Source organism: Anomalospiza imberbis, chromosome 5 (assembly GCF_031753505.1).
Source record: "Anomalospiza imberbis isolate Cuckoo-Finch-1a 21T00152 chromosome 5, ASM3175350v1, whole genome shotgun sequence".
NCBI classification, from domain to species: Eukaryota; Metazoa; Chordata; class Aves; order Passeriformes; family Viduidae; genus Anomalospiza; species Anomalospiza imberbis.
This window is the reverse complement of record NC_089685.1, coordinates 70,800,695-70,944,873: the sequence shown is the minus strand read 5'-3', so window position 1 is coordinate 70,944,873 and position 144,179 is coordinate 70,800,695. Positions and strand designations below refer to the sequence as shown.

Sequence of the window (144,179 nt, the reverse complement as noted above, 5' to 3'; positions counted from 1 at the left end):
CAGCTGTTAAAGATGTTTTCCAGAGGATCCATTTTTTGTGCTGCCTTTTGGTGGAGACAAACCCCTATCAATAAGTGCTTTTTATGCTTTGAAAAACATGTTTTTCCTTTTTTCTGCCTTGACTGATTCTACCTGCACTTTAAACACACAAATGCATGCATGTTGGGACACAAACAGCCACAAGAAAAGCAAGAACCAAGAGCAGTACAGAAATGATTTATTATCTAGGAGTAGATATTGGATAACCTCTTGTTTGTGGTCCAAATATTTTTATTTCAATTGGGTTACCCAAAAACGTGAGGATGGAAAATTTTGTGGGTTTCTATCTCTGGATGTGCCTTAATTCAGTTTTTCCTGTGTAGAACACTACTGAGTTTTTTTAAGTGTGCTGCGAACTAACATATCATAAAAAATAATTCTGCTTAATAGCATCATCCTTAATTAGTGTATTTTTTTGTTTGTGTTTTTTACTGCTATTGATTTATCTACTAAAAGACTTCCTCTGATTTTAGACACAACTGAAATGAAATCCCTCAGGCTTTCACTGTGAAGCTGGAGAAGCTTATTAGGATTTTTAACATTCCAAGTTGCTCTCTGAACAGATTGCACCAGCTAGTTGATGAAACTTGAGCTAATTACTCTAATGTTGACAAATGCACTAGCACAAAAAAAGTCACATATGAAAAAAATTAAAAATTGCACCTCTTCAGGAAATGCTAAGTAGATTCAGTGATTTGTGTGTGTAAGAGAGAGATGTTTGCAGAGGTTTCTTTAGAAAGAGAAGAAAAGGAAAAAAAAAAAAAATACTACATATAAACAAAATGAAAAATGCTTTTGCTTTTAGAAAATTGAAATAAATCCATTTGATAGTTGGTAGGGTGAGAAGCTGCTTTCACAGCCTTGCTGTATTAGGGGATACTGAGAATTCCTACAGAGCCTCTTCATCTGTAGCATCACACCCAGGAGAATTGGGTCACAGTGTCTGAGGGTGGCCAGTACCTCCTCAGGACTCTCCTCCATGCTGAGTTAAATCCAGATGTGGAAAAACTAAAGTAAAATCCAGGAAGGTCCACAAGAACTGAAATATGAACACATTCAGTTTGTGCTCATCAATTTTTATTTTTGTTTTAATTTGTTCTTGTCTACGTAGATGCATACATAAATTAAGGGAAAGACATTAATACAGCTATCATACTATGATCATGAATGTCATCATAGAGAGGCTTGGGCTGATAAAGATCTTAAAGGTCATTCCAGTCCAGCCTCCTGCCATGGGCAGGGACACTTTCCACTAGACCAGGTTGCTCAGAGCTCCATCCAACCTGAATTTGAACCCTTCCAGGGATGGGGCATGCACAGCTCCTCTGGGCGACCTGTGCCAGTGCCTCACCACCCTCATTAAAGAATTTAATTGAAACGTCCAATCTGAATCTCTCCTCTTTTAGTTTAAGAGTGTTCCTCCTTGTCTTATCACTATGTGTCCATGTAAATATGCATGCAAGGTAATCCAAACAATCTTAACCCTGCTCAAATTTTCCTTGTCCAAGAGCATGAAAAAATGCTTAACTAATTGCTGATATTTCAGTTCAATACTCTTAAAGCTTAAATGGAGGCAGTGTGGCTATGACACGAAGGTTTCCTGCCATTTAAACTTACTATGCCTTGGAGAGAAATAGACAGTCTTGTCTTTTTTTTTTTTTTTTTACTATTTACTTAATAGTTTTGACCTTTCAGCCAATTGTCCTTATCTGTCATTACAGTGTATGATCAATCATTTCATGCCTTGTCTATAAAATACCAGCAGGAGGGAAATGTTTTATGTTAAATTGCTTTTCTTGAGGGTTTTTTGAGGGGTTTTTTTGTGGTTTTTTTTAGTTGTTTTTTTTTTTTTTAACCATGCTGTCTTCCTCTTTATTGCAAAGAAGGGAAAAAAATGCTTTAAGTCTTGCTGGTTTAATCGACTCCATGGATTTCATGGGTGTAAATAAGTTGATGGAGGGAGGCTGGCGAGGTACAGGATGCCCAGAGGAGCTGTGCTTGCTTCCCAAGCAGTGTTCAAGGCCAGGCTGGATGGGGCTCTGAGCAGTCTGGTGCAGTGAAAGGTGTCCCTGCCCCTGGCAGGGGTCTGGAGTGAGATGATCCTTAAGGTCCAAATTATTCTATGATTCTAAAACTCACTGCAAGCTTATCATTTTAATTTTGATGTTCACTAATGGCCAGTACTTTAAGAGGCATCAAACAAGCCGTTTGTTTGTCTCTAACTTCCTTCTGAATTTCTGAGCTGTAAGCAGGGGCAGAAGTCTCCAGTGGCATTAAACACCTGTGGAAAGCCACACGTGTGCACACTTGAGCATGAGCATGGTCTGTCTGAGGATGGTCCTTCAGTTAGGACAGGGCTTTGGGTTACTGGAGATTCAGGTACCCTTCATTGCAAATAAACCTGTGCAGAGGCAAAATTTTCAGGAAGACTCCTGCTGCAGGGGCCTAAATGACATTTACAAACTGAGAGCATTGCTTAACAGGCTCATCTGAAGCAGAAAGGCAGAGAGGTGCAAGGATCATGAGCTACCAGGAAAGCTGTGACACTGTGCAAACACCTCAAATCCAGGCCTGAAAACACCCTGCTGTTCTCAGAAAGGTCTCTCTGGTTTAGGAGTAGTGACAAGTAAACAAGTCTAATGAGTCCCTCTCCAGCAGCAGCATGTAGGCTGCTCCCAGAGGAGCCCTGTGCCGTGCTCCAGGGAGCGGCACAGAAAAGGCTGCTGGCTGAGCCATGCTCTTCCTGGAGCGCAGCACAATATCGCTTGTAATAAGGGTGAAGTGACTTAGGGTCTGGAGTACTTCTGGAAACCATGCTTTTTGCTTCTCTTGTCTTCATTGCCCTAATTACAAACCAGAGATAACAGCACTTCTTGCCTTCCCGTGGGGTATTTGGAACATGAGTGCATGAAAGATTGAGAGAGCTGCAGCTACTGTGTGGTGACCCAGTAATGGGGGCACCTGAAGTGCCTTTGGGTAAACAACTTCAGCATAAACATCCACTCGCATCCCTAAACTCAAAAAATGTCAAGTGCCCATTTAAAAACTTCACAAGTGGTTTGCATGATGTTGGTTTTTTTCGGGGTGGGGAGTCCTTTTGTGTCATTATTTCAGGGAGGCAGAGTAGTCATGCAAATGATTTGGAGAGAATTAGAAAACTTGGGGGAATACAGATCAGACAGAGTAAAAAGGAAGGAGACCAAGCATATGACAAACTTCAAGCACGTATTATTTGTGCAATTATTTGGCATTCCTTCTTAGCTGAAAGAAGTTAGTCTCCCCTGTGCCTGTGAACACCAAGGACATCGTTTATTATCCAAACCTTTAAAGTATCTTGGTTTTATTTGGGATAATTGGAGTTGTTCTATCAACAGATTTTCTGTGATCCTAACACCGAGCATGAAAAGGATAATGTAAAGAAAGGTGAAGATACAAACACACTACTAAGGTTTGGGGCTTGTAAGGCAAGTTCTGCACAGCTCAAGCTGTAATTCTTTAAAATATACATATGTCCCTTTGATGTTGTATGGAATTAGAAGTCAGATATAATACTCCCAACCTAGCTGCTGCTCACTGCTGAAACCAATGAGCAGTAGAGAAACAGAGGAGTGTGCTTTGAAGTGCTTGGTATTACACGAAAAAATGAGCACTTCAATGAGAATGTACCATATGCAAGAGGCTGCCACTGAGATGCACTTTAAAGCCAAAATAAGGACAGAATCCAGAAGGTTCACCTTCAGGTTTCTATCTGAACCTTGTTGTGGGGATATTTATACCCTCAGCCAGTGCAAGGAGTAGAAAGGAGCAAAAGTTGAAGTGGAGGTCCCAGTCAGACCTTCCATGGATGATGGATCTGCGTTTGCAGTTCTAGTCTGGTTTTGATCCCTAATACCTTGCTCATCAGGGGCTTTTCAGCAGCACAGTTCAAAGGGCTCTGTGAAAACAGAGAAGTGTATAATTAACTGGATTCCGTGGAACAGGGTCCAAGGCAGGAAGCAATGCCCCAGAGGGGCTGCTTGTGCGTGGTCCTGCAGCTCTGCAGTGGCACAGGTAGGTCTGCAGCCCTCCTGTTCACCCAGGGTGCTGCTGAAGCCCTTGTGTCTCAGTGGGATGAGTTCCTTTCAACAGGTTATAGTGTTCATAGGATTGATCTTAAAGAGCCAAAAGTAGAGATTGAGCACAGCAAAGAATTATTGTAGTGAATGCACAATATCCATTGCCTAGTGATCAAAAAATCAAACCCATGGTTTTATTTTTTAATATTGGGTTATTCCTCCTTCAAAAAGTGTCACCCTTCACAGCATTCTTCTAGCCTCTTATTAATATTTCTGATCTCAATATTAAATAGCATTAAATATTTAAATTGTCATTAAATATCATTGCTATATTGTCATCAAATATCATGACAATATTTTCTGGTTTGCTTGCTGTTCCTCTCCTACTCCTTCTTAGCATTGTCTGCTTGTTGGTCACTAGTAATCTCTGATGTGGCATATTTACAGAACTAGCTAAAATAGCTCCAAGAATCCTGTTCCTTAATGATAATAACTAGTATATAATCATACTGTAAGCTGAGGGGAGGGCTCATTTTCACCATGTGCACTGAATTTAATTTATTTTATTTATATGTTACTTCTATGAAATTCTTCCACAAATCTTAACAACTAATTTTGGTTTTGCTATCTCTTTATTCTTCAAAAACATGACTTGCTGGCAGTACTGAACACTCTTTGCCATCCCTATTTACCCCCACATTCAATTCTTTGGCAAACTGCCAGACCTGCCATGTCTGTGGTGAGCTCCTTACTCGTCCTCTTTCTGTCTGTAACTGAACTGAAACTGAGGCACAGGGTTAAAAATCCTAAAAATACTCTTCAGTTGACCTCTGAAACACAGAAACTTGAAACAAATGAGTTTATGCCACTAAGTTTTAATGTAACTGATTGAAAAGGGCAATGTGGCTGTGAGGAGTCCGTTCCACCATCATGCTATGCAATAATATTTTGTAATACTGGAGTGTTCATGCTATGCAATAATCTTTTGTAATACTGGAGTGTTCTGAAACAATATATCTGTGCCAGCACCTGTGCTTTGTCTCTATTCCCTTAAAGACATTTTGAACCTCTATCCTTAGTCTGAAACTTGCTGTACTATGAGTTTTCCAGGAGGGGTGGTGTTTTGGGGTGGGTGGTTATTTTTGTTGTTGGTTATTTGGTTCATTGGTTGTTTTCTGTTTGGTGCTTGGTTTTTCTGAAAATGATTTCAGCTTCCTGAGCTAACTCTTCATTGGGATCTAATTTTGGTATAAAGCTATTGATACAGTGCAGAGGTGAGCCTGAGCAGAAAAAGGAAAATAATCTGGTCATGCAGATGAGCAATTTGTAAGGGGGGAAAAATAAATAAAAAAAATCGGTGACAGCAAGATCTGAATGGTGCACCTGAATTATGCCTTCTTGGCACAGAAAAAGGAGTTGAAAATCACTCCTTTCCCTGATTAGTGGTGGCACAGTTCTCTATTACAAGGAGGAAAGCTTTAACTCCTTAGAGGTTCAAATGGTGCTGTTTGGTTTCCCCCTGAGTTTTCCCACCCACTGAGCAAGAATTTGAAGCACCCAACCAACTCTTAGACATCTGGGCCAGCTGTTTGATACAGTGACAGACTTTCTGACCTTTGCTCACTTCTATTTTCATTGGGAACTCCCACTCCTGCTCACTCATTCTGTTAAAAGCCATCAAAGAGTTAATTTCCATTTCAGCACAAATGAAAGTATGGAAATTTCTATTAGGAGGATGGGTAACAATAATGATTTTCTTTTTCTGATCAGTTACTACTCGAGCTTAGAAAACAAAATACACATTTCTAGTTAGGGAGGAGTAGTTCTTTCTCTCCTTGTTAAGTTGTTCTGTTTCCATGCACCAGCAAAGTGCTGCAATGCTTGATTTGCAAACCCTTATGGAGAAATGTATTTTTGAATATATACAGTACAGGCACTTCTTTTGAGGTAGGAAAAATAATAATAATAATAATAATAAAGGCAAACAGAAGATCTTGACTTTGAAAGGGTTTCTTGTGGGACTAATTTACAATTCTATTTCTTAATCTGTTTAAGTAATACACACTGATGGTGGGAAAACTAAACAAAGATAATGCATAAACCATCAAGGGGGCTGTTTAAAAAGAAAAGCCAGCCTCACAGTTTTTACCTAATCGATATTGAAGTTATAAGTCAGCTAAGCCTTATGTCCCTAACCAAATGACTGAGCATAAGTGTATTTTTAGTTGGCTCTTTAATGTTAAGTGACAAGAAAAGGCATCCACTTAAAAGTATTTGACATTCATAAGCATCCAAAAGACTTTCTGTCATCTTCTATTTATCCATTCACTAGAGTAGAAAAAGCTATATTGCTTTGTTTTTCTCCTTCCTTCCAGGGCAGCAGTCAATGCATCTGTGTCAAACCTTAGCTCCTCTCATCTGTGCTTCATGGTGTCCATATCCCTGCTTCCCTTTCTCTTTGCTGTCACTGAGCAGCTTTTGAGTGCCCATTAACAGCGAGGAGTGCAGCATCTGGAATTTCTGACCGCAGCCTGAAAGGATGAAAGCACACCCAGGCTCCTCCTGCCCCTCCCCAAGTCAGCAGCACTGACTCTTCCAGCAGCAGCACCATTGGTCTGGGTGCTAATTGAGATTCTCTAATTGAGAACTGTCTGGAAAAAAAACGCCCAACTCACTAGAAGTGCCTTCCTTTTAAGAGTATTTTGGCTGCTTTTCTCACATAACGCAGTAGTTCAAAAAAATATTGGTAGTGTTCTTCAATACCTTGTAGTTTAGTTGGTGGGCACTCACTTTGTATATTCAGCTTTGCATGTAGAATGTACTCACTCATTGCAGCATAGGAATGCTGCTTTTAAGCATTGAGAGTTTAGGAATGCTCATTAAGAGTATAGGAATGCTTCTTTTTAAGTAAAGGAAAAGGTCCTCTTAAGACTGTTTTGTGTAATCCATTCTGATGTTTAATTAAGTTTGTCCAAGATTATTTAGGCCACTAAATACCCAAGGTAATTGCATTGGAAAAAATGGAAGATTTTGCCACAAGGAAATAAATATACATTTTGAAAAGCAGAGTTTAAAAAAATGCTTTCAGGGAAAACAACGGAAAACTTTCTGAGGTGTTCTAAGCAGCGTGACTAAACAAGAAAACCATTTGTGCCAAACACAAATGCTTCTGCAAGTTGGTAAATCTTGACCCTGTTTAAGCTGACCTCCTGAAAAACTCGAGCTTTTGAATTCCAGTTTTTCTGTCTGACTCTGCTAACAATTGAATACACTGTCCAATTTTAACCATGTTGCAGAGGAAAAGTTTTATGAGCACTTTTTGTCCTACAAGTTTCAAGAAAGCAGACAGAGTTCCACAAGTGTCTCTCCAATGAAAAGGCCACAGTGAGGACTTGAGGTTTATAAGTCCCTAGAGAATTAATACCTGGAATTGTTGGAGGAATGAATTAACCACAGGAAAATACTAAAACTCCTTTGTGCCTTACTGAAGGAGAGAACCCAAACACAGCACACAAAACCATAGAAGATGGAGCTGTGCAAGGTCTGCCTTGTGCTGCTGCATTTGTGAGGGTTTTTTAGGATTTAGGTTTTTTTTTTTTTTTTTTTTTGCTTTTTTTTTTAATTATGAAAGGTATAAATATATCAGCAGTTTGCTAGCTGGCACTAGAAAAAGAAAGGCTACATGTCATGTGTACTCTAGTGTGGAGTTTTTTTCTCTTTTCTGTCAGGAGAAGAGACAACTGAAGTTTTGTGGGAAGTGGGATTTCTTAGTCTGTGTCTGTTGAAAACTGCTGCTGTCCCTCTTTTCTTGCTGTTTCCTACAAGGTCTTGTAACAGGAATCTCCAGTTTTTCTTTGGGAAATAAGGCACAGTGAGGGCTATTGAATTGCAGGTCTGCACAAGCAGGCAAACACAGGTGATGCTGATCAGGGGTGCAGGAATATTCAGGTAATCTGGTAATTCAAGTAATCTGTCATAACAACAGTGTCAGGGTCTTGGGAATCACTGGGTATAATTGCTGTAATAATGCAAAATGTAAAAGTCTGAGTGCCTCTCCCACGAGGTGGACAGGAGCTGATGCTTTGAGACAAAGGAGAGGGAAAAACAATAGATGATCTTCCCAAAAAGAAGGGGGAAATTCCAAAGTATAATGATGCTTCTTTTGGAATGACTCAGATTCATGTTTCAGCTTTGAGGTTGGTATTACAACCTACGAGCAGGCAGAGCCACACTTTCCTACCAACTCTGCATTCCAGTGTTTCCCATGCGTGACACCCCCATTTGCAGCACACAGATCATCATTCAGCAGCCTGCAGCAGCTTAGTTAAGGCCCAGGTAACAAAATCGTGTGAGTAGACATAGTTTGTTTATCTGGAAAACACTTTGCATGCTTGCAGCTACATTCTTTCTTGTATATTTAATTCCATCCTCAGTCTAAACACACTGCTTTGGACCTGGGAAAAACAGGAGTTTAACAATGGAAGTGCTAGTGATGACACTGCTGCAAGCTGCAAATGATGCCATTTTAGTACTTAGCTGGTATTCAGGAGCTTTCAGCCTCAGGTTGAAGAGATCTGATTGAAAATCAGACACAGGCATATATGGAGAATTCCAGGTTCCCTAGTTGCCTTGAAGTTAAGTGGAGTGGGCACTTGATTATTATGAAGGCTAGAATTGGATTGAAGAATCATACTTAAAGGTGTAATAGAGCTCAGAAAGTGTCAGACCTTGGAAGTACCTAGCCCTTGATTGTAGCAGCTGGAAGTGATTTAACAAGTACTTGAGGTGACAGAATCAAATGCTTTATGTGATGAATGGGCTGTTTCAATATAGCAAATGATTTTGCTCTTTAAAAATCAGAATTAAACAGTTTGTTTTTTGTGAAGCGTGAGATCATGGAGCAATGAAGTATATGTGTGCACGTGCTCAGAGACATAGAATTTCATGTTAATCTTGTCTTTATTATCATGTGTTCATTTCTTTGGGAATTTATTGCTATGCACTGGCCCTTCTCGGGGAGGGGAGGAGTCAGTGGGTATTTTATGCATGAAGGTGTCCTAAGAAGCTGAAATAACATGACCAAAGTAGAACCAGTTCTTCACCTTAGTGACTTAGAAGGTGAACAATATATTCACTAAATAATGTTATCAGTCAAACTTGAGAGGCAAATAACTTCAAATTTCGGTCACGTTTGTCATATTTGGCACTTGGGCATTCAGATGTGTGTGTAGAAAGAGCTGGATGCGGAGCTGGGAGGAGATTCCTCAAGTTCATGCAGGTTTGGCCCAAGTAGTGTCCCATCTTAGACTCACTGATATGGCCTGCTTAACACCTAACATGCAGGTGTTCTGTCTGGAAGCTTCCTTCCACTTGACACCCTCACTACATGCAGAAATATTTTTTTTTCTTTAAGGTTTTTTTTCCCCTTTCACTGTGGCAAAGACTTCAGTCCTCTTCTTCTTTACAGCTGAGAAAGAAAATTCCCCACAACCAAGCCTTAAAATTTAAAGCCTTTACATTTAAAAATTAAGTCAAACTTGAACCTGATCCTATAGCCCTTCAGTGAGCAGCACAGTTAGCTATGTTCAGTTCACCTGCCTTTTTGTATAGAAGAGGAAAAGCGTGGAGATGAAATGTGATGCTGAATTTTTTCACCTTTGTACTGATCAGAATTACTTGGGCAGCTCCTGAGGTTCGATTTTGAACGCGTTGAGCAGTGGACACATCCAGTCACAAGTGACAAAGAGAATAGAAATGTCGTTTTAAGGATCAATGCTTCAGCATAACTCTAGGAACATGTTTGGGTGCCCTGGTTGACTGTGTGTTGAAATGGAACCACAGGTGCGTGATTTGTTCGCTGGCCCTCGTGATTTGTGGTCTAATGTGGGACCTAAGGAGGTTGCAGAAGGCTGGGGGTTCCCAGAGGGCAGACTACTATGATGGTTTTAGCAAAACCCAGTTGGAATTAAAGGATCTTGAGATCTCCTTTTGTTTCTTTCCACTAATGAAATGGGCCCTGACTAGGAGCAGACTCTGAGCTCCAGAATTTGGATGGGTCCAGCCTTATATTATATTTTTGTATATCTTTTTCCTCTTTCTCTAAAAGATGACACCTCTGCTTCTCTTTTTTTATTATTTGACTTCACATCCCTAAAATGCCTGGCACCTGCAGAAAGACAGGAAAGACATGTAAGTGTAAAGACATTTATAAGCAGAAAGCAAATACAGCTCCCCAAAACAAAGATTCAGAGCAGCCTATCTCCTAAGCCCTGAGATATCATGGAATAACCATGGATAAAAGGAATTTCACCAGATTCAACCCCACCTTGGGAGAGAGTGAACTCCTGCATTGGGCCAAAGTCATATTCAGGTACACAAAAAGATTGGGCCCTACTGCTGTGAGGAAGCTGCTCAGTTTAAGTTAATGACATGTTGTTAGGGGTGGAACCATCTCTCAGTATCTGAAAAACATATGTTGTTACACTTCCCCCAGAACTAAAAAACAGATTTGAAAAGAACGTGTTTTTTTTTCTTCAGAGATATTTGCATAATTACACAGAGTGTGAGTGTTAATGAAGAGCTAGTAATAAAACTGGATGAATTAGCATGACTGAGTGACTTAACGCAATCCTGTTGATCATACAGTCAGGGGTGGCTTGCATTTTGCTAGATATTTTTTTTAAGCTATCTCTTGCAATTGCATATTTGAATTTGAACTTTCATTAATTATAGCTTTATTTCATGAACATGAAATTTCATTGACTTAAGTGTTTACATCAGTAGAACACCTATTCTAAAATATGTGCACCTGACAAAATTCTTAATGAACACCTCGCCAGCACCCCCAACACTGAGTGCATTTTTGAGTCATTCCAGTGAAGGATTTGCTCTTTTTAAAATATTTAGTATGCTTTAACCCACAGGCTAAATTCTTGGAATTATTTCTTTCAAAGTTAGAAATAGCAAAGTGCGTAGAGGCGGGAAGAGAAAAACAGACGCAGAAGCAGGATATTCCTTTAATGATCCCTCTTAAAAACATTCTACCTCTCCCCTCTCCTTGTTTGTTTGTCCTGCTTGCTGCTGGTGTGCAGTTGAGTTGATCACCTCACCTCTGATACACTGAGGAAGGTGAGGTGCACAAGGATGTGTAAGACCAGCTGTGAAGGATGAACTGTAGCTAAAGAAAATCACTTTGCATTGAAGAGGAGCAGCTGTGGGGTTTGTGCTTCTGAGTCTGTTGGGAGGGGTAATCACTAGAAGGCAGTAAATTCCAGATTTAAGGAGAAGCGATGTCTTAATCTCAACAGGACTATAACTTGGAAATCAATTTAGTTCTTACAGACCAACTTCAGCCCCGTTGTTGCCAGTGAAGCTTGGCCATGGGGCTCATAATGTCACCAAAAATCCACGTTGGGTCTCTTTGGCTGCTTAAATACCCCATAGAATATAACAAAGCATCGGCGTGCATCGTTAGGGGTTGAAATAACTTAGGTGTCCCCCTCGTCCCCTTTGGGCACTCACAAAAAACTTACCCTTAAGCTAACAAGTGAGACAGGGGAAAAAAGTTCCTGTTGTATGATTGAAATTTCTGCTGTCATCATGTTTTTATTGGTAGGGAATTGTTAAAGGTTTCAATGTCAAGTTTGCATAAGGGGCATCCTTGCATAAAAAGTTTGTGCATGTTATTTCAGTCAGAAATGGGAGATTTGGATAAATTTTCTAACTCTACATTTTTGAGATTCCTCACATTGTCCCACTTACAGGACTGGAATACTGAGATCATCAGTCCCTGAAGCTAATTGCTAAATATTTCAGCAGAAAGAAAAATGCTGAAATTCACCGCTGAAAGCACTCCTTCCCTGTTCCAGTTCTGCCCCCAAAGGTGGAGCAGGCAGGGAGATGTACATGAGCTTTGACTTTCATTAAATTGAGTGTCAGGGATAGTTTAACACTAAATATAGTTATAAAATATCTAATGTTCTATGATACAAAGTAACTATATACAAATATAGACTTAATTATTTAGTGGAACAAAAGATAGAGATTCTGGTAAACAATTTGTCCCAATATAAGATTTCAGTAGAAGATAAGCTTATAGCTCATGCTTGATCTGAAGTGAAAAGCACCACAGCTGTATAGGAAGAAAATTGGAATTGCATTCAGGAGTCAAACATCCAGAAGTATGTAGATTACAGTCCATACAGCCTGTGAGATTAATACTGTCAGAAAGTCACATGCAAGGGTGAGGCGAGTTTGAAGTCAAGTTGAAATAAAGTTGGCAGGTCATTTTTTAACAGCAAAAATAAATAAAACATTTTGTATGGTTAATGCGCTGTAAAATAGCCGAGTCCACACTGAACACCAGGAATTAAGATTTCCTTCTACCTAGTCAAGTGTATCTGAGCACTCGTGAAGTGTTATTTGTAGAAACAGATGAGCCAAGTTGATGACCAGGAATACCCTGGTCTCTAGGAAAATAGGTAAAATGCATCCCAGTTCAAAGCAGCGCATCTTCACTCACAGCTCTGCTAACCAACAACCCAGGCAGAATTCTACCCCAAGGCAGACACGGTGCTTACTGCATTAAAAAACAGAACCTTTCCAGTATTCTCTTCGGGGTTTTTGAGCCAAACTTCATGTCATGAAGATTTAAATATATGCCAATAAATTAAAAAAATATTAATTATTGAATATGCTTGTGTCAAATATGGAAAGAAGAGCTGTCTTCTTCTGTCCTGTTCTCCCAGAGAGAGGAGAGAGACATGGGATTTCAGTTTAGGAGTTTATTCAGGGAACATATGACTGTATTAGTGCCTCCAAGGTTTACCATTTCTCTTTTCCCTCTGTAGATCTGTGCCTATCTTGGGTTTGTAACTTATTTCCCCAAAATAATTTTTGATAGTTAACATTTGGATATATCCACCTGAGACCGGGTCAGCTTGTAAAGCATTGTTGAGACATATGGGGATAAAACCCTACAAAAACACCAAAAAAGAGGTCTTTTGGTAGGGGAATGTGATAGGCCATAATGGGCAACAATTGAAAATGCTAAATTTTAGAGGATGGAACAGACTCTGAGCACTGAACAGGCTTGGCAGCAAGGATCACATATGAATTTCATCACAGCTTCGTGAAATTCAGGCCGAGTTTCAGTTCAGGCACATCTATGGTGAAAGTGCTCATCTGGAAGCAGTACATCACAGGTCCCCTAACTTCTTCTGTGTGTGGAAAACCTCTTTTACTGCTTTAGAGCTTTGGCCTAAAAGCACTTCAAACTTTTAGCCTTTGAATCCAGTCTTTCCAAGTGTCTTCCACGGCCCAAGCTGTGCCCTCTCTGCTGCTGGCTAGTGAGGATGCTGTAGAGCAGTCAGCTGTCCCCCCAGACAGGGGTATCCAGTGTGGGGTAGCACGGAAGGAAATGGTTCTCCGGAGCCTGGTGCCCCCAGGGATGCTGAGAGAGATGAGTTAAGAGCATCTGTGATTATCTGTGCAAAAATGGTGTGCTCTTTTCTCTCGCACTCGCAGCTTTGATCTTGCTTATCAGCCTGCCAGCAAAGCACACTAAGCTGCTCCAGTGCTCTCCTCTCCTGTTGTGTTTCCTGGTATTTGCCTTAAAGTAGCTGCCTCTTGCTGATTTGAAAATTCCCTGTCTCTCTTTGACATATCCAGGGACAGCCCTGTTTTATCACATCCTGACTTCTGCTTTTCCATCTGAGGATTCGGCAGCCGTCACCTTTGGTTTTCCCTTTCTAACAAACTCAACATTGATCTTGCAGATCATGCACACTGCATTTTCAGACAAGATAGATAATGACTTGAACTGCAGCAAATGGGACTATATGACATCACACTTTTGTGAGCAGACAAATCTGTAATCTTATTTAGCTTGACAGGTATAAAGGGCATTTCAAAAACTGATTATATCTGCTGTGATTTTAAGAAGGTCTGGGATATGACTGGAAAACCTTCACCCAAATTATTCCCCAGGGAACAAACTCTTCAAAAAATAATGCAATGCCCCATATTCGGGGCATTAAAACATGCATTAACCTTTTTTCCCACCTTGTGGAAAACATAATATTACCCCTGTGAAGACTCCAAGGGTGAGAGTGAGGTGCTACTGCTGAATCTCCATCAAGTCTGGGGAGTTGGGTCTGCAATCAAGCTTTGCAGATTAATATGAAAGAAAAAGCTGAACATGAAGAACATTTGAAGAGTTTAATGAAAACGTGGATCTGTGCTGATTTTGCAGATCCATTTCTTATTGTGAAGGCCCCATCACCAGCTGGGGATAAGATTCATAAGCATTTCTTGAAGTTTCCATTTATAGCGCTGTTAAAACCATCTGTGACAGGCTTGTGGTGCAGCATCAGTCAAGATCAGTGTGTGTAACAGAACCTACTTGTTGGGTCCCATGGTTGGCAGATGCACAGACCTCCCCCAGTTGGATCCTTATCTCACAGTGGAAGGCTTTTGGTAACACCTGGATTGCCATGACTGCCTGCTTGCTGACCAGGGGAAAGGCTGCTGAAAGAAAACACTGAAACCCACGTTTATTCTCCTGAAAGTTTTGCAGCTCAGGCAGGACTTGAGGTTGATCTCAGTCTTGCTTCTTAATCCTGTCCCTAAAGCACCAAAGCAGTTTTCTTTTTGCCCTGCCCAAAGGTGCTAGGAGGTGGTCTTCTGTTGGAAACTGAAAAAGTTTCATTTCTCCATATGCATCATAACATATTCTTCTGAAGAGTAAAACTGAAAAAATCTCTTGATTTAAGCATCACCCTTTGTGAGACTTTTGTTATGAGTGATTTATTCTGCACATCATCTCCAATGCCAAAGCAGTGTTTCTGCATATCTGAAGAAAATGCACTAAAACATGTTTTTAATAAGTCATAGACCATTAGAAACTGTTGAAAACCTGATAATTTTCCATTTGTGGCTGAAATTACAATATTTTAATCTCTGGTTTCTAGTCTAATCTTTACAAAGCCAATACTGTGGTGAATGTTTCTGTCAGTTCTTGCCTCCTAGCATTTGATATTAACTCTGTGCCCAGTTCTGCTTTCACTGAGGTGGATGGAAATATTTTACTTATGATCTTGGTGAGGACAGACCTGTGGGGAATATGGATTCCTCTCATGTCCTGTTGGACATAATTCTGTAGAGTGTGAATATTAGTGAAATCATAAACTACATGTAGAAGAGATTCTTCTTGTCTGCATAATAAAAACACCTTGGGGCAGTCATGCAGGTTGAAATTGGGCTTGGTTTCCCAGCAATTTGGGTTCTGTTCCATAGGGCTCTTCCTTCTTCTCTTGGTTTGTGCAGCAGGGAGCATCCTTAGGTGGGTCAGGCCCATATCTTCAAACATATTGCATTGAAAATCACTTAGCAGTCAGGAGCAGCCTGGAAGCAAAGCAAAAGCAGAGCGAGTGTCACCTCTCTGCTGCAAAAGAACAATCCTGAGCCCTGATGCAAGATGTCTCCAACAGAAGGTGGAGATTCAGCTGCTGACAGCAACAGTCTTGACAAGCAAGCTCTTAAGTCTGCCTGTGTGTATGACAGGGATTAAAATATCTGTTCTGCAAGAGATGGGCATGTGTTACACTGGCCCACTGCTTATTGGTGCATGTTGGAATTGCTTTTACTTAGGAAATGGGATAAAGAAAAACAAACAAAAAGCACCAAAAAAACCAAGAAACACCATGAAGATTGTGTATCTTCAAGAAACCTCTACTGTGAAAAGAAAAATATTTATTACTGAAAGCTATTACCTGCAACTTCACTCTTATCCTCGTTATTTTGTAAGCTCAGAGCAAGGGGCAGCTTTGAATGCAAAATCATAAAGCACTTGCTAGACATCTTGAAATTCTCCATCACCTGGTAACTGTCAGAGGACAAAGAACAGATTGGAAATAGAAAATCCCTTTTCACTACTACCAGGTGCTTTTAGTGACTGCATTCATCCTGGATAGAAAAGATATTATATAGCTAAAAACTAAGAATCTTTTCTCTCTTCTCTGAAAAAATAAAAATCTTAAAAAAAAAAAAAAAAAAGAAGAGAAAATACAACATTGTTATTCAAAAAGGGTATCTTTAAAATGGGCCCTGAAAATCAAATCCACAAAATAATCTTGAACATTTCTACTGTCCCTTCTTATGGGGAAAATAACCTATTGTGTGAATACTTCCAATTAATAATCAGGTTAATGTCCATATTAATTCACATTCTCCTTGACCTTATTCTGGCAAAAGCCTCTTGATTACAGTAAAAAATTTTATTTGAAAGGCAATTTAAGCACAATCAATTACTTTATATTATCGAGTCATAGGTATCAGAGATAGGCAGAAGAAGAGAGAAAAAAATTGCCTTGCATCTGGGTGTGAATGAAACTCAATGATGTTTTCTAGCACTCGTGCATTATGAGCAATTTATTTCAGACAGTGAAATAAAGTCACTTGCTAGTGAACCAGACAGTACAAGTTCTTTAAAATGTTATCCTTAAATTCCACAATAAACTTTGTAAATAATTTCTTTTTAAATTGGCAAAGGACTGAATAATTCCTCTTGTTTCCTTTTTGTTCTTTTATGGTTTGTTTGTGTTTTGTTTTTAATGATTGTTATTATTTTTAAGCATCGAATCTGATCTACTATATAAAATTTCAAGTCAAAATATTCTGATTTTTACTTAGATATCCAGGGGCTTCCTAGCCAATTTGGTTTGTGGCCAGTGGCTAAATCCTGATCAGCAGCCACAAAATCAGTATTTGTAGACTAGAGGTTAATTTATGAACTGATTATTTATGCTGGAACACAGTAGTCCTTGTGCTGTACGACTGTGTAACTGGCGGGCTTAACTTTTAAAAGAAGCTTCTGACCCCTGCTTGGGGTGGGATTTTTTGGTTGCTTTGTTTTGTATCTTAGGAAAAATACCAACCCCAACATTGTGTGTAACACAGGCGTGCCTTGAGCAACTTCTCAGCCCAGGCTGTTTTACCTTTTCACAAAATCACATTGGTTTTCCAGAGCATTCCTGTAAGGGACTGAACTTCTACCCAGGACTGTGAAATTCCCTCACAGCCTGTCAAGTGACACGCTGTGACAGCAGTACTTTTTGCTTCTGTGCCTCTTCTTTCCAAGTGTTAATGAAATATTCCCCCGAGGAAGTCTTGGTTAACAGGCTCAAAACGAAAAGATTTTAACCTAAGTCTGTAGTCAGGCATGATTTTTCCTAAGTATACAAACATTTTGATCTAAAAGAAGACAAACAACTGCCTTACTTGTCTCGTTTTCCCCATCACTGCCTTAGCTCAGAAAATGTAAATTAATCACTTTTCAGGTTTACACGTTGTTTTGCAAGACAACGGTCCTAGAAGCTGTCTAATTCTGCAGAAAGGTGTCTGGTTCAGGTTCTAGGGAGGGATTATCACAGTAAAAGTGTGTAGATCTGTAATATAACGGGTTTAAACTATTTTTCCTATGAGGTCCTTAGTGCAAACCCATGGCTGGCTTTAGATTTGTGCTCTTTGAATGACACCAGACCCTTGCAAAAATTCTCCAATTTTGGAACAGAAAGCCACGTGGCAATAATCGACATGTGCTTCATCTTGCATCCTGTACAGAGGTATGGCAAACACTTGCCCAAACCTGCTCAACAATGGGGCCACGAAAGGAAAGGTTCCTTAAACAATTAAGGCTGAGGGGAAAAAAAAATCGAATTCTAGGGGAAAGAAAAGAACAGGCAGGTTTGAGTTAAACTCCCTTGCAGTTTGGAGTCTGATACTGCTTGCTGCTTTGAAAAGAAAGGAAAACAAAAGTTCTGTCTTCCATTGAAGGTGGTGAGGACAGTGAAAGTTACTCCACTGAATGCTTTCCAACTTGTCTTTGCATAAGTCTTTAAAAGTCTCTTTGGAACACCTGTCTGTCGTGAAAATAATTCATTTTGTCATGCCCAGTAGCACACTGGTAGTCATTTTGTGAAAGCTTATGTAGCAGTTTCACCTCTAGCCTTACCCTCTGTTATACTACATCACAAACTCATTTAAATAGTAATATTAATGTTTTTAGAGATCACTACAAATGGTTGGCAGCATCATTGCAGTTAATGTCTCATGGGAGCTATACAAGGGAATTTTATCAGCTTGAGGCTGAGGTATTTGATGAAGTAATAACAAACTAGCTTTGAATTGTCTTTCATTACCCTTTATCTCTCCTAGAGAGAATATAATCTTATTCAAATTATAATGGCCTTTGTTATCAATGTGGTTTACTATTTATTTACCTGCACATGGACATGCAAATGTACATGCATTCTCCTCTTTCTACCGTACCTGTAATGAAATTCCTTCACTATCAGAATCATGCATGATCACAAATTACAAACTAGTTACTTGGAAGTGTAATTTCCTTAACATTAAAAGCATTAAAAAGAAAATTAAAATCCAACTTTTTTTTTTTTTTAGGAAAAATAGAAGTGCCTTGATAAGGAGTAAAATCCAATCATTAGACTTTAAATATACCTTCATTTATCTTTAAGACAAACATGATATTCTACCTCAGGAATAGATAGGCTGCCTCCTGTCTGGGTAGAGAAAGACATGGGAAGAAATGCTTAAGTAGTTCTGTAGGGGGAGGAAATTCCTGGGGCTGAGGCAGAGAAAGAGATCCTAATGGTAGAGCTTTGGCTCTCCCTGATCAAATCACCTCAGCATTTCTGAGGCCAGGCTTATGTCAGTCAAACAGAAATGTGAGAGATGTATTACATGGTTCTAAGTTATTTCTTATTCTATACTTGGTGGCTGTCAAAGACTCATTAGAGAAAAGGAATATATGAGTGCAGAGGTAGGGCACGACTGTGGAGACAGAGGGAAAATACATATTTGTTAAATAACCAGGCAGCAAAACAACTGTCTGTGTGTTGCCACATATCTGCTCTGTTTAGCAGATTAAACAGAAAAAAACACCCAAATCCTGCAACCTTGCTCCAGTGGCTCTACAGCTGCAAATCAAACAGTTGATAGCAAAACATTTTGCTACTTGTTGTTCCTTTGAAAGGCTAAGATGGAAGCGGGAGGGTGGAGTAACACAATTGCCTTTCTCTCTGTTAGTTTGGGTCATTGCCATGCAGCATCAGGGGCTTTTCCCCTGTTTTTGTGAGTGTTACAGGACACAAATCGTTGCCTTGCAGACCCAGGCCTGGCTCTTTGGGCGGATCTTGACTGACACCTGGATTTTTCTCTGCCAGTTTGCCATAAGGCCATTGATTCTGATCGATTTCTAGTCAGTGTTTGCTTACTGTCACTTTAATTAAAACCAGGCAAGGGGAGGTGATTATTTAAGTCTGCCTTATCAGAGCAGCACTCAGACTGAGGACAAACACTGCTGCAAACGACAGATATTTTTTACCATGTAGTCTTCAGGCTTATGTCATGGCCAAGTGTTAAATATGATTTCTATTCATTCTTTTCAACAGAACTAGATAGAAGCTAGGCATGTAACCATAAAGAATGCTTAATAATATTTATAGTGGTATCTATTTTAAGGTTTGTTGGTTTTTTGGGGTTTTTTTTTGTTTTTGTTTTTTTTTAAGAACGAGTAATTTGTTGCTTCAATGTATCTGAAACAACCAGATATATGTAAATACTGCAGAGACAATAGGGATATTCGGTCCTGAATAGATACAAGGCTAACAGAGCAAAGTGAAACCAGAATTTAAGAACAATACACATACATTTAAGTTAGTTTAAAATAGGAAACGCAGTTCAAAGTTTGCTGAACGACAGAGAAGCAAATGTGCTCAGCAAAAAGTATAGAATCAAATGCATAAAAGCTGATCAAACCAGATTTTTGCTTAAAACTCAAACTGGTACAAATACAGCTCAAGGTGCTCCCTTTTAGTACATTAAACAAAAACCTGAAGTCCCTCTTTTTGCTTTTGCTTTACAAATTTTCCTCAACGTTTGCAGAATAAGGATTTAGAATTTCCAAACCATTGCTGTGCAATTCTGTTTAATCACCCCTCTACTCTAAATTAAATCTGACATGAAAATTTCTGTCCTAAGTTGTTGGGAGCTGTTTCTGTGTGTGCCAAAGTGACCTCAGTATTATACTTGCCACTGAAATGATTTTATAACTCTCATGAAAAAACTATAAAACAGCTTAGTAAATTTGTTAGACGCTATCCTCAAAAACCAACTTGGAATTACTTTCTCTATTGGGTTACTTAAAGTTTGGACCCATGGCCAAAGTATTTTGGTTTGAGTCTTTCCTGTAACCATTTAAAGTTTGTAAGAAGCACTGTTCACATTGTAGATAGAAAGAACCTCAACTTTTACTTAAAAGGAATGACATTCCTAATTTGATATTCATGCTCGTAGTTTCAGCATTTTCAAACTGCAGGCAGTGGGCAAGGAGCAGAAAAACCTACCCCCTGGAACTTCTATTCCCTTCAGGCAGAAAAAAACCCAAGTCTGTTGACCTTTCAAGATTACATAGAGGCTTACAAATGTACTCAGGACTTTTGATGGTTAAAGAATATAGGATTTTGTCTTTTAGCCTCTCCTGGCATTTGTGAATTCTGAATATTTAGTGTACTCTTTTACAAAGTGTTTACCCACTTACACATTTAACTAGAAATGTCTCCCATAAATCAAGAGAGTGAGCAAATAAATTCTTAGGAACATGTAGGGGCAACAAGGGGATTGGAGTCATGATGTGCCATCTGCCCTGCCAAAAGGCATTAATGGACAGTCTTTACCTAGGTAGATGGCCCCCTTGGACTGGTAATTTTACATATAGCATGTATAATTTCACATATGCTCAGTAAATAGCCATAGCGTGGATGAATCCCAGGCATTATGTCCCTAAGACCAGTGTTTTTCCAAAAAAAAAGAAAAATAAAGCCTCTTACTTCATCCTTCTAAATCACCAAAGGCATTTTTGTATTTGTTTCTAAATGTCATTTTTGTTCTCCAAGGGAAAAGGAGGACTTTTTCCCTGGCTATAACAAATTTGGAGGTTGGTTCATAATATACACCCAGTCTTTAACTGGGCTATACTTTCCAGTGGGAGTTACCAGCCCTCTCCTGGCTCTGTCAGTACATCTCTCAATGACAGATGGATTCCACAGATCCCACAAATGTTCCTAACCGTTGTGACAATGTTTTATTGTCAAAGAATTCAATGCAGAAATACATCTGCATGTAGATCAAATGTAGGCCTAAGCTATGAAGGCCAAAAATTAATTCAGATATTAAACTTTCTGGAGCATGCAGGATATATGAGCAAGAATTCAGGTTGGATTTTTACAGAGATAACATCCAGTCAGAAAGTTTTTCTGCTTATAAGGGCATAAAATGTCTAGGTCTTGTGATGGACAATAAGAAAGGAATTTATCTGGCCTAGGTGCACAGTCTGTTTCCGGTGAGGAGGCATTGGCCACTTCTTCCCCAATAAATTAGGGAAAACTCATTAGCTAGTTGGGGACTAGCAAAAAGTCCCTTGATTCAATAGACATTAAGTTGTGAAAAATGGAAAGTAACTGATCATGTTGAGAATTGACTAAAGTTTCAGTCCTTCCAGATATAACTGCCTCCCCAAACCCCTCCTAGGAGACTTTTATCTTTAAATACTTTTGTAAAGGAGTTGTTCCTTTGTATGTAACACTGTCAGTGAGCTCTTGCTCAAAACAACACACAGGGCACTGGGATTCAGCTCTGAACCCAGTAATCTGATATTCAGATATCAGTAATCTGATATTGTCTCATTTTCTGCTGTATCTGCTCATCTGAAAACACTGGACCTCCTCTGTTCCCCAGTTGTTACATCTTTGGAATACCTAGCCTGTGAGAGCTCAGTGGTGTTATCTGATTCAATTCTAGCTCATCTCATGAAGAATGCAAGGAAAATTGCTTTGCTCTGAGCTAATCTGGAATCTCCATGGCCAGTGTGTGTTCTCCCCCTTCATGGGAGTTTGGTTTTCTGTGACCAACCTTGTTAGGTGAATTTTATGGGAACTCCACTTCTTTTTCCACATATCTGGGCCAAAACACTTCCAGAAGTCCCGGGGTGCGTGCAAAGACTGCAACGTTTCTGGCCAGGTTATTTTCTCCATCCCAGCCCCTTAACTGAGGTCTTTGCAAGGAGGAAACAACCCACTGGGGATGGCTGCTGTCCTCATATTTCCTCTGGAATCATGAAAATCCTCCACCTGAATGGCAGGTGCAGCTTTCACTTTGAGCCTTCCAACAATAACACCTCACAGCACCAGAGAGTTTTTATGGCAGCCTGTTGTACATGGCATTGCAGAATTCAGCAGTGGTGCAACATGAGCCTGATACCTTCTGGCAGATGCTTCGTATCAAAGCTTGAATATTCTGGCATTTTTTGTGCCATTTCCTAATTCCAGTAAGCCAGTCCTGCGTGTGCTAAGAAAGGTGTGACGTCTGTGCAGTGTCTGCAGGTGTAACTTGTGAAACTTCCCGTGTTAAAAATGTGGTTTAACTGTGTGACAAAGGCAGGCACCAAATCTCTGCTCAACCTGTTAAAAATAGGCATTACAATTATTTTTAAATCCTTCCAATGCCTCAGCTCAGTTTCTGCTGTAAGCTGGACTTTTTCATTCTTTTTGTCTCTCGAAAGGAAGAGATTTGGGAGCTTGTGTCTGTTTTCCATCCACCTCACACCATTCCTGGGAACACTTCATATTACTTCAGTGAAGTGCCTCGAAGGGTCAGTGAAGCAATTATACTTGAATTTTTAATGTAACACTGCACATTTTCTAGTCATCCCCACCAGAGTTTCTGAGATACCCAAATGGGTCCTGAAATACATCAGAATTGCACCAATAGGATCAGAAATCAATAGCTTCCATTTTAGTCCTCACAGATGGGGGAAAAAAAGAGGTTTTATGTGGATTGAGACAATATAACAGTTTGATCCTAAAGTGAGTAAAGAGCAATACTTGGTTCTATTGTGAGAAAAATTGTATCACTTTCAAAAAACCCTTTTCTTTTCAACTCTTTTAAAAGGCTGAAAATTGCCCATACAATTCTCAGCAACAAAAAATCCCACTCTAAAAAGCAGATCTATATTTCAGCTTTGTAAAGAAACCATAAACATAAAGCACAGCTCTTCCTGTGTGTGTCAGGGGACACTCATGCTTATTTTAATGACATTAAAAAATATTTCATGTTGTTTTCCCATCAGAAACTATTTAGCTAGTGAGAGAGCATGAGGTAGCATTGTTTGTTTTTCCCCTTTTTCAACAAAAAAATTGATTATTAATTTTAAATCGATTGTCACCTGGAAAACTGATCTGGTTATGGTAATATATTTATAAAATCAATACATAATATTTTGTCAGCAGAACTTTTTTGTGTTGTTCGTTGTCACTATTAATATTTAAGAATAGTAAGCCCTAATGTTAAGGAATTTACTGTATATGTTAAGTAGGATCTTTATGTATGCTGGACAAACTGCTCCATTAGGGGACAAACGTGCTTGCTAAACACAAAGGTATTCTACACTGAGCTCAGGTGTGAGATGAATTTGGGAAACTCAGTTTCCAGTGATGTTTTTTTTTTATAGACAGTATTTATGACTTCCCCCATTTCAAAACAGGAGGATCATCGTGTGATCCAGCCTAGCCACCAGAGCCTCCATCAGGAATTCCTACATCAAGGCCATAATTGCTGTATATCAACAAAAAGTCAGTATTTCTCATATCTGGGGAGAACACTGCAGTGGAATACAAAAGGTTTGAGAAATATTTTTCAATATGGTTCAATAAATATTGCCTGCTGACAAATCAAGTGCCCAGTGACAGCAGATAGGGCTTGTGATTCTGAGTAGTTTAGTGTAGTAGAAGTTAAACCCTAAAAAAAAAAAAAAATCACTTTCTTCTTCTCAAGAAGGAGAAAAAGAACAGACTGCAGCCTCCTGGGTGCCCAAAGTCACCAGGATTTCACTTGTGATGCCAAATGAGACAGATCCCTTCTTGCCCTTGACCAGAATTAGTAAATTTATCTCTACTGCCAGAGCAAAAAGGTACTGGAAACACTGATTATCACTGGGCAATCTGATGCATGTTTAAAAATACCTAAAAAAGCAGCATTAGTGGAGTGTGCGATACCTTGAATCTGCCATTTATTTAAGAAGCCATGTATTCAGCTCCTTACTTATTTTAACACCCGCTTCCACACACACTGCACTGCAATCCTTGGGTTTCCAGTGCTCCTGGAGAGTGCCAGTGCATGACAGAGCTTGGTTTTGAACTCTTTGGGATCCTCAGGCCTTAAAGAGCGACTGTGTTCCTGCTGTTCCATGTTTCCTCACCCTGGATCCCACCAAAACAAGCATTCCTGTGTACAGAGCTGTCTTCAGGGTCCAGGCCTTTCTCGTTAATCTTTCCAAAGGTCTGGAGAATTCTTGTTAGACAAGAGTGGAGTGCTGAAAGAAGATTTTTCTTTTTTTTTTCCTGTTGGTACTGATATTATTAGATAAAACACAAGCAGCCACAGGCTTCATTGATCACCCCCCATCCTGTAGCAAGCTATCAGCCTGGCAATCAGATAATGGAGATGGTCTTGCATGCAAATGAAAATCGTTTAATGACAGAGAAAAACAATGAGAACCATTGTTTCCAGATAATTTATACAGCCATTGAAGCATTCTTTTTCTTTTTTTTATGAATTGAATTCACGGGAGATTTGTGAAAGTTGCCTGTTAGGTCAAAGGCTAGTGCTTTATCCACTTAATCATTCATCCCTGCTTGATTAATAGACTTTTTAAACAGAATCATATATTAATAATGTAGGCTTTAACTGGGCATCTCGATCAAAGAGCAGATTTTAGAAGTTGATTGGTTTGTATCCTCTAGGCCTGTGATAAATGTCTAGAGATTTCTTGTAGTCGTTTTTTCTTGTCATTTTTTCATTCTGATATTCATTTCTCTCTTCAACATTGTCACATGAATATTTAAAACAAGAAATATAATCAGTTCAGTGCTTTTTCTTCAGTGCTGAGATCATAAAGAGAAAAACTGTCATTCAGTACAAAATCTCTTTATTACAATATTTAAGCACCGTCTGTTTTACCTTGCTTGGTGGGAAGCATGATCTGAAAATCTTATATACATCAATAGGATTATGAATGGGAAGCTATTCTTCAGATTTGGGGTTAAATGGGATTAAGGATAAGAAAACTCCTCAAAGATAAAAAGACTGGGGTGCAAATAATTAGAGGGGGTTAGAAAAATTTAATCAAAACAGTTAGTTGGAAAATGTTGTCTCATCTACTAACGAGACTCAAATATTTTCTGGGAATAGGAAGGTGTTTAGGAAATTCAGATATATTCCGTTAAATTAAACCAAAATATTTGCCTTCCTTTTGCCTAATTAAACCTTTGTTTTGAGGTTACTTTTTCTTTCAAATAATTTTTTTCTTCGAAAATCGTAATCTGAGGTGGGGTGGAAATACTGTCACTGAGAAAAATCATAGAATCACCTCTTGATTTGGGTTGGAAGAGAACGTAAATATAATTTAATTTTCACCACCCTGCTGTAGGCGGGGACCCCTTCCACTGTCCCAGCTTGCTCCAAGCCCTGTCCAACCTGGCCTTGAACCCTTCCAGGGATGGAGCATCCACAGCCTCTCTGGGGGAGCTGTTCCAGTGTTTCACCACCTTCAAAGTAAAGAATTTCTTCCATGTATCTAGCCTCAATTTCCCCTCTTTCAGTTTGCACCCATTAGTCCTTTTCCTGTTGTTACATTTCCTGGTGAAGGGTCTCTCTCCAGCTTCCCTGTAGGCTTCCTTCAGGTACTGGAAGGATACCATGAGGTCTGCACACAGCCTTGTCTTCTCCAGGATGAACCCCCTCCCTTTTCAGCCTATTTTTGAAAATGTTTTATCAGCATTTTCAGTTCTTTTATTTTTTTTTCTTACAGCCTAGAACGAAATCAGTTCTCTGAGTGAAAGAGGAGTTTCAAGCTCCCTGTAACATTCCTCTTAGCAACAGAAATACTCTTGCTTAGGATGGAAAAATCCATACTTTAAGGTCTAATCAGAAGAGGTCACTTTCCTGATGCTCTTACATTCAGAGATCAAGGAAATTTCCCACTGTGGGGCAAATCATGTTTGCTTCCCTGGTATTGTACCCGTGGAATGATCTCCCCTCATTTCTAATTCATACTGCGTGTCTCTGCCACCACTTCTGTACTGCTCACATCCACAAGAGTTGCAGTGCTTCCAGGAGCATTTCCTAACAATCCCTGCCCACATAAACATGGGTTTAGAGAGTTCACTATACCTTGCTTTGCACTTTTTGTATTTTTTCCAGTGTAACCACACGTACCAGGGTGCTGCTGTCCTGGATAAAATGGGATCTTACTTCTGGCTGTTCCACAGTGTCAGAGAGATGTGATGCACAAAGGATCCTCAAATTTAGCACAGTGAAACTGGGAGGTTTTGGTGCACATACAAAATATTATTGCAGGTGTCACAGTGTCACTGGTTTCAGCAGGGGGATGCTGCAATCAGCCTAAACAGCTTTTTTTTCCTCATTCACTGAGTGCAGGTTCTGAGGCGAGTGACTCCCCGAAGGGCCATGGAATCTGAGGCTGTTGGTGTAAAAATGTAAGGCTTATCTAAGGCTTGTAAATAAGTTCTGCACAGCTGAGAAGCAGGAGAGTCCCTCTGAGGAGTGCAGCACTCTGCAGAGTGGGACAAGAGCCCCTCCAAGCACACCTCAGCCATGACCCAGTGCAGATGGCAATGAGGCACTCCTGACTCAAACAGCCTCATGGAGTGCAGCCTAGAAGTGCTAAAAGCCTCCTCTAAATATTGTCACACGATTTCTGCAGCAGGGTGCTTCTCACCTGTGCAGAAATGGGAGCAGGAAGAACAGTCCTGTTCTTCAAAGCACTCACATGGTGATGGCAAACCAGGGCTGCCTGATAGCTGACCCAAAGCTCCTGGGGATGAGCTGTGCCATCTGAATTGTTCCAGTCCTGTCATACTGGATTCTGCTGTTCACGTGGTGTTGGTGGGGAGAGCAGATGAAAAACTGATCCTCAGGGTCGTTGTCTCTGTCGGAACCCAGAATGTCCCTTGGACACTCTTGGATGTTCCAGGCAAGGTCAGAAGCATTTGAGACCCTGGAATGCAGCCACAGACCCCTGTGGCTTTGAACCTGATCCATGGAACAATTTACCAACCTTGCAGGAAGAACAAGAAATCACAAAAGTTTAGATATTATAGTAGAAGTAGTCACAAAGCGAAAGGAAGAGTTTTTGAGTGCTGTACAGGGGGGTTTAGGCCTTGTACAGAGGGGTCTGAGTTTTGTACGTGGGGGTCAGAAGTTCTAAGATGGAGGGACTTGGGTGTGCCCTGTCCTTTTTCCTTCTTCTTCCTAACCTCCATGTTCTTGGTGATGTTGGCACTCACAGATTGGTTTAGAGTAGAAAGTCACTGTTCAATATAGGTGATGGGCATTGGGGAAAAACTGTAAACATCTAATACGTAATATAAGATATAAAAGAGGGCACCAGCCCCCTGGGAGTCAGTGTGTGCCCTTGCCTGACTGCTGAACGGACCGCAGCAGCTCAGGGAGAAATCTTTTAGATAACACACAATAAACTACCTTGAGACCGGACCACTGAAGACTACTGAGTCTTTCTTTGGAGACACGGGTTGGAGGAGAGACTTTTCCACCTTTCCGGGCCACCCCAACCAGGGGTGAGGCCCAACAACACAGCAACATTCCTACAACTGGCCTCCCTGGGAGGGCGGTGGCGAGAAGCCAATTAGCCAGACGACCTCCACCTTTCCGGCTCACCCCAACCAGGGGTGACTTCCTACAGTCTCAAGTAGGCAAATTTAAGACCTGTGTGATTTGCTGCTTTAGAAGCCCTCCCCAAGGGCTAGAAATGCTCAGAGCATAAAAAAATATAGCTAAAATATCAACTTGACCCTTCATGCAAGGATTTAAAAAAAACCCTAGGAACTAAATTCTTCCACGTGGCTTTAGATTTGCAGGGGGAGAGAAATGTCTGGACTTCACTGATTTTAGGGCAACTTGGCTCATTTACACCAGGATGGCAAATCAGAGCCATAGATACATGAAAATATTATGTAGTGATGCTGAGATTTGCAGCTCTTCAGGAAGGGTAGGCCCAAGTTTGCTGTGGCTTAATTTGGGCCTGGGTATCTACACATTGATATTAATGGGATAAATATTTACACTATCAAAGGGTAACCACCACAAATATGGATTGACTGCATTGCTTCCTGGCTTCTTCTCCCATTTTAATCCATCAAACATAATGTTGCAGTGTTGCAGTTATCCCACTTAATAATGGTAACTTATAAGCATCATTATGTCCACAAAGTTTTCCATTCCTTTTCAGTGTGCCCCCACAGTTTTCTGGTACTATCCTCCATCTGAATGCTGCAGGGCTCTGTTTGTTTAACTGTTTCTGAGGGTTTAGTTATTTTAATGAGTTATTTTTTCATTTTACTTAATGAAAATTATATTTGTGGGAACAAGCAAACACCTCTCATTCTATTATTTTCCTTATTTAACAATCATCATGACAATACTAAGGTAATATATTTTACAATTCCATTACTTTTGTGATTAACAGATTTCCAAACAGATAAGTAATTTTCAATTGTCCTCCAGGTTTTCTTTTCTCCTCTTCTTTTTGCCTTCTTTTGGCTGATGGAAAATAGATTTTTCACCTCTCCTTACACAAAGAAATGTGGTTGTTTTTTTTTTTTTCCTTTTCACCTTCAATGAATATTTTCTCCAGTCTTATGCCACATCAAGGACTGCCCTTTCTGTCCCATGCTGAGAAGATCTGGGGGAGCACTGCCCGTCTGTTTCACGAGATCTTTTTGGTCCCATTAAAATCCCCTTCCCTTAAGCTAGCTCTGATTGGCAACTGTGCTGTGAGAAGCACACAAGCCATTAGGATGGATGGTATTGACATCTTCTGCTTTCTTTGGGGATTGCAGCAAAGCTCCATTTCAGTGATCCATACTCAGCTTTGGTTTGTCTCCTAATGCAGTCCTGTGTGACTTGGAGTGCCACAGGCACAGACTGTGGAGAGCTGAGTTTTGAGAGCCAAGGGGGCCAAAACAGACCTTATCCCTGCTGCAGAGTGTGCTTCAGCCAGAGGAAAAACAGGGAAATATCAAGTGGAGTCCCATAAGTGCTATCAAGTCTACAAAGTCTGCAGTAATGGTGAGAAGGGAGCCTGGGGCAAGGAGTGAGAGAGCACACAAAACACTGGCCATTTGGGCTTCGTGGCTACCAGTGCTGCTGATGTGGCAGCATCAGAATTTCTTTCAGATTCTGCTGGAAGCAAGAGAGTTGACTTGTTAATTTTCTCACTAACTGCCAAACCACAATTTCTGCTGAAGCTGTGCATGGTGGGTAACCCGCTGCACTCAGCACCTTGGCAAACAATATCCAAGGTGATATCACAGCTAAAATATTGGGTTTTAGCTTCTTTTTTTTTTTTTTTTGTCACTTTAAAAAACCCTCATCTGTCTGAGTGGGTGCATAGGTGTGTGAGAGATAGAAAGGCTTGGCTTCAATTTTGCTTCTGGTCTGGCTAGAACAGAAAGAGCAGCCTTAACGTGACTCTACCAAACTATTTGGGATTCCCCACGCACCAAAAGGCAGAACAGGGTGTGAGAATTTTCTTTCAGAGAGAGCCTTTGGGTTGAAATTAACTTTGTGGGTTTTTTACAGATGATGTAATGGCAGAAGCACGAGCAAATGATGTGTGGGTGGCAGAAAAACTTCCAATTCCCTGACTATATTAGTCACATGTGGACCAGGGAAAGGCAAAACTGTTTTAGTCCTGGGCCTTAGTAGAACCCCTGGGGACTATTTTTGTATCAGACAAATGTTTTTCAAGACTGAGAAGTTTAAAAAACTGAACAAAATAAATGGTTAAGGATTCAAAAGGTGGTTTTTCAAATAGTGTGCCTTTTGAAAAGGGCAGCTTTACCCACAGAAGATTTCAGGGATGTCTCCCCATGCAATGTAGAGCAAACTTCCACCTTTCTTTTTTTTTTTTCACAAAAATTGGAGCTACTTTGTAGGCAACTTATATACCTCAACTAAATCTGCCCTTGCATTTTCTACATTTTGAAGATAATAATATTTAAATTTCTTCCATGACTTTACCCATACTGTAGCCCCCATGAGGCATCTTCTTTACCCAAGAGAGAACATACAGTGGGGGAAGAAAGCAATGTCTTTACCTTCCTGCTTCACTTCAGATTTGCTACCTTTATTTTCACTTCTAGATTACTAAGAGTACTGGCTTGCCTTCCCTTTTTTTAATAGACTTAAAAGCCAAAACAGAGTTTGATGGCCCATGCATTCAAGAGCAGGAAACTAATCTGGGTTTACCCAAAGTGTTTCTAAATTTTCCTTGTATTTGTTATTGCTGTGGTAGCTTTACATTCATTTGGGCATTGGGCTGTATAAGTGGTGCCAATTTGCTTTGTAGCTTAAAAAAATAAGGAAAAAATTATTGACAGGAAAAGCTGTCAGGTTGCATAAACAAGTTTTAAAAAATTCAGATGGCTAAAAATTCAGTTAGAGGGATTTTGAAGCTTGTCAGAGCTCCTTAATGGCAGTCATTGCTATTTAGATGGAAGGGTATAACATGAGTTTAGTTATTAGGCATATTCCAAGGCCTTTGGAGTAGAAAGCAAAAACTGTAATAAGAAAGTTGTCAGAGATGAAGGTGCTGCTAATAAAACATTCCCTCTATTAAGAAAAATAAGATTTAAGAGATGTAAATAGTTCTCAGAAAAAATTGCCTGGGCCTACAGAGAAGCTTGACAGACTTCTGCTTTTCCCTGGAATTAAGGAAGGTCAGGTTCAGACAGTTAAGCTGTGCAAAGCCTCTGAAGTGCTGTATTCCAGTACTCCCAATCTTGAAAATTTTGAACATTTTATTTTGTCAAGAAAAGAGGAACTCTGTACACTCTGTGAAACAATGCAGCTACCAAATTTCTCAGCTAAAACAAGCAGGTTTAAATATTTTAAACCAAAGGTGTGCTTGCATGAGAAATGGGGCAGTGTTGGTTTTTATCATTGCCACAGAGGCTTTCCTAAATTAAAAGCAGTCATGATGTGGCCAAGTAAGGCAGATTTGCTTCGGATATTTTTCATTAACTTCATCATGATTACGTTTTCATGATTAGATTGATTCATGCCTTTTGACAGTCGGTTTATAGATATTTTAAAGTCACAAAAGCACAGTTTCAAGGCTATTGTACACAGTATGTGTTTCCCATCAAAACCAGTATGTCCAGCTGTAAAATCGTATTTACTGAGAGTATAATTCTGCAAGGATACATAAAAATGTTGTATATACCATATTTTTATTGCCAACCTGTGTGTTGGTTATTTTTATTGTTTGTTTTGAGGGGTTTGTTTTTGTTTTGTCGTTTGTTTTGGTGGTTTTTTTTGGTTTTTTTTTAGGTTTTTTTGTGTGTGTTTTGGTTTGGTTTTGGTTTGTTGGGGTTTTCTGGGTATTTTTTTATTATCATAGAATGGTTTGGGTTGAAAGGGACCGCAAAGACCAGATCCAACCTCCCAAGCCAGGGCAGGGACACCTTCCACTATCCCAGGTTGCTCAGAGCCCCATCCAATTTCACCTTGAACACTTCCAGGGATGGGGCAGCCACAGCTTCTCTGACAACGTGTGCCAGGGCCTCACCACCCTCACAGTAAGGGCATTTTCCCTAATATCTAAACTAAACCACAGAGAAAGAATTTCAGTTCATCTTGAAATTGGTTGGTAATGCTCAGAATTGCAATACTGTATTTAAAATGCAAAAGAATGAAGGATTAAACTTAAAACTTACAGGAGGGAGGAGTTATTTCCTTTAGCTCATCTACAAATAGATAATTTATATATGCACATTACTTGGTGTGCACTCATGAACTTTCTGTTTTTTGCTGTTTCAGTCTATACATCAATCTATCCATCAGTCACTTTTTCTACCATGTCTTAATTTGGAAAGTGACCTCTTGCCTCAGAATTGGACTGTTTGATTCTGCTCTGCTTTGTGTCTTTCACTGATAAAGAGGGAATCAAGGTCATCAGAGTTCAGGAATTCATCAAAGATTTGTGTATTATTTTGTTGACTTTGCAGTATTTTTATGTAGGTATGTCGAGAAAAATACATTTATTTGAGCATTCAGAATGACCTCAGTTCAGTGCATCAATTATGCAGAAGAAAATTACAATCTGAGTTAATGAGAAAACAATATTTTGAAAAATTATAATTAGTCATCCTGTTCACAGTGTTAAAATTGAAAAACCTGAAGTCTTCTCAGCTACTGCAGAGTATCAGAAATGTCCCCTTGCTTCCCTCAGAAGTTACCCAGAGCTCTTTGTTTCCACAATTTCACCTTTAAGGAGTCTGTTGAGCTCCTCTCTTTAACCAAATGCCTTTTTTCAGATACTGCCCCAAGTTTCACTTTAGAGTCTGTTTTACGGGGCTGATAACAGAGAGGAAAATAAAATATGACATTTCAGCCATCAAAAGGGAATCAGCCTACAAATTTAGGTGTGAATTACAGGGGATGTTGGATGTGAGGCCTCGTATTTTTGGAAATGAGAAGAGTGTGTATTAACAGTATGGATCAAGCAGTTGCACCACTCATAGATGCTTTCACCTAAATAACAGGCAACTTTTGAATTAAAAAAAAAAATAGATAATTTAAGATATTTTTATAAGCACGTGAGTAGTTTTGCATCACCATAGACAAAAAGTAGGGGTTTATCATGAGACTACTGTGGGTGGGCAGCAAACTTTCACCTTAGGAAAGAGCCTGCCAGAATGGAGGCAGAAAACATGCAGAATTCTGGAAGCTGAGAAAATTCTGAAGTAGTTTGCTGGAGGTTTTGCTCACTGAAATGAGAAGAGCCTGGGTAGACATCTTTTTAGCCCAAAAGTTGCCTGAGAATTCCTTTTAGGATGAAATTTAGGAGAAGTGGCGTCACATCAAGTAAAAATAGCTGTGACAAGGACCTTGCTCACTGAAGACCATAACCATGCATATTATCTTTCCATTGTTCTGCTTAATTTAAAAGTAAAACATATTGGGTGGCAGGAGAACCTAATGTGGAATAGGGGTGAGATTACAGACAATTAAGGTGAAATGGTTGTTGGAAACTCCCATCTGATTTTAAATCAATGGTTTTCATCCATATTGTGAAAAGAGAACATTTTTTTCAGAAAGAGTTAATGAAAAATTTGTAAAAGTTACATATATTTTCATTACATTATTACATTTCTGCCCTCTGTGTTTTGGGGTTTTTTTCCTAAGGCACGGTAATTTAAGTATATGTGGTGACTTTATAGGCTTTATTAATTTTGTATTTTGATTATTCCCTCTGCAGTACTTTTTTTTTTTTTGCATAGAAAATCTGCACAAAGAAAATAAAACTGTAATCCAAAGATAAGGGTTCTACATAGCCAGCCACCAAGATATTTGGTTGTTTTGTTTCTTTCTTAAAGCCCATGCTCCTTGACTCTTGTGATTACTGGCAAATGCAGATAAACTCTCCATTAAGCCTTTCTTATAAAAAAACCTGGATACCACTCAGGCTAAAGTATTTAACTAACTCCTGAATATTGAATTCTTGGCAAATGATGTAGGTCAGCTTCTGAAAATAAGGTGCTGCTGTTTGGCACTGGGAACAAAAAGGAGAGATTAAATCTCCTACAGTAGCATTTTGTTTGCTTATTTGTTTACCTCTGGAAATTCAGGAGCTAGGCTGAATTTATAGATGGCTCTTGCCTCTACCACGACCTTGAAACATCCAGACATGTGCAAAACTGAGTGAAACAGGCACCTTGCAGTGCTTCCTCTTGAAAAGGGTAAATCCCTGATGTTGCAGCCCTGGAGAGGAGAGCACAAGTTGAACTGAAGCCACCTACCTGGTGTAAATGAGCCAGGTTGCCCTAAAATCAGTGATTTTCCCCCTGCAAATCTAAAGCCACGTGGAAGAATTTGGTGCCTAAGGGGTTTTTTAAGTCAAGTCCTTGCATGAAGGGTCAAATTGATATTTTAGCTATCCTTTTTCTTGAGCCACCAGTGGTTTTGCCACTTTTAATGTTTTGCCATAATAACGGTTTAATTAAGGAAAGCACGTGACATTTTTGAATGTTGGGATTTTAAGCACAGTAGTAAAACTATTGAGTAGGTATTTACTAGGCAATTGTATGACCTTAATTCACAGAGGGACAGATTTTTACTGCAAACCCCAGAAAAACCCAGCAACTATAAGTAGATGTCAGGTTTGGGCTATGACAGGCAAAGGTTTTTCAATGAAAGGTTTTGTAGATGTCAGTTACTATTAGGATTTTTTTTTACTGTTTGAAGTGTTACTCTATACAACATGGAGAAAAAGTTCGAAAAATGGCAGCTGCTGTTATAAATCTTGGGTATTCCTGTAAGAGATGCTACCATAAAGACATAAGAAGCACCTTACAAAGTCATTTCATCAAGAAAAAGAAAGATCAAAGTCAGTTCTTCGTGACATTCAATCACTGTTTCTGTTTCATATGCCAGAACAAGAAGCAGAGATGACTGATAATTTCTATAATCATTCTTAATAATTCCAAAAGGCAGAAGGACAGATAATATTATATGTATTCTTGTGCTAAGCTGCTCTTCCTCCCTTCCTTTTTAGATTTGGCCATTGTGCTCTGTCTATTGCAGATAATCTGTCAGGTCAACAATATCAATAGTTTTTATTACAGAAAGCAGATGTTATCAGCATCCTATCTGTCCATTTAATTAGATATGTGGTACTGCTGTTAAGCTTCAGAACAATTTGAGGAAGGAAAAAGAAAACACAAAAAACAAAAAAACAAACAAAAAACAAACAAACCCACAAAAAAAAAAAAAAAAAAAAATCCTTATTTCAGAGCTCTTAGAGGCCCAGCATTTCCAAAAAGAGAAATTTCTGGCTCTCAGCATGCCAAGAGGTGCAGTTATCCCCCAGGCCCTCACTGTTAGTTTGTCTCTTAGAGGCAAGAATTTCCTTTTTTTTATGATCCCAGGGAAGGATTTAGCCAATTTTAGTGAGAAGGAAAAGCAGAAGGGATGGCTTAGGTGTTGCTTCACAAATAATCTTCCTGGAAGCCTGAAGTGGGGTTTAAGTAGAACTCAAGCATGCTACCAGATGATGGCACTCTACATTAAAGAAAAGATCTCTTTGCTATTCCTTACTTGCACAGGTGTTCACATCCTGAAAGTCCCACCATCAAATACTCCAAAAGTGTCAGAAGAAATTCTGCATTGTTTAGCAGATCCAGGAGGCAGTAGTTTCATCGATTCTGGGGTGGTTTTTTGGGTTTTTTTTTTGTCTTTTTTGTTTTTAAAATAAGAATAATAATACTTTAGAAGAAAGAAGAAAAAAACTCCTTATCTGGGGAAAAATGTTGGTTGTTTAAAAGGAAAACACAAAACCCAGGAAAATCTCAAATATTTCTTCAAAAATTTCCCTCTATCATTTCCCTTAAAAAAAAGGCCATAGATTTTTTTTTTCCTCGTATGGTAGATATTTGTTCTTATCTTTTCCCAGCTTTTATTAGCTTTTAATAGTTAAAGCAATGTGTAAAAATGTGTTTAAAAAATATATTATAGAAACCAAATTATTTGTTGTTTGACATTTCCATGGACAGATAACATCACTCTGGTTTTTGTTCATAGTCTTGTGACTCTGATTCCAGCTGCCCAGTGGAAACAGAAAGCCAAAGAGCATCAGCCATTCATTTCAGTAGCTTAGAATTAACATCCTTTTTAAGTGATTGTAGTAATTTTAAATGCAGCTTGATCAAAATACTGCTATTAATTTACAGTCTCCAAACTGAGCCCAAACTCATGTCTTTGAAGGAGGCAAACTGGGGGAAAAAAGCCAGTGTTTTCAGTGCTAACAGCAGAAATGGGACTAATTAGTGAAATAATGACTGTAGTTCTATTGTGGTACTAAAATCTACTTCAGAATTAATATCACAGAACAAGAGCAGAAAAAATCAGGAAAATCTACACACCTCGGCAAAATGTTTTTGGATACTTCAGTGTCTGTATGTGTATATATCAAATATAAGATATATTTATTTATTTTATATATATATATATATAGTTTTTAATTTAAGTGTCCTCTCCTCTTCAAAATATCTTTCACATAGGTTTCATTTGGTTTGCATTTGGTTTGGCTCATGCTAAAAGTAGTGACTGACTATTTGTTGTTCTCAAATTCTCACTTGAATCAACTTTATACACTGGAAATGAAAATATTGAATTCCCAAGTCTAAGAAGATGATTGGAAATACTTAGCTATATTCTTGTGAAGCTGTCAGAAATAAAAGACGCAGAGGTTGTAAGGCAAATGAAATATGGCTGAATCAACTATTGTTTCTTTTCTTTCCTGAGCTTGTCATCTTGATATCATCATGTGTTTCCAATGCTTTTGGGACTTTATTAGGCAGTTCTGTAAAACTTAGGAAATTATAGCAATTCTCTTTCTAAAACACTTTTTGCACTTTTATGAAAATGGCTGTATCATTGCTAACTCATGTCTGCATTAGCATCTTCCAATAAATACATGCATCCACATTTTTCAGACTGAATACGATTTCCTAGGATTTTTTTAACATTGGGAAAGATGTTGATATCTAAATATCAGCAAATAAAAAGGACTCAGACAGTCCTTGGATTAAACACACCTTTGTAGCAGGGAAAAAAAAAGGGTCAGCTGCTAGATGACCTTTTGTGAATGAGCTATAGAAAAGGAAAATGTTAGCCAGAATTAGCGCCCCGACAGGGAGCTCTGGGGTTCTGGAACCAGGGATCAAACAAATCACACATGTGACCACTGCCTGGGATGGAAGGGGGCCTTGGATGCACAGCACCAGGGGAACGGGCCCGCCTGTCCATAAGTGTTGGTTTCTTTAGCATCACACTTTGCAGATAGCCAGGAGGCACTTGGAGCACCCAGGGTACTCTCAGGAATGCAAAGAAATCCTTGTATCAAACTGCAGCACGGATTTGGCCCTCTCAATTCATTCTCCTCCTCATGCAAAATTCAGTCCCTTTAGCTTCATGCAGTTTAAATTAATTTCCTTCCATCAGTATAAATAATGTCAAGGAGATATTAGGCCATACATCTGTGTCTTTGCAGCCTGGGGTTACTGTAGGGTAGCAGTTCTCACAGCAACTGAATGGATTATGCAAGGGGACTTCTTTATACAGTTATCCCAAATTGTCCTTAGAGGCACCTCCAGGATCTCCCTCAGATGAACCAGGGCTAGGCTGAACAGTCAGGTGTGGGTGGATAGAAAGAGGAAGAGATAAAGGAATTATTGGGATAAATCTGCCAAAAAATAAAGCCTCAAAGTGCTCTGCCACCAAGGAGCTGTAAGAGCTCAAGAGCTCCTCTGTTCTAGAGCTCAGTGACATGCCTGATGTTCCATTCCTTGCTTTAATTCACACCCAAAGCTACTGCAACACCTCTTGGAGAGGCACTGAGTTGACAGGGCTCATGTGCAATTTCACATTAGAAGCACAAGACATAAAAGTATCTCTGGGCATAACTACTCTTTTGTGGACCTGCTGTTGAGTCAAACCTACTAACTTGCAATCCATGGATAAAATTTTAGGAATCCCTGTCCTTTGGATTAGTCTTTCTTATTACTCAGGCCTTTACAATTTTTAATGATCAAGCCCAACTTTTGATCCTACTTCAAGATTCATGTTCAAAATAATCTTTAATATAGATAGAATATTTTTATTAACTTCATTCAGTACAACTTTCATGACTTATAATTTATTGTTTGTTATCACAAGTCTTAAGCATAGCATGCTCTGATAGTTCTCAGACAAATACCTAGAGATTGTCTGGTGCACAGGGCCTGATTTTCTGATCTTGAAAATCATTTCCCATTTTCATCTTGTAAAGGGCAGTTCTAATTGAGATTGGGAAGAGAGGGGGAGAGGATGGGTGAGTGGCTTTCATGAACCGTGGGCAATTTGGTAACTACAGCTGAACCTAAGCTCACATGCTTTAGGTTTGAACTCTGTATTAGCAAAGTACATCTAGGTCTGAAATCTGGACATTGCAGATGTTTTCTTTCACTCTGCTGTCTAGGTTTGCATTAAAACTTATGTCTAGAATAAATAAGAACTGAAGGAAGGTGGACAAGTACCAAAGGATATATGCACTTGAAATATGATTAGATTAAGGTCTGGATACTGTCTCAGTCTCTTGGAATCAGGTGGGATAAGGGGTCCAGAGCAGAACCAAAGTCTAGTTTGGGTTTGTGAGTTTTTTTTAATCATTACTTGAAGCCATCAACTTTCATAGTTGAGTTCTCAAATTGTCTTACTTTTTAATCTCAATTTGTCTTACTACTCTAGTGAATTTCTGTGGAGAAATTCTGAATGTGTCCTGAGGATAACCAACACAGGCTTGCCAATCTGAGTCTTCCCACACAACAGTGATAGAAATTATAAAGGAGTGGTACCTTAATGACTGAGAAATCCAAGCAATGTTACTCCCAGAAGTGCTTCCACCTGTGGCAACAGGAATATCCCAGCCAGGATTGGGGTGGGACCACCCATGTCATTATAGGCCTTGGTGTTTTAATTGCTTTCATGCACTCTCTGAGGAAACATAAATGTTTCTCGAGGAATTAATAGAGTTGGATCAAGATGACTTTGCTCGGAAACATTTAAAAGAAATACTTGTGTCCTGAGTACTACAATGTGTATCTAAACCAGCCGTGCACTGAATTTAGAGAAGATAGTGCCCAGCCCCATCCAAAAAGGTGTTGGAAGATGCAGAGCTCTTAGTCCTTCTTTATGTTACCATTCAGGGCCCTTGTTGCTGTAGCCACAAGATAGTTGTCATAAATTAGAATAGCAATTACATTCATGTGCTCTTCATACCTGAGAAAATAGATTGGTTTCAATATATTCATTGTTCTTTATATGCTGTACTAGAACATAACAATTCTCTGCTGTACTTCCAGAGTGCTTGCTCACCAGACATTGAGCTGTAGAGGTTACTGAAAACATTGTTGAAACATAAATCAGACATGAGCAGAGAGATTTTTTATGGCCTTGGGACAAAAAGTTTAGAGGAAAAATAATATTTTCCTAGGTGTGGCCCTTTGATGTTCCCTGCATTGCAGAATGAAAGAGTCGGACTTTGTTCTTGGGTTTAATTTCTCACTCCGTAAGATTTTCAGATGAATATGTGCAATTTCCCCCTCCAGATAAGAATTAAAAAAAAAAAAAAAAGAAGAAGATTTGGATTAAAGATGTAGAAGAACTTGGATGGTTTTGGTCTAAACCAATTAGCTAGTTACAAAGTAGTTGGGGATTTCTGTGTATATTCTTTGTGTAGTGAATTATTTGATGGAAACATGACTGAAAGGCATCAAAGAAAGTTTTGGCAATTCCTTATCTGTTGCATATCAGTGGACATTATACCTTAATGTGGCATCAGATAAAAGTTGCAATACCCTCTTAGGTGAGTGGAGAAGGGAAATGAATGCATGTATTCCCTTAGATCACATTACTGTAGATATCCATTAAATCAATCTAGACAGTTTTCAAAAGGCATGATGATTCCATGGTTACATCCCCAGTTATTCACTGATGGTTACGGTCAGATCAATTAATTTTAATAGTTTTGTACTGTTGCATAGTAAAGTTTCCCTTTTCCTAAATCAAGTTTCAGCCAAGCCTCATGAATAAAGAGCATGAAACATGAAACACCAAGCCTCATGGCAGGGAAGTAAAGCTCCCTTTGAATTTTTTAAAAGCAGCCAGGTGGAAAAACAAGTTTGAGTATATTTACACCACACTATATCTATATATATATATACATATAAAAATATAATTTATATAATTTATATATAAAGAATTCTATTTATAATTATAAAGAATTCTATTTATAATTATATTTCATTTTAATACTTATACTTAATAATATATAATTTATATATCTATAATATATTAAAAAAACTTATATATATATATATATATATATATATAATATATTTAAAAAAAAAAAAAAAATTCTGAGGTAGAATGGTCTGTCTGTGAGGAAATGCATTCTTGTACAAAGATCAGGTCCTGAAAGGACTATAAAGAGTGAATTTACAAGGGGAGGAACTAAGAGGGTTCTGCTTTCCTTGACCCTTATCACCATCTGATGGTATGATCTTTGTGAGATACTGTGATGATGATAATGATGATGATGATTTTGTTTCTGTTTTCCTCCAAATCAAAATTTCTGGATAAGTCAATCTCTTTTTTTTTTTTTTTTTTTTTCCCCATAATCATCCTCCACATCCAAATAATTAGCTCAGGTCTACCTTAAAGGTAAGCATGTGTTTGGTACTTCCTTGAGTAGTCTCTCCAAGGATCTGATCTTCCATCACTTTGTACTTACTGTATTATTCATATTTTTGCTTCTCTGAATGAAGCAGAGCTATAAAAAGAGAAAGTTTTCTGTGTTCATTTTTGGAGTGATTGAAATTTCTGATAATATAAAAAGCACGGTGTCAGTCTAACAGGTCTTCAGGACAAATCACAGGAAAACACAAAAGTTTTCCTTTAACACTTGACCTCCTTGGGGGCAGGATAGGTGGAATCCTAGCTACTAGTTCCTGGGAAAGCCAGAGATAACTGAGCAAAGTTTAGCCTGGAGTTGACAAAGTAAATCTATGAAGTTTGGTTTAAAATCCTACTGTGACTAACTCTCTTGAGAGCTGAAAAATTTTTGTAGATAACAAGAGAAAGCAGCTCCAATACATTTCCTTTTTGAATTATGTTGAAAAATAGAGGCAATGTTTCAAACATGAGACATTTTTTAAATGCTTCTAATTTTTACTCCATGAGTAGAATTCCCTTTACAATTTGTTTCTTCTTGCACTCTCTCACCCACAATTGTAACATTTAAATAAAATGAGCAGGAGGACAGGCCAGAGCCCAACTGGGTTTCAGCATTTAAACAGCTCCACATTGCCCAGCTATTATCATATGAGAGACAAACCATATCCTCACACTTGACATACTTGGGAATGTGGGGAAGTCTGAATTCATGGGCTCTAAGTTTGTGTTGGCATGGAAGGCTTGCATATGGCTTCTTCTTCTGCCTATTCCATCCATTGTATAAAACACCACACAAAATTTTAAAAGCCCTTATCCATTGTGTTCTGTTTTTGATATCCTCTGCAAATTCATGAAGGAATGAATTTGCACTGTCTGAGATAATAGTTCACCCAAAAAAAAAAAAGTACTTATAAGATACCCTCTATGTCACATATTAATTAATCTGGGAACTATACCTGAAATAAAACCCCTGCATGGCTCAGGAAAATGTTGTGCTGCTGCAAGACTTCTTATGAGTTCTTGGCAGCCATATGAATCAAACATCAAAATCTGAGTGCTAAGCATTCAGTATAATTTCAGAAACAAACACGTTCAGAGTGTGGTAAAACTTTCTTGAATTCGGTGACTTGCAGGCAGAAATGAGTGGTCTCCAAAGGCCAGCCATCACCATCATCCATCTCAGCAGATCTCCATGGAAAATATCAGGCAAAGCTCAGCTAGCAGGATTGCTCTCTCTGGGTGAGAAGTAACCTTAGCTTGCTAAGGTGCATTTCAGAGGAGCAAAATCCTGTGGGATTTTGGGTCCCATCCCTATTCAGTGCACTCTAATGCCTGAAAGCCAGGAGCTATTCATCCCCTGTCCCAGGCTTACTAAATGTGTTTCATTACATTGCTGTGTTTTCAAGGCTGTTTTACCCCACTTTCATTTGCCCAGCCGAAATTATTCTGCTTTTGCAAGTAGATTTATAAAGTTTTCCAAATGCAGCGGGTCTGCAGCATAAAAGATGTTTCATTAAGGGAACAATAAAGATTAACAAAGAAATATTGTTAGCGTGGCTGTACAAGTTAATGATTTTAGAAGCTTTACTGACTGGGAGTTAAGTGCTTGGAGTTGAGAGCTGAGGTTTCTTCTCCATGCACGTCAGCCCCCAGGAAGAGAGACTGGCAGCATTTATTTTCAGCTTCTGTGTGGTGGTTAACTGGAGTGCAGAGTTCTGCAGGTCCTCCTGTGATAGCAGGAGCTAATGAAGCTGCTCTATTTTAAAGAGCTTCTTAATCTATGTTAATACAGTGAAGATTATTATAGAAGCAATAATAATCATAGAGAAATTGATAATGACTAGAAATCAATGTCTGGCTTGTTAATTATAAAGCTTTTACTATAAAAAGAAATCATTTAGCAACTCCAATTAACCAGTTAGGAAGAATTTTTATTAGAAACTCCATTTAATGGGTCTTGTGGTTTTTAATGTACTGGCTGAATCGTTGCTATTTTTATTCTAAATCTCTTCTCTATTTTGATGGTCAGGGTTGCAAAAGCAGGTGAAGATTAAAACGTCCATGTTTTTATCTTAACAGAACAAACCATCTTTGCCTTCATGTGGCACATGGGCTGTAGTCTTTCTGCTTGGCAAGGGTAAATCCACAGAGCTCTCAAACAACAGGTGAGCTTTTCCTTCCTGGGTAGGGAGGCTCTCGTGCCCCTGAAGCTGAGAGTTGAGGCTGTTCAGCCTGGGGAAGAGAAGGCTTTGGGGTGACCTTTGAGCCCATTCCAGTACCTAAAGGATGCTACAGACAGCTGAAGAGGGGCTTTCTATGGCAAGGGAGAATGGCTTCAAGACGGAAAGAAGGCTTATGTTAGATATTAGGAAGAAATTCTTTACTGTACAGGTGGCTAGACACTGCAACAGGTTGTGCAGAGAAGTTGTGGATGCCCCAGCCCCGGAAGTGTTCAAGGCCAGGTTGGATTTGAGCAACCTGGTCTACTGGAAGATGTCTTTACCCACGGCAGGGGGTTGGAATTATGTGGTATTTAACCTTTCAACCCAAACCTTTTGGTGAAAACTCAATAGAATGAGTTCAAGGAGCAGCCAAGGTCTCAAGCCTCCCTGAAAATAATTCAGGTGAAGGAAATTGAGGCTGTTGCAGGACTAGTTTATGTAAAGAAAGAATCTCTGAGATTATCCTTTCCTCCTTTTTTGGTAAAGCAAGGATAGGCTGTTCTTATGTCTCAGTTCCAAATAAGGCTGAGTGCCCAAAAGTTGATCTAGTTTTTCCACCCATACTATTTGTTCTAAAAATATATTATCTGTCTTTAAGTTATTTCTTGAGAATTTTATTAAGTTTTCTGCATATATTTCTACAATAAGCACAAAACTCAGATCAGATTTACTTGATTTCTGTAACTACACATGTTTGAATTGTATCTAAGTTCCTTTGCCAAACTTCTTTGAGTTTGCTTATATTTATTTCTTTTTCCTGGAAATCCTCTGTTTTGCCATAGCCTCTACACAAAACAATGATGACACACAGAACTTTTGCTTTTGTTTTTGTTCTCTAGGTTTATTAAAATATCCAAGCTAACAAAACTGGACTGGTAGTAAACTTGTATGTTGAAAATGTCTAAATGGGTGGCAAGGAAACTGTCCCACTCTGGCATTTTTCTGAATTATTGCTTCTAATTACTACTTCCCCATCTAACTTTGAGGTTTAGAAATACTCTGGCTGTGCTTATATTTCATACTGGGCTTCTATTGTGTCCCTCCTGGGGATGGAAATTCCATGTAAGAGTGTAAAAGACACACTGCAGCACCTAAAAGTAAAGACAGTGTGCAACACTGAGCAAAGCTCTATTCATAAGAGCCCCTTCATTTTATCTAAAATATCCAGGTGCTTCATGACTCAATTTTTAATTTTGCTTTCTGGAACGCCTAGTCAGCTTTATTTATCCAGTGGGCTCATGTAAGGTATTGGTGTAAGAGTCAAAACTCAGTTTACTGATAGAGAAACAGTTGAGAGACTATATGAGATTCCTGCAGAAAACCAAATTGCAATATGAGTGTAGGAGTCTGACTAAGAACACTAATGCTAAAGGGGTTTTTACTTATCTGCTGGGGCTATGAGAAATGCTTGTGATGAAATAAGAGGCTACATGAAACATTTCTCAGTTTTCTTTTTTGTCTATAACACGAAAATCGCATCAGGTGTGACAAAAGGTTCAGAAAATCTGGTGTCCAGTGAGATTTTTTTTAGTACTGACACTTATTTAAGGAAAAAAAATTCTGCAAGAAAGGCATCTATGTAAGTGCAACATATATTGGTTTGGACTCTTAGTCTTTGATGCCTTGCTGTTTAGTTTTTTAATAAATAAAGATTGCCTATAAAGGTATTTTCCTTGGATTACATACCATATAATCCATAGTATTATGGAGGGTACAGATATAGATATAGATAGATATATACACCATACCATTAATAATTATTAGTATAACTCTATTTCAATTGTTTTCCTCAAGCTACATAATATTTCCAAGTATAAATATTTTTTCCTTACCTGAATCAGATATTTAGAATAAGTAGTTGAATTAAATATAGGTAACATCAACAAGGTGTGCATTCATACATTTGTTCAGGAAAAAGATATTTTACTTTCAGAAAATGGGGATCTGACATACTTCTATTTCCTGAAAAAAATTAGGAAATATTGAGCCAACAGATTTAGCTAGGCTGCTTCTAGTAAACTCAAGATGAATAGTAATTCTTTGTCAGATTTCTGATTCAGGTAGTTATAATCCACTACTCAACCCTTTTCAAATTTATTTCAATTTTATTTTTTTTTTTTAATTTGAAAAGAGAAACAATACAGAACCAAATTTTGTGATCGTGAGTGATGATAATGATAGCATTCCTAACTTAGTCTTTTGAGTAACGGAGAAGCTTAAAGTTTGTGTCTATTTTTCTCTGACACTGCTTCAAAGAAAGCATTCAGAAAATCTTGTGTTTCTGATTAATTTGGAGTTTTAATTCTTTATATAAAGTTTATGATGGTGTGCTCAATGTGATGCTCACTAGCAAAGCATTTTGCAGGACCCTGTCTAGGAAAATTAGTAGGAAATTAATAAAATTCTTTCAAATCACATATCTTTTAGAAAACCCAGAAGCTTCTCTGTCTTGGTCTTGAAATTTTATTAAATAATCTGTAGCAGTTTTCAGGGAGGATGCTTTTACAAATATGGAGTCAAAAGAAAAATAAGTGCACATTAATTTGGGTTGGAACAGAATAAGGTAATATCAGGTTAATGGGACTAGACAATCTCTGTCCCAAAATTGTCCAGGAAATGGTGCATGACCAAGCAGGTCCAGTGGAAAACAGTTTTAATAAACCATTTGAGCCAGCAGTGGTACCATCTGACTGAAAACAGCAAATGTAATATTCATACTGGGGAGGATTATGAAGGGCTAATTAATGCCAGCGGTATTAGCTTTGAAGATTCCCCCTATCTCTGGCCAAAGCCTAAATCTGGTTTGGACCAGAATAGGAGAATATCTGCCAGCAAAGATCAGTAGACCCTAATGGGACTAAAGGGACAATCCTTTGAAAGAGTCTGAGGCCTGGGTCCTCTGCAGGGTGTAGCAATCTGCAGAAGTTAGGGCCATCAGTCATCAAGTATGACAGGGCTTTGTAAAATAGGCATTTTGGAAAACTCTATTTTTTTTTCCTCTAAATAATTTTTCCCACTCTCATGTTTTTTGGGTTTTTTTGGGGTTTTTTTTGTGGTTTTTTTTTTTTTTTTTGTGTGGTTTTGTTTGTTTGTTTGTTTTGTTTTGTTTTGTTTTTTGGGTTTTTTTTTGTTTTTTTTTTTTGAAAAAAAGATAAGATCCTAAATATCCCCCCCTTTACATTTTGGAAGACTACTTTGCTGCTGTATATGGGTATGTGACTACACTGAGGAATTTTCAAGTATCCTTACCGCTGATATAATCCTCTCTGTGGATGTCCTCATTCTGCTGTAGCAGGCTCCACCTGGAATCTTACCTGCCAATAAAACTCCTAGACAAGAACAGAGTCTGTAATGTGCCCCAGTTACCCATCTATGAAATGAAAATTATGGCACCTCCATCCCTCACAGAGATGTCATTAGGATTAAATTCATTATGGACTGAGAGGCACTCAGGTATTGTAATGTAGTCCTGGAAGTATGATAAGGGACAGAGAAGGGAAAATGTTCCCTTTTACAGAGGAAAACGTTCCTCTGTAAATCATGGCATGTCAAACTCAGAGGATGCAGCCAGCCCAGCTCACACTGGGGTCTTGGTTGTTACTGGCCCAATTTTCATGAGAATTTTTTCCAGATTTGAATCCTTCTCAGAGTTTGGAGAGTGGGACAGGAAGAAAGTTGGGGTTGGCTTCTACCTGTATCTGAAGCCTTGATTTTAATTCTTCAGGAGGGTAAGGGAGAGAGTAGAAGTATTCCTGACTGACATATGAGCTGGGTGACCTATAAGGGAGTATAAAAATTTTTAGAGGGATATTTTTCATAGAGGAATATTCTTTAATAGAGGGGTATTCTAAGGACAAATGTAAGTCTTAGTGACTGGAAGGTTTCCCAGCCCTTTGGAAAATGCAGGGGAAAGTTTCCCACAGGAACTCCAGTAATACAAGATGCATTAATTCAGAAGAGATACAGAGAGACCACAGAGATAACAGTGTGTATCCCTGAGGGCCTTGGCTGAGCAAGCCACTAACAAGCAGATCCAAAAGATAGGGAATGCCACCATTCTGATAGTAACACCATTGAAAGGAGGGGGAAAGATTTCCTCTCCTTTTGATGAGGTGAGGCAACCACTCAGCATCTCAGGAGGGGAGGGTCCAGACAGAGAAAGGAGGGAAGGTTGGAAGGCAGAAGAAATTTGATTTCAAAAGAGAGAGAGTGGCTCAGATTTTTAACCTCTCTGTAGTGTTCTCTGAAAGAAAAGGAGTGATTGTTGCTACATGCAAATCCTCCACTATGACACCCAACCCTAATTTCCCCCCTCTCTTCAGAGACCTCAGATGAGGGTGTTGGCTGATGGCACTCCTCTTTGGGAAGCTCTTCTGCTCTGCCTTGGAGCTGCAGAATAAAGCTCCATGTGTCAGATGAATAACTGGGATTACTAGAGGCAGGAGCACATAAACTTTAATGTAGCCTTTTCTTCTGCACTGGTGTCACTCCATGAGACTTCTAGATTTGGCACTTCCCCTAGTTTTAAAGCTTTCAAATGGCTAAGGATTTGCTGGTTGAATTTTGTTTGAAATATTTTTAAATTAATAGGCAACAACTATTACAGAAAGGAAAAATCTGTGAGACACTGATAAAACAGGAGAATGTAAATGAGCTGTCCTTTGCACCATTCAGTGGTGTTAGTGGAGCAAAAATACAAAAGATGTAAACTCACATTGCAGAGGAGGCCTAGCCCTGGATGATCGTCTCATCTGTCCTTATTTTCTTCTTATTTTCTTAGATTCTTCAGCTGTCTATTCATATTTAGATAGCTTCATATCTGGATCTGATCTGTGTAAATAAAAATGTCCATCTCTGCTTTCTCTTTATTGTTTGTATCAAAATGGAAAGCCTGCTTAAGTACACCGCAATTCTGGCTCTCACCCCCTGCTGGGGCAGCTGAACGCTGGGGCTCAGCTCTCCTGCCTGTCTCCAGCTCTCAGGATAATCCTTTTAAGTCGGGTTTGAAGAGGCAGACTTACTTCTAAAGTGTTTGCAAGGGAGGGAGGGGGGAGGAATTTCAAGTCACAAAAAAAAGGCACCTGCTTGTTGTGAACAGCTGAGGGGCTTGGTGCTGCCATCCACCCCTCTGCAGCAGCAGTGTAAAACCTGGAAACTCTCATTCTGTTTTAGCACAGAATCATGGAATGGTTTGGGGTTGGCAGGGACATGAAAAACCATCTAGTTCCTACCCCCCTGCCACGGGCATCTCTCACTAGACCAGGTTGCTCGAAGCAGATTTTGGCCGTAAATTTTTTTCCCGGATGGGAAGTTGGAGCAGAAAGATTCAGTCTGAATACTTGCAGGGGGAAAGATTGCAGTCTGGATAATCCCATACTGGCACTTTGGGAAGACTTTGGGAGTGTGCAGTGAGAGCCCACCAAGACCCTGTGCAGCCCAGGTGGCCACAGCATGAGCCCTCTCTTGCTGTTCCTAAGCTTGTGCGGAATTGGGAGCTGACACTTTAAGCAGTTATTTTCTGCATGTCAGGAGTGGCCTAATGTCATGATATTGTGAAAAGATTTCAATAGTTACATCAGTACCCCTGAGTTAAAATTCTTGTGTTTTTCTATGCATATGATAAATGCAAGGTAGGAGAGCAAGTAAGAGGCTGTTCAGAAAGAGGTTCACCTCCGTGTGTGGTGCTTTTTTGGGTGCCTGGACACCACTGTGTGCTGAAGACAGAAATACAGTAAAACACAAGGTGTTTTAGCCTCAGTAATTTTGATGCAATAGTCATAAGCTTCCTTTATAAGCTCTGCTTTCAAGCAAACTGAAAAATGAATTTTCATCCTGAGAAAACATACTGTCTGCAACTCTAAGTGAGAAAGACAGGCAGATTAACAAAGGAGATATGTACAGCTCACTCCCACCTGCAGTATGGCTGAGCTTCCTCACCTGCTGGTTTTCCCAGCTTTTACAGAGACGGGTAACCGAGAGGTGTTTTGAAAGATTTTATTTTATTGTCAGTCTCAATGAATAGAGAGACATAAGAGATGTAAAATTTAACACTATTCCATCAGAAGCCACCCTATTTCCTGGTTACACTACCTTATAAATGTTTATCAGCCTATTAGCTTTGCCAAACAATGCTGCTAACACTTCTAACACCTAACACTTCGAATCACCTGTTGTTTTACCCCACATGGTCCTGCTGCAATGCATCTTTCACAGTCCTAATTCTCAAAAATAGCTGGTCTTTTTGCAAGAAACTTGTTTCTAGTTCAGTCTCTCTCTCAACAATGTCATCTCTATTCCATGGCCTTCCTAAGGCAGCACACCTTATCCCAGAGTTTGCATAGACTGTGTGCAAGACGGTGTGCTCTTAAAGAATTTTAAGAATTCTTTACAAGTCCACTTCCCACCCTCAACATCACCACAAAACACTTCCCCTGGGCGGAGTTTGACACCACTAGGCCTTTCACCAGTGATTTTTACCACATCTTGCTTCTCCAAATGCTCAGGGTGCTATTTGTTGGTGTCCATGGGGGTGTTCCCCAGCACAGTGAGGTGTGACAGACAAAGCAGCCCTCGGGATTCACCACAGTTAGACAATTCAAAGCAGTCCTGAGCATTTGCAGGTGTGAAATGTTAGGTAAGGTGTCTCCAATATTCCCATTTTATTTATGTCGCAGAGTAACTGAAAATGTCATTGGTGTGATGTATGCAATGTGGCTAGCCAGGACATCTAAGGAATGACATCTTTTATTAAAGATGTGTGCATTTTTTCAGTTAATCGACCAGCCAGATGTGGATATACCTCATTTTTATTAGCTCCTCTTCTCTTTAATACTTTTTTCTTTTCTATTACAATTCAGGACAGCTTCAATATACTTATGCCTTATATGCAGGCAAATGTACATAAAGTATATAAAAATTATCCATTTTTAAGTGCTTATATTTAAGAAGAAGGAAGAATTTCCTCATCAGTTTTACATCCCCTCTCTTAAAATGAAAAATACAGATTAAGAGGTTTTCAAAGTGGCCTGCTAATGTTGCACACACAGCTCCTGGAAGGCAATTCCTCCTGTAAGTTCAGGGATCTTTTCAGCTACTGATCTTGCTTTTGCTTTCAAAATTTGTAAACCAAATCATGTGTCTTGCCCAGTATTTTGGTGTGCTTGGAATAAACCACGCCAAATGTTTGTGTGGTGTTGGGGTTTTTTTGTCTCTATGGTTTGGCCCAAAGTTTCACTGAATTGGGAATGTGTGGCTCCATTCAGCTTCTGAAGGACTTGGTGATCTGTTTTGGGGGTTTGAGTGTCAAAAGACACTCTTTTGGATTGAACTGTGTTTTGTTGATTTTCAGTCATAAACTGTGTGTAGTCATGTCAATTCTGAAGAATAACCATGCTTTTTTCTTCACAATGAGGAAGTGCAGATCTTGAAATTGTTTTTAAAAATGCAGTAAGTTACTAAAAAGACCGAAAGGTGAAATACTAGACAGTAGAAATATGCAAAAGATATTTACCTAAATATTTGCATTAGCATTCTAAGAACCTGATAACTCCCATGAACTGCACCAAGAATACAAATTGTATTACTAGCATATTCCAACCTCCAAATGCCTTTCGTGTCAGTATGAGAGATACCATCAGGCACTTTGAAAGCACCCACCTATTTATAAAGATACCATCAAAAACCTGCCTGATGCAGCTGACTTATGAATCAATTATCTAGACTTCACCAATGATATATCTGTTCTGAATTTTGGAGCCATATGTTTAGAGCAACACCGTACACAGGTAGGCTATTCAGCATCCCTACAGGGTTCTTATCTTTGTGTATAGGCCTGTCAAAAAGAGAGAGAAAAATATCCTACCTGTAGGACCTGTTTCCCAGGAACACTTTGTAAAAAGGGGGGAAAAAATTATGGATATCAAGTTATACATAACTAGGGGTAGAATAAAAAGATTGATCAGTAGTGTGTATGGGGTTGTTGCTGACAGCAGACAATAAATTTAATTAATTTGAAAACTATTGAAGATGATCAGTCAGATTTGTATTTAAAAAAGAAGTTTTTTTCTGAAGTGGTTGAATGACTTAAAAGAGAGGCAAGGTTTTTTAGCACAAAATTTAAGCTACCTTGCAAAAGTATACACAATCCAGCTTGGACACTGGAGTGAATAGTTCTGCAGATATATCTGTGGGCATTAAGGCCCAATAAAGGATTTCACCATCTCAACGACCGTCTCAACTGATATGTTGTGGCTCTTTACCATTCAAGCATCTTCATTTTCTTGATCCCAGTCCTCTCTCTGTGGGAATGAGTAAACAAGTTACCCTTTGTCCCTTAAAAAGGAAAAAAGCCCAGAAGTTTCTCTCCTCAGTTTGGTTAAAAGACACCTCATAGGACCTTGGGGACTTCACCTCAAACTTAAGGATAGTTAATTGGACAGAAGCCAAGAAGTCCCACCTAAGCAATTCCCTGGAAAAAGAAGAGAACAAAAGAGTTAATCGCTTTTGTGAAGTGTTTTAGCAGGAGCAAGAACCTCTTGCCCTGGCTCGGGTTTTCACGGTAAAGAGCTTTTTCATTTTGCCTTTTATTAAAACTTTTTGTTTCCAACACTGTCACAGGAGCCATCCTGCTTCTTTATGCCACCTGAGGTAGCTGAGCTATCAAGGGTATGGTGCTTATCTCTGGGAGCTTATGAGACCTGGCTTGAAGAGAAAAAGCATTATCTTTCCCTTTCTAGATACACCTGTAAGTTCAGTGCCATTACATTGCTGCGCTTATGCTCTGTTAGAGTGATGCCTTAGGGTTTTAGCTTTTCTATTTTACATATATTTGTAATCCTGCAATTCACTCTAAACTCCATAGAGAATGTTAGCTCCTGTCTTGACATTTTGGTCAGACGCAACAATTCCTCTCTAGGCCTGGGAATCAGGCCCTGAGAAATGTAAACAAAAGTGAGTTTGGGTGGAGCGAACCTGGGGTAAATGACTTCATTACCTGAAGCTGTAATTGGAAGATGAACCCCCAATATACAAATGGACCAAACTTACAAAAGTACGAAGACCTGTGACCCATTGTCCATTTTTGGGTGTAGCCCCTGGGTGGGCTTCATCTGCCTGAAATATCCCTGAAGGCCCTACAATAAATATACCTGGTTTTTATTCCCTTAATTTTATCTGGCCTCTGATTTTTTGTAGTCCCAACAAGGCATCAAGAGATTTGTTGCTGCTTTGATGAAGTTGTATTGAAATTGTGGAGAAAGGGTATTTGTGTAACTCTTTATGTGCAGGACCTTACATCCCTTCCTGCTCCTTGCACTGTCTTAGAGTTGAGGGCTCTGAGTTAGTTTTGTAAATATCTGAGTCCTGTAAAGATCTTTTTCTGGCTCTGGGCTGCCAGAAAAAGAACAGGAAAAGCAGCTGAGATTAAGAGTAGAGACTGGCACAGGTTGCTGAAGTGACTTATCCAAGGTCACTCTCTCTCTGTTTCAGTTTAATTTGTTTACTTCTCTGAGGAGATTACGGTGCTGAGCTGTTGCACTGAGTATTAACATTTTCTGAGTCCTCCTGGGAAGTCTGAGTTGTTACACACCAACAACTAGAAGTGACAAAGCTGGCACATGGTAGCAGCCCACAGGAGTCTGCTCATCTCCCCTCCTGTAGGAGTCATGTCTGCCCTTCATCAGTCAGGAAAATATCCTGCTGTGGTGCCCAACACAACTGCTGCTCTTTGCTGGAGGAAAACGAAATTTGAAATTTTCCTTATTTCAGAAGGAAATACAGGATTGTGATAGATGGCAAGCGAATGTCTGAAAACCTGGCAAGTTTTAGATTGGACTTTCAGTGTGTGGCACTCTGCTGTGTTTTTCCTCAACTTACTGGAGATAATGATTGTGCAGTTTGAGAGAGATTTTCAGAGCACAGCTGTTTGGTACTTTGGCAAATCAAGCCTCTTGAAAAGTGTAGAAGTTTGCATATCAGCTTACTTGCCCCTAAAAAAAAGTAAACACATGGAAGTTGTATCACCAGCTCTTTCAAGATCTGAGTTACTACTCAGATAATACTCTAATAGTCATAACTCTAATAAATTCTCTAATAGTAATAACTGGCGACTTTTTGTGTATTTTTATTATTGATAACTGTGTTTGGGATGAGAGAAGAAAACTTCCTGAAGAAAACCTGAAAATCTGAATTTCTTTTGCTAATATAACAGCAAATATTATAAAAGAAGCATGGCTCATGCTTGTAAATACGAACATACTGATAATTTGAGGCAATGGATATTTGGATATGAATTGGAAAATGTGGCGTGAGAAAAACTGGATCTTTTTTATCAGACTAAGTGGTCATATTTTCCTGGAGGTTTTATTAATTGGATACTGGAGATATTACTCTCCCTATCCCCACAAATCATTCTGAAAGATATCGCATAATACTATCCAGACAGTACAGTCACAGTTTGTGTTTCAGTTACATAAAACTTTCCACAGGTGGTAATTTTAAAGATAACCTCCTGTAGAAAAAAACCAACCAAACAAATCAAAAACCAAAACAGAAATCAAACAAACAAACTCGAAAAGAAACCAAAACCCAGCTACCCAACTATAAGTGTTCTCATCTAGTGACGTTATCATATCTATGCAATTCATCTTTTATTTTGAAGTAAGGTTCTTCCTAGTGAATGAAGACTTCCCACCACAAAATCTATTGTGACTTTAAATAAACCCTCAAAAGAGATCAGAAATGGTCCTCAGGTCATGCCTTCAGCCCTTCTTCACAAATATAATGTATTATACTAATAATTATGAAATATTATAATACATATTGTGATGCTATTTTATTATACTACATAATAGAATAATATTTATTCTTATATTATGGGTTTATAAAGGTATGCCCGTTGTATGAGACAACAATGAATCCTTTTCCTGGGTGCTGTGTGCCTGAGCTCTATCCAAAGTCAGCAGGAAGCTGCAAGGGCTTTAGAGCACCTCTGCATTCTGGCCTCTTAAGCACTAATGGATTTGAGGAATTAAACGGCATCAAGCACAGCAAATATTGACCTCTCCTCAGAAAATATTTGCCATCTCATTTATTGTGGTATGTCCCCTGCACTAGAATAATATGTTAACACTAGCAGCTATGATTTGCTAGGTGAACTAACGTTCTAAATTGACAAACTCAGCTGTTTGTTCCAAGGCCCCTCAGATTGATTTCTAGATGCTTTGCTCATTGTCATGGCATCTGTTCCATGTTAAAATGTCACTGTGGTTTTAGGTACTTCTGGCTTGATAGAATGATTCTGAGCCTCATTTATTTTATGTGAACAACTTGCCAGTTTTGTGAGGAATAATATGGCAAGGTTTATGTATATGAGGTATGTTGTGAGCTGAACATTTCCAAGCCTTGTTTAAAGAAACATTTTAATTAGCACACAAATTTTGCAGACTGGGAAACCAAGGCATAAAATTGTAAGGGATTCACTGTAACAGGTTTTCACAGCAGCTATAATCCCTCTTTTCATAAAGGACTTGGTCACTTGCAAAGTGGGTGTTGGGCTTCCATGTAGTCAGGATTTCTGAAATACTTCTTTTCTATATGGAATATGCATTTCCTGGTTTCCAGAACCTGGACCTACAATCTAACTAATGTATATTTCCCTCATCTCTTTCTCTGCATATTGCTAAAGCTCCTACGTAATTATTCTGTAAGTAGTTGGAAAGCAGAAGAGAAATCGTCCTGTTGTGACTTTTTGTTCTGCAAGAGGGGTTCTGAGTTTGAAATTGGAATAAGCACCAAGGCCATAATTTAACGTTCTTGTGTTGTATTTTGGCTCACCTTTACCTACCCATCTGTGAGATTGAGGAAGCTGGAAGAAAGAATTAGGAAGAAGAGAAAGGGTCAGTTGATGGAACCTGATCAGGCCAATTCCTTTGCTGTGATTTGAAGTGAAACGTAGCCCAAAAGCCAAAATCATCTTGCATTCTCAGGCTATCAAACTTGGAAAGCTTGACATAAGAACTGGTCAAGATATCTCTCATAAAATAATTTATGCTTTGCTTCATAAAACTTGTCTGCTAAAGAAAAAGGACACATCAAGGCTTAACACAAATACTTACAAGGAGGAAAATATTTAGACCTCTGTTTCTGTCCTGAAGTCCTGAAAAGAAAAAGGGTTCTTCCCTTTAACCTCTCCCCATGTGCCTGGAAAATATGGGGTTTTTTTCTCTAAGGAAGAGCTTTGAAAATAATATTGAAGGGATTCACAGAATCAAGAACAAGTTGGTACACAGTGCAGTTATGAAGAGCACATGCTTAATGGTGATAGGCTATTAAGTTTTATAATCTGAAATCAGTGACATTTGCAATAATTATTATTAATAGTCCTGTTTCTTACTCATCATATTTAAATGGAGCTTTATGGCTTAACTATCTAAAGTAATCAACTTCCAATTGTGCATTGCATTAGCCTAAATCAAAGCAATTATGTGATAAGATGTGCATTCAGTACCTCTCTCTTACTACATATTATCATGCTGTAAATAAGAAAAAAAAATAAATCTGAACATGGTTTAGCCAAAATTACTCAGCAGTCACAAATGGAAAGCCCCACTGAAACCCAGATGCAGTTTTCCATGAAGTTGAAGGAAGGACTGAGGCTGTTTGTGAACCTGCACTGAACCTGAGTTGTGCAAACCAAAGCACAGCACCTGTCTGCCAGTTAATAGATTTTCAGTGGTTCCAGCACCTTGGGATTGAGTGTCTCACCACCCAAACTTGGCATAACACCTTCTCTAGACGTTGTGCCCCCAATAATTTCTTTAGTGCTGACATCTCTGCTGGGAGTCCTGCTTTTAGTCGTCTGAGAGGGGGGAAAAAAATGAGATTCAAAGCAACAAGAATAATGCAGGTGAGAGGAGGCTGATGAAAAATGAGTACAGCAAAGGACAATTTGGAGGAGTCCTCTCAGAAAGGAGTGGTGGGCGGAAGTGCCTGTCTGTGTCCTTGTCACATCTGCTGGGGCTTGAGAACTTCATGTCATTTTAAATTGTCTGAGGCTCCTACAAAAGCTTTTTTGATGCAGCAAGGGCTGATATGCTTTAAGAAGTCACTGGGAATGCTTTTTCTGAGTAGAAATGTGACATTTTAAGAGCCCTTTTTTTTTTCTTTTTAAACTGTAAACATGCTTTTATCAAAGGCTGTCCTTAGAAACTGTTCTATTTCTTAATGCTCACACAGACAGCATTAACTGGTTCTTTTAAATAGCTTAAATGTTAATTTCAAAGTAAAAGTTTTCTGGTTTTTGGGAAGTTTTTTGTTGTTGATGTTTGGGGTTTTATAAGGACATACAACATGCAGAACCATTTACAGAAGATGTATCTGGATTTGATGTAAGCAGAGGATATCATTGGAAGAGATAGATCAGCCCCATTTGTAACAATAAGTGAAATAATTCTTAAGAGGTAAGGAACAAATTGACTTTTCAAAGCCATTTTTCTCAAAGAAAAAAACTTCTCAAAGAAGTTAACATCCACAGGATGCATGAAAAGAGCTTTTTTTTTTTCCTTCACCTTTAGTAGCCTGGCATCTTTTTCATTGTAATTTCCCTGGATGTTTTACACCTATTTTAAGTTAATTAAGGATGAGCAATTCACAGAAGTGATGCATTTTCTGTCAGGCCATTACCACTTGTTTTCTCAGCACGATCTGCAGATCCATCTAAAGATGTCATTACAGAAATCAATTGGTGGGCACAGTGGTCAGCATTTACTGACAACAGATAGTTAGAACTACAGTAAATACAGGGTTTAAAGGAGGCACTGAAAGTGTCTTTGCTACATCTGGGTCTGTTAGACAGTGCTTTGTGTTGTAGGTAGCTAGTGAATGTCAAGATTTGCTTTCATTCTAGATATTTCCTGCTACAGTGCCTGCTAATAGCTGTGTGCTTGGCACTTCTGTCAATTTTGTGTCTTGACCTCTGGGTCTGCTACAAAAATTGTGCTGTATGCCAAATGTAAGTGGGGGTGGGACAAATGTCAGAGCTGAAGTAAAAGCAGGCTTATCCTACCACAATGGATTTTGAATATCATGCAATAACAGATTCCTATTTTTGTACTGTTTAAGAAATACTCATTTAGATCATTTTCATCTGGTCACCTTAGCTTCCATTAAGAGCACAGCTGAAATTCTTTATAAATATCCTTGCAACACAAAATTGCAAGGAAGAGGGAGAAATTTGTAGCTGTCATATGGCCAGAGTCATGAGTAAGGACTTGGCAATTTTTTTCAGTATTGTCCAAGCAGGGGTTGCACAGAAAGTTTCCTTCTATCACTCTCTTTTAGACCGGCAGAAACTTCCCAGCAGCTCAGAGCTTGGAAGCAGCTCTGAGAGGTGAGTAAAGGAGGAGGATGTATGGAGCAGAATCATACAGGACAAGGTGGACAGGAGAGATGGAACTCATCTAGTCCAATCCCTGCTCCATCTGAGGTTAATCTGGAATCATAAATGGCCTAGGTTGGAGATCATGAAGTTCCAAGCCCACATTCCATGGGAGGGGCACCTTCCGCTTCAGACCAGGTCGCTCAGAGTTAGATCAAGTTGCTTAGAACCTTTCAAAGCCAAGTTTTGAACATTTCCAAGAACAGAGGTTCCAGCCTTTCTGGAAAACTTGTTTCTCTCAGCGTATTTCCACACCTTTAGTTGGAATTTTCCTTACTGTCACTTGCATTTTTTGTCCTGTATCCTGCCACTGTGCATCTCAGAGTATCTATAGCCCCCTAGTTGGCAGCTGAAATGGGCAATTGAATCAATCCCTTGTCCTTCTCTTACCCTTCTCTTCTTCAGGATAAATATTTCCATCAGCCTCTACTCACATGTCATGTGCCTTTATTAATCATCTTCATGGGCCTGTGTTGAGCTAACTCCAGCCTGTTTCTCTGGAGGGACACAAAGTTGGTTGACCAGTTTGATAAGCTGGATTCAAGTGTGCAGTGTCAAGGTATAGGAAATAGCCAAGGTATACACTAGATACGAAGTTAACTTTAGCTTGTCATTAAAAATTCAAAATTAACTATTCTCCAGGTTTACAGCCCGTCCGATTTCTTTGTTCACCTCTTTTCAAGTGCCCAGGAGGAAAATGAGAAAATTTGGGCATCAGGAATTGCAGGTTCCACTCCTAGCTTGGCTTTCTTTTCTCACAGAACTATCTTTATAAAATGAAGATCCTTTTGTGATAGTGAAATGGGGACAAGTTGAACATTTTAATATTGAATAGATAGAAAAATTGCCACCAACAACTGGTTATTTGAATAGAACATTTTTTTTTCATTATTAAAAGTATTATTGATTTCTGTTAGTTTTTTTTCCTGCCTTTGGAAAGTACAAAGACCTAAAATAATTTGAGTTTTCACTTATTTCCTCAGAATTGTGGCATATGACTGATAACTGCCTTTAGAACTTCTAATAGCTAAATTACAATTATTATGCAAAGACCTACAATAGACAGTTATATGGATTGTTAAATGACTTTGCCTTTTTTGCAAACCATAATCATTTTCCTTTATTAGCTGAAGGATTTCATAATTTAAGGGAGATGAGAACCTATAAGTCACACTTTCAAATAAGGAACATGGATATTGCAAACATTAAATTCTCCCATAAAAATGTTAAGGCATCATTAAACTAGGATCAGATTAATACAATTCAGTCAACTCTAGATAGATATCTCCTGTAATAGGCTGAAACAATACCTAGTGATATAGGACGTATAAGATTTTACTACAACCAATTTATAAACCTATAAAACATACAGGTATCACTCAAAGCCGCCGTTAATTTTGCAAGCCCTGTATTAAATCAAGAGAATTTGGTAAGGAAAAATGTTCCCCGCCCTTACTGTAACTCCCTTTCTATTGTTAGCTGCTAGCACAACATCTTGCTTCTACCGTAAGTCAGATGAGAGATGCCTTCTGGTAGGGGTTGACCTGAGAATCTGTGCTTGATTTATCCATCTGTTTAAGTGTCTGAAAGACTTTTAAATGAATTTCCAGGGCATAATTTACTTCTCACTTGTAGCACTGTAAACCTGGAGTCATTCTGTGTTCGTTCCAGAATAACAGCAAGGGGGATTTGACCCCAGGTTTAATCAAATTAAAAACAAAGACTTGCATCTCTTCTGATCAGCTGGGTAAAAGGAGGGATTTAGCTGGGGAAAAAGAAGGTTTGGGTTAAAGGCTGTGCGCATGTTCCTTTCAAAGGTACAAGGTGGCTCTGGAGAAATGGCAATTTCAGAAAAGCAGGGCAGAGCCAACGAGGCAGAACTGGAGATGAAGATGTTCCAAAGCATGATCTGTTTATCTCTGCAAGCCTCACAAGTCCTGGTATGTCGGAGTCCAGAACATCCCTTTGGTTGCTCTGGATGCCTCGAGACCCTGGCAGAAGGTTCAGGGACCTTGGCAACAAGTCAAAAACATCTGTGGCTTCGATTTTAGCCCATGGGAGAGGCTGCCAACCTTATATGAGGAATTACAAGCCAAAAGGGCTCAAGTAGTGTAATAGGGTGCACAAGTAGTGACATAGGGTGAAAAAGTAGAATTTTGGGGTTTTTTAGAATGTAATTTAGGGATACAAGATGGAGGAATCTGGGCATGCCCTAGGCTTTTCTTCCTCCTTCTTGTCCTCCATGTCTCTGTGTGATGGTGACACTTTTCTGTTGGTCTAGGATAGGGACACACCGTCCAAAATAGATTTAGATATTGGTACGGGAACTGTAAGCATGGTACATGTAATTTTGGGTATATAATGTGGGAGACACCCAGGGCTCGGGGCAAACTGCCATGGCTTCTGTACTAGCTGGACCTCAGCAGGTCAGAGAGAAAATATTTTAAATAAGAAGAAATAAACAACCTTGAAAACTCAGCTTCACACCTTCCAGACGTCTTCTTTGGCTGCCGGGCTATGGAAAAAGGACTTTCACACTGTTGGGGTCTTGCCAACCCGACCCCGACACTGGTACACACATTTAAGGTGTTCAATGTACTGCCCTAGTCAAACCCCTGTATGGGTATATCTGCATTGGAATATTCTAGCATGGACTTCCAAAACCACAACAGATTTATTGCATGTGCATAAGGAAAGAGAAGAGAGAGGGAAATGTTTCTCCCATGCCACCCAGACATGCATCAGCGCATTATGTCCAACATGGATCAGGATATGACCATAAACTGTACTGTATCTGTTTCATGCATTAATAATCAGTCTGCTACTAAATCCTTTGCAATAAGACCCAGAGGCTGAAGCAGGACTGAGAGGAGCCAACAGAAAGAAGGGAAGAGTGACTTGCTAAGCTGAGCTGAGCTGGTGTGACTCCTAGGAGATTTACAGCAGAATAAAGAGAAAATCTCTTTGGAGGAACTGTTTAAAAGGTCATGTGAGGGAAAAAAATAGTTAACTTGTTCTGTGAAGCCAGACTGGACCACTCAGGACAGACTAACTTGCATATACTGGCCTGCTTTTTAACATGGGCCTAACTGCATGCACCCTCTATGCTTGGAAAGAGAAAGAGCTCCATGAACAATAGTGTGGGTTTGTAAATCTGTATTAATGATCCAAAATGTAAGCAAACAGAAGGAGATGTCAAATACAGTAAAAGATGAGTATAGATTCGTTTCTTTGTAAAGCCTTCCCATTTGCATTTAAGATATGTGATTTAGTTCAGTATTTGCAGTATTCCCTAAGGTCTGTATAGGACAGATCCCAGGCTGCCTCAGTCATTTAGTGAATCATCTAATGCAATTGAATTCTGAGTGACAGCCAAAATTATATGTAGTTAGTAAAAAATGTTGTTGTATTTAATCATATAATTGTGCATCCATTTAGATCAGCCCAGCAATCACAAGAACCCTTATCCACAAGTACCTTTACCTATGTGACTCGTGGTTAATAAGTAGGAAAGCTCACTCACAGGGCATTCTCAGGCAGAGAATTTGAAGAATAAGGCCTAGCTATATGTCAGCAAGAGACATTACTAAAAATCCATTGTTGTAGATGAGGATTGGTTTTAAATTAGTTTTTTGTTGTTGTGGGGTTTTTTTGTTTGTTTTTTGTTCTGTTAGTTTTTTTTTTTTTTAATTATTTTGTATGCAGCCACCTCATTACAAAGTAAAAGATGCTACCCTGGTGATATCTCATGTGAAAGAAACTATGAAACAATTTCTGTTATAGCTTACCAATTTACATATATAGGGGTGGAAAAATGTGGAAAATGACATTTCAGCCTAGATACCCACTGAAAATTTTCTGAACTGCCCTGTTGGAACATTCTCCTCCAACAGCTTCTGTGAGAGAAATTTGAAAGAGGAAGTCAAGTTTCAAAGTGCATTTTCTTTAAGACTATTGGAAAAAATTCTCAGAATATAAGGCAGAAACCCAGACTGGCACTTTTGGTAAGGCAATCAGCAGCATGCATCTGCTGGGCAGCTCATTCTGATATTTGGGTGCTGTAGCTCTGTAATAGCTGGAGATGTGTTCAGAAGCTGGTGTGACTGTGGCCTCACCTCAGCGGCCTAAAGAAAATAGCTCACTGAACAACGTTGTTGTATAGTTAAACTTCCTGTTTAATGAAATAATGTGGATTAGAGCCATTCGGTGCCAAATCTTCCAGTTGCAAAGGGAAGGACGTGAGCAACAGCAAATGAAGGCACAAGTGGTGCAGAGATTTTATGCTGTCTGTTTGCAAGTAATGAGCTTGGTTCATCCCATATGGCTGGTAATTGCTATCAGAATAAGTCACAAAGTGAGCTAATGGCTTTGCTCACACACAAATTGTAGAAACATATTTTCCAAGTCAGAAAACAGCCGATTAGTTGAATCATGAGCTTGGAAGCCGGGAGGCCTCATTCAACTTTCTGCTCCACCTCAGGTTTTTGGAGTTACCACAGCCAAGCTTTTCAAATATGGCTTTGCTGCAGACTGCAGTGAAGCATCAAGGTCTGCTAGTTAGCTTTTAATGAGCTAGCTTGGAAGCAGTCTGTGGCAGTACTCAGTTAACTTATCCTCAGTTCCAGTTCATCCATTAATTTAACTTGTGACAGTTGGATTTCAGGGTGTTTCGTGAAGTTCAGCAGGGATCAAATGTAATCCAGCACTCTGATCAATCATATGAAAGAAATTTAGCATTGAATGACCCAGTGGTCATCTCAAGTTAGATGTTAATTGTCTAACCATAGGGACTCCATTGATTTGGTAAAGTAGGACAGATGGGCTCTGAAGTGCTGAAGATGAAGGACAAAATAACTAGCAAAGAGCCCCAAGAGGCCATATTTGGAACATGATTCATCTCACCTAACTTCAGAGATCCCCAGCCCTAATTACCCTTAGAGCTGGTGGAGACTTTAATGCCTTTTGGAGGGTGACTCATCTACATTATTTGAGGCACCACCTCGACGAAGTGAATTGTTTGGTCGAAAGGCACATGGACGAGGGGGGAATCTAGAAGCAGATCTCTGTTTTGGGCTGGGCAAACCCAGCCTCGGGGTCTTTTCAGGAAGTGACCTTGCTGATTTAAAGGTTGATGCAGTGTGTCTGTACTACAGCTTGCAGATGAGAGAAGAAACACTCTTGCCCAAGTCTCCCTTTGCTCCCTGCCGTGTCTCTGCCATGCTCTGGGGAACAGAGGAACCCTCAGGAAGCTGTAGAAAGACAAGGTGGCAGTCAAAGCTGTGCTCAGAGCAACAGGTGTGTCAGGAAACAGGATAGAAGCTTTGAGCCCTTCTTGAGGATACTAATACGCATGGAGGGGATGTTAATGGGAAACCTGGCAGTGCCTTAGACGAGAGAGCTGAACTTTATTTCAGTGAAACAGCTGAGCCCATAGAGTCAGCCGTGAAAAAACCCTACCAACACCTGCAGTTTTGCTAATAAACCCTGTCCGGTCAAGCCTGTGAGATTTCACCTTGTTAAACACAGGAAAATCGATTGCAAAATTTGGTAGTGTTGGAAGGCAGGAGGGGTTTCACCTGTACTTGGTGATCAGTGCTCTTGGATTTATGAGCAGGGATGTTTCAACCGAGGAGGGGTGAAGTGTGGGGAAAACGCCACGAGAGGGAGATGTTGGAAGCAGGAAAGCTGTCGGGATTCTCAGCCTCACACAGCGGGTTACTTTTAGAAGGCACGCCACAAAAGTTTGTTGAACTTTCAGGGAGCTCACGGCATCTTTAAAATAAAGTTTCTTCTGGGAAGGAATTAGTTTGGAAAGCTAGAAATCGCTTTGAAAACAAACAAACAAAAACAAGCATATAAAAATTTAAGGGAGAAAAACCCCACACTGCAACAAAAAACCTGCATGAAGCCTATTTAAAAAGTTGTATTTATTAAAAACAAAATCTTCACCAGACACCACAATGCCTGCCATTTTAAGATCAGATGTTTTAATTTCCGCTTCTTTTATATTTTATTTTATAAATAAATGTATTTTATATTTGTTTCAATGCATTACATTGTATAGCTATGGTGACACTTTACTGCTCAGTCTGAGGAGAGGAGTGTACAAGGAGAAAAACCTGCTCAGAGAGATCACTCTTCTCCAATTATCTTGTTTGTGATATGTATTTCTCACTGCTGTTAAGACACCTCCCTGGAAAATTTTTGGATATTTCCCAGAGTTCAGCAGTAATTAAATGCCTATCTGAACTCCCTGCTGGCCTTGAAAAATGAATGTAGCAGTAAATGGCTCAAGTCATGTCAAATATATAGGGCTAAATGTGGATATTAATTATATAACCAGAGGGACTCGATTTACTTTGTAAAGCAATTAAAAGAAGACAGAAATTTACAGTCTGTTTCTGGAAAAGAGTAATGCCTGTTTAAAAATAACTTTCTACCCAGAATAGTCTGCCTGTCTCACATAATATCAGTTATGGGGGCAGGGGGAAGAATCCAAATCAACACAACAGAAGAGTTTGGCATTTACAACAGTGCTAAAGTTTTAAACCAATAGAAGCTGACAGGTGCCCAGGTGCACTTTTAGGCATGTAAACAAAGTCTTTGCTTTTCAAACTGGCTGAAGAGCACATCAACACTTCGCTTCCCCTTGTTTTCATTCCCCAGGGGCACATTAAGGATATGAAGAGGCTGTGTTCCTATGGACAGGAGCTAGAGGTTTTATGGGTTTTTTAATATTGCTCTAGATTATTCTAATAGTCTCTCTCTCTCTTTTTTTTTCTTTTTTTTTTTCTTTTCTTTTTTTTTTTTTTTTTTGTTAATGTATTTCTTGCTTCAGAGTGGATAGGCAAGGATTGCTTTCCAGCTAAATCAGAACTGGAGTTTGTTCCTCTGTCCATAAGCAATGTATGAAACCTCATTAGCCTAAAGCACCTGTTCCAACAGGCATCCTGATGGAAAGTTAGCATGTTCTTGGATGCTAACTGCACTTTATTTCTGCTTTGAGTGGTTTTAATATTCCTCTTCTCTTTAGTGTAGGCTCTGAAAACGCCATTGAGTGATTTGGGTCTGGCTGTTGGTGAAAGGATCACAACTGTTCAAGCCAATGACCCCAGCATCCATCCCTCTCTCTGCCTCAGAGATGGAGAGAGCCAGGATCAGACACCTTCAAGTATCATCTTCAAAGCAGTGTAGTCAGCTAGAGAGGAAAGCATCAACACTGCCCACATGACTCCATGTTCTCCTCTCCATCCCTTCAGAAACCAGCTTCTAGCAATGGGCTAAAAAATCCTGTGGTAGCTACTTTTGTCTTCAGAGTACAGCATGTTTGGTTGGTCTACTCCATACTGCACAAATTATTCCTTTTTTCCAGGAGTGTCATGCTCTAAGTTTTCCTGTGACGTTTTCCCCTCTGCCCTGTTGTGAACATGACTTCAGTGGAATTTTCTGAAAGAGTTTAATACATACAGACAAGACAGTGAGAAAAGGAGCTGAGGTGGTGTTAGTCTAAATTATTTATTTCAAAAAGAAATAAAGAAAGAGCTTCAAAAAGCCCTGAAAGTGCTCTGAGAGACAGCAGTTGGGAGCCAGGGGCTATTACCTTTATATTCCAGCAGAATCTCTTTGCTTCTTTGTCAGTTTCAAAGTAAAAACGAGTTGAAGACAGGGAGTAAGAACATCAATTCGGAGTGCCTTTCTCAGGCAAAGTTCTACTGAAACTAGAAAGTTCATATAAGCAAGGACTTCTGGGCATGACAGCAAGAAACCTTTAATTCTTGTACAGCAATTTCAAAGTCTTTTGGTGAGAAAGGATGGGGTTGTGTGCTGAAGCAACATGTGACAACACAAATAGCTCCATTTCCACACTCCTCAATGAGCCTGATATGCTCCAGGTGATGTCACTGTCAAGGCTGAGCATCACATATCATTTACATCATTTGCCCTTTATATAAGGAGGGCTCTTGCTCATTTCTTGTTTGCAACGTGGCTGTGCCAGTTAATTTATTTCCTTCTCTGTTAGAACTCCAAGAACACTTAGCAAAACATACATATATATATATATATATATATATATCAGCCTTTTAAGTATTTTTAGAGGCCTTCATTTTTAAAATTATTAAAGAATACATTTAGAATGGGAGAATGTGTATCTGCTTTAAAACTCTGCATTCTTGCACATCTGCACTTTTAGCAATAAAAGACAAGTGACATCCCAATGCTGAGAATACCAAATTATGTCTGTGCTGAGTGTTTTAGTAAGCTTAAGTCTTAGTCATCCTGTTTCTAGATGATCCAGCTGTTTCAGGTGGTTTTCAGGTGAGCAGAGCTACTCCCTGTTCCAACACTTACTCCATACAGACAAAAACTCTATGGGCTATAGCACAGGTTCCATCTCTCTGAAAGCCCACATTCCCAGGAATATGAACAAAACCAGCTGGCCTCTCTGTGGCTGTTTTGACTAATTTTTAAAGGATAAAGCATTTTTTAAAGGCACGTGAGGGCTTCTTCTTGGTGCTCAGCAAACACAGCCAGAGGTTCCCTTTAGTGCAAGGGGCTGATTCCCAGATTTACCTCCTCCAGTCTCAATTTCAGAGCCGCACAGTGCTTCCCTTTTATAGCAGTCAAAACAAAAGTCTGTAGCTTTGTGCCAGAGTAAAGGGAAAACAAAACAAAACAAAAATCATTAATCCATCCATCTTGCATCCAGTTTATTTAATACCAGAGCAGTAAATACAAATGAGAGTTCTGGAATCTGGCAATGCTAGAGCAAGGTAAAGCTACAGCTGTCTGTTAGTAGTTCTGGAATCCCGTGTGGGCTGGGAAGCTGAAGGGTGTACATGAGAAATCTGCATGTTCAGTCTCGTAGATATTGACCTTAAAATACACTTAAAATACAATATTCCTGATATGGCAGAGCAGCATCTGCAGAAAAACAAAGCAACCCTGTGCCTGTCAACTGAGAACTATGTTCCAATATTTGTAGTCTTGTAACAAGTGAAATAAACAGTATCTTTTGCTTAAAAAAATTGTGATCTTTGGTCAATACAATAAAATGTGCTTTAGTAGTATTTCACAACCTTACTGCTAAGATTATACAGAACCTTTTTATGTTGTCTTATGGGTGAACACTCAAAAACTGAAAGTAAAAAAAAAAAAAAACTGAAACTTTCTGATTTCAATGCAGGTAAAATTTCAGAGCAGAGGTAGGCTTCAACTCAGCGTCCTACAAAGACTGAATCCCAGCTGTCCCTGGGAGTGGGTAGGAGGCAGCAATTCATCTTCAGATCACTTCCCTTTCATAATTTGTCTAGCAGCACAGCACTTGCAAACACGCTGGGCTAAGCCCTTATTTAGCTGTCTGGAGTAAGAGCTCTGAATGTCAACTGACAACATATATAAACCCATCTGATGTTTAATATCCACATTTGAAAAGTGTAGCTAACAGTACTCAGTGCTCTCTCTGTGGCATTTCAATACCACAGCGATGAGTAGCTGTAAGGACATTGGTTATTAGGAAAAACACTCTCTGTGAGCACAGGTCTTACCAGCAGGCTGACCTTTAAATCCAGGCAGACATCCTAAAGGACTTGTGCTCTTTACCAGTCCATGTGCCTTCCAAGCTTCTGCTGCCATCTGAGATTGAGCAGTCACACCCACCTCACAGCTAATGAAACTTCTGTCAAAGCTTGCAAAAACTACTCTGTGGAAGGGACCAACCCAAGCCTTATGCTAGCCCTTGCTGTAAAATTATTTCACTCAACAGCAACCTTGCCAAAACAGTGCTCACTGATTAACATTTCACTAACATTTCAGTTCCCACACTCCTCAACCCTCTCTACTTTCTCTCATCACTCATGGAATAAAAAAAAAAGAGATACTGAAACAGGAGACAATAGTGCTTTATGTATCTGCTTCCCTACTTCTGGTGCCTCTGCAAGGCAGCTTTGCAGGTAAATACCTTTTGCAGACTTGGTGTCTAAGCATTCAATTCATATGGATTTCAGCAAGTGTAAGGCACACAAGGACCCGAGTTAAATACAAATGCATTACCACATAAAGCTGCAGTATCGTGCTTTTCTTTAGTGCAGATGTTCTCGTACACAAAAACCAAAAAAACCTAGTCAGAATTCTGAAGTAAGATTTTGATCAGCAAGGCTAAGTTTACTGGATATTATGTGTGTGGCACTTAGGGACATGGTTTAGTGGTAGACTTGGTAGTGTTTGGTTAATGGCTGGATTTGATGACTTAAGGGTTTTTTCCAATAGAAGTGAATGTGTGAAATGACTGTTTATACCTCAGTTGCACCTAGAAGCTCTATCCAAGACCATGTTGGTGTTGAATAAATACAGACTAAACCTCTCCTCTGGAGCAGATTACAGTTTAAATGGCACTGCCCTGTACAGTAAATCTGCAGAAGAGCTGAAATAGAAGGTCAGGTCTTCTAGGTCTGGACCATACTATCTCCCACCTCTGGTTTCTACTGTCTTACTCCTCCACATATTGACCTTGGGAGGAAGTTCAGTGAATCCCAAGAGCTCAGCTCCATTATTTCAGCTTGTTCCAACTTCAAGACTAACCATCTCTTACACAGATTTCCTTCTCTTCCCAAACACATTGTTGATTAACTTGGCCATTGACTTGGAACCGCTCGGTCGTCTCTTTTCCTTCACTTTGAAATTGGCAGTGATGCTCCTCAGCACCCTGGTGAACATTGCCACAACTTCTTGATAATGCTCTGCTGCAGACAGTTCACAGAATTGGCACTTGTTTTCTATTGCCAGCTTCTGTCCTTCATCCCAGCCAACCTCCCTCATGTGGCATAGATCCTGTTTATTGCCAACCAAAAATATTGATGACTCGACCGTTCTGAAATGAAAAAGGTTCCAGTTAGAGAAAAGAGATGTACAATGCTGTGTCGTGTGCTGTGCTAAATTCAATGCGTATGAAAAGTATGTATGTTCAGGATAACAGGCATTGCAAAAAAACCAAAATGAACTAACCAGCCCCCTCACATTGCCAGGAAGAATTCTAGTTTTCCATTTGTGAAAGGATTTTCCAGACAAGCTATCCTCTATCAGTAGATTTTATTTTTTGTTTTCTCTATTCAAAGAATTAATTTATTTTTTAATCCACTGCTTTTTTCATGCTCTGTGCTGCTGAGTATATTGTCAGCACCTGGACTTCATGAAGAAACAACCTGATCATTATCTCCATTTGCAGACAGCAGAACAGAGTCCGAGAGATACATCAGTGTCAGTGGCATAACTCAAGAGGAAACACAGGAAATCCAATTCCAAGCTTTTGCTAAAAGTATTCCTTTCAGAAATTAACCTTAGTTAAGAAAGATCAGCAGTAAAGCAGGCAGAAAAATCGGGTTTTTACTCTGCTTCTGATACAAGTAAAGGATTTCACTCTTTTGTTTAGAAAGCACCTGAGCTGACTGATGCAGGAATACACACCCCCATCCACACTCACTCCCGCAGTTCTGGTGATTCTTTTTTATTTAAAATACTTTATTTCTTTCCATATGGTCACCCATGTGTACAAATGATGCTGGGGTCACCACCAAAGGCTGTTTAGGAGATATTTGTGGTATTTCTTTCCTTTATTGTGGGAAATGCTTTTCTTCAGCTCCTGTATTTGTACATCTCCTTTGGTAATTGAGTGGGAGAGTAAAAGTACAGACTGACTATGCCAGGCTTTTTTACCCACATAAATCACAGCAGAAATGTTTATGGCAATAATTTAAATACTAGTTCTGTAAGAAATAAGAACAAAAATCCTGATGTACTTGGGTTTGGCTACAGTAAAATACACTGCAATTTGCCACACATTTTACCCTCAGGTACCTTGTTGGCATTGTGTTATATCACCTCCATGCTGCTGGATTTTAATTGCAGCCAGGATAGCCTGCAAGCTCACAAAAGGGTTTTCAGCTTTTCTCTATGTTTGCTGAGGAAAAAAAAAGAAAACAATGCCACTTACTTTTTACAAACTCCTGTGTGAGACTCTCGGATCCTGTAGAGCAGTGCTTTTGCAAAGGCAAACGATGCTCTGTCGCTGATGTCGTAAACAACGATGAAGCCATCAGCCCACTGGAGCTCATCTGTCAGGGAGAGCTTCCCCTGCTGGGGCTGAAAGGGGTTCAAAAGTACACGGAGAAAGAATGTTACTCTTGTCACCCCAGAGCCTTTTGTCTGTCACTGTGAATGCGAGAGCACAGTAACTTTCAGCGGAGAAGATATTTAATAGATTTAGGTGCTGGCATCAGGCTAGTGCTGCTCCAAGGGCCTTATAAATAACCAACATCAAAAATGGCACTTTGGATCACTGACAAGTCCATTATGAAACATTTGTACTCGGTTTAAGCAGTCAAATTCCAGAACCTGTACAGCCATTGCTGATGCTCAGTATTCTGCAGGGTTACATGAGAACGAAACACACAGGAGCCATCAGCATTTGTGTGTTTTGTGGTTATAGCTCTGGTTTGCTTGTTCCTAATGCTCTGACTACAGTAAGCACAATGATTTTCTTCATTTGTTTTCTTTCCTCTTTGAATTGCTCATGTTTCAAACACTAATTACCCATATGTTAAATTTCTGAAGAGCTAGGGTTCTTTCAATCTGCAGTTGAGTTTAATAAAACTAGTGACTGAAGTCACTTGAGTGATAGTAGGGTTATACTAATCCTCACTCTCTTCACACCAAGAAACTGCCACATTCTGATTTCCAGAAAGCAACAGCTTTAAACTGTCCCATTAAGCAAAGGAGTATTTAAAATTAGCTTATCCCTGCACATGACTTGGCAGCAGCTAGCAAGACCACAGGACCTAAAATAGATAAAAAAACTGGAAGCTGATCAGAAAAAAAAAAAAAAAAAAAAAAAGAAAATTTACTTTGCTAAACAGCTAAAGTTAGGCCTTGTTCCTAAGGGAAAAAAAACGAGTATAGACAGCTGAGAGAGTGCTAGCAGAAACACGTGCAACCAAAATCTCTCCTCACAATTTAGGCCTAACCTGTTTAATCCTATCCAGCTGCCACCCCCAGTGATCCAACACCTGAGTAAAGAGCAGCCCCCACGCCACAGGATTTAATGTGGCAGCAGGTGGAAGCTGCAGGCAAGGGCTCTTAGGGTGGAAGCAATCCATGACACAGAGGCTGTTCCAGGAGCCTCACTGCCCTGCACAGGAAAAGCTGTTTGTTGCAACACTGGTTAAGTTTTGAAGTCCCTGGATTTAAGTGTGGGTCAGACTTTCAGTGGTTTGGCTTGCACATCAGCATTCCTTACCCCAGCTGGTAAGAGGGAAGGCAGCTGCCCAAAAGGGAAGCTGGGGAGCCAGTGTGATCAGCCAGACCTAGGTCTGCCCGTGCTGCACAGCACCTGAGTTTCTCTAATCCTGTAAATAAAGTAAATTAATACAAAACTTTCTTTCAGAGTGGTTTACTGTGGTTAGATGTTAATTGTCAATGTGCACAAGCTGCGTTATGGCTTTCCTTGGAAAAGGAAATTGTTCTGTGAATGCAAGCCTTACTTCCAGGCCTGTCTACTTTGACCAGTTGTGCAGCCATTTAATAAACTGTTTGCTGTATAAGCTAAATTTCATTCCTTTAGGGTATTTGAGAAAACTCTGTGTAATCCAATAACCTATCTCTGTATTTACCTATGTAAAGCAAAAGTGATAAGTTATTTCTGTTAGTATTATTCCAAAATACAAATGTATTTCCAGAAAATGTCAGCAATGAAGGGTTTCTTTCATGAAATGGGAAAGAACTCAGTAGTTCCAAGCCCCAGCAGCTATAAAATTTCAGTCTTTAAAAAAAAAACCCAAAAGAGAAGGCACAAATTCCAACAACCAAAAGTTTGTAACAACTTGCCCCTTTTTACCATATACACAGGTAATGAAGAACAGCTTTTCTTTACCCTCCTCCTGCTAAATTCTTACCTGTGAACAAGGGTCATAAATTTCCAGGTGTATCTGCCTCCCATCCAGGCACAAGTGTTTAGTGTAGATGCATTCTAACAGATAGATAGTATCCAAAGAAAATCAGTGTTACTGACTGGGGATGACAGCGAAAAGAAAAGAAAAGTCAACAGTGAAATTTGATAATACTGAGAATTCCTTGAATACTGGTTATTTAATTGGTTTCTGAAGACATTTAGAATCTTTTTGTCACTGATCTGCTTTTTTTTTTGCAGGTAAGGAAGGTTGGTAGGGAAGGTTTTTTTTGTTTGTTTTGTGGTTTTGGTTTTGTTGACTGCCTTTTTTTCTGAACACATGCTGGCCACAGACCTATTGAGTTTTGCACCAATCAACCCCTTAGTCAGACCAACACCATTTCACTGTGGTGTTCCCATCGAAGTCTTGGTGAGTGAATACTTTCAGACCCTGCCTTTCCTCTCTCAAAACGAAGGGGAATTCACAATCCTCACAATCAGCTAAATGCTGATCATCATTCAGCTTGATGCCAGGGCTCAGGATTATAAAATGTGCAGCTCTGATTCTGCACAAAAGTCGCTATTTAGCAATGATATTTATTTACCATGGTTTCGGGTGCTTTAAGAGTTCTCATACCAGGCAGCATTAGACCAAATGTATTTACAGGACCATGTCCTTAGGATCTAGTCCAAAAATATTTCTGCAGTGTCTCAGATTTAGGACTCTCTACCAGCACTGGGAACTCTACTGCAGACACACCATCACTACTATTTAAAGCAGCAGGATGTTCTGAGCAAATGTAACCAGTTTGTGGTTGCCAACAGGCTTTCTACACTATAATTTGCCATTTTCTGAACTACAGGGACAAGAACTGGTGTTGACACACCGAACAAAAAACACACTTAAAACTGTGTAATGAGGGATGGCTCTGTGATCTCTGGAACTCAGCATCTTCAGCATTCTTCGTGCTCATCTTAAGAGTTCATCTGAAAAACTATCAGTTCCAAGCATCTCAGGGTATAAAATCTACAGCCCCTTGCTTGTTTCTTTAATTAAATAAACTTTTAGTTATTATTTTGACTCCACTAATAGTGGCATGATCGTTATTTTACCACCCCTATTACCACTTTCCTCATCTCTAGAAACAGTGCTAAACTTACCTTCCAACAAACATTTGTTAAAAAACGAAAATGTTCGGGGGGGTTTGACGTGCCTTTTACAGGACTTGCAGTACTGGAGGCTGAGAACAGAACCTGGTTTTGGTTGCAGGTGGCTTGGAACACACAAAGAGCACAGAGAGCACATAATTTACATGTGGTAGCTTAGACTTAGAGCAGCCAGCTGGGACACAAACTGCTCAGTCTGTGTTTGTATAATAACAAGTAATGGTACAACTGTAGCTCTTCCTTCAGAATAAGTTCTTTTGGATATATTCAATGAAATTCAGCTTAGTACTTCTTTTTTCTTTGTTTCTTACAGATCACCAGAAGCTACTCTGATTCCTGTGGTGGGGGGGAAAAAGTGTGGAGAGAATCCTTTAGCAGGGAGAGTGGGGTAGAGGGCAATCTCTGTGCCTCATTGAGTTTTGGGACTTCTGCCACATCAGCTGGAGTGGCAGCACACTTTTAAAGTTATTTGTGTATAAGCTGAGCGGTATTTCCACTCGGGATGTAAAAGTCCAAGTCCTGCTTTGCCACTTTCCAAGACTTAGAAGTGTTTGAACGATCGGCATGCTCGCCGTGGCACTAAAGTGCCATTTCATTCTGTGTACAGCCAGGCTTTCCTCAAAGGCACCAGAGCAGCGCCTCCCTGCCTGGCTGGGGGCCTCGCGTTCTGCTTTGATTGACCACCCGTGCCAATACACAATCTGTCTCCCCTCTCCCCTGGAGCCGAGGAGGGGATATTCGGTAGAACAGGTGATGTTTGGGGTTTTTTAGTCCATTCCTTTACTCTCTCTGATCGAGCTGACCATACCCCACTCGCAGCCCGGTCCTCTTCCCGTCCCCAGCCGCTCGGCGGGCGCTGCCTCCCCGACAGCCGGCTCGCCCTTTGCCCCTTCCGCAGGGCTCGCACCCCAGAACCGAGCGGAAACTCCCATCTCCCCGGAAAGCTCTGCGACACCGCGGCTTCACCCAAATTCCCCATCAAATCGGTGCTCGGGGCGCCGCATCCTGCTCTCCCCAGGGGGAAAAACCCCTCTCCCCAGGGGGAAAAACCCCTATCCCCGCATCCCTGCATCCCCGCATCCCTGCATCCCTGCCTCCCTGCATCCCTGCATCCCTGCATCCCTGCCTCCCTGCCTCCCTGCCTCCCTGCCTCCCTGCCCGCGGGGCCGCTCACCGGCGCCGGACGCGTACTCGCCGATGAAGCGCCGGGTCAGGAACCGCACGGCCAGCGCTGCGGGAGGGAAGCAGAGCCAGCATTAGCGGGGCTGCGCCTCCCGCTCCACCAAACCCGAGCCATCCCCTGCCTCTCTTCCCTGCCCTTACCCGACTTGCCGGCTCCGCTGCCGCCCAGCACGGCCACCTTCACCTCGCTCATGATGCCGCCGCCGCCGCTCCGCCCGCCGGCCTTTAAAGCGCCTCGGGCGACGCCCCGCATCCCGCATCCGGCATCCCGCATCCCGCATCCCGCATCCCGCATCCCGCATCCCGCATCCCGCATCCCGCATCCCGCATCCCGCATCCCTCGTGCCGCCTCCTCCCGGCGCCGAGGGAGGTGCGGCTCCCCGCGGCGGGGCCCGGCCTCTTCAGCTCCCGAGAGGCGCCTTCCTCCTCATCCTCCTCCCCTCGAGTGCCCCCCGGCCGCGCCCCGCCGCGCAAACTTTCTGCAGGTCGCCTTGCCCTCGCCTCCTCCTCCCCTCAGTGCGCCCAGGAGACTGGGGGGAAAGGAAGAGAAGAAAAAAAAACAAACAAAAGAAGAAGGGAAAAAAAAAAAAACACCAAAAACAAAAAAAAAACCAACCAAAAATATCCCAAAATACAAATAAAAATAGAAATGAACAACAACAAATTAAAAACAGCAGCAACAAAAAAAAAAAAAACACAAAAAAACAAAAAAGCCAAAAAGCCAAAAGAACCCAAACAAATAAAAAACACCACCAAAAAAAAAAAAAAGACAGAGAAATATCCCCCCCCAAAAAAAAAAGCAAACAAAAATAGAAGTAATCAAACAACAAATTAAAAACAGCAGCAACAAAAAAAAAAAAAAACAAAAAAACAAAAAAGGCAAAAACCCAAAAAACAAACAAATAAAAAAAATAAAAAATCACAAAAAACCCAAATATACCCCAAAAAACAAACAAAATAAAAATAAAAATAAAAATAATCAAACATCAACAAATTAAAAACAACAATAAAAAAAACCAAACAAAAAACCCAAAACCACCAAAAAAAACCCAAAACCACCAAAAAAAACCCCAAACAAATAAAAAGCACCACCAAAAAAGAAAAAAAAAAAAAAACACACAAACAAAATCCCCGAAAAACAAACAAATAAAAACAACAACAAAATCCCAAACAAACAAAAGAAGAAGCTAAGGTGGATTTTGGGGGAATTTTTTGTTTGTTTTGTTTGGTTTTTTTAAAAGTGATTCTGGGGGTTAACTTGCCATAAAAAAAAATAAATTGCTATTAACTGGCTATTAAAAAAAAGTGGTTTGCACTTGCCTGTTCTTCGCCCCTGTTTTGAAACACTCGTCTAACTCTCTCTAAAGCTCTAATTTTGTAATAAGCCTCTGTGGGCTTGCCTTTTTGTGCCTGAGAATGTTTTTATTCAATTTAAATTTGGAGTTGTGTGGTGCACGGAGTTAGGCTAAGACTCGCAGAACACCTGTGGAAAGGGAAAAGGTGAAACAGCAAAAGAGTACAGATGTGGAAGGTGAGGTAGAAAGGGCTTGCTCCCCTGAAAAGGCGCCCTGTGTCTGCTGTACCTCTATTTTTTGAGGCCCCTCAAGTGCTCTCTAATGTCTGTTTAGTTCTGGGCAGACACAAAACACATCTGTGCAAAGGTTTACTTAATCCACTGAAATAAGAGAGCTAACATCCAGGTTGGTTGTGGTTCTATACTTGTTCTGTTCATGTTTATTTTATTTGGTTTATATAGCTTTAGTATACTTATTCTGATATTTTTAGTCTCTTCTGATGGAGCTGTTGTGAATCGTAGAATTCATTCAATAAAGCACTGCAGTGTGCTTGCCAGGGGTTATTCCAGGTACAAGAGATTTCCACCCGCTCAGGAACACAGGCAGGTGGGGTATTTGAATGTATGTTTGTTAGAGCCGATGGAAATGCTTGCTGTGGGAAAAGAGATTTAGAAATTAACAGGCAGATGCAACTTGGCTCTAAAGTCCCTGCTTAAAAGTTGCTCAGGGCTGGAGGTGTGATCAGAGGGTATCACAGGATATGTCATCTATTTTGCTTTGTGGAGGTTTTTTCACAGAATCACAGAATGGTCTGGGTTGGAATCATCTATTTCCAACCCTCTGCCTTGGGCAGAGACACTTCCACTATCCCAGGTTGCTCAGAGCTCCTTCCAGGCTGGCTTTGAACACTTCCAGGGATGAGACATCCACAGCTTCTCTGGCAACGTGTGCCAGTGCCTCACCATCCTCGGGGTAAAGAATTTTTTCCTGATATCTTATCTAACCCTACTATCTTTCAGTTTGAAGCCATTCCCCCTTGTCCTGTTCTGCTATTGCTTGCTCATAAGACAAACGTTACTAAAGTGTCTAAAAGAACTTTAGTCTGACTTTTTTTGGGCTGTTTCAACATTTGCTTTTGAAATAGCAGGATGCTGAGATCACTAGGCTTGAGCCAATATTAGTGCAAAAGGCACAACTTGATATTTTTGCTATTCCATATACGTTGGAACCACTGCAACAAGACAGAGACTTTACAGGAAGCTTAGCATCAATATTGAGGAAATGGCAGCTTGTTAAAAATCAAATGCTGTGGTACTAAATGTTGCACTTGAGATGTGAATTGTCCAAGTTCTTATTTCATACCCTCTGCAAAAGGGAAGAACGGGATCCAGGTCTCTGTTCTCATTATTTGAACTTAACTACATAAACACATCCCTTGCCCAAACAGCAGATATGATGACCAAATTAGGCTGTTGCAAATGTTAAAGAACGTACTGCCTGGGACTTTTATTTCTTTTAGTAAAACAAAAAGAAAATTGGATTGAGAAGACTGAGATGATTTGTTGTGTGTATTTGGTATGCATATAACTTAAAGCATTAGAAAAATTAAGTTTAATTGAAAATTAAGCAATGTGAGCATTTCCTTTCTGAAAGACTGTTTTTCTCCAGCCCTTCCTAGAACTAAGTGGAACCGAGAAAATTTATGGAGGGAGAAACTCCTGAATACCCACTTTCCTGTCCATTTTCTATTATTACTGCTGCATTTTCATTTTACAAGGGCATACACAGAGATTTTTTTAATTTCTTCACATATGTAGGACAAATATCAAATTTCTTCTACATCAACATCTACACAAACTTCACAGCAAAAGTTGCTTACCTGTCTGAGCAACACCATTTCAAATTGTAATGAATACTTTCATTGATCAGCTTGTGAAAAGTTTTGATTAGCCTGAAGCTTGAGGGAAAGAATCCCTTGCTAGAAGAAATGCTGCAAAGTGACCATACATACATTTTTTATTAATTATTTACCCAGATTTGGCCTTGTACATAGAAGTTTGTGGTAGATGTTGTAGTAATGCCACTTTAAATTGCCTTGTTTTCTTTGAGTGTTGACTGTCCTTACCTTCAACTTGTACAATTGTCACTTTCTGTTCCTTCCATTCCCAAACCTGTCTGTTCTGGAATGGTTTCACCTTCATTACCCATGGGTGTAAATATCTGTGTAAGGTTAGAGGTGCACAGGAAATAGTTGATCCCTCCAGTGAGCAGATTACCTGTGAGTTTCAGGTCTGGCGGTCAGAAATGAGTGAAATCTGTGCTGCTCGAGTGACAAGTGAATAAACTTTGTTTACACGTGTAAGGCTCTGCTGTGAAAACAGTAGGCTTCTAATAGGCATAAAGAAAAGACATGATTAACCAAAGAAATTTACTTCTTTTCAGTGAACATGATAGAGGATTGGTTTTGAAGTGCTTAGGCTAAAAGTTTTCAGAGTTCTGCAGGTCACTGGTCAAATGCATCACTTTACATTTCATGCCCAGTTCTGTAGATGGAGATGCCTGTGGCTTGATGCCAAGACCTCTGAGAGTGAAAAACTGCTTGTGGTGAAAATTAATATCAGAAAAACATGTGCTTTCCATTTGGGCTGCTGCAAAGAGGGTGGAATTGGGAGTACAAATCCAAAGAGCTCCATTGGGAGCAGCTGGCTGAAGCAGGTGCCTGCTGTTTGCTGGGTATGGCATAGAATTTCTATAATTTGGTGAGGTCTGTGTCCCTGCAGAGTTAGTCGATGTCACCCTATTCTTTGGAGAGTTCTAAAGTTCTTCTAAAAGTTCCTATGCCTTCTGATAGTTACATATTTCAACTGAGTTTTCTCACACACCGTTCATGTAAATAATAATTGTTTTGCATTCTTCATGGTAAGTAGAGAGAATCGATAGGCTGTTAGTTTGGCCAGTGTAGTTAGAGAAGTAGCAGTTTCACCCTCCAATCCACTGTCATTTTTGTTATTGTATATATAGTAGAGTCAGAAAATAAAGTTAGCTTTTTAAAGTTCTTTTTCTTTCCTTTTACATCTAACCTGCTTGTGTGAGTTATTCGTGTCACAGTGTAACAAGTCCCTTTTGGCTTCTGGAGTAATGTCTTCCAGGTAAGATCTTTAAAGTCCATTTTCCACCAAATCTTCAGGTGGGGTGCTTTAAATTTTACATCTGCTACTCTAACACGAAAACACAAACTGGCCAACTAGGCCAGTGTGTCTAAAACCACAAAACAATCACAGCAAAATGAACTCAACTAGAAGAACAGGATTTTCAGCTGAATTTGATGTTTTCATCATCTCTAGGCTTGGATACATTCCTCACCGGAATACACAGAGGTATTTAGTCACGACAGAAAGAAAAGCTGATAGAAATCATCCCAGTTATTTCTCTTTGTGTGGTGCAATGGAAGAGGTGAAAACTGCCATTTTCCTCCTCAAAATGAGGAGGCAGGTTGTTTTATTAAGGGACTCAAATTTTATCTTTCTGGCCATGGGAAAGTCCTTGGTTTGGGGTTTTTGTAGCAGAAATTACAAATCTGCTCAATGATAAAGTACTGTTAGTGCACAAGCTAAAGCATCAAGCTGATTTTAAGTTTTTTTTACTTTTAAGTACATTCCTGAACCCTCTGTTTGACATCTGTTCTACACAAACTTTAGGACACAGGTTATCTTTTGAGTGTATAACCATGAAGGGACTAGCACAAGATAAAGGCCTCTGCATTTCACTGCAGTGCAAATATTACAGCATTAAAACAGTCTCATCATATGACTTAGACTGCCATATGAAAGCTTTAAAAAATCCTTCTTGGATAATTAAGGTGTTAATGACAAGAGGCAAGGGATTTTGAATGCTATATAGCTTCCTTATATATAATTATTGTGCCTTCTAATTTTAGACAGAATTCTGCTTTGCTTGATTCTCATATAAGAGACTTTTCCCAGAAACAGAAATCCTTAAACATTTAACCTAATCCAAGTTCAGAAAAATGTGAGTTGCAAGGCTAAATTGTCGCAGAGGGTGCTTATACACAAATCCAAACATAAAAAGAACAATTTTTAGTGTCTAGGGGAATGTTATGTCAAGTTACAGAACTCTATTTGTAGCAGAACAGAATTTGTGTTCTTTAATTATGTTCCGTACTAAAATATTTTTTTTTTTTTTTTGGTAATTGACATTATACAGAGGAAGTTATTGATAATCTCGGTGGAAAGTTTTTTGTTTTGTTTGTTTGTTTGTTTGTTTGTTTAAATTTGTTTCTGTTTTGGAATTTGCCAGAAAGGAATATTGCTTATTGAGATAATTCTAAGTGTTTGAGATTTTTTTTTCCCTCTTTTAGCACTGGAAGAAAAATAGTTACTTTCTAGATATGCTTAGCAAAAGTTTTACAATAAGATGGGGAATATCACCCTAAAATAATTAAACACTCTTGTGATAGAGAAATATTTATTTAAGATTTAAAAAACCCAAGCTCAAGCACCTGCCTTGAATCAAATAACATTTTAAAATTCTAAATTCTGTTTCTTACATCCCAGGTGATTGCAATACTCTTCAGGGATGAAACCAGTTTTTATTCTCTGTCACAGATGTTATTTATATAAGAAATTAAAAACAAACAAACAACACCCCCCAAAAAATCCCACAAAGCAAAAACAGCTGTGGTAAAAAGTGCTTCAAGAAGCCATGACATTTCAGGGAAGAGTAACCTTTGCCACCAAATTATTTTGTAGATTTATTTTTTTCTTTTATCCTTACCTAAATTTCCAGCTCTGATTTGATACAAATGATGACCAAAGACAATTTCTGCTGGTTTGCTCATTTGGATGTTCACATGTAAAAAAGAGTAATTAAAAAAAATAAAAAAAGGAAAAAAAAAAAAAAGAAAAGAAAATAAGGTTAAAACTACTGAGCTGTCAGAAAAAGACACTCACAAAAATACATAGTGAAAAAACATATAACATTTCCATCAGCTGGAAAAAAAGCTGTGAACTTGCATTCTACAAGCAATTAAGACTTGACTTCTTTTAGAAAAGAACAAAAAGATAGTGTGTCATTTAATTAATGAAATTAATTTTAATTAGTGTTTTTTATGTTTTAACTGGTTAGGAAAAAAATAGGGGGGGTTGTGATATGAAGAGGATTTCGTATATTAGAAAATTAGTACAAACTGTATTTATATATTTTTTCCTACAGTCTAGAAACAAGTGTCCCATATACAAAAACTGTGGGAACTACAACTGATGGCTTTCCCCTAAACTACATGGAAGAAATAGGGGCCTGGAAACAGATGATACAAGCAAAATATTAGATTAGAAGCTTTCCCTGCCTGTGAAGTAGGAAAACCAGACCACCGTGAACTTTGAAACGGATTGAAGAGCCAGTCCCTGTTAAAGTTTAGGGCTGAAAATGACACCCAGCCTACTTCTGCTGCGGTGGCCAAGGCTTTTCGGTGATCACTGATGTCTGTTGGGCCTGCATCGTGATGAAAGTCCTGCTGAAAGTTCTTAAATAAGTTGCAGGGAGATAAAGCAGTGTTTGAATTTGCAGCATTTTAAGGGTTGTGCAGTAAAATGCTGGCACAGATGTCCTTATCTCAAGTGAGATAAGCTGATCTGCAAGGGAAGCCAGGTCTTTCTGCACGGGGAATGTTGAGCTATAATGTCTTGCCCTCTGCTTGGGGCCCTTCAGGTTTAATGTCAGCTCTTCCAATAGCTAAAAAAGGCTCGAGGTTGCCTCCATGGGTTCAGAGATGAAGGGAGGCTCCAGCTGAGCATGTTCCCTGTCACTGTCAATTCTCCCCACTCTCCAAATCAGATCTTGTGCATTTTTTGATTGTAGATATATTCTGAAAAATCTTTGAACAGTATATAGGAAGCAGAGGGTATTGTTTTTCCCCAGCAAGGTTTGTCTTGCTATAAATCAATTACTTGAATCATTATGAGATGTGAGAAGGAGGGACACAGATTCTTTTCAAAGACTTTATGTTTTCTTACTATATATTTAATGTATTTTTTGTTGTTTGCCTGCGTTATGTGTTAAAATATTTGTCTGTGAGCTATATGGCATCTCATGCCGGTATATTTCAGATTAGGCTTTTATTAGGTCACAACATAAGCATAAATAAGCAATTACTAAACTCTTAATTTCTGCTAGATTAGTACAGTGAAGTTCAGAGTGCAGAAGTTGTGTTATGGCCAATACATATTAGAAGAATAAAGTAGAAAATCAAAATAGTCAACATTTATTCACAACTTGTTCTGTGGGAGACGTTAACACTCCAAATACAATATGCTAAATGTATCAGAATCTAAACATTGCAGGAAAATACAGAGCTGTTCCCAGCTCTGTGGTTGCCATGGTTTAGATCCAGGAAAACACTCAAGGAAAGATTTAATGCTCATCTTGAGCTGATAAAAAGCTGTTTGCATCCAACTCTGCTCTCTGTTTCTTCCTGTGGATTCTTGTGACTTCTGTAGAATTCAATCTTTTGGTCTCGTAGCCCCTTGACTGAACGGATCGGTTTGCTGATATGATAGAAAAATAAACTGGAAAAAGGTTTTGCATGTGGTTTGATCTTGAATCACTCAACTGAACTGACCCAGCACTGCATCCCAAACAGTGGGATAGAGAAGGATGTGGGAATATGTAAGCATGGGCAGGATGAAGGACACAGCTGCACCTTTATAAGTAGCCTGTAGTTGGAAGAGCTTTAGAAGAGTTGGGCAAATTTTTAGCTAAACAGGTCTCTGGGAAGAGCTTTTCTGCAACCCAGGTTTCTGAAAATGTTCTCCATCTCTGAAAGATCACGGAGACTGATGTCACAGAGCCTTTGATGACTGGGAAAGATGTGTTTTGCACTCATCCTCAGGAAAAGCAGAGAAGGGACAGTAGTTTATGGGAAGGCATCATCTCCTCTGCTCAGCATTCATTAGACCATGCCTGGAAAACCACTTTTGGTTTTGCCATCCCTTTCCCCTGGAAAAACGCTGAGTGACTGGAATAAGTGCAGCAAAGACTGCCAAGATGACAGAGGGGCCTGAAGCACTTGCCCTGTGAGGAGAGGGACCCTCCAGCCCCCAGCACGTGTGAGGAGCTGGTTGAGAAGCTGAAACCAGGCTCTTGATGCGGGGCACTGGGGGAGGACAAGACACAGCAGGCTCAGATTAGAAAGGCAGAGTTTCAGACAGCCTGACAGATTGCCCAGCCTCGTAGACTGGCTAGGGAAATAGCCAGTGACATTGATGCCTCAGGTTTAGCTTTTGTATTTTTCAGGTTCTGTGCTGCTTTAGTGTGCAGTTCTGAGCTCCGTGTGAGGGGATGTTGAGTTCTCTGCACAGAGCAGGGAGACAAAACAATTCCCGCTCCAGCTGGGCACCAAGGACAAATGATCCAAATCTCAGGCCCAGGAGCACAAACAACATGGGCTGGAGAGAGAAAAACAAGCAGGATGGGACTGCATGGGCTAAAGCTGGAATGGGACAATGAACTCCAGTGTGCCAATGGAGCAGAGCTGATCCCAGTGAGAGCCCCCGGGAGCGCTCGTGCATTTTGGGACCATTTGGGTTCATCTTGGGTGCAGCCCTGGCTGGGCTCTGGTGCTGCCCAAGGTGGATCCATGGAGGAGATCCTTTTAACAAATCCCTGCTTTATTTTTTAACTCCATCCAGCCTCTGCTCCAGGTCAGCCTTCTCAAGGCATCAACATGAATTCCAAACTGGACCATTGGAAGGGTTGTGATCAGTGTCACAAAGTCCAGAAGAGGTCCAGTCACTAGTGGTGTCCCCCAGTCATCAATGAGGCCAATGTTGTCTGATATCCTCAATCACAACCTCGATAATTGGACAGAGTCTCTTGCTGTAGCCTTATTGGATGGTAAACTTAGTAGAAATGTCCTGTCATGTGCCACTTCATTTATGATTGACCCATAAAAAACATCTTTAAAAGATCTTGGAAGTTCTTTAAGGTGCTGTTGTTGCAAGATGTAATCCATGTGAAAAGGACCTGAGCACTCCAAAATCCATCAGCCAGAACAGGCAATTCATAATACACTGTGTGATTTTGCTTACATTCTGTAATGGGCTTGTACTCTTTCAAAACAGTCCCGGAGAATTTGCAAGTAGAGAATAATTAGGGTTATTTATTAGTGTACTGTAGTGTGTCATTCTAGTGAGAACACTCCAGTGACTGAGTAGAACTGCCCTTGGAAAACTGGCACTTCTGTACCTGAGGTTTTTAATGAGCTTCTGACAGTAAAGCTATGATTTGGCTTAAATTTTTATGGTCAGTTTTTCTAATTAAATGCATCATATTTTCATTTAATGCTACTTAATGTTTTACTAAGTGCAGTTTCATCAGAATAAAGGGCTTATAGTCCAAGTGTTCAGGCGTAGAGTTCTACTGCAGATAAAAATGATAACAAGTAGATATTTTGGTTATGTTTCCTATATAGATAAAAACTGACGTTCTGAAGGGGTTTTTATAATCCAAATTCCTACTAATAATTATATTGTTTATGTACTTTTTGAACTTTTCTCTCTTTGGGCAATGGAAATTGTTACAGCTGAGTATGGCCAGTGTTATCTTCAGGTTCTAGAAATAAAACAAAAGTCTCTGAATATTTTTCCTGGTCTCAAATCTAGCAGGAGCTGGTCTGACTCAAGTTGGTCTTGATTGTACCACACTAAAAATGTATCTGGCAAGGACCTATTTACATAGGATCTTCTTTTTGCATAGAAGATCTTGCACCTGACTGGCTAATAAACAAAAAGAGAAAAATACAACATATTCACAGAAAGCTTTTGGGTTTGGGTTGTATTTAGCTGGTTTTCTTTAGGTTTTTTTTTGTTTTTCTTGCTTTGTTTTCCTTGAGGGCGATGTGTAAATTTATTACTGACGTTCTCTGGACTTTCTTTGGCTGTGAGAAGTTCCTGCAGACAGGCTCTTATGAGAAATTTATAAATGATTTTATTTTCATGCACACAGTGAGGATAATGGCAGTAAAAAAAATCAAAGGTAGTTGCAGGATTCTGGAATTCAGGAATAGAAACAAACCCCAGGTATATAACACTACAGAGCATATTGTAGAGGCACTAATGGGGATTATGACTGTGAGGAAAAAATACCTGAGGGTTTAACATCTGAATCTTGAATTGTTTTAGATGCTTTGTGTGCCCACAGCTGTTGGCTGCTGCTGAAAAAAGCAGGAGGGAAAAGAAGAATAGAAACACCCGTTCATCAGCAGGTATTTTCATGTAAATACCCAGTTGCAGACAGCTTATTTCAGAATTAGTTCATTGGAATTTTAATTAGCTGAGGTTCTATATGAAGCTTTAATTAGTGTATAGAAAACTGTAACTGCTCAGAACACACTTATATAGTGATGACAGCTCAGTGTGTGGGGTGGGAAGAATCTGTTTCCAATAGAGCTAAACAATTTGGAAAAGATGCACTGAAAGCCAGGAACCAAGCAGACTGCTACTGGATGGATTTGCAAAAGCAGGCACACCAGACAGGGGAAAAGACATCCATTTTAGCATGTTCTGCTGGGGACAACTCTTTGTGGTAAAAATGCTGCAGTGAAGGTAATGAATTTTGGATTTGAAATCCTCATACGGCTGCCTTATGTCTTTGCTTGTCTTTTTGTTCTGTTTCCCTTTGGAGACCTGCTGGTGTCTCAGAATCAATTGTTGCCCAGAGGGCAATGAAATAGGAGAATTTTAATGGTCCTGCAACTTGATGATTTGCATTACAATGTTGCTGCTCCATTTAAAGGGCTCAAATCTTTTCAGTGTAAAAGTCCTGAGTTTGGTAAGCCAAGAGTGTTTTGAGTATGGACCTATCACAATTTATGAAATGCAGCCTTAGTCAGGGGGCTGTGCTTACCTTCTAGATATGGTTAAGAATCAGAGATTTTCCACTTCATTACGAAACTGATCTGAAGATTCTATCATAGATAGACTAGGTTTTGTTTTCTATCATATCCTTGACTTGATTTATTGAAAAAAAGTCATAAACCCTTCTGTTTGTTGACTGAAAAGGAATGGATGTAGGTCTCCAGTGAGCTGAGCTGGGTCAATGGGGATATTTTCTGCCTGTCTGAATCATAGTGAGATTTTTTATGTTCACTTTGTGTGTCATAAGACTATCATTTATAAGATAAGAGCCTCATCCTGTTCCTGCTGAAGTCAATGGGTGTTTTTGCAATTGCTTTTCAGCAGTAGTAGGATTGATGACTGGAACTGAGCAGCTGTTGAAAGGTTAGTTTTAAAGCAGAATTGTGGTCAGAAAAGCAAAGTGACCCTGTCAAGCTGACATGCTGAGAGCACTACATTTATTTTTTCTCTCTGACATCCAGACCAAATCTGTTCAGTTTACAAGTCAAACATTTTTTTATTGACTTCCAGAACTGCAAAGTCAGCCTCAGTCTGGAGAATCAAAGCTGTTACTTCTGCTTCAGTCTGCAGAAGATTCAACATTTAGAGCTTGGCTGACGTGGAAATGATGCATGGCTGAATCCAGCCTGTCCAAGCTCTGGAGGGTGAAAGCTGCTACAGGAAAAATGTATTTGTGAGGACAGCAAACAGACATTGCTTGCAGAGATAAGGAGATATATTGGGGAAGTACAGGCCATTTTTATATTTTGCTTCTAGTTGTACCTACACTTTAATCCTTAGCCTCATGCCATGATAAGGACTTAATGTTTTCACATTGTTTTAGTCTGAGGTTACAGCCTAAATTGTTTCCATTGAAAAGTATATTTTCCAAAAGTGCTTGATTTTTATGATAAAGCTCATTTCAAGGTCAGTTAAAAACTTCAGAAGCCAAATCTGGAAGAGGTGACTCCTTCCAGATCATGCAATTCCTTATTTACTCCCAAGGGTTCACCAAGATCAGGAATATGGATTGGAGAGGTAATTCAGTTTATTATTTAAGAGATCTTAACATTGTATAATTGTAGGTGGGGCTTCATCAGACCCTGATTTGTCATATCTGTGCCTTAATCTGAGTCTGACCTCAGAACCTTGGTGTGGCTCGCTGATTTCTGCCACTGCCACACACACCACGTTGGATAATGTTTGATGGAAGTCTGCTGTCTGAAACTGGAGCTATTTTTAAGGGCAGCCACGTATTAATGACTCTTCTGGAAGCCTGAGCATGCACCACACTGTAGGCACAGGGTTTATGGTGACTGGGAGTGGGGCTGTGGCCCAGCCTCATCCCTAACTGGCTCCAGCTGTGCAGGACAGGTGAGCAGCATTGAAGGGAAGGAACCATGGAGTGCCCAGGTGTCCTGACCAAGCCCAGAGGGAACAGAGGGCACACAGGTGCAGTGCATCAGCATCAGGGGTATAAAAGGCTGGGCTGAAGGGCAATAAAGGGCTGATGCTGCAGTCTGCTGAAGAGCTATGGTGGTGTTCTGTGTGGGTTGAAGCCTTCTGATGAGGTAAGGTGTTATTCTGTGTGGGTTGAAGCTTTCTAAAATTGCATAGTGATGCTCTGTGTGTTGTGGCCATCTCAACAGTGACGTGTGCTGTGATACTGCACCCCTTGAACTCAAATGAACTCCTTGGATGCTACAAAAGCTCACCAGATTTTTACTGCCAGATATTTTTTTTATGCCTTCTCTAGGCTTGGGGTTTTTTTATTCCTTGAATTCAGTGAAAAGTTACTAAAAGATTGCTGTTTGCTTTAATCTCTAGAGTTCTTCCTTTCTTCTGTTGTTTGCTGAACTGATTAATGAGGCTGTTAACCTGCAGGTGGGACTTGTTTTTTTGAAAGGAGACTCTGACTAGATAAGGGAGGAGCTGTTTGTTGCTCTCTTTCTTCGTCCTAAGCCTTGGAAGGACAGGGGAAGATTGCCCCTTCCCAGGGAGTGACTGAGCATGCACAGGTGAGGAGAGTTTAGTGAGATGCTGGAGAGGACTAAGAGTGGGATAGAGGACGTGAGGGGCAGGTAGAAGGCTGGGGAGTTAGAAGCTGAAGAGGAGTGGGAAACTTCTGTGCAAAGGAGCTGCTGCACTGTCTTGGAGATGGTAGAAATTGTGAAGATCTGGAGGTTTGTTCCAGCCAACACTTCTGCATGATAAAGGATCATGAAAAATTTCAGTCCTCAGGAACACCACTCTAGGGTTGCAGGTTGGTTTCTAGCCTTTTTGTTCAGTGCCTTGCCCAGCAAATCCAATATTAGTCCTTTTGAGGCTTTTATTTTTGCCTTTTCTGGTTTTCCTAATTTTCTTTCAGTGCTAATGTAAGGAATTGTGTTTGGTACCGAAGAGCTTGCTTTTTAAAAAAAAATTGATTTGCTTTTCTTAAATTATGTAATGTGTGGTCATCATTCACATGGATCCAGCTTTCTTTTTGCCTAGAATTGCATAGGTTCTTCAGGAACTGTGATCTCTTTCCAGTTATGCAAAAAAGCCTGAGTGGAAACATAAAGTAAAACTGCACTGTGTGTGCACAAAGATCAATGTATTGAATCCAAAAGACATCACTGTTTTGCTGTGTATTTTCTGAGTCTGTGTCCTAAAAAAAAAAAACCCAGCAGGGGAAAACAAAATCCTCTCCCATCCCCCATTTGGGAAAACAAGCAGACCACCCCACTGGGATGTATGGAAGTACTCACATTAAGAACATGCAAACCTTAGCTCTGCCTCTATGCCCTTGTAGTAGTAGAAAATCCAATGATTGCTTGTTTTGCCAAAAGAACTCCCGAATCTTTCAGAAAACAGCTCATGATTTGGGGGCAGCCTGATAGCAGAAGGTGCTTATGGACTCAGGCTTTGTCAAAGAAAGGTAACGTGTAGTCAGTCAGGTGTAAGTAGAAACATGGGCTGTGAGGTGTGCTCTGGCAGCAGTGCACAAGCCATGAGCAGCTGTTTCACCTAATCAGAAAATTTTATGTATGAAGTTGTTCTGGAAAAGACCTTCTTTTAGCACTTGATAATGACTCATCTTAATCCAACTGTGTTTGTCTCCAAGTCCCTCTGAGCAGGTACCAGGAGGGCAATGTGGTCCCACAAGCTTCTTGCTAAAATCATTTGTTTATGAGCAAGGACAGGGCTTCTGGAAAGCTGAAGTATCATCATAGTTTTGGAGTGAAGAGAGGCACCCTCAAATCTCTTCTAAGGAAGAGAATTAAACCTAAGAAGTCAGGGCTGTTTTGCTTTTACATGAATGTCATATCTCTTCCTTTTTTTAATACATAAATGTATGAAGCTTGGCGTTGTGATTGTGGTGTTGCTCATGTTAGACATAAATGCATAGAAATTGTGTTTATTTCCAATTTTTGCATCATAATAGTAATATGCTCTTTTTATACAGTAAAAAAGTGGGTTTACCCAATTAGTATTTTACACCTTCTTTAAGTCTTGTCTACCTTCCAAACTCAGGTGAATACCATTAATATACTGGAGTTTTAGAAGATGTGTATGAAAATAATTCTACAAACACTAATACCATTAATGTACTAGAGGTTTAGAAGATGTGTATGAAAATAGCTCTACAGACAAACACTTTTTATAGAAACAAACACTTCATAAATCACTAGGAAGTGTCCCACTTTCTTATGAGGAAAAGACACAAACCACAACCTGCCCAAAGTCAACTGATATTTTCCATCTTTTTCTCTGTGGTGTTGAAGTGGCCTCCGTTTCAAGCTCAACTGGATTTTCAGTTGTTCAGTACCAGTTCTGTGAGAGCTTTTGTAGTTTCAGGGTGCTCAAAACCACGAAGGCTCTTCTGGTTTGCACAGCCTCATCAATATCTAGTTTATCAACGATACCACAGTCCTGTCAATTTGACAAAGTTTATCTTTCCCGTGAGGTCCTCTGGCTTCTGTTAGTCTTAGCCAAACAGAAAAGCTTTCTGCCTTGGTTTGGAGATGGCCAGAAATATTGGAGCTCTCGAGTACTTATGTGATCAGCTGGCTCAAATAAACAAATCTTCTTTAGAATGAAATAGCAATAATCATGCATTCACTGCAGTCTGAACCTGTCTTCACCTGGGAGAATTTTGGGAGCATCTGCATTAGCATGTCTCTGTTGAAAGGGAATGGGTGTTGAAGCAGGTTTGCTGATCCTTTCACCCCTCCAAAGGTCAGCTCAGTCCACTCTGGCTGTGAAAGTGTTGTTCATTGCAGCATGAGGAGGCTCTAAAAAGTCTTGTAGTTAAACATGTGGGGTTTTTTTTCCAGTTTGTGGTTCTTCTGAGCACAGTCTTGCTATTTAAAGTTCTTTAACAAAGTTTATATCACTTTAAAAAATAGCAATATTCTTAAATAAAATATTTTTATTTAAAGTGTACTGATCAGAATACCCTGTGGCACTAACTCAAATGTGATGTGGAAGTAAAGGATATTCAGTTTAAATCATAGGATTGGTTCAGCTGGAAGGGACCCTTAAAGATCATCTAGTCCAGCCCTGCTGCAGTGAGCAGGGACATCTTTTACTAGATCAGATTTCTCAGAACCTTTCCCAGTCTCACCTTTAATGTTTCCAGGGATAGGTAATCTGCTGCCTCTCTGGGCAGCCTGTTCCAGTGTTTCTGCACCCTCACGGTAAAACATTTATTCCTTGAATTAAGTTCAAATCTACCCCCTTCTAGTTTAGTGCCACTACCTGTCCTACTGAAAAATCTGTCCCCATCTTTCTTATAAGCCCCCTTTAAATAATGGAAGGTTGCAATAAGGCATAACCTGTATCATATTTGGATACAGGTAGGCCATAGAAATAATCTAAATAAATTTCAAGTATTCTCTGTGAGTTATGCAGGAATATTAATATTGTGTTTATTATTTTAAGTGTTGTTTAGCATATTCCTCAGTTACCAATGGACTGCGAAGTATTTTGTCATCTTGTTGTGGTACTAACCCACCATCCTGCTTCTCTCCAAGCATACCAGAAAAATCTTTTGCCTTCTCTGCTTCATTAAAATATTTTCACATAGGAATTTCCCCATAGCTAGGAATTCTTCTTGTTGCTCATAAATTCTACATTTGTTGGCCAAGCTATAGCAGCATAAACTTAGATATTAAGAGGTCTGCAATCTGTGGCTCCTACTCAGGCTTTTGGTTAGTCTGAGGCAATTAATTTAGAGTCAAGGTGCTGCAGATCTGGGTGTTTACATATTTGTATGGGCTTTTGTTTGATTCAGCTTCTTGTGGTCTCATTTAAAGAATAATTCTTCTGCCATTTTCCTTAAAAACAGACAATATTGTTATGAGAGAAAAAGAAACCCAGCTTAAACCTCTACTGAGATGCTGTCACAGACAACTTTGTTAACAAATTCTTTTATTTACAAATGCATTCTTAAGAAATAAAACTTTACTTTGGCATTATTAAAAGTAGGAGAACGGGCTCCCTTATCTGCCCATGTTGCGCTGAGATGTACATTTTGTATTCATGTCACTGCTCCTCAGAAGTGCATTTTATGTTAAGTTAATCATTCCCTTAGATGTACACTTTACAGTCTTGGGGGACTCCTGTGGATGACAGAATTCAAAATACTCACCAGAGATCTAATTTAGAGTAACACCACCTTATTATCAAGAAGTATTTTTTTAAAAAGTCTGGCCAGCAATCAATCTGTCCTCTCTTAAACTTTAGCAAAAAAATGTTTTGCCCTTCATTGTGTTTGGTTCCTGGTTTTGAAGAAATGCTGCAAACTGGGAGCCTATTCTGTTTACAGCTGGCATTTTTCCCTGCAATTAACAAAATTGCTTCTGCCTCCTTTTAAATGTAACTTGGCCATCTCCTCTGTATTGTTCTTTCATGAAGAGTATTCTTGACTTCATTGACATTCAATAATGTTGAGGTATGCTGCTAATTATTCCCAGCATGAATGCCTGCTTATAATTGCAATTTATCATGAATACTTAAGATTGGTTAATGATTTTTAAAAAATATTTTACTTTTTTTTTTCCCTCAAGTCTTGAGGGTTTTATTGTTTCTAAAGCTGTTGGATAACCTGCTGGCTTGAAAATAATAGTTAATGCATACCACCGACTGGTAATAATTACATCAAAGCTTTTTGTCCCTTCTAGTGTGCTAATACTGCAGAGCTTTAGGAATTCTTTCCAGCCAAAGAGCTGAATTTTTTTTGAGTGCACCAAGGAGGCTTCTAGCAGAAGATGACTGACTTTTTGCTGTGTATCAAATAGGTGTGAGTATTCCACCTGCCCCCCTGGGATATTCCTAGATATAATAAGCATGTTTTCAGGTGAATATAGCCCATACACAACCAACTTCCTAATGTGGTGTAGGCAAGAATGAACCCTGAAACGGTTTTGCTGAAGCCAGAGGAAAAAGGAGATGGAAAAAGTTGACTTCTCTAAATCTAACGGTGGCAATTTACTGGTGTGGTGGATAAATGCCTGCCTGTGGGCTTTCTCATAGCTCAGAGCAGGCCTCTGCTAGATAAGGTTGGGTTTGAGCGAATTCCGGGAGCAGTTATTTCAAACTCGCTCCTCTCACACTGTAGCTCTCCATTTCTCCTGGGATTGGCTCCAGTTTGGTGGGTGGCTCCACTGCTCTGTGGCTTTGTGCTTGGAACTGATTGCTTTTAAGGCTGGGAGTCATAATTTCTGCCTTGGAAGGAACTCTTTTGTGTAGTGGCAGAGTATTGAATTTTATTCCTCCATTTCCCCGTGTTTCTGGGTAGAGAATGTGTCCTGAATGGAAGTGGCAGCAAATACAATAATATATATTCTTTTAATAAAGATTAGCTTTGTGTGTTTTAGACCCTGAAATAAAATTCCTTGGCTGTTCATGATACTTATTACAATGCTCGTGGACTTTGAAGTAGATCTTTTGACTAACCAGAAGTGTCATTCTGGACATTATTACAAAGAGCAGTCTCTATATGCTCACTGCTGGCGGAGGAGAAAGCCAAAAAAGAAGGTATTTGGGTAGGGCTTGATTCATCACTAAACCCCCAAGTAATCCTATTATGTTTTTTGGACTTGCTGCTAACTACTGGGTTCTTGCTACTGCTAATTGAATTTGTGGCATCGGCTTTCAAAGAGCTTTAATTCCCATTATATTGTCTGTACTTGATATTGTGTGTGAAGATTCACTGAAATGTGCAAAGCAGCAAAGCATATAAAAAAGGGAAATGATGGCATGAACTCAGAGTGACCAGACAGATTCAGAAAACAATTATGAAAAGGAAAGTTATGTTGTTTCTGCCCTGTGACTTCTTATCTGGCCTGTGACCTTGAAAGTGGCATTTTGTACTGCCTGCCTGTGAGCAGCAGCTGCTTTCCCCTCTGCATTTCTCTGTGCATTGATCAGAAAAAGAAAGGGTGGGATTTGCTTCACTTCATGAAGTTTAAGCACATGTCTCTGATTACTTTAGCATGGAGACTCTCCTTTTTTTTTTTTTCTCTCTACAATAAAGTATTTATCCTTGGATTCCTGTGGCAGAGAGAGGTTTTTGGAGGATGTTGTGAAAATATTTAGTACCTGAAGCCATGTAAAATGCTGAGAATTCCTGCCTAAAAAACCAACAGCTATCATGTTCAGTGCAGATTTTGAGTCACTTAAATAATAAAACAGGTGGAATGCCAAAATTCCACAGAATAGGTGGAAATGACATAGTTTTTTTCTGAAGTGAAGCAGTCTTGAGATTGCCAGGGGTGCAAGGAGTTGTGGCTCTTTTTTCTGGTGTGTGTGTGGTGTTTTTTTTTTTTTTTTTTTTTTTTTTTTTTTGTTTGGAGATTTATTTTTTTTTTTACACAATTTGGCACCATAGAGTAGAAGAACTTTCTTCCAGGGAAGGAAGTGTTGTCAGGATTAGGAGAAACTGATGAACTGAGCATGGTGAACTGGAGTTCCAGGCCAGCACAGAGCTAATCCTGCCCATGTTATGGACCAAATGTATTCCTGAATGACCCTGATGCAAAACTCATGCCAAAATTGCTTCCCCCCCCCCCCCCCCCCCTTTTCCTTCCTATTCTGGCTTCAATTAGATGGAGGAAGAGAAATGACATTCTAAGTGATTTATTTAGGGGCGTGAACTGCCAAAAATTTTAAGCAGATTTATTATCATCTTAGAAAAACCCACGCTATTTTTAGACAGGTCTGTCTACTATTTTAATCTGATTCTGATTTTTAAGAAAAGAGGGCTTGTGTTTTCCAAGAAATTATATATATCTAGTATCTGTAGAGGCCAAACATAGAGAAATTAAACAGCTAGTGCTAGCTGTGTTCATCTAAATCCTATAACAGTTTGGTGAGGACTAATGCTCAGGTAAAAATTGGGTTAAAAGTCAAGCATCTTGTACTCAGTGTTTTAAGGGGCCAAAGTAATTCCCATTTTTCAGTTGCAATAAAAGATTCAGCAGAATGTCAGGTCGCTGAAGCTCAGCTTGACTAGGAAAAATGCTTACTAATCTAAAAACAAACAAAGCCAAAATGAACAAAAAAATATCGTGCATTCCTATTGCCACTTCAAGTTACCAGTGTCATGGAAAAAGTTGGTTCAGCTACAGATTCCTGGGGTAGGCAAGGGCTTGTTGCTGTGGCTTGCATGAGATGGAGGAAGGACAACCTTGGCCTGTGGTTGTCATCATCTGCTCTTCCCACCAGCCCTACAGGGCATGGGAAGTGTTGCTGGTTTGTCTCCCGCAGGAATTCCCATGGCCTGCTCATATAGGGATCCCATTCAAAAGCTTTCTGTTCTGCTTGGAAACATCCAATGTTTAATTTCATCAAACTTTTATTTTTCGTACTTTAAAAAGAAAAAAGCGCATTATCAATTTTTTTTCATCAAAAATGCACTCGAGCAAAAGGAAAAACCTTTTGCTGCTTCTGATGCCCTGCTGTTACTCCCCAGTGTTAATGTCTGACTTAAAGATTAATTAAAATAAATATCAAGTGCTACTGAAATAATTAATAAATTATACAATTTATATTCGATTGTAAGTGGAAGAATGTCTTTCACTTCCCTTTAAAGAATCAGCATGGTTCCAGCAAGGAAGGAAGCATGTTAATTACAATGCCTCCATGAGACTTTACAATTCATGGATGAGAGTTGATCAGAAGATGCAAAGGAGGCAGAGAAAGTATTTTAATGTTTGATGCTTCTAATCCCAAAGGTTGCTATTAAAATACATAAGAAAATCTGTTGTGGCTTTCCAGCAGTTTGATATTTCCTGAACTTTTCTCTTTAGAAGAGTTAGAGATGTTTAGGATTGGATGCTGGTTCCATGCAACTTTTGGCATTGCAGGAACAACGGAGTTTCTCCAAATTTATCATGTGAAATCAGAATTAGCTTCTTTATCTTTTTACAAAATATCCAAAAGCTTCATAGCTTTTTTTTTTTTTTTTAACATATGTCATGACCAGCATTTATACAGTTTCCTGGCACAAAATGATAACAAAAGATTGAGGCAGCAGATAGAATGTGTCTAAGACAAAGCAAAGTGTCTGGTGTAGTTTATAAAATAACTTGAAGATGTCAATGCATCTTTGAGTGCATTTGTTAATTTAGAAAATAATAGCATCTGTTAATAGAACAGTGGCAAGAGGAAGAAGAATAGACAAGTATCTTCTACAGGGCTGCCTATCAAATTACTACTGGTACAAATTATAAAATCATCTTAGATATCCAATCACAAAACCAGCTGTGCAGGGTCAAACTGAACAGATTTTGGAAGAGGGGGGATCTATAATTCAGATCTGTAGGAAGTTGAATGGAAGCAAAACTCTTTCTGAAGTGGAGGCCTTTGCTGTTTCCAGCCAAACTTAAATCCCTCTTTGATATCAACTTCATAGCCCCCACTAAATTGTTTTCACATGGTGTTTTTGGTTTGGGTTTTTTTTTTTTTTTTTTTTTTTTTTTTTTTTTTTTTTTAGTTTTCCCCTTTCTCATCTTCTTATTTGAAATGGTGAAGTCACTCAGAAAACCAAAAGGGCAAATACCTGGGAAACACAAACCAAAATGGACAGCGTGGAAAAGCTTTATAAGCACTGAAAGCAGGATTTTGTGACCGGAGATTTGTGGCCAGTAGAAGTTGTCCTGCCTCTTCTGCCTGTTAGAGGAGCCTGAGCAGAAGATTTTGGACTTTCACCTCCAGGACTAGCTGGAAGTGTGAGGTGTGCCCAGTGTCCTGTGCTAGTAGCTAGTTTGTCTAATCCAGTCTGGGGTACAAATTCATGGTGTTAACACAGTCCCATCTGGCAGGATTTACCCCAGGATTATTGCCCCTGTAGTTCCACAGAAAGCTTTTCCTGGGAGAGGTTTCCTTGTCACTGTGAACAGAGCAGGGAAATTCATGTCTGCCTAGGACTCTCAGGCCTTTTTATTAAATCTTGTGCTGTCCCATTCCCTGTAGTATAATTTAGTGCTGCAGAGCAGTAGGAGAAAACTGAAAGTAGCTGTGTTTGTGATGCAGGCATTTAACAAATTATCTCAGCAAACCTGAACAATTACCTAAGTGCAGTGAAGAGTGTGTCTGTTAATTGTGATGGTCATTAGTCACTTACTGCCTGGAATCCTGAACTCTTGTAGCTGTTCTGCTACTTAATTTCAGACTGAGAAGTACTCGATTTGTTTTCTGTACGTCTTTTAATCGTGTCTATTTCATTACAAGCACTATATTTTCATTTTAGTTGCAAAGCTCTTTTTGGAGGCAGGAAAGATTGTCTCTCGTTTGTATATAACAAGCTGACATCTTGATTGTAGTTTGGAAAAATCACTCAAATGTATCTGACAAAAAGGTCTGTAATTATAAAGAAAGAGACTGTACAGTGTGGATATGGCATTCAGGCTTAGGAAAAAATCTTGGAAAATGATTTTTTATTGTTTTGTGTTATTTGTTTCCAATTTGGATTAATAACTTTTTTTTTTTTTCCCCTGGGGGGAAAAAATGGGGAGCACAACAAAAAGAATAGCTGTTTAATTTGATAATGCTGATTACTTTTGGGTTGTGACCTAAAGGCTCATTAACCTTTGTCCCAAAAAGCTTATCTAAATAATTCAGCGTTTATGTTGGGAGTGGGAGAGCAGAGCTTGTGGATTTTTGAACTCCTTTGGAACATCACTGGCTCTGCATTTAGAACAGACTTGACCTTTCTCAGGCTCAGGTCCTGGGCTCAGTGTTCACCAGACTTTCTCAATGACTTTTTGCTCTTAAGGAGGGGGGAGGTCCACACTCATCTGGCTTGAGAATGTTTTTAATGCAGGTTTTAGTTTGCAAAATTAATGCCGTCAGAATGCAGGATGTTTGAGGGGAATGCCATGGAAAGAGAATGTTCTGCTCCACAGTCAATTTTGTGGCCTGTGTGCTGTTTCTTGAATCACTTGGGGAAGATGATGTTGGTGCTTATGAGAGTTCTTAGAAATTATTTAAATATATTTTGCTGCACTCTTGCACCGTGAAAAAGAATAGCAAGATCAAATGAGGGGAAATACTTGTGTCAGTTTATAGCACTGAACATCTGTCTTTGCAGCTGCAGCAGCATGGCTGAGCACTTTTATTCCATTTTATTCCATTTCCTGAGGAGTGGACATACCCATAGTGACTCCCATTAGTTAAATCTACATATGTGTGATACACACAACATGCAGTTAAGTGGTTTCACTATAGAATTTAATACTGACCCTTTTATACTCTGTAATATAAACATTTTATATTCTTTAAATGAGGTAGCAGAGATTAGTTAAAGAGTATTTGTGTGTAAATTTCTCTGATGAGAACCTACAAGGAATTTTGAGCAGCTGATATCATCACAAGTTTGGAAAAGGAAGTTTGGGTCAGGAACAGATAGCAACTTTATTTAAATCCTCTAAACATTGACTGAACAAAAGTCAGGAATCAGTTATGCAAGTGAGAGGTTCTTTTCTTGAGTCTGATTTCAGTTCTTTGCACAGTTCTTGGGGAAGTTTAGGAACTAGGAGAGTACCAAAAACATAAATTCTTAGTTAATGTCTATAAATTTCTTATAAATTATTATAATATCTCTATGGAAGAAAATTAGAGAGCATGAAACTGATCATGTAAAGAAATAAACTGGAGAAAATTAGCCATCACTGCAGTGTTGGACACATTTGAACTTCAAATTGCAAGAAGCTGTTCTGAGGAAAAAAAAAAGGATCAAACTAAATATTTTAAAAATATAGGTGCTTCAAGTTGTTTCAAGATTTTCTATATTGGGTCTTGTGAGCATCTTCTGTGATGTTAATTGGATGTACAGTAAATTTAAATTTTAAACTCCTTCTGACCACTTGCAGTGGCAAAGAAGTGCTGAATCAATCCCTCACTACAAGTGAGCATCGAGCCAACTGCAGCACAGTTGAAAATGAGTGAAATAACCAATCCACCTGAATCGCCTGAATTTCAAGAGGCAAAAGTCTGTTCTGTGCCTAAATCAGGAAGGGTCCGCAGTGTATTCCACTCTAAAGCTGAACCAACACTTTTCAAACATATCAATTGATTACATCTTTTAAAGTGCTCCATTTTGTGGTAATTTCTAGACGGAAATACTCTAAGGCCTTCATAAAAATGCTGCACACTTGAACATTTCAAGTGGATGTGTGTGAACTGGAAGAAAAAAAAATCCAGTGCAAGTGTTAGCTGGGAGATTGATCGTGCCTGAATGAGTGTTCTGCTTTGTGTTTTCCTGTGGCAGAGATTGGATTCTCTCTGTGCTCAATGAACACAAGACCGTGCTTACATGTGCATGTCAGGATTCCAGTCCTAAACTGTCTGCTTCTTTCACTTGGCTGAAGGATGTCTAGACAACCAGACCAGAGCAGGATGTAGTTGTCTGAAGCTGGCTCAGCAGAGTTCTTTTTTTTATGCCTAGCTCGAGATATCTAAAAGTAAGGTCTCCAAAATAGCTATTCTGTTTTAAATGTTTCCTTGAAAGAGTTTGCCATGCTTGTCATAAGGATTCGTAGAGATCAGTGAGTAAAAGTAGCACAACAGAAATGAGAACAAACTACTTTCCTGGACTAAACCTCAAAGCACCTCAAATATTTGTATTCACTTTAAGAGTGTTGATCAATTTTCTGTTTGGTTTTGTTTTTAAATCTGCTCAAAGTTAAAGCTGTGAAATTTCACCAAAAAAGAAAGACTGCTTTCCTTGCCCCTGATGATTTTTTTTTTTTTTTCCTCAAGCAGAGGAGCTAAGCAGACAACCCCAATGTTGTGACTGTGAATGGGTTTATTAAACAAGCAGAGGAGCTTTTTGAAGTGTGAGGCTCTGGGAGCTGAGCTTAGAGCAAGAAATACCGAGTTTAGGAGAGCCTGATGTGGTGGGGTGGGACTGTGCTGATCTTTCTGCCACTGGAGGATGCTTAGGAGGAGCTTTCCCTGCAGAAATGTCAAATCTGAGGAACAGTCCTCCTCTGGCTGGGTGCTCCTGCCTGGTGTTTTCCCAGTCACTGGTTTTCTGTGTAGGATTGGCTTGGAGCATTTGTGCAGCCTGTAAATATTCACAGCAGCTTAGTTTTCTAGTTTAATTCCAGGAGAAATAGTTCACACATAAATAATTAAAATCCTCTAATCCATGAAAATGTAACTGGAAATCAGTTATATTATTGGAATAATAATAATAATAATAAATATTATTTCAGTTATATTATTGAAATAATAATTTCAAGAAAAGAGCTTCCCACTGGAAACAATGATTTTTACTTTATGATGAGAGCAATTTCAAACCCCACACTCTTCTCCAGTAGAGCAAACTGACAATGGCATAACTTCACAAACTTCAGTCTCCTTCCTTTGTTTCAAGTAAGCAACTTGTTGCTACAGGCAGATTACAGTTTAATGTACAGGGTTCTAATGTAATTTCCCGAAGGGGATTTAAATGTAGGTGCTAGTCCTTCAAAATACAGCAATTTAAAAGACTAATCAAAAATGTGTGAATTGGTTCACCCAGGAAACACAGCAAATGGGAGTAACTTCACTTCTTGGAGCTGTGACAAAGGATCTGCTTGCACTCTGTGCTGAGCATCCTGCAGGAGCCAGTTGGGATAATCTGCGTGATGGCAGGTCATGTTCAAGCTGCATTTCAGGAGTTTCTTCTTGAAATTTGTCAGGCAGGATCCCTTTTAGCTCAGCTGCTGACTGCTGTGGTAGCTGTAACCGGGTTTTCTTCATGATGACTCTGTTCTGTACCATGAAATTCACACTGCTTGAATATTTCTCATTATATTCTTTTAGAGCACCCAGCCTTCCTTTGCTGTAGGTTAGAGAAAGAGAAGGAGGAGCTTGCTACAGGAAATTAGGTCTCTGTATTTCTGTTTTGCATTAAATTGAACACTATTCAGGCACTGTGAAATTCCTAAGCACTACTCATGGCTGAATGTTTCAGTGTCTGCATTGGAAAACTCTTGTCATGGAGATTAGTGGATTTGCTCATCTTGATAGACAAATTATTAATTCTTAGCTTGGTTCACTTAAAGGCTGCCTTCGACCTGAACTCCTGACCTTATTTCAAAAGGGCTGCCACAAATTTTTCCAGTCTTAATGTTTCAAAAGAAATTTGTGATCTATCTCCTGTGGGATTGAAAGCTGGCCTAATGAACAGATAAAACTGAAGACCTCTGTAACTTCTGACTATTCCAGGATCACACTGGAATTTCAGTCTGATGGACATGTGGTACTCATGCTTCCCACAGGAAGCAAGGACTTCCCACAGGACTCCAAGTGCCAAGTTCACCACAGTTTTTTCAAAAGTATCTAGGGGAGAGGCAGGGAACAATTATGTGTATCTTTGCTCCATATCACATATCTAAACTTTCTCTGTTTACCTTCTCACCAGCCCTCGTGCTGAATTCAGACATGAGCTTTCAGTGTTTCCTTTTCTTCAAGGCATGCTTTCCTTCAAGTTCCTTTTCCTGTGCAGTTTTGCCTTAGTTTTTCTATGCCTCTTTAAAAAAGGAAACCAACATTAGGAATGAAAACAGTTGAGCCCAGTCCAGCAGTCTCTGTCTTCACAGGAAACTGTCTTTAACAGACTTCCTTAAAAGAGAAGGAGAATCTAACTGAATAATGCCAAAAGAGAAATGGAATGCCTTAAACCTTTCTCTTTTTTTGTTCATTCCAGTGTTTAAAATGAAACTTAACTTTTGTAGGTGTGTGTTTATAAAATCCATTTAGATGACATGTGCACACAGAGAAGAGAACTACAAAAAGTTGTGTGAGATAAAATTATTTGGACTAACAGAGGATCAATTATCTTCCAGACTTTCATAATTTCTTGTGATAAATTTTTAGTACAGAATGACATGTTATTAAACATAGAAATAAATCTTGAGTGGGAGCACATCAACTGGTACTGAAAAAAAAATCAACAAATGTTTTAAGGGGAGCTTGGGCTTAGTTAATTTTATCTTCTCAGTGTTGGACTTTGATGAAATTGAGTAAATTTTAGTAGGATAAATGTTTACAGAAAATTAAAATTTATATTTCTTTTAGATATCTTTCAGAAATGAAATTTTGGTTTGCCTGCATATTCTGTGTACTGGCAACCCATAAACAGAGTAAAAATTGGTGGTCTGGTAACCTTTTCTGACAAGTAAACAATAAAACACCTTGAATTTTTTGCTGTCACATAAACATAATTACTGACTTGTAAATTATCCAAAAATAAAAATTATAAAAGAGCAATTCTTATTCATAAAGTCTGAAAAGACAAATTTATTTGATGGTCAGGAGGAAGCCACATTATCAGACAAAAATGGTTCATTCTGCTATTCAGTTTGCATTGAGTCTAGTCTGTGAGAGCATTTATTTTGTTTTGGAAAGCTAATTTCCACTGAACAGTGAGGACCAGCACAAGGTGGTGACAAATAGGATCTAAAGCATGATAGGAAGGGAGTAAGCACAGCTGATCAAAACCACTAATGGAAGAAGGAACTTGAGGTTTGCATCTCCTGCTTTCCATAACTGCTATCCAGTGCCTGAGCCACCCCTGCAGACCTGATTCCATAAAGAACACAGCTGGAAAAGGCTGAACCCTCTCTGTAAACAGCCCCTGGTTTATGGATGTGAAGTTTGTTTGCAGGTCTCTGTGAGATGTGAACTGCTCATAACTCTTTACTAATATTTTATGCTGTTGGATGTGTGAATACCTTTTCCACAGAGCTGTCCATGCTGCAGCATTGCATGCTGTAGGCAGTAGCAGCAAATAACCAGGCAGTTTTTCTTTCTAACTACCCCAGATTTCCTTATATTTGGGTTACCTTCAGCATGCAGTGTTTTGGTTTATTTTTTTTTTTTTACTTTTCTAATTCGAGTTTTTGTTGGCCATCAAACCTGTAAGTTTTTATGTACTGGACACAGTATGCCAATGTCTAGAGAAAAAAGTCAAATGTTTTTCATCCAGTTCCTGCAAAATCATACAACAGCAAGGCATATAACTTTGTTTTTGTTCAATAAGGACTGGAAACACAGCAGGCTCTATTCAATATCTAAGTCCTGTCAAATGGATCAGTGTTGTAAAAACTTTGACTCTTGAAAAAACTTCTTAATGATGAAGCTGCCTGCAGCATCTGCTTTTTAAAGATGATCTGAACAACAATCAGATCTCAGGTATCACGTTCCCTTGAGTTTGGTGGGGACTTTTAGTTTGTTTTGTTTTGAAAAATGTGAGAGTAATTGTTTTGAATTTCTGCAGTTCTAAGTTTTCCAGTTTGGAAGATGTGTTGTGGAATGTCTTCCCAAGATGGGTGAGATAGGACTGTAAATACAAGTTTCACTGTAGATACAATTCACCAGTTTTAGCTGTGGCAATGATGGATGTAGAACTTTGTTTTTTAGCAAAGAAAATTTAATTACAGTCTCTTACCAGGTTACAAGGAATTGGGCAAAGTTTTATGGAGAAACTTTCCATCTTTGGCAACAGCCTCACAGCTACCATTTGTGTGTGGCTGAAATTCTTGATCATTGTTTTCTCTCAAAGCTGGCACAGCAGTGCTTTAATGAAATGAGGGCAGCTTCTGGGACTCTAAATGAAGCTGAGACTTTTATTATACCTTTATTTCAGTAATTTTGATGTCAGTTTCCCAAAATGAATTTTTTATTGCTGTTTTGCAACGTAAGATGGCAGCATCTGATGGCCTTTACGTGGTGGGTAGAATTCTGTAATTTGGCAGCATAAGTTAAAAACCAATCTGACTCAGCAGTCTGCTAGAGTTGATATTTATTGTATTCATGAGATCCTCTGTGAGGAAAACTGGTGGCTTTAAGGCAAAGCTTTGCTGCAGGAACCTTGATGCCGTGGCTGCTGATCTGTAGCTCAGGTCAAGGTTAGCATCAGATACTCTGCATAAACAAGCCTGTATTTGATTGTGTGGTTACTTGTGTTTAGCCAGTGTATTTTTTGAGATGCTCTAGCTTTTCCCTGGGTTTCTTGTGGGGATTAGTCCCAATGCTGCAGTGGAATTCACAGATAAGAGGCTTTTCACTTGCCATAGTTGTCCCCCTACATCAGCATATTGCCATAGTTTGGATGTCAGGATTGCAAGACAAGATAGAGCTAATGGAAAACTTCATCCTGACCAGAACAAATGGACTATAAAACCATAAATGCATGCAAAAATTATCACTGTGTTTATTTCCGTGTCTCTAATCCTCGGATTGCTGTGAAAAACACTTTATTCCATCTGCTTTCTAATACTTGAGGACCGTAGCTGGTGAGCTGCAGTCTGCCACCAGGAAAACAGCTACCACTGTGCTTTGATAATTTCTGACACAAATCTATTGTGTCAAAATAGTTTTTGCAGCACCTCTGAGACCAGTAAATGAGTTGGAATGTGGTTGTCAGTGGTGGATTTTCTATTTTGGGTATGGGATTTGTATCATGACCTGACAAGACATGCAGAAGCAGCACACACGTTTCTGGACAGCATCAGGTTCTGGAAGCTGGCCACGTGTGATCCTTAATACTTTATGGCTTAATAGAGGAGTGCTGGTAGGTCTGCCAAGGTCAGTGACTCATGGAGGTCGTGAAGCTGCATCTCCAGTGGACTCTGGGCTGGTTGCCACCCAAAACATCCTGGCCAGCTCTGTGTCCTAGGCCCAGCGTGTGCTGGGGCCATAGATGGGCACGCTGTCACAAACACAAATTAGGTTCTTGCCACCAGCAGTGGGTCAGGACACCAGGACTGTGTGTGATGGATGTGTTCTGGGACACCGGTGCCTGCCTCCTGTGTCCTCTCCCGCTCCTTTGCAGCCGCAGGCACAGCCAGCCATCAGGATAATTAATGGTGTGCCTCCAAATCTTATCCCCTGCTCCCCCTGCCTTTTCCTTCATGTTTTCCACGGTGTGTCTGCATCAGCTCTGGCACAGAGGCTCTCTGTGGGCTCTCCAGCATAGCAGAGGTTTGTCTGTTGGTAATCAATGACAGTGATCACTACCTAGTTAAGAAGGTTTGCAAACCTGGTCTCCTGCAGGTGCAGGCTGCCTCTCACCTCCACCAGCCTACCCGTGGAAACACATCATCCAACAATGTGCCTACCTGTCCTGGCTTAGTGTTCTGTGCCCAGGAGCCAGAGATCCTACGAGTGCATCCCATTCCAAAGCTCCCCACTCCTTTGTAAGTGCAGGTGCAGAGGAACTCTCCTGCTTTGGTAGAAGGAAATTGGCTGGAAAGGCTTCGTGCTCCAGGGCTAGCTCCACTGGCACACTTCATCCAGAGGGGAGGGCACATATTTGGATGCTGTACGTAGAAAATATGCCTGTCTCTGTTGCCTCTTTCACCTTTTTAGTTTGTTGGAGCCAATGGAAGTCTCTTAGAAGTCATTTGGATCAAAAACTCTACTTCTGTTGGCTTCTATCTGCTTCTGTGACACAGTTTACACAGAGAGAGACAGAATATAAGCAGAAGCGCTGAAGGTAGAAGGAACAGAACAAGAAGGTATTTGGCAGGGCTGTTAAATGTCCTTCTGTCTGTAGTAAACACCCAGTGAAAGTCATCAAGCATTTCTGCTGTTCTAAACCATGAGTCAGAACAGCTGGCTCTGCATCTTTATATAGGAAGGTATCCATAGAAGCAAGAACACTGAAGAACAACCCTTTTGTAAAATACAGAGGGGAAAAGAAAAAGGTGGGGAGGGCAATGGAAACAAAAAAATGAAACCATTCCTAGGATTATTAGATTAAATTTTTTGTGATAGACTGTCTTTGGAAGCCAAGAAGCAGTTGTATATGGAAACTTGAGTCCTTTTCTTAAAAATAAATTTGTCTGCAGAGGGAAAACTGATCTGAGTGAGTTCTTGGAAAATGGGCTTTGCTGCTCTACCATGGGTGAGTAGGGCTTGCTCTCCAAGAGCTCAGAGGTTAGTGTATTTTATTAGGACTAATCCCAGATTTTTTCAAGACCTACTAAAACAACTGTCATGGGAAGAAGTCAGGCCTGCAATATTTCCTTAACTTGTTAGATAGAGAATATACTCTGGGTATGGAAGGGGCAAAGGAAGATAAGACAATGAGCTGTAAAAAGAGAGTTAAGTACAAAAGGAAAAGAAGTTCAAGTAATAATAATAAATACTCAAAATCCAGCTGTGAACTGTGAGCAAACATTAAACTCTTAAGCTTTTTAATATCTGCCTTTTAAAATAAATTATGTGCAAGTGTGGTGTTTTGTTTGAACACTTTGAGTCCTTTCTGGGCTTTTGAAATTCATTAAATTAAAAGGTTTTCCAAGCCAAAATGTGTAACTTTGTCTTCCCGTAGCAAGAAGTTTAGCAGGGTGTAGGAGTAGACTAGGGTCACAATACTGGCATATTGTGATCTAATGTGTGCTAAAAAATGCACATGACCTAAAAGCACTAATGTGTGCTTTTCAGAAGTTTGAAACCAAGATAATGTTGATGTTTCTGCAGGCAAATTATCTTTTGTTCCTATGCAGTCTCTTATTGTAATAATTATTACTGTATTTACAAATACAATAAGATTACTCACATGTAAATGCTGGTAGAGCATTGTCAAGCTTGTGGATTTTTTTTTTTACCTTAAAGACAGAAGAAAGTGGAAGCTGGGGACAAGGAGAAAACTTTTTAGAAGTTGTTTGTTTTATTTTTCCCAGACCTGTAGACTGATTCTAGAAAGCTGAAACTTTTCAAAGGGTATGTCTGTGTGTAGATGAGTGTATATCTACTTGTACTTTAGTTTCAGGTGTGGAGCCCTCTTTCTTGGAAATGATTGAGTTTTTGATGGCTAGAGCTTTTATTATTGAATAAGGTGTTCCAGAAAAAAAAAAAAAAAAAAAAAAAAAAAAAAAAACTTTTATTCCAAGTTTACAGTTGACTTTCTTTTTGTAATGAACTAAAAAATGCTTGTAATTGTCTGTAAGCAAGACATATTGAAATGAAAGTGTTGAGAGGGGCATGAAATATTTGTACACATGATTTCCAAGTCTACACCCAGCTGTGCCTCTAAGAACTGAAACTCCTGGTTATTTTCTTCCCTCTTCTTCCACCACTCTCAACTAGGCTGTGCCTGCACTGGCTCTTATTGCAGCCTTCAGATCTCTGCCGTGCAGCTTTAGCACCTGAAATTAAAAATAAATTAAGGTGCTGAAATGAAGTTTTAGTTGTGTTCTAGTTGGGCCAAAAAAATTAATGCTATTGGAGAGGATGCTTGGAAATGCAGAGTGCTGGAGTAGCTCCTGACTTTCCAAATGTTAAAGTTTTATTGCTTGGTACTGACAAGCCAACTATAAATAGTAGTAATAACAATAATTTTATTTATTGGGCACCCTTCTGTCGTTAATATCCTGTTAGATGGCTCACAAAAGATGTAATCTGCTGTTAATGTCCTGCTAGGAGCCTCATAAAAGAAATAAAATAGAAAGGCAGTTTAATGCTTAATGGTTTATACGTTTTCTTTCATGTTGATATAGAAGATTACAGTAAAAAGGCCAATTTTGCATCTTCATTGAAATTAATGGAGTTTCAACAACTTATTTTGGATCCAAAACAGGTCCAAAATATGTTAATACATGTTCTTTAGATTCAGTCACCTGATGCTTGAACACTTGTGATTGATTTGCAAGGCACCCCAACTGGATTAATTAGAAGAGAAAAATACTGTTTCCCCCTCTAAATTCTGCTTACTGCACACCCCTCTTGCTATAAAATGTCATGTTCTGGAGGCTCCTTTTCCCCACCTTCTGACTAAATTGCTATTTCTTGTGCTCATTCTATTCATCTTTTACGTTGCTCATTAAAAATGTTATGTTTTATGCCCCATATTGTTCACAGTCTACAAGGTTTTTATCACTTGGATAAAAGCAATCTACTTGATGCACAGCTGGTCTCCAGAGTGATCTGATTGTTTTGGGATGGGCCTCAGACACCTGATGCTGCGCTGAGCACTTCTCTGCTGTTTGCAAATAGCTAAATTAATTACTTGCAGATGAACTCGGTTTATAACAACATATTCAAAGGAGATTTTCAGATTTATGGACAGTCCATTGTGCTTTCTAGAGTTTAGTAGCACTGTGGTCTTTTGAGTGGCCTCACTGATTTCTTGAGGAATGAGGTGTAACTCGGCTTGCCCATGACTTCCTTTATCTCACTCCTCTGGTAGAGTGGGAGCAGGGGGAAAAGCAGATTGGTCCAGGAGAAGAAATACACGTTTTTCCAGTAGTGTGGACTTTGATGTCTAATTACGTACAAGGTCTAAAAGTTTGTGTGGGGCCTCTGCACTGGCTGTGGTGTACTTGGCCCACACGCTTCTGTTGTGAGTTCCTTGACCTTCTCTGAGACACTGGGCACCCTGATCCCAGCTCAAGATTTTTGGTATAGTAGGGTACCTCACTGTTTAGGCATTGGAGCACGATGCCTAAATTTTCCTTGCTGCTTTAGTCCTAAAATGCAACTGGTGGCATCCAGCTTCTCTCCATTGTGATTGTTTTTACCTTCCATAACCTGCTTGTTCTGAAATGAACAACAACCTCTTACTGTAAAAAGTTATTACTTTTGCTCCAACCCCCCATATATTTTCATAGAGAGTCAACTCAAAGTGAACAAGAGTTTTTTAAACCAAAGTTTGTGTTTAGTGCACATGCTGAGACCAGCTTTTCTTACTTAACAGCTTTTCTTCCATTTATTGAATATTGTGGGGGCTTTATTATTTTTTGAAGCTGTCAGCTTGCTTGCAGATGGTGTCATAAATAGGTGCTAACAGTCAACTGGTACCAAATGCACTTACATCCACACTTCCCTAGGAATACATTACTTAGCTGGCTTTGGTCCCAAGATAATCAAATAATTGCAAATCCTGGGTTATTAAGCTTCATCAAATTCTAGCCACAGTTAGCCCTGGTCACCGTGTTACCAAGCCAGTCATTAGGCTTTTTGCTCATGGCAAATATAAATCCCGTTTAGATTTGGTTAGTTTTTCAGAGTTTTTAAACCTATTTGCTCTGACAAGAAGCGTGCCTTCCTCTGTGGGCTTGAAACTGTTTTACAAAGTCTTTTCTGTGGCTTCTTAAGCACTGTCTGGCTTTGTCCACACTTCATTAAAGGCATGTAGTGGCTCAAGAGGATTAGGATAACTCGAACCCAGCCTTTCTACTCCCAGTGGAAATTAATCTCTTGCAAAGAAAGCTGTGCAGGTTTTGTTCTTGCTTTATTTCTTAAACTGCCTGTAGCTCTGTCATCATTTCAGACAATGTTTAAAGACCCCAAGCGAGGCCCACTATAGTAAAATATTTGATTATGGCTCTCCCTGATACACTAATTAGGCTGATATAAGACTCTAACTTTGGGCTTCTAGTGCCTGCTGCTCTAGATGTTGCTACAGAGGTATCAAAGCTAAAAAGACTGAGATTTTGCATGGCTATGCCTGACACAAGGTGAGCTGCTTTTCCCAGCACTGCTGGCTACCACAGTAGTTCAGATCCTTCAAGGCCTCCTTGGATGGGGCTTTGAGCTGGTCCGGTGGGAGGTGTCCCTGCCCATGGTTGGGGCTGGAAGAAGATGGTCTTTAAGGCCCTTTCCAACCCAAATTATTCCAGGATTCTCAGTGGTGGTGAAAGATGTGGCAGCAGACACTTGCACTCTGCTTCCAGCTGCTGTTGTATTTCCCTTTTCTACTTTTTCTCTTTCCCCTAGCAAGAAATACTTAAAAATCTTCCAGCAGTTCTTTAATTATTTGCAATTTTCACGAGTAGAACTGGTACACCACAAAGTGAATCTTCGTGCCTGTTGTCAGAAGAGCTTTCCACTGTATCCTAAGTGGTGTAATAGAGATTTAAAGGCGAGGCTGGAAATAAAGAGGAAGGATTAGATGCAAGCTTTGCCACATTTGTGCAAGTAAATATGTCCAGGAAACAGAAGGGTTATAGTCTGAGAGCCAGCAGCAGGCAGTCCCCATGTCTGCGGTGCTGGTGTGAGTCTGAGCTGAGCCCAGCTCACTTTAGTCTGGACTAACACTGGCTCACACTTGAGTGGCCTCTTCTCACCTGCACTGCTCTGGAGCAGGTAAATTGTTGAGACTTGGTAGCTCATTATCTGTTTGTGCACCTTGCAGGATTGTCTATTTCTAATGTTCATGAAGCTGAAATAAGATTCTTTTTATCTTTCTAATCTAAAGAAGATGCCTGAAAATTCCCTTTGTATTCATACTGCAAACAGCTGTGGGTAATTGTTTTTTATTTTCTTTTGTTCCTTTCTTCATTTCAGTCTTCTCCACTGATCTGTGTAACACATCACTATACAAAGTAGTAATCAAAGAAATGGAAATACATTCAACACTTGCACTTTGTTTTACAAATAAGAAATCATTTCAGACTGTACTTTGGCTGTACCTGTTCATATTCATTTTATTCCTGAGAATCTCCTCAACCAAAAGTTAACTGTACAGATTTCTGTGTTGGAATACTGGAGCATCTGGGAACAGGAACCTTAATTGAGTTCTGTAATGACGCATTTTTACAAGCTTACAGAGAAAAGATAAAAGCTGAGCTTGATAAATATTGAGGCTAGACTTGAGACTCGGCTGACAAGATAGGAAAGCTGTGCAAACTTTTCTTGGGAAAACTCAGCAGGCACTGGGAAGCATCATGTCTGAATGTGAGAGGAAATCTCTCATGGTTTTCATGTCAAACCTTATTTTTTATGTGGAAATTTGTTTTTATTCCCCAGCTGTAGAACATTAGGGCTGTTATTCCTCATGAGGCAGGACCTAGAGTAAGAGACTTGTATTTATCGTAAATTTTCTGGGTTTTTTATGCGAGTCCTTCAACTTTCATAAACCTATTTCTTGCACTTATCACGTTTGTGTACACATACATATCTTGCTTATCTTGGAAGAGGACTTCAGGGCAATGTTATCTTTTCCAAATGTCTTTATAGTAACTGCTTTTCACTACTGCCCCAGACACCATCATACAGCAAAAGCTTCATCGTTCATTCACAAGGTATGGGAATTTTATTGCAGTTTCTCATGCTGCTTTCTTTTGTTGGTTTTATTTTCTTTTAAAGAAATATCTCTGACAGAGGAAGTTGAGGAGGGTGGTGTGCAAGTTCATCCTGCCTTTCATGACCCCCATTAAAAGAAACCAAAAGACTTTATTGGAAAAAAAAAAAAAAAAAAAAACTCACAAAAACAACAACAAAATCTGAAAATGCTTGCAGTCAGTAGAATTTTCATTAGGGATGGTTAACAGATCTATAACTGCTCAGCTGTTGCCAATAGCATTTTCATATTGCACCTTCTGGGGGTTTCTATCCTGCTATTTAAAAATAAATAGACTGATATATAGGCAGACACACCAAAAAGAGGTGGCAGTGCTGACAGCTCCACTATAACTTTCAGCCCGTTAACATAAAACTCCACCACTAAATCTCTCAGGGTAAACTATGCAGAGATAGAAAAGCCCCAAGGTATTAAGAGTGATTTTGATATAAATTCCAATTTTATTTTATGACTATTTTACAGCTGCTTCTAGATATCTTCTCTCATAAACTACAAGGCAAATGTTACGTCTTTTTTTTCCCTTCTGCAGCGTTTCAGACAGTTGGTTTATTGTGACATGTTAGCAGCCTTTTCTCTGCTCTGCACATTCAGAAGAATGAATTTTAATGAGACTAAGCTAGCAGAAGGCCCATAAAGAAGATGCGATTATGTTTTAAGTATTCATAAAAAAAGTTACATTAAATTTACACATTTTGATTTTTGTCTGTGACAGTCAAAAGAATTGGACTGAGAGCATATTGCAGAATCACAAACTGATGAGGGTTGGAAGGCACCTCTGGAGATCCTCTAGTCCACCTTCTGTACTGGAGTAGGGTTGCACTTCTTAAAAGGGGAAAAATTTGTTCTTGTTCCGCAAGAAATATCCTTGCTTTTGCTGTGAGGACAATAATGCCACAGAGGTTTTGATAACCATGATGTAGTTCTGCTAAGCACCAGAAGGTAACTTTACATCTTCAGATAAAGACATAATTAATTGACCTCTTCATCACTCTAGCAAGTTAGTAAACATTAAAGATGATTAAAGATGTTGTTTTCAAGCTGTGTGAAAAAGTTAGCAACTTATATCTGGATGTTGTTAGGTTCCAGACATGCTCAGAGTCCTTGGTGTGCAGGGGAAAAGCAATTTTAATGGTATTTATATAAAAGTCTGTGATGCCTAATAGATGTTTACTCCTGTCCTAGCTGATACCATGCCCTGCCAGAATGTTTTAAAAGTGTGAGCTGGAATCTTTTCTTCTCCCTTGCTGGTGTCACACCGGAGCCTGTCCTTTGGCAGGCCTAAATAGCAAAATAAACCTGGGCCTGGTCAAATGGGCATGGCCTGTTTCTCCTTGCTAGAGGTCTTTAAAATATCCCAAAAAGTCTTTTTTTTTCTCTTCCAGCCAAGTATGTATTTGTTCATAGACTGATCATGAGAGGAGCAAATAGTTTTTGCTTCCAAGTCTGTGAAATCTTCCTCTCTTGAGCCCTGTTCATGATTTCTAATTTTAGTGTGGGATTAATTTTTCAAAAATACAGATTAGCGCAGCATAAATATGGTAATTAATGTTACATTATGAAAAGCTCCAGCTAGTTTTAATCTCAAAGACCTGGGGGAATTTAGAAATTGAACTTTTCATGGACTGGTATAACATCTCAGTTTTACTTTACCTTAAAAAGTTCTTCCTTAGTTCATTTAGTTCTTCCTTTCTAATCTGAGTGTCTACATGCATAATTATTTCAAAGGTAAGCATTTAAAAAGTTGGATCTTGTATTTTGGCCACAACTCTGTTTTGGACTAAGGACATTCTTGATACAGTCTTTTTACAACTTATGTGGTTGTTCCCTTTCAGTTGGTTTTAAAAATACATTTCATATAGAGTTGATACCTCTAGACAGAAAATAACACATTACAAACAGAGGCAGTGATAGAATAGAGTTTTCCAGAGTAAGTGGTCAAAGCATACACAGGTTACATCTTGAATATCCAGACAGTTTGGAGAAACTGCTTCTGTTGTATTGCATTCCTACCTTTCAGGAAAAAAAATAATTTTATGTAGTGCATCGAATCATAGTAAATGATTATTGATGTGTTGGTCCTTAATTTTTCAATGACTATCAAAGAAGAAAAGCAATATTCATGATTGCAATAAAGCGAAATAAACAAGATGTTTCCTAAAGTGCTTTATCCTGAATAACAGGAGCCTGTGAAAGGATTCCACACAGGAAGGGAATGCTCAGTGCTTTTGCCCCAGGCTGAGGTGCCACTGATACCATCTAAATAAATTGATGTTTTTGAAGAGCACAAACTCCCCGGGGGGCATGCTTACTTGGGCTTAGAGAGTAGTTTATTTTGGTTACAGCTTTTTGCTGTTTATAGCCAGTTTAAGGGGAGCTGGATTCTATTGTTTGTGAACTGGGGGAAGATTGTGCCAATAGCAGAATCTATTTCCACTGGCTTAACCAAGCAAGGTTCTACTCTCAGCTGAGTATTCAGCTACAGCATGTGTAGAAAACAAGGCAGGTAAATATTCCAAGTTTATGGCATATTTGGTTAGGCTGAGATTCTCACCTGGGCTTTTAAGATCCTCAGTAATTAAGTAGCAGTTTTGTACCCTCTTTTCTCTGATCATTGCTGCCGTTGTTGATTGAATAGGGGCTGTAATTCAGAACAGAGTTTGAGGCAAGCATTTCTGTATTTCCCTATTGTGTAATCAGAAATGGCTCCTGGGCAACAGGCTGCAGTGGGCTTTTTATTGTAATTAAAAAAAATTTTTTTTTTTTTTTTTTTTTTTTTACAGAGAATTTGAGCAGACAAGCACAGAACTGTCTGATCTTCTTGATAAGTTATGAGTTATGTGCTGCTCACTGGGGTCCTTCTACCTCCAGTGCTGTTTAGGTTTAGGGGTGTCTGTCATGAAGGACTGAACAAAGTTATCCTTTATTTTAGCAGATAGAAACAAAATCTCAGTTGGAATCACAGGCAGAGCAGAGGTTGGCCTCCCTGTGAAAGGTGTGGCTATATCAGTGATTTGCTGCATGCAGCTGAACTTAAGTCCAGTTTGTGTTCCTTTTGTCATTTTGTTAATTCATTGCTTTGTAGTTTCCAGGCCCTGCTTTAATTTGAGCCTCCTGTGTGAGACACATATTCTGCTTTTACTCAGTAGCTGATCTTCTGGAACTGTCAAGTGGGGATTCTGCTCTGGTTCCCCCTCTCTCTTTGCCATCTGATATTCTTATCACCTAAGTCTCACTTAGCTGCAGCTGAAAAAAAACCAAAACAAAACAAAAAACAAACCAGTGTCTCCACAGGGGAATGAAACATGATTGCTGGAATAAAGCAACACGACTCATTTAAAAAGAAAAGAGCCCTGATCTGAAGGTGTAACTGCATTCATGGTCACACTGGAAAAGTTCATCTTCATGTTCAGGTGGAACTTCCTCTGCATCCGTTTCTGCCCCTTCAGATTCACAGAAGCAATTATAAGTTCATTTAGGCCATCCAAGTTTCTGACAGTTTTTTTTTTTTTAATAACTAAGACATTCAAGAAAGAAAAGAAAGTTTTTGAACCTAAATGCACAAGTTCGTGCTGTGGAGTGCAAAGGAGAATTTTTGTTTCTCCATGGGAATGTGGAACATGAAAAAAAAATGCAGTGAAATTATGGTAAAAGGAAAGCTTATAAGACTACAGAATTTCTGCAATAAATAATTTTAGTACCACAATTCTGGCTTTCTCTTATTACTGTTCTCTATGAAAAAACAGCTGCCAGAAATATTGTTACCCCTTTCTTTTCTAATATGTCTTTTATTTTGTCTACCCATCAGACCCACTGCAATCTCAGCCTGCTAACTTCTGTTTTGGAGTAAATTGAAATGTGGATTTGATAAAAGCTGTCCAGCATTTTACTTGAACAATAGATTGAGTGGCATAGACTTTTTAATGGAATTTTTTTTTGTTTTGGGGAAGAAAAGCCTCTTTTTCAGAGACAAAGCAGAAAGCTAACTGAGAAAGCATTCCATGGGTAGTGTGATAATATCCAGAAATAGACAATAGGTAATGAGGATTTATTCAAAGATGTGAAGACCAATATCAAAAGCATTTTATACCATAAAATGCGTTATTCTTAATTTATTTTCCTAGCTTTGGGCACAATTCTTCCTTATTAATGCAGAGATACACAGGTCGCCCTTCATATCCCTGCTGTTCTATATAATCACACACACAAATGGGCACACAGGTAATTCTGTAAGCGTGTTTTTATCTAAGGATGGAAGTTTTCTGGTGCTCTTATTAAATGCCTCATGGTAATTGTGACTTTATTTTTAAAATTCTGCATCTTTGCTGCTTTCTAGTCTGGCTGCAGGAGAGAAATTTTGAGTGATCTCACAAAGTGTTAGAGTGAAAGAAAATAATTCCTCTTCAGTGACAGAATAAAAGAAATGAGGGGTTTCTCTGTGGTGAGGTTTTTGTGGGGCCTTTTTGGTTGGTTTCTTGATTTTTGGGGTTTTTTCATTTTGTTTTGGCTTTATTTTTTTTTTCTTTTTGATTGTTTTAATTTAATGATCACTCTAGACTGCTAATTTGGGAGTGGATGGGGAAAAGCTTGCTAGTACATGGCAGCATGAATTATAAATATTATTAAATTGATATGTATAATAGAGATAGTACACAGATTATCTTTAATGATTAACGTTCACAATGGGTTTTTTTTGTGAAGAAAAGCCAATTTATGGGTTGTTTATGGATCTTTGTTTTTCCTAGTGCGTGCATACACTATATAAAATGCAAATTCTGGATTGTCCCTAGAGTAAATCTTCTGAGATAACTCTAAGCAAGCTAATGGAAATCTATCCTGGTTTTCATCCAGACCTGATTTAAAACCTGTTTCTCCATTTGTTTTCAGTAGTTTTGCTTTCAGTAATCTGTAGAAATATAATTAACTTCCTCTTAATAAGGAAAAAAAAACTGGAAAAAGCAATATGCAGTGGTCGGTGATCCTGTTATTGTAAGGTTGTTGATAAGAGGCAACCTTTGGTTTTAATGGTTTTATTCTGACTTTAACCTTTGCCTCCTACTCAGTTTCACTTCAGAGTCATGCCCTAATACTGATGCCCTATTTCAGTTGGTCAAAGCACAAATAATTCAAGAATTACAGCCTGTGTCAGCAGGAAACAGAAGAACAACACTTAATACCAGTTATATTTATAGACAACTACCAAATTATGGAGGAAAAAATAAATGTGTAGATTTTAATACCAGGAAAAGAACACAATTGCTTTATAGGATGGCTGATAATTTAAATAACCTAAAGAAGGTTTTCTAAACTTAGTTTATAAATTTTATTTGCCAAATATAAGTTGAATTAAGGTTTTCATTATTTCCTTCAGGGTGGTATTGAGACCTGATATTGAGTTCAATATTGAGATGTTGAACTGCTGGGTACTGAGCTGCTGTTGAATAGCCTGCACTGTTTTATGAAGTATTTTTTCAAGTTAGTGACTTCTGCTGATAACTGAACATCAAATAACTACTCCTCCTTCTTAGTACTCCACAGAAAAACACAGGTGTGGAAATGACCCCAAAGTACTTTAAAACCACTGGAGAGATGAAGGAATCTGTGAATCTCTCTATTTTTTATTTTCAAAAAGTAATTAGTTTTATAAATAAGAAATAAACATTTATTTTACTTTGTGTTTCTTGGGCAATTCACACCTATTAGGATTGTGTATTTGCCTTACCCTGGCTTTCAGGAACATTTTCAGGTGGGTTCTCAGAAGGGGAAAATGGGGGACTTGGTCCAGTTGTCCCACTGCTTCTCAACACCTTTGAGATAATTACAATGATTGGGGGTTTTTGTATCTTTGAAGAGGCCTAGCAAAAAATGAAATTTAAAAAGTGGGGTGTTCTTCGAGTCTGTAAATCGTGCTTGGTAGAAACTACTGTTTCTGAGCGAAGAAAGAGAGAACAGTAGAGATAAATGAAAAGATGGGGAAAAAATGAGATTGGTATCTTGTCAAGAAAAGATCCTTATGTTTTCCCTTGTTCAGGTTAGAAAATTATGAGCCCTATTTTTAATCCCCAGTTCACAGCAGCAGAACACCAGGTAGTTATTTCTAGCATCTGTTTGACATAAAGGAAGGTATACCCCAAAGAGACACTCTTCATAAACACTGAGCACCAGAAATACTGTTCCTATTAAATTGGACCACATGAATAATACAGGAGTCATGAATTTAAATTATTACTGGCATTTGGAGAAAATGGCAGTATTTCAGCCATTAAATAACAACTTTGCTTTATTTCTGGAAACAGAAAGTTATTAAGTTTTAAATCACATTGATGCTGTGCCTCAGATACATTTCTGGTTCTCCAACCATCCAGACGTGTCTTGACAGTGCTGTGTTGCACTAGGATCATTTTCTCAGAGGTCTTCAGCCCACTGCTGTGAGATAGTTGAGCTGTACTAAAATGGCATTGTCATAAAAGGTAGAGGTGCCACTGCTTGTGGAGTTTTTGAGGTGCATTGTCCCACCCATGTTGTGTTTGTTTCTACAGCCCTGGAAAAGTGGGTGTCAGAGCAGTTATTAAAGCTAAGTGGGGTGCAGCATTGGCACAGGAACCTCTTCCTTTTTTTTTTTTTTTTGGGTTTTGCCTGTTTGTGTATCCTTAACACAGCAGGACTAAATAAAATGGGTACATGCATATCTTTGTAGTCTGCAGTGCTCAAGGCTTCCCTCCCTTATTCCTGCTTTTCCTGCACCTCTCCCCATGCTTCCTAACTAGTGACATTAAGTACAGGTGAGTTGGAAAAGTAAGTGTACAAACAAGTGCCTGCTTGTGGATGAGGTCTAGAAGGGGCTTAAATCTAGAATGCAGAGGAAGAGAAAAAGTTTGGTTCAGACAATTTCAGTAGAGGAAGCCAAAATCCTCCCTTTTCTGCTTTAAGAAAAGTGTCCTGTATGGTCTTGAGAGAAATGATTTAGTCTCCCCTTGACTTTGCTTTTTAAAGTGAAGTTTACTTTAAAAAAAAAAAAATGCTGTATTTGCACAAGTGCCAAAAAATAAATACAAGAACTGTAAGCTCTTTGAGTTTGCAAGAAGTCTCTCAGGTTCATATTGGTTGGTAAAAAGATATGATGGATATGGTGACCATAAGAAAATAAGAGATTTCTTTGGACTTTCAGGTCTCTTGTTACTTCAAAAGGGGAAACCCAGAAGGAGATAAAAAGAACTGGTTAGAGAAGTGACCTGACATGAAAAGCTCAGAGACTTGAATATGCAGGAGTTTCACACTTCTCTTTGTCAGAGACACAAAAGACAACCAGAAAGGGGAAACCAGAAAAGGGAAAAGGCCCTTTTCCAAAACCAGAAAGGGGAAAAAGTAGAGGAAAACACAGCTGTAGAAGTGTTGCAAATCCAGCACAACCTAAATAAGCTCCAAGAGGAAAACACCTCCGGAGAGTGAAAGAAGCACTGAACATCACAGGGAGGTGCATGCTGGAGTTCGGGCTGTGTACAGACAAGACTGGATAAAAGCCAGGCTGGATTGGACTTTGTGAATGGAGTCAAGGCAAATAGGTATTTTCAGGTCTATGCACAAACAGAGAGACTAAGGAAAGAAGGTTTTAAGTTGGAATGAGATAAAGAAGGCAAATGGCAAAATAAATAATGCCACTCACAATTTCTAAGGATGGTGAGGCTGATTGTTGGGCTCTCAGATAGGAAAAGACAGGAAAGACAAAGGAGAGAGGGGATGAAAGCTGAGATGCAGTATTTTTTATTTATATTTATTTACCTTCGAGTAATAAAAAGAAATTGAGGTCCAGCAGTACAAACTGTTAGGTCTTTTTTGTGATTTTTGAGGATTAAAAGCATCCATTTCTGGTACTTCAGAAGAAAGCTGAGCTGAAAAACACGTGTGGAGCAGGCACTGACAGAGACCTTCTGAGCCACCACTGCTGTGGGGTGTCTGTGGGACAGGAACACACAAAGTGACAGTGAAATGGGAATATTCTCTGCACAGGGGCAGGGCAGGAGTTGCCCTTACAGGAGCTGTGCTGCAGAAAACACCTGTGCTAGAGCCTACAGCTCTGATCACTGCTCCTCCAGCAGAATAAACCCAGCCTGGGCTGCAAGTGCTGCGACGAGGATGAAATGACTTTTGGAGAAGCTAGCCAAGCAGGGGAAACTAGAACAGCTCTGGTGTTTTACCATCTAGTAAAACTCGCTCTGAAAAGGGTTGTTTTGGTCACGGAGCATTAAAATAGGAAACATCACTGGTACAGGAGTCTTTGCAGAGGGTGGAACTCTGGGGTCATTGAAGTGGTTTTGGTTTGGGTGGGGGAGAAGGGGAGGCTGATTCTATCCAGTCATTAGCAAACAAGCTGTCCATATTGTTTAGAGTCGCAGGGACGTTTTTCCTTCTCTCTTTACACAAATATTCATATGTTATTCATTATTCCTTCATCTATTAAGGCCACCAGTGCATCACAAATCGTGCCAGTCCTTTTCTGCTATGAGGAGTGTTTTTATTTAAGAAACCCTAGTAATCCCACATTCCTAAAATAGCTTGCATGTTACCCCTTTCCTCCTCTGCACATTCCTGAAATTCTCCTGGCTTTTGAAAGATAAGGCTTGAAAATTAACTTTTTTAAAAAAATGATACTATTCCTCACTTAATCAAATAACATTTGTATGATCCACATGAAGACAACAATAAGATTTGGTTTTTTCTTCCTTCTGTATAGGGGAAGATAAAAGGGAAATAATGGTTCTTTTGGTTAATTAAATCAAAGCAACAGCAAGGCAGGCACAGTCTAGATTAAGACACTTTTCAGGAAATCAAATTAAGAAGAGGTTAAGGCCCCCTTTTTGTGTCCTGTGTAAAATATTGCTACAGCCCTACTCCCTGTCCTTAGCTTTCTTGTGCCACTTCTCAATTAATTTTCTCCTCACAGAAATAAACATCTTAATCAGCATGTACAATAACACCAATCACTGATGGTAATTACTCTAAGTAAAATAGCTTTTTTTATTGTAGCAAATATAAAATGACAATTCTAATTATGTAACATCTCTAATGCCTTAATGATTTTAGCCCATTTTCCATGTTTGTACATGAAAGCTGGCTCCATATTTTTACTGTTACCAAAGTTGCACAGAGATATTATTGGGCTTTAAATGTTTATTGTCATCTTAGCAAAGTGGCTTTTATTTTTTTTTATGCTCTAAAAGCTTGGCAGAGTAATGGCAATCCACAGACTAATGGCTAATCTGGGTTTGTGCCAAAAGAGCAGTAATAGCTACAAGCACAGAAAAAACCATCAGAGGAGTAAATGCCAAATTAACCCCTGATGTAACTCTTTTGCCGTAGTGCAGTTGGGCTGGAGAATGCCTCTTTCCCAGTGTGCATCCCCTTAGAACCCATTATTTTCCAAGGGAGATTGCACATATCAGGATAGTTGGGTGCACAGGGTTCAGCCCCTGCCTTTTTGTCTGAAAAAAAATCCCAAAGCTCGTTTCAGCTGCGGCCTCGGTGCCCTGACACCTGAAACAGCTGAACGTGCTGAGTCTCCCACTGAGAAGTGTCGAGGAGTTACACCCTCACAAGTGAATTTAGCCTGTTACAACTCTGAAAACCCTCAAGGGATCAGGAAGTTTTGCTAAAGACAAAAGAGATGTATGTTTTAATGGTAACACTATGTTTTTTTTGTTTTTCCTTCCTGAATGTAACCATTGTATTTTTTTTTTTTTAACCTTCTAGTACGCTTATTTATTCCCACAAAATAGGAGAGCTGCTTTTTGGAGGCAGAGCTCATAAGCTCACTGTCATTTGTTATGCTCTTTAGAGAGCAGCAGAGTGCCTTGGCTGCTGTTGCACAGGTTTAAATTCATCATGCTCCCCCCCATGGTGAAAGGAGGGTTCAACCTCCATCCCAAGGAGGAAAAAATTGAAAAGTCTTATTTTATAAGGATGATAATGAAGATAGTTGCTAGAAGCTGAGCCACTCGCCTCTGTGCTCTGTCATTAAGAATAATTTGGTTTAGTCAAACAGAGGGACACAATGCCTCACTGATGTAAAATGGATGACAGCAGAAAGCACTTTGGACCATTTTTCCCCCTCCCTGCTATTTTTTCTGCATTCAGGGGTGTATTTTCTCCTTGACTTCTCTCGTCAGCTGTATGCAGTGTGAGGAACTCCTGGCTCTTCTTTATCCACGTGGGCTGCTAGTCCTGACAATTGAGTAGCTCTGTATGGCTCTCTGCTCACTGCTTGTGGCTGTGGGGTTTCAGCTCTGTTAGATCTCCAGCAACCTCTTCTTTTTTCTTCTTCTGTCTTCCCAGTCTGCTTTTGGTAAGTGTTGTCAGTAGGACTATTGTGATTATCAGACCTAAACAGCGGCACCAGTGTCTGTAGTAACTGGCCAAATGTATTACATTCACAGTTTCTGTTTTCTGCCTCCCTTACCAATTCCTGCAGCAGCCTTGTGCATCATCTCTCCAAAGTTTTATCCAGTTGTAGCCTAGTCTTAATCCATCAAAATCCTGGCCATGTTCATATCTGTGTTTGCAGTCATCCCTGCTTGATTTGGTTTTTATTGGAGCCTTGCTGCTATTATTTACAGAATTTCTGTGATCTCCCCATCAATCATGGGGGATCATGGTATCATGTGTGCCTTGAGCTGCATATTCTTGGTGGGTTGATGAGTGTTACAGCTGATCAATGATGTTATTTTCCCTGTGTAAGTGAATGAGAATTGTCCTGAATTCAGAGCCTCTGTAGTGTGAAAAAGGTTTTATTTGGAGATATCTGCCAATACCATCTGGTTCAAATGCCACTGTGAACTCAGATTTCTATAGCTGTTCTAATAATTCATCAGGTGTAGATCTGTACCTCTTGGGGAATGAGATCACATTTATTCCCTGTAAATCTGTACAGAACCCAGAGACCCACCTGGTCTGTAAATCTTCATTACATGTTTTTCCCAAGGTCCGTGTCACACTATTATCCCTTGTTTAAACAACTTATATATATATATATAAATTTTAAGCTTAATTCATCTTATTCAAGTTAAACTGGTTTATCTGCAAAGCATTTGCTCAGGTATGGACAATATGGTCATTGAATGCAAATAATTTCATGTTTTCCATTAGGCCCCAGCAAAAAAAATCCTGAATTATTTCCAGTTGCATTCTCTCACCGGGGAATTTTTGTGCTTTACCTGCCCCTTTGCTAGCAGGGATGTTCTTGATTTATTATATTTCAAGATTTCTGTTTAAATATGCTAACGTGTTAAATGCAGGGAGTTTACAATTCTAAATTCTGCTTGATGATTGCAGTCTAGTCTAAGCAGCCTGGCAGGCTCATTGCTAACAGCAAGCTGTTGAGTGGAAAATATTGGATACACATGAGGAGATGGCAGAAATGGTAAACAGCCCTTCGTTTTTATGGTCCACATTCTGTGTCTTAGCAAATTGTTGTGCTATTGTGGCTACTGCTCTGTAAACAAAAAGAAACCCCAAAGCAGATTCTGGAGGATGATGCCAAAGGTGGGAAGTTTCTGGTGGCACCAAAATTAGGTAGTGTCAGTTAATACATTTTGAGTTGGAATGCAACCGTGAGGGTACACATCTCCCTGGGCTGAAATCCTGCTCCACTACTCGGAGTCAAGATAATAATGGTAGCTGAGAGGCGAGTTGGTGAGCTTGCACCTGTTTCTTTTGCTTTTATGACTAAAACAATGTCACATCAGAGATCTAAAATAAGTTATTAACCTGTTGAGGATGTTACTAGAAGAGTCTGCATACCCTGTGCAGAGAGCAAAAGCTCTACTGCACAGCTGGGAAAGTCTGACAGTGCCTGCTCTGCTTTCCACAGCTGGAAGAATAGCTCCAGAATGTGTACATTGAACAGCCCCAGAAACAGGTTTGGGAATTGTTTTTCTGTTTCCTCTTGGAGAACAACTTCCTTGGGCTGACAATCAGTAGGCACAAAAGAGGTTCCTCAAAATAATTGAAGGATATATAATAGGATTGATCTGAAAAATCTCCTCTGTAGGTCATGTTTTTGTGTAACACTCCCCATCAGAGGTAACAGTAATGGTTTAAGACTCACATAGAACTGAATGCCAAAGAAAGTGAAATAGTGGCAATCCTTCCTCTAGTTTTAGTGAGGTGTGGGGAAAGCACAAAAAGTGTAAAATGCTGTTCCTTGTTACAACCAAACCAAACCAAACTTGGGCATGATTGTTCCAATGTTATTTCTGTTTGTTGGCTATTCCTCCCTCGTGTCTGCAGCAGATTGTTTTGGGTCAGTAACCAGCAAAGTTCCAGGCTCTCACACAAGGTAAATGTACATTTAGTCTGTGTTTGCAGCTTGTACCAGCATACCCTGATAAATGTGGTGAAATTGGGTCAGCACTAGAAGGAAGACACATTTTTAGGGTGACTTCTCTGTCATGTTAAATACTGCATGTTCTTTCTTTGAGCATTATGCCCTCACCATCTACGACAACATCTCAGCTGTGTTACAGCCCACAGGTCTATCTAGAATAGTTTACTTCTTAATGCTTCTAGTTCTGAATTCAAAACCTCAGACATTTTTTAGCAATCTTCATAATTACATATATTTTTTAAAAATCCTGTTATTTATTTATTTTCCTAAATTCTCTCTGTACCTCAGTATGCAGCTCTGGTCTCCAGCACTGTAAGTCTGTCATGTAACCTCAGTGGTCTCTCACACTGTTTTCAAAAATGAGCTGTATTTGCTGTAGGCCTGACAACAGCTCCTGAAATTTTTCCTTTCAGTGCCAATTACTTTTGCAGCTGTATTTCTATCATTGACTATGACCCTTGCTTTCTTATCCTCATTGCTGTTTTTTTTTGTAATTAGAGGAATGTATAACTTGCTATTCAGGTTAGTTGTCCTCTCCTCTAACACTGTGCAAAGACTGACACTTCATGTCCACTACGTTCCTCAGCAATTCCTCTGTGAGTTGGCCCTACAAAGGAGATGTTGGATCCATAAAAGGGTCCGGTGCTTCTTTGCACTCCATCTTCTGCCAGCACTTCCAGTTTACTGATCTCTTGTGTGAGAACACAAGTGATCGACCACCTTCTATCTGGCTGACTGCTAAGCTCTCTTGTCCTATTGGTGGGTAAATTGTGTGGTTTTTGGGAAGCACTTTTGGAAATGTCTTGTCTTGCTGATGTGACAAAGATGAGAACTAGTTTGTCAGTAGTTTCATGGTGGTGTTCCTACTAAAATGAGTCCAGTATCTGCAGTTATTTTGTAGCTGTTCTTTTGCTTGAATTTTTAACTATCACTGTATCAAAGAATTTTAAGTCACCATCTTACAGTCTTCTGGGAGAAAAGCTCTTTCTAGCTGCTTCAAACACGTGAAATTGTAAATCCAAAACATTTCCATTGCCTTCAAATACAGTTGGTATTACAGTCATGCGTTAACACTTACCTGCTGTGTTAGTCTGGGATGATTCTGAGGACTTGTGAGGGCACTCAGAGTGAAAGAATAGTTGTGCTCTTTGTTCATCACTATTTCTCTTCTCCTGGAACCACAGTCCATGGATTTGGGATGGGATTTTTTCTTAGATAATTGTAGAACAACGTTGTTTACCAATTCAGGAAATGTAGGACAAATGAGAACAGGCTGCTGCGAAATATTTGGATTTCAGACAGAATTAAACTGAAAACACACAGTTCTAGCTTATGTTCCTGCCCGTGGCAGGGCAGCTGGGGATCCTTAAGGTCCCTTCCAACCCAAACCATTCTGCGATTCTATGTCCAAAGCCACAGATACATGATGGGATGCCCAAGGAAAGGCTGCCTAAATGAACTGGAGTGGTTCAGCTCACAGGCTGTTTGTACCTTTAAAGTACACCCAAAGCGCTATGGACTGTCACATTTTTAATAAAGTAGTTTCTGCTTTCTCCCATCTTGCTGTAAAATGTCTGTGGGCCTAACTTACATTGAGAAAGCATTGCTGCTACTCTGAAAGAAGAAAACAGAGCTCAGCTGGAAAGCAGACTTGCATTTCCTTATAATGATTTCTTCATTGGCAAGAAATTTGCCAGAAAGTATTCCTGAAAGTCCTGGATAACTTTGTGGGTTTTTTTTGGGTTTTTTTTTTAAATCAGCGATCACAACACAGGGAATGGGGATGGGGAAGAGAGCCTTGTGGCTTCTCTGACAATTTGATTATGTATTAAGCTGAGCTACTAATTCTTATGAAAGCAGCGAGCATTCTGGGGAGCTTTATTGTTAGAGGCTTGCACAGTTTAACACAGAAGAAAACAAACCAGAAAATGAATTATGATAGGGTTTTTCTTTTATCACTTTAATAAACTTCTCTGGGGTATGTCAGTAATCCACTCCACAAGTTCTCCCACCCCCTCATGCCTTCAAATCCATGTATTCCACCCTGACTAGAATAACGTGTGAAGAATGATACTACAAAGAGACTCAGAAATATGTAAAGATCCCTGTGCCTTCCCTGAATATGCTAAAATAGTCAACAAAAACATGGTAATTTCAACTCCAGCTCATTTGATCTAATATTAAATCAGCTCCTCTTGGGATATCCTCTTTTTAATCAGTCAGAGCACTTTTGTATGCTCACATTTTTCTGTGGGGTTCATTAAGAGTTAAGGACTTGAACAGAACTGCTTCAAGTACAGATGAGAGACTTCTCCATGTTTCCCAGATCATTTTGACCTTGTGATATTTGGGGCATCAAAAGCAAGAAACCTACTTTACTGTTCAGAACCAGGGCCATCACTGCTGTCAGCTCTAAAACATGGTGATAAAAGCTCCATTATTTCTCAAAATTCCACTGAGTCAGACATATGAGATCCGAAATAAATTCAAGGGTTTGGTTTGGAGAAAGTAGATGTAAAGGCATTGGGGAAAGGCAAAGATAAGGTGCAGTTTTGTTCTGAGAACAAGTCCATGTGAGTGAAGTGGTGGGAGAAACGAAGGAACGGCACAGCACATGAAATTAGGAGATTTTTTTGTTTGTTTTATTTCTTCGCTCAATGTTTCTATTGAACAATTCCTCTGTGAAATACATGGTAAATAGCCTTGGACTTGCATATAATCACGACAGAAGCAAAGAGACTCTGAGAAAAAGGATTTATTGCTATTGGCCATGTTGTAAGACCAGAATCTTTATGGCAGTGGGGGTTGCTGGCCATGCTGCTATGGGCTTCTAGTTTATTTTTTGTGTGTGTGTGCATGAGGGCTAGAAAAGAGAAAATATATTATGGATCTTTTTATGTGAAAAACCCAAACTACCCAAAGCAAAAAACAACCCTGCATGCACCCTAGTGTTAAAAAAAAAAAAAAAAAAAAAAAAAAACCCAAAACAAAGCCCCTTGAGTCCATTAACTTCATTGGATGCAATTCTGAAAGAAATAGCTTTGGATTAGCTGGCAATTGAAAATCCCTCAGGAATGGGTTAGCTCGTATACATGCTACCCCAGAGAAAACAAAATTGTCACATATTTTGCTTAAGGTGTGGGAGGAAAAAATCAAACCAAATAGCATTTTACAAGTGCATGTAATAACTGGAATTTAAAACAAGATATGTATTATTCAAGTAATTCTAAGCATGGTATAGTAAATTTTTCATGAAGGTTAAGAAAAAAATGACAGAAATATCATTTAAACTGAGTGTTTTTGATGCTGAACTTGAAAGTGGGAGATTTAATAGAACTTTTTTTAATATGACGAGTCTCAGATAACATCATATTTGGCAAAGTGCTTTATTGGTTTTTGGATTAGAGTTTTTTTGTAAATTTTTCTTTTCAAACTAATAAAATTGATGTAGCTGTCAGTTTGGATTTGATCCCTATTTTGTTTTGCCTCAACAGTGTAATCTCAATCAGTCTAACTTATTTTTATGCTGCATTTACAAGGTATAAAGATGACAAATCACTCATGTCTGAGTGCTGGTAGTTTATCAAAAGTTTGAATGAATATCAGGGCTGGGGACAACAGAGAAAGACGAGGCTCAGAACAAGAGCTGTGTGACAACACAGGCTGGGCAGATTCTTCTTTCTTTTACCCCACATCAATGAGTTTTGCACTGGCCAACATCAGCCTTATTTGTCCTGAGCAAAGGCAGCAGAATCCGTGGGGAAGCTGGAAAATGGGGTGTTTTTTATGGACCTGCTGAGCTCCTTGCTTCAACCTCCAGCTTGCTCCTGAATTGTGTTGTCTGTGATGCAGCCCCTGAACCTGCTTTTGATGCCGGTTTCCTTCCTGACTCCTGGTAAAAGAAGTGGTCTTGAGAGACATTCAAAATTATCTCAGCTCTGCTGCAGAAATAAGCAGGTCTGAGAGCAGGAATGGGACATAGAAATGCTTTTACTTTGAGTACTGTATTGGTTTTATATAGATTTTTAACACAGAAGGGAAAGGACTGTTTTTCACCATGTTTTCATCTAGCACATGTCAGAATGAGGTCTGAATCTCAGGTGAGACATCGAGGTGCCATTGCAAAATGCTATAATAATATGAATTAAACTCTGATAGCTTGAGAAATGTGAGTTTGCTTCCCTAGGAATTTATATGCTTGTTTTTTTCTTCTTTTTTTTTTTTTTTAATTATAGTTTACCTGAACTTTTTGATTCAATAATATTTTATCTCTGGCATGTAAGATGATGTTGAGAAGACAGAAGTCCCCTGAGCATCATTTGTTGATCAGGTGAAACGTTTCAGGGGAGGAAGTTGCAGAAAAGCATTTTTCAATTACAGTTTCTTAGTCCCTAACTTGTGATGACTCACAAGCCAGCAGCAATGTTAGCAGTGAATTTATCTTCTGAGGTTCCATCTCAAGTGGCATTTGAGATGATTAGAGAATTAGGAGGTGGGATTAATGTGAAATATCAGGCACAGGAACATCTTGTAAAGTTGGAGGATCAAATATCAACCTTTGGAAAGGAACTGCAAGCTCTGAATCAGAATTACAATGGTCTAAATGGGAAGGCTGAAAGGGCTGGGCATCTGTCTGTAGCATCAGAAAGCATGCTCGGGGCCTTCAGAGGAAAATGGAAGTGCTCAAAAATTAAACTGAAATTGAGAACTTGAAGTTGCTTGGCATGAGAAAGAAGAACTGGGTATAAGTGAAACAGGGACATGATCTAGGAGCTGGTCAGACTGTCTTTTAGCTGCTATTGAAGAGGCACAGAGATAAACTGATTTCCCCAAGTTTTTTCAGCTGTTAATGTAAGTATATTCCACAGTGGTGCAGGCTTTAAAGGAACTCTCTTATTTTTCCAAAGACCATAAAAAACTACTGGTGTAAATGAAAAGCACAGGACAAGAAAATCACTGCCACTGCATAAGGAATCTACTGCATGAAAAAATTTATATCGTCCTCATCTGGGAAAGTAAAATCTACACCTCAAGACCAAAACAGCTTCTCACCAATACAGAAGTTCTTGGGTTTTGATTGTTAAATTGTTTGCTTTCACTCTCAAGTTCTGCCTTGTGAGTATCAAAAAAGAAATTACAGAGCTCTTGACTTGCATGTTTTCTTGGAGGAATATGGCTAGAGACTTCTCCAAGGATAAAGAAATTGAGGGATTTAAGCACAGAGGAAGTGACTAAAGTTCAGAGTAGGTCCAGTAGCTGAGCCCTGATCACTTGAGGCTCTGTGTGATGCTGTTGGGTGACAGTCTTGGGTGGTTTTTAGGATTCCACCCCTTTTACCTTATGGGATTTGCCCTTCTCTGAAGGGCAGTAAAGGAATATATGACTTTGTTGCCAGGAGTGCTAAGTAAAATGAGTGAGAAGTCTTAGTCCTTTCCACATGGTCTGTTGAAGAGTGGCAATATTAGGGGTGTGTTGGAAATGGCATCTCAGTGGAGACGTGACAAGGACTGGAAGGACAGAAATAACTATCATGTGTCAAAAAAGAGATTCTCCTCAGCAATGGCATGAGTTTGTGTTATCAGTTTTAAGGGAGTGTTGATATATGGCCAATAATAATGGGCATTTTGTCCATATCCCACCTCCTCAGTGGATTGAAAACCCTTCAGCTCTTGGCCTGCTAACATGGCTCTTTTTTTATACATGCTGAATTTCTGCTAAATAAGAAATATTTTTAAAGGATTTTTATACCTTTTAAAAATTTACTTCAAAGGACCTTCTTAGTAAACTTGGTTTCTTGGTTTACTTCTTGGACCTTCCTAAAATATACTTTATTTTCTTCTGAGGGCAAGGCCAATTTGTACTCTCACGAGCTGTGAAAACCCTGAAATCCTTTTCCAGCTTTACTGAAAGTAACAAAGAAATAGAAATACCTGAGATAAATAAATATATATTTATTTATTTATTTTTTAGAAAGTTGCTATCTCTATATAATGAATTAGCCACAACTAATTAGCTGAGGCTCCACAGCTGTGAAGATTGAAAGTTTTCATGTTGAATGTGTGTTTTGAGTCAGACCCACAGGACAGACTCTCTCATTTATCACGACTCTTCCCCTGGTAATGCAGACTCTTTCTTCACAGGAGATTTAATAAGGTACAATTGTAAGAGAAGGTGTGTTTTGTGTTTTTAGTGGAAACAATCACTTGTAATCGTCTATCTGCATTTATTCCTCTCACAAATGTGAATTTCTAGGTTATTTCTGCATGTGCAAAGGACTCTAATTCCCATACTAAATGGGTAGGTGTCCTTGTAAAACAGGTAAAACCAGGCTGAGTCTCCTGAAAATTGTTAGGGTTTTTTCCCAGTAAACACTTGATTTCATGTTTCTATATTGAAGACAGAGTATTATTTTTAAGCTGCAAACTTTTTCTTTGCCCATTTGATTAATTTCATTTTGTTCTTTCACACTCCAGATCTTCCTTTGGGGTGTTTGCAACATTTTCCAATGAAGTGTTTGTTGCAAGTTTAATTAACTTGTTGCTTATTTTCCTCTCTGCTATTTGACTTGAATTTTAATGCATTTAGCATTAATAATGGTCTCTGCCTTAAGGAATTTACAGTTAAAAAAAAAGAGGATGTGTACAGTATGTGACAGAGACTGTCTTATTTACAATTATAAACTTGCCTCTTGTGGAAGCACTCTGCTGTTGAATGGGGCTTGAGTGAAAGGCAGTAAATAACTTGGATTTAACACAGCTTCTTCCTCGTGCCAGTCAGCACCTTCAGAAAAACATTACTGACAATGACAGCAACTACTCGATGTTCTCACAAAATTTCTGAAACATAAATAACATTTCAGGAGGATTATTCCCTCCCTCCCCCCACCTCACTTTCCATTTTCCTTATAACCTTTCTTGTTTCCTGTACTCAAACCGGTGCTCTGATGAATGGATAGATGTACACAGAGCACTGATCCTTATCTTATTAGCCTCCTGGATCTGATTTTATCTCTCCCAGACAGAATTTGGCTGCTGCTCAACACTTGCTGCTGTCACACATGTTGCTGGCCATGCTAAGAGCCACTTTGTCACCATAATGGATTGCTGGATGGGGGACCAGCTCATTTCTATTCAGCAGAAGAGCTGAGGAATATTCATACTTTTAGGAAAGTGTCCAAGCTGTTGACCTCAGTGCTCGCTGCAGGGATGGAGCGGCCGATGTGCTTTGCTGAACTTGTAGCCTCGTTGTTTGTTAAGCACTGATGATTATTTCTGCAGTGGAAAGCCTGTTTCAGGCATCTGTTTGGTGCTAGAGAACTGGGCTGTGGCCACTTTGCTTCCTCTTGCATCTCTCATGACAACCTTTAAAAAAGCTTAAACCATTATTACTGAATTGACAGTGGATTCCAAAGGTTGGTTTTCTTTTTTTTTTTCTCACCAAGATTTTAAAAACCGATGCCAGATCTCTCTGCAGTTTAAGTGTGTGTGTGAACACAGTTGTTAGACATCAGTGAGACTTTCCTGCAGAAAAGAGTTGCACTCACACAGCTTTTACTTTACAGAGCACACATCACGCTGTGTGGTTTGCATGCTTGTCCAGGCTTGGCAAGTGGTAAATTTGAAATGTGGATGTGCAAGCAAAAGCTTGCTCATGGTCAGGTGAAGCTGGCAGAGAGGGGAGAACTTTGCTTGGTGCTCAGCTGCCTGTATGTCCATTGCTTTTTTCTGAGGAGCACTGAGAGCAGTCTACAGTGAGTTTGATTAGCACAGCATACACCGAGGAGATGCCCTTTGAATTGTATGTGCAAGTCATGGAGTATAAAGTTGGTAGCTATTAAAGTCCTAGGAACAGTGTTTTTCCCCTTGAATTTAAAACCTGTAATCCCTGATGTTGAAGCCCACCCCCTCCTCTGCTCTAAGTTAAGCAATGGTTTTAGCAATGATTGGTGTTCATGCTTAGCAGCTCCCTTTGTCCATTGCTTTGATGGTTGCCTGGAATGTTTGAGCTGGAAAACTGCAATATTTCCAGAGCTTAGAGTGTGATAAGTGCTTAGCTCAGGGGCCACGTGTGGGCCAGCTGGGCAACTCCAGCAGCGCAAGGAGAAATGAGTGCGAGTGGATGCTGCATTTCCACCTCCTTTGTGGGAAAAATTGGTCACTGCATCATCCGTGCCAGGCAATTTGAGAAGCTCTGGCTGCACAGTTGGACTCTGGACTTGGAGCAGTGAGGATTGCTTTTGGTCCAGCCGTCAGAATATTTTACGGATCATGTTTGTAATTTTTCACTTGCCTGAGTTTTCTCCTGTTTAATCCTCACTTCCATGGTCAGGACTGCAGTCCTTTTCTGGTTTCCTTTTTGGGGAAATGCTTGATTCATGTGAAAATGTTGAAAAGTATTTTTCTACATGCTTTTGTTTCCTTGTTTGCTCTTTTTAAAGTCACCCAGAATAATATAATGCATTGCTGATCCACACTCTGGCTCAATGCAATCATCACCTGGGGTGCTTTTTTTCCTTGGGTTGGGTTTTGTTTGCTACATTCTTGTTTGTTTGGTTTGGTCTTTTGTTTTTTACATTTTGTTTACATTTTTTACATTTTGTTTGTTACTTTTTTGGGTTTTTTTCTTTTTTACATTTTTTTTGTTTTTTACACTTTGTTTACATTTTTACATTCTGATTGGTTGTGTTTATTTTTGTTTACATTTGTTTATTTTTGTTTATATGTGTTTATTTTTTGTTTACATTTGTTTCTTTTTTGTTTACATTTCTTTTTTACATTTGTTTCTTTTTGTTTATGTTTGGGGTTTTGTTCACATTTGTTTATTTTTGTTCACATTTGTTTATTTTTGTTCACATTTGTTTATTTTTTGTTCACATTTGTTTATTTTTGTTCACATTTGCTGCTTCTTTTGGTTTACATTTGCTACTTTTTTGTTTACATTTGTTAAATTTTGTTTGTTTGTTATATTTTTGGTTGATTGGTTTGGTGTTTTGGGATTTTGACTACGAAAGCCATCGCAGAACTTAGGAACTTCTGTGCTGGAATAAGCAGTTTAGCAAGTTTTATATTTTAACAAAACTTTTGGGTTTGAAAGATTAAGAATTTAATCAGAGAACAGAGATAAGTTGAAAAGTGGGAAGTTATCTCCATCCAGGAGCGATCATCATGAGCATGGTGCATGTTCAGCTATGCCCATAACCAAGCTGATTCTTCCAGAGCTCTGCCAGTGAGAAAGACAGACTTTATTCTATTTATAAAGCTGCTTTCACATGGGAAGACATCAGTTTTATCTGTACTAGTGCATTAGAGATGTCACTGAAACAGAGAGCATTACCCATGATGTGCAGGGTCCCAGCATGAGCCGCCCCAATCAGGGTTTTATTCAAGGAGGAAACAAAGTCTTGATTAATTCCACTCCTGCCCCTTAAATCCAGCTGTTATGAACTAAACCCAGTGTGAAAGTTAAAGCTACATTAGTGCAGTGCATCAATTGATAGAGCATTGCTCAGCACAAAATCCCAAACCAAATGCCATGGTCTTGGCCCTGGTTTTAGCAGGATGGCTGCTAATCAGGAGCTCTAATAAATGACATTTAACAGCATTGCATTGACAGGCCACCACACCATGAATTCTTGAAGTGCTTCATTAGTACTCCAAGTCTGGTTTGCTTCCATTTCTTTACAGCGAAAAATGGACCAGGAAGAGTTCTTGCTAAGGGCCTGCTGTGCAGAGGCAGCTCACTGAACTTCCTTCAAAATATTGAATTGCACTGACCTTTTTTTTGGCTTCTTTTCTCTTCTTGATGCACTTTCCTTCCATTTGGACTGTTCTGTAGTTTCTGTGGATATGCTGTCATCCTTCATTCAGTTACTGCTGGATGGAAACAAGCCCTCATTACAGCTGTCCTTTTAAATCAAGGTGCAAAATAGCAAGCAAAAAAAAAAAAAGTGCAAAGGGCAAAACAGGAAGAAAACAGCTAAGGAGGTGAAGTGAGGCTGGAAAAAATGCTGGAGAAAAGCACAGAAGAGAGAAACCCTGCTAGCCCAGAGAGAGGCTCAAGGGCGTTGAAGGGCAGCTTGCGATGCTGTTCCTCAGGACGTGTGCTGGTCTGTGGGCTTGGGGAGGTGTGGTGCTCTTTTCCCTTGATTCCCTCAAGGGATTTAATCCTCTGAGGGCAGTCACCTCCTGACTGCAGTTCAGTGTATTCCCAGAGCAGAAGTGGTGTCCTTCTGTTCTCTTTCCCTGCTTCAGCTCCTTTGCTTCCCTTATTCTTTTCCATATGCCACTTTCATACTCTGGCTGTTTGCTCTCCACAGCTTGGTTTTCAATTTCTGTGGTGTCTCTCTGCTATTTTAATTTTTTTTTGCCTCCATTGCACTTCTGCTTTAGATAATGCCTTCCTTCCTCTGCTTATTTCTTTTTCCATCCTCTACTGCCCTCTTTGACTTTCTCCTTTGCTCCCATCCTTATTTGCTGTTCTTTGCTTCAGATTTTTTTGATCCATTGCCACATGGATTTGCCTGGTTTATTTGTTGCCCTTTTTCTTTCTTAATTTCCCTTCTTCCCTACATCTGGCAGTATTAAGACAGCCTATATCTTAATATGCTAATCATGCCATTCAGATCAAGGTAAAATGTTCAGAAAAATGAAATTATATATGAGTTGAAATTAAACACAAAAATCTTCTACATTTCTCCTCATTTTCTTCTCTGAAGATAAGACAGAGGATCAAAAAATTCTTGTACGTCAAAAGTGTTTTCAGGAAAAGTCAGTATCATCATTTGAATTTTACTACCAAACTCAGCCTCACAAAAGCGTGTTTAAATTTTGTGTAACATTTTTCTGCTCTGCTCCCTGAAGCAGGGGTGAAATCCTGGCCTGTCTGAAGACAGTGGCAGAAAGCCCCATTAAACTCCTCAGGAGATAGAATTCCACCCTCAGTGCCTGTCATTTGTTTCACTTTCTCAGTTTTTAATACCCTGAAAAGTTGAATTCACTGAAGCAACAGCCCCTTCAGGCCAGGCTCCAGGGAATTCTACCTGCAGTTCAGCCCCCAGAGATGTGGATGGATCACAAGCTTTTGCCTCTTGACAAATAAAGGAACAAGGGGGCCCTGAAACCTCACAGCTCTTCCTGCAGAGTTTCTGAAATTCATGGAGCTTATCAGTTCAGATGTGAGGGAAAGAGCAATGTGACAAGAACACAGAAATGCTTGGATTAAAAAAAAAAATACAATGTGAGGCAGTTTGTTAAGGATTTTTTTTTTTTCTGGTGCCTCTCTAGGCTTATCCGTATCAGGGTGGCTTAAGCTTCTCTCTTGTAATCTAAAAGGGGCACCGTGCCCTATTCCAGGTTTCTTCCTTTGGTATATTTGTCCAAATAGATGCATATCCAGTGCTTGGCTGTAGTCTACTCAGCTGCAGTCTCCTGCCTGGAAAAGCCAAAGTGGTGCTCTGTGCAATGAAATCTCAGGCTTATGCTTAATCCTGCACACTTCAGCATTTTAGTTACCCAACCTTCGAAAAGATTGGGCATGACGGGCACTCAGAAATCCAGAATTTCTTAATCCTTTCTTGTTATAAATTCAGGTCTCATGGCCCTTTGATAATTTTATCTGCTTAAATCTTCCCTTTGGGTGCAAAAGCAGTGACCACAATGGTTCTTAGGAAAATTTGGCACTCAGGAGCCATGGGTTTGTTTCACAGCCACCGCTGCTTCTACTCAGCTGATGGCCTGCTGTGTGCACTTGTGAGAGGATCTTGAGGTGGCAGACATCAGCATGTGGCTCTAGGGACCACAAAATTATCTTATGGCTGTCCTAAATGCTGTAAAGGAGTTAGTGAATTCCAAACTTCTCTTTCACTATTTTCTTAGCCTTCTTAATCTGTCTAACCTATCCATCAAATCTTGTTGGATCATTATTTTTGTATTTAATAGGTGCCAAGAGATTTCTTTCTGAATGTTTTTGGTTTTTTGTTTTTTTTTTTTGGTTTTTTTTTTGATAAAAAATTGCACACCAGTTTAAAGCAGAGCTGGCCTAGCCCAGAGAAATGGGATCTGAGTTTGGAATTTTGGGAGTGTAGAAGTTGACTGCTTATGTAACAGCACATCATAACAAACATAACTGCTTCTCTGGCCTAGCCCAGAGAAATGGGATCTGAGTTTGGAATTTTGGGAGTGTAGAAGTTGACTGCTTATGTAACAGCACATCAAAGCCAGTGCAGGTTTCCTTACCCAGAATTCCCTCTGCTTTCTCCTTTCCAGTTCATCCCTGAGCTTGAACCAAAGTCACAGAGGTTACATTTTAAGAGCTGTCCGGAGAATTTGGGCAGATAACTCTGCTTCCATCCCCATTTGCATTATTCAATTAATTACAGGTAAGATGCTTGTTTCCTGGATTTTGGGACCAAAGAGTTACATCTTTGATTACAGCCTGTAGATCTGTGACCACTTTGAGCCCCTTTGAGTTTGAAGATTTATGTGAATTGCCTGGTGCCTTGAAATAGAAGTGCCAGTCACATTTGAAGCAAACGTATTCTCCCAAAAAGTGATCGGGGTACTGCACCTGTGAGCGTGTGCTCACACTTGGAATGCTCTGCAAGATTTTGGTGGTTGAGGGAAAGAGGAAATGAGGGGTTTGTTTGCAAGGGAAACTACACGGAGGGGAAAAAAAAAGCTGGCGTGGGGGGACAGAGAGAGGAGTCCTGTGCCTACTGTCTCTGTTTCAAACTCTTAGGGTATCACTCCTGTCCTGAGGGTTCAAAGGGTTAATGGAAAGAGGGATTTTCCTTGCGTTGTGCACAGTGATAGTCTCGGTTTAAACTTCAAAGGACAGGTGAAAAGAGAGAGAGGGAGCTGAATGCTTGCCTTATATATTGGAGAAATTGTTCACTCATGTGAAATGCTGGCCTCTGTCAGGCTGCCAGGATGACTGGGCCCTAGGGTGAGAGGCTGGTGGAAAAAGTTAAAGCTGCCTGGGGAGTGCTTTAAAAGGACAATGTCAAGGTTGGTCTAGCCAAAATCTGACCTATCTTTTCAGTTTTTTTTTTTTCCTTTTCTCTCTCTTAAGTCTATTTGCAAAGTTCATGTAATATGTTTTGATGCTTTTAATAATCTTTTAATCTAAACCAAAATGCTTCAATTGCTGCTGGAGGGGAGTGATTAAGAGGAGAAGCTGTGAGTGTTCAGTGCGGCAGATATTGTGAAGGAGGAAAGATCTTGAAACAAAACACAGGTATGGGGACTGTCTTTGAATTAGGTGATAATTAATAGATGAGAATTCGGGCTGAAATGTGGAAGGAATCAATGAAAGTGAGCAAAGATGATTTTTACAAATTGGAAATACCAATGCAGATCCAAACTTAAGTTCACAACAAGTTAATTCAAAATTTCTATTTATTTATTCTAAGAGATTTTATTCTGATTTTGGGGGGGTTTAAAACTTTTTGGTGGTTTGTTTTTTTGTTGTTGTTTGGGTTCCTTTTCATTCTGCTGATCCTTTCTCATTAATGGCAGATTGTTGTGCATTATTCCTGCCATAACTGAAATATACCCTTCCTTCTTTTCTTTGTTTGGCCTAATTAAAACCAGAGTGTAACAGTATATATTTTTTCTACATGATATAATATCCCAAGACCCTCATAACTCTCACACAAGTATTTCACCCACTTGAATAATTTCTATTCTAATTGGGAAACAGATGAACTATCTGTGCAAGGTAAAAGGAAAAGCAGCAAGAGGAAGTAGTAAAATCCAAGTAGAGAAAATATTTCCTTCTCTACATAACCACGATGCTTCCCAGAATATTTCCAAGCTCTCCAGAGTGTATTCCTGCTTCAAAAAAGTTTCCCTATGGACGGTGTGGCTCGCTTCTGGGTTGTTACTCTGCTTTAGGGGGCATGGGAAGCCCTAGTTACAAAGGGAGAAGAGAATGTAGAAAATGTAATTGTAGAAGCTTGTTTTGCAAAAAGTGCTGTGGATTTGTTTGGGTTTTTAACCTACTAGAATTTGGTATAATCACTCCTGCTCAGTTCTGGGAAAAAAAAAAAAAAAAAAAAAACAAAACAGCTTCTAAGCAACTCTGGTGTGTCCTAATGTCTTTCCTGGCTCCAAAATATTATCCTTCCCTCACTTTGTGCTGGCTTTTCTAAATCCTGGAGGCATGGATGACCTTGGCTCTGCGCTGTGGAATAGGGAATGGAAAGAGACTGGCTCATGGACCTCACAGGAGCAGGAGGGCAGGAAGAGTCCACGTGATAATCTGCTTCTCCATCCTGCCCCAAATATCACAAGTCATCCTGTGTCTTGGCAAATACCACTTTTACACAGCCTTTGAGTGCTTATACCAAATTCTAGTACTTGCTAACAAAGATAATAATAGGAGGGGAAAACAAACAAATCCACAGTGCCTTTTCACAAGACAAACTTCTACAATTATCATTTCTAAATTCTCTTCTTCTGTGTAACTAAGGTTTCCCACACTCCCTAAAGCAGAGTAACAGCCCAGGCAGCAGTAAAGAAGCTGTCTGGGTTAAAAGACACTCTGCCTCCTGCCAGCAAGGCTATTTAGTGTTTATCTCTATTACATCCTGCTGTAGCTAATTGTATAGTTATGGTAATGGTGCCCTCCAGAGGAATTTTGAAGGAATTATATAATACTTGGAGCTAATACAAAAGATGTTCTAAAAATGAGCGCATCAGGAAAATGGAATATTATTAAAATGATAAAATTCTTGAACCTCAGGGGGGGAAAAAAAATCTCCGTATCAAAGCTCTTTCTATTTTGCATGTGTGTCTACATCTAAGAAAAGCATATCCTGCTTACAATAGGCTTCTTCATAGCCTGATAACACACCTGAAGTTAACATAACTCCATTTGAATCAAGGCTATAAAAGTGGATCAGCCAAGTGAAGAATGGGGAGCTGTTCCTAGGCTGCAGCAGACGCTACCAATGTATTATGAGTGGGCTCCAGCCTCAGCCTAGGGTGTCTGGATTCTTCCTGGACTCAGATCTATAATGTAGACATGGCACAGTTAATTGAGGCAGTCACAAGGAAGTGCAGATGTTCAAGGAGACCTTTGGATGAGGCTTGGTTTAAGATCAAGATAAATCATGCTTAGAGTCTCAAATTTCAGTGACCATAACCTGCTGTGACAGTACACCCCGAAGGAAGGGCATGTTGCTGTGGAACAAGATATCTTATTTTAGACCAAGTCCTGGAGGCCTGAGCTCAGCCTTCTGAGATGACACCTCAGCACCTGAGTGTCAGATGCATTTAAGTTTCCTCATTTTTCTTTTGTTGCTTCGGGTTTTTTTTGGTTTTTCTTTCTTCAGCTCCCAACATACAGGGTCAGATGGCTTGTTTTATATTCTGAAATTTCTGTGCCCTCCTCCTCAAAACTGCCCAACCAGCCCTTAATGAGACCTGAAATGGCAGTGAGTTGTGTGTTCATTTGCTTTCAGGCACAGCCCAGGGTCATGTTTGACCCGACTGGAGCAGGTTTGCAGTCGGGTGTCCAGGCCATCAGGACAGCTCCCACACTGCCACTGCCAGAACTGGAAGGAGCAGTGAAGTGCTCCCCTGCTTGGGGTCAGGTGGGTCTGGCAAGGTCAGCAGCTGCTTGGCAAAGAAGGGAGATGGTTGAGCTGCTTGTGATGTAGCTCTTCACAACAGGGTCACCAACCCCAGCCTAAAGCTTCTTCTAAACTGAGCTTTCTTATTGTGCATGAGCCACAAAGGAGGGTGAAATGAGCTGTGCACAGGCTGGTAGGGCAGGGGGGGTAAGATATTACCACTGACTGTAGGGAATGCCCCAGAGCTTCCTGGTGCTTTCACTTGCCCCAGTAACTGTGGTGAAGACCGTGTCTCCTCCTCCCGTGTTCATGGACTTGGGGCAGGGGATCTTGGCCGTCTTCTAGGCCACGGTGATGGATGCTACTATTTGTTTCCTAACAGTAATTACCCCCACCCAAAAGCACTAGAATTTACTGACTCTGCAGAGAATATTGAGCTCTCTGAGGTTTTTCCAAGGGCTGTGGAATGTGTTGTAGTTGAGACGGTCACAGTACAAAGCAACTCTCCATTTTCAGAAGGCTTCAAACTGTTTTTATTACAGCATGCATGCTTTCTATGCACTCTTAGAAAACTCAGAGGTTTACACTTTACCCATTGGTCAGGAAAGACAAACAAAGTGCTCGTTGGAACAGGCAGCTGCAGGTTTCTCTTATTTGTCCTTCTTTCTTTCTTGGTTTCTGTGCCAACAACCTTGGTAGGAAATTCTTTCAGGGGTAAACATGGATCCTCTGATCAAACTTCTCTCTGGCTCACAGAAGTCCCTGTAAAACCTCTTCCACAGCGATGAGTAGAGGTCTCTTGCTTTTCTCTCTTCTTTTCCTAAGCCAGTGCTTGCCAGATGATCTGACCTCACTGTGACCTGGGAACCTGTCCCTGGAAGACACCAGCCTCCTGCAGGAACCACCATGCCTGGATACTGACTCCTCCTCCTTTATCTTCCCCATGGTATCTGCTTCAGCAGGGGTTTGTCCTGCCCTTGCTCTTCTCCCCAGGGGTACAGGTGGAGCAGCACACCTGGGATGTGAACACCGCGATTCCCTTCCTGCATCCACCCATTCCTGCTCTTGAGAGGAACACAGAGCAAGGTGGGGAGGCCAGAGGAGTGGCAGCAGCAAGGATTTGCCTGAGCTGCCCAGAGTAGTGCAGGACAGAGCACAAATCCACGTGGTGGCTGCTGCAGTGGGATGAGTGCCTCTGGTATGGAGTGGGATGCTTGTTTACCAGGGCAGGAGTGCCACGGCATGAGTGTCCAGCTCCAGGGAATGCACCTCACCTGCTTAATTCTAGATGCACAATGAACAGGGTCCTCCTTGCTGCCCTCCAGGCTCACATACAAAAAAGCATCATTAGTTGGACCACCAGCAGCCTAGCACAGGGCCTGACACAGCAGAGAGCAGTTGCTGTTTAAGAATAATGTGTGTGTGTGTTCCATAGATGGGGAAGGTGTTTTGGGGTGACAGATGAAGTTGTATTCTAACCTCTGCAAGTACCTCTTTTCCAGCCAGTCCAATTGTGGTGGAGGGCTGCTGTGAGCCTGATTTCCACACAGGAGTTTGCAGAAATATGTTTTATTGCAGGTAAGCCATTCCTTTGCATTATTTATGTTAAAAGTTAAGTAAATTATTGCTGGCTTCCATGCTGCAGGTAAAGTTGTAATGAAAACAGTAATGAATGCTTTGCTGACATGCACAGGCAACCTAAGTATGCAGCCAAATTAGCTATCTAAGCAGATGCTTTATATCCTGAATTGCATGTAAGGAATGCTGTTCAGTTAGTTTAAAAATTATATATACACCCACAAACTTTATCTTTTGTAAAAGCTGTATGGTTGGTTTTTTACATGCTTGTTTGGGTTTTTTTTTTTTTTTTTTTTTTTTTAAGTAACCGTTTCAATTGTACTGTGAGCAATTACGACAGTAAAATTAAAGTCAGAAGGAAGATAGAAGAAGCTGGCCATGTGCAAGAAGTTCAGGGAAAATTCAGAAATATTGTATCGTTTAAGCTGCTGTAATACTGCAATATGGGCAATATTGGAAATAGAGATGCTCTTATGCTTAAAGAGTTGTTAATTGGCTTTCTTTGGTAAAGGCAGTAGAGCTCTGGTCTGCAGGAGTGGGTGGCTGAGCTCTGTCCTTTGGGGGGGCTCTTTGTCCTCCTTCTGCTCTGGCAGCTTTGCAGAAGGCCCAGGCATTTTTTATTTTTTAAACCAGTGTTCTTATTCATCTGCTGGTTAAACGCAACATATCTCACCAGTGTGCCAGTGAAAAACACAAGAGTGTTTTTGTTTGTACAGTCTGTGGTGTGAACAGTTTCTAGAAGGTCAACAAACCCTACTGAACACACCGGAATGACAAAGCTGATTTCCCAGAGAGCCACTGAGCAGGCACACTGGAGTGGGAAGATGGAAAGAATAGCAAAAGGAAACAGTGGAAAAACCAGAGAAGGTAAGAGAAATGGAAGGAAAAAAAGGTGAAATTTATGAAGCCTTATGAGTGAGAGCTTTGGCTTTAAGCACTCTTCAGCTCCGGGGTTTTTGACTTTCAGCTGAAACTTGTAGGTTAACTTCTTTTCTGAATAGTTTAAGCTCTCTTCTTGAGTCCCTTAGCATTTAATATGTGTTTTTGTGTATATACCTATTTTAGGCTTTTACAGAGAGATCTATGTATGTAAGTGTACGCATATATATGCTTTCATGCATGTACATGTGTGTTTAGAGACATATATAAATCTTCGTGTGTGCATCTGTGTATATACATGTAATAAATTGCCTGCTTGCCTTATTTCAGCTGCATATTTTAATATACATTAAGACGGTTCTCCATTCCAGCACCTAATTTTTTTCAGAGATTTGATTTTTTTTTTCTTTTTTTTAAGCTGGAGTAATTGTTCCTGCCAGGAACAACAGTGTTGAAGGGCGCTGTTCCTTTCAGAGGATCAAAGTACAAAAGATGTTCAAATAAAAGGAGAGATTAAATTCTGTAGGCTACATTTAGTCCTAGCTAGCTTTGCCGTCAGTGCGTGCAGGCTGTGGAGGTTGATCTTTTCACAACAGCCTATTTCAAACCTCAGGAGGGTGTTGGTAACTTAGTAACTTTGTATATTAGATGGGGGTGTCAGCAGAGCCCGTGAAAATGTTTTCTGTGTTAAACAATATTCTTTTTTTCAATTTGTTCTTCTCAGAAAATTGGAACTTTGCTCCCCGCCCCCTCTTTCCATCCTTTCCCTTTCTTGTTCTGTGTGAGTAAACAGAGGGTGAGGAGTGTTTTCAGAATTGCAAAGTCCTCCTTGCCCTTTCCAACAAATGTCTCCTTCACTGATGAATCATTGTAATGACTCAACCACTGTATTGTCTGTTGCAACTTTTATTTTCTTTGCCCGGCAGCATCTCCTCTGCTGGGTGGTTTTACTAAACAGGTGGGAGAGCGCAACCCCTGCTTGATGAAACTTGTGAGAAACAAATAAGGGCCTGTAATACAAAACAACCTATTTTTGATTTTTTTTTTTAAAGCCAGTATTCTTATTCATCTGCTGCTCAAACACAACATCCTGACACGTTGGTTGGTGTGTTTTTTTTCTTGGTTGGTGTGTTTTTTTTCTTGGTTGGTGTGTTTTTTTTCTTGGTTGGTGTTTTTTTTTCTTGGTTGGTGTGTTTTTTTCTTGGTTGGTGTGTTTTTTTCTTGGTTGGTGTGTTTTTTTCTTGGTTGGTGTTTTTCCCCAGCACATGGAAAATCCCTGATGCATCCCTGTAGTTTTGCTGATGCTTTGTCGTCCCTTTGGAGTGCTGCTCCAGGAGAAGCAGGACCTCGAGAATCAGGAATGTTTCCCCCAAAGACCTTTCTGAGAGGGCCCGTATTTCAGTGATGATGATGGATAAGATGATGTCCCCCGGAGCCAGACGCAAAGCTCAGTTGCCACTGTTCTCGGCGCAGCGATCTCTGCTCCCTGCCTCACGGTTTTGGGGAAATGACAGTAGGTGGCACTGGAGAATAGGAGCACAGAAGGATGGATCTCTTATGAAACGGAGCAGTTTCCTCACTGATGCTCTGTTCGGCCAGTTTTCCATCCCCACGGATTGCTAAAACACCTCGCTGCATTCCCCTTGCAAGCCTGTTGTTACTGGAAGGCTGCAGGCTTCAAGCGCAAGAGTGCTGTTTCACAAGCTGCACACTGGCCTGAAGCAACCCTGGGAGGAAAACCTGCTGAAGATCTTGCGCTTCATGCCGGGGGCTGTACAGTGACTGCTTGGCCAGGTCTTTTCCGTAGCAGACCACTCTGGAGCAGTGGCTCCAAAGAGCGCACTCGTGCGCAGCTGAATGAAATTTTCCTTAATCTCGAGCGAGCTGTGGCTCCCGCCGGCTGGTGGAGCACTGAGAGCGTCCAGCAGAGGCGAAGGGAGCATCCCAGGGGCTGTCTGCTTTTCTTTGTCTCTGGAAATTTCGTCCCACGTGCCAGCAAAAGAGGAGGCGGCAATTCTTGGCAGCTCCAGGAGGAATTGGGGTAGAAAGTGACTCAGCAGTTCCCTGTCTGCTCTTTTAGTGGGAAGCACGAAACAGAAATAGTGGACACAGACATTCAATTAAAAGCCTGAGAAAATTCTGAAAATGTTCAGAGTTTCTCAAGAAAAACCTTCATAGGCTTCTCCCGGAAATCACCACGGGGAGAGAGGTCCCGGCTCAGTTTGTATTATGTGTGTAGCCTTCTGTGTGTGCTTGGAGTATGAGCTCTTCCCACGAGCATTTTGTGTTTTCCCAGTCCTCCTCCTCCAGCCGTGTCCAATCCCCGTGAGGTGAAGCAACGCCGCACTGGCATGAACTCTGGAATGGCAGCTCCTAAAACTGGCGTGTTCCTCTCTCTCAGGATCACGTCACAGTAATCGCTGGAAAGGAGGACAGTGCAGCACAGATGCCACCAAACAGCTCACGGAGCAAGGTGACATTTCAAAAGAATACATGGAGAACGTATGACAAAAAATGCATCACTTTTCACCAACTGAAATAAGTTTTGTCCTTGTCTAACTGCTTTTAAATCACAGTGACGTCACTGACAGCTTTTATGCTTTAAAGGCTAGGGCTTTTTTCCTGTAGTGCTAACTTTGTCAAATTATAGCTTCATTTTATTAGATATAGCATATCCGATATTAATAATTAACTTCATATGCTTTATCCTAATCTGTTCAGTCTCATTGCATGGCTTTTTATAACTGAAATACTGTTTTGTTGACCCTTACTCCCTCCCTGCTCCTAAGGATATTTTCTTGCCTGTAACAACCTTGGGATTTTGCTTGAATTCTGAATAGCCACTTCAGCGGAGCAATTTCTAACTTTTTAAGGAATGGTATGAAGTGTGAAGGCGAGTGGTCCCTGAGGAAACTCCCTCTGTGTTGTGTCTGGAGCAGCCTGTGCTGCTCCCTTTTACGGAGGGCACTGGGCTCTTTGAGGATGTGGAAGATGGACGTGGCCAGTGCTGTGTTTACTGCAGCTCTTCAGGCCCTTTGCAGAGAGCCAAGTCCTCACTGGTCCCTGGGAAATATCCCAGAATAAGCGGGGTTCTTCCACTATTGTGCTATCCCAGCTCTGCACACTGAGGAGCCAAAGCCAGAGGGCCACTCTGCCATCAGAGGCTTGTACTGTCCCCCTCCCCTGTGACTGGAGCTGGGAGCTCCTTTTGGAGCATGTAGATGGCGTAGATACATTTTTTGACTCCTGTTCTCTGTGCAGAAATCTTCCTAAGAGGCAATTCTTTCCCTTTAATGAAGTTGTTATTTTAAGCATGTTGGAAACTCACACTGGAAGTGTGAGATAATCTACCACCATATATATGTATATAAAAATAAAAAGTATGGTTGGGTTTCCAAATTGAGAGGGAGCATAGATAAGGTGTTACCTTTTTATTGCTACTGCAGTTTGAATTTTCCCTGAGGGATGCCTTGGGAAGAGAATCATCACCGCCATAAACCGGTTAAACAGGAAGGAAAGCTCCTGACGGAAAAGTTCCGCCTCCTTGATACTGAAAGCGCATAGGTCACCTGAAAATGTCTGTGAGCAGGAAGGCACAGGAGGCTCTATATCCTTCTAAAAAATTGTGGTTCAGGTAAGGAGTTGCAACAGATATTCTTCCTGCTTAGCAAGTGCCCCAGTCATCTCCGCCTGGGACCAGTAAAAGCGAAAATTGAGCCCGCAGAGTGCCAGGCTTTTTTACGAGGATTCATGGGCATGGCCGAGTGTGGAAATGGTTTTGTGTGCTTGGGTGGTACTTGCAGTGCGGTGAGACTCTCAAGTCTATCAGTTTGTAGTGGATATTTTACAGTATTGGTTGGGATTCTCCCTTAAAACCCCTGATCCCAGAACTACACGACGGTGTGTAAATACAGCTGTCATTGAAAAGGAAAAGGAGGGCTTCATGGCTGTGCAAGAAAAAAGCCAAACCCTCCAAAATTAAATTTGGATTGAGAAACTACAAGGCAAAAAAAAAAATAAACCCGAAACATCGGTGTTTTATAAAAAATTCATATAAATTTTGCCTCCTTAGTGATTTTTGCAAATTGTTTTATTCATGCACTTGACAAGACTCAGAAGGTGAAATAGTGGCTGGCAAAGCGCCAGATGCTTTCCTGACCTTTGTGTGCTGCTTTGAAAAGGGTGAGGAGTTGGCCCAAATGCACAGCCTGGTGGTTCTGACCAAACTAGCATGACTTACACCATGGAGATTTGCACCACAGCATGCTGACGTTCCTCTCTCGGGGTCAGTTTTAAATACAGGTGTCATCATAAACAGAATTTGTTTGAAATGCAAGGAAAATATTTTAGGAACAGTTGAAAGGGTATAAAAGGTATTGTGTTTTCTATGCCTTGTAGTCTTCCAGACAGACAAGCTTTTTTTAAGAAAAACAGGACTGGAGGGAGATTTCATTATTTTATCTTCTATTTCTTCCTGAAACATTCCAATTTTCAAGATGGGTTGAAAATTCTT

At 39.7% G+C, this 144,179-nt stretch overlaps 1 protein-coding gene and 2 long non-coding RNA genes across 3 annotated transcripts; 2 read left to right on the top strand and 1 right to left on the bottom strand.

The window, feature by feature from the left end:
* Nucleotides 1-67,372: 67,372 nt before the first annotated feature.
* On the bottom strand, nt 67,373-73,726 carry RERGL (RERG like). Its single transcript, XM_068191916.1, has 5 exons — nt 73,627-73,726; nt 73,478-73,534; nt 71,144-71,217; nt 69,187-69,335; nt 67,373-68,067 (listed from the first exon to the last, which is right to left on the bottom strand). The coding sequence occupies exons 1-5, from the start codon at nt 73,676-73,678 to the stop codon at nt 67,785-67,787; spliced, it is 615 nt and encodes a 204-aa protein (XP_068048017.1). The 5' UTR covers nt 73,679-73,726; the 3' UTR covers nt 67,373-67,784.
* A 12,477-nt stretch (nt 73,727-86,203) lies between these two features.
* Nucleotides 86,204-138,372, top strand: LOC137475055 (uncharacterized). Its single transcript, XR_010999670.1, has 3 exons — nt 86,204-86,267; nt 133,899-134,011; nt 138,035-138,372. It is a non-coding gene; the product is annotated as an uncharacterized lncRNA (long non-coding RNA).
* A 3,421-nt stretch (nt 138,373-141,793) lies between these two features.
* On the top strand, nt 141,794-143,967 carry LOC137475054 (uncharacterized). Its single transcript, XR_010999669.1, has 3 exons — nt 141,794-142,829; nt 143,113-143,300; nt 143,848-143,967. It is a non-coding gene; the product is annotated as an uncharacterized lncRNA (long non-coding RNA).
* Nucleotides 143,968-144,179: the final 212 nt, after the last annotated feature.

Excerpts from the sequence above, each read along its gene's own strand:
- RERGL (XM_068191916.1), bottom strand. The coding sequence starts at position 73,678 with ATGAGCGAGGTGAAGGTGGCCGTGCTGGGCGGCAGCGGAGCCGGCAAG. Across the intron at positions 69,336-71,143 it reads TTTATGACCCTTGTTCACAG|CCCCAGCAGGGGAAGCTCTC; the intron begins GTAAGAATTTAG and ends AACCCCTTTCAG. Across the intron at positions 68,068-69,186 it reads CACACAGGAGTTTGTAAAAA|AACGGTCGAGTCATCAATAT; the intron begins GTAAGTGGCATT and ends TTTTCATTTCAG.